A 144,179-nucleotide genomic window follows, 5' to 3' on the forward strand; every position below is an offset into this window, starting at 1 on the left:
ATTTCCCCTCTTAGCTGATGAGGGGGTCATTTTGCTGTCTAACAACATCCTATTGGTTTGGTTCCCAATCGACGATCAACCAACTTCCAAATGTCATTCTTTATTAGGGAATCATATTCTTTATGCATCGCTTCTTTCCATTCATCATGAGAAGTGACTTCTTTGAAGGAAGATGACTAAAAATTTGTACACAAATTCAATTCACAATCATAAGAAACATCCATATCAATAGGTGAATTAGAATCATCTACATCACCTCTATTCTATATGGTTGAACTTCTTGTTCCCATCTTTCAAACTTCATCACGATAAACACTTTCTAGTGTGTTTTTCAACCATTTTGGAGGACCTTTCTGAGATAGCTCAGGTTTCTTAGTTGACTGAGTTGGGGCTGAATCAAGATTTAATCTCTCAATTCTCTCAATAACATCACTCAATGTGTCATGAGTGGTTGGAGCTTCATGTGGGCGAGAGAGTGCCTCAGAAGAAGATTCCATGAATTGATCGAGTATAGGAATCCCCCCTTCAAGTTGTGGAATCTCATTACCAAATTCCTGAAAAGTTTTTTCATGTCGGAATCTATCCAAGCGATCAAGCTGCCACTCAACAACATTTTCATTCTTGGAAGATTAAAGAAATATCACATCTCTAGATATTATAAATTTTTTGTTCACTTCATCATAGAGATGGTATGCTTTGGAGGTATTTAAATACCCCAAGAAGATACACTTACGACTCCTTGCACCGAGTTTTCTTCTTTGTTCCTTAGGTATCAAGGCATAACAGGTGGAACCAAAGAACCTTAGATGCTTTACTGAAATAATGTGGTCATACCACATTTCATAAGAAGTGTTATTTCTAATAGCATTAGATGGACACCTATTATTTATATAAACATCACATAAAACTGCATCAACCAAAACATCAGTTTAACATTTTTGAAAAACATCATGGAATGTACCATATTTAAGATTGTCCATTCATTCCTACAACTACTCCATTCTGTTGGGGATTATAAGGAAAAGTTGTTTGATGTTTGATCTCATGCTCACGAAGATAGTTTTCAAATTCATTTGAAGTGTATTCTTTTCAATTATCGGTGAAAATAGATCCAATATGAGATTGTGCATCATTTTTAATCCATGCATGAAAATTCTTGAATGTTTCCAAAACATCAAATTTGTTCTTCAATAAATAAACCCATCACATTCTGGTCTAGTCATCAATAAATTTCATCATATATTTATTACCATTTACAGAAGGAACAGAAATTGGGCCACATAAATCTGAATGAATGATTTCAAGTTTTCTATGTGCTTTGGAATGAGAATCATGAAAACACTATTTTTTGTCCTTTCCCAGAATACGAGCATCAAATTGCTTAATCTTCCTAGGAATTGCAGGCAAACTAGTAACACCATTTTTCTTCAACAAACAAAGGTTGTCATAGTTCAAGTGTCCAAATATAGGATGCCATAAAAGGCTTGATGGACATGTACCTTCGTCATAGTGAGAACTGTATAAAAAGTTTTGTGCATGAGTAGAGGTACCTTGAAGTATTTCTTATTCTATCCCCATCATGACAAGTGAGTGATCTGATGCTTTTTTGTACCTTGACCTTTCCATCAAATATATGAATGGAGTGTCCTTGTCGGTGGATGTGGACCAAAGACAAAAAGTTTCTCCTCAACTCTAGGAGATATAGAACATCATGTAGAAGAAAGTCTATAAGACCAAGTAGTTTGAGCCGGATGGTGCCAAGCCATGATGGATTGAGTTTTGACTTGTCTATAAAATACACTTCTCCATCAACATTGTCAGTGAATTCTTCAAAAAAATATCTCCTAAAAGTCATCTGACAAGTTTCTCCTGAATCAAGAAACTAATCATCTTTCCATGAATCAACTGAAGCATTCAATAAATCTTTAGTTACTCCGATGTTACAATTTGCCACAACATAGTGAGCATATTTGGTTGCCTTACCTTTCCCTTTTCCATTGGTTTTACCTTTTCCTTCATTTATTTCTTGCTCAATTATGTCCCAAGGCACCATACATGTGGATGCATCATGTCCATCTCTATTGCATCGTATGCAATGAAGATCATACTTTTCTCCTTGGAACTATCTTCCCCTCCTTCCTCTTCCCCTTTAGCCACCTCTTCCTCTAGAAGAATCTTGTGAATGATTCCTCTCTCTATATGCAAGACACACAACTTCTTCAGAAGACTAAGGAATTATCTTCTTCCAAAAATCCTTCTCTCTCTCAGCAAATTTCGTCTCAAGGGAGTCAAAGGTAATCTCATTAAGGTTTCCACTTGCTTGCATTGACTCAAGATAATGTGAATTGGTGGGATATAGTGCCTTGACATAAGTTATGAGAGGAATTTCTATTTCAACGCTAGTGGTTTTTATATCATGCAAAATGGATCTTACTTCTAATGCTAAGGCAAGAGGGTCATCCTTTTTTAATTCAAGACTAAACAATTTAATCATCAATTGGAGAACTTCAAGTTCAAAGTGTGAGTCATACAATTCCTTCAACTTATTTAAGCATTCAAAAGCATTTGGAAATGGTATGGTGACTCACCTCTTCATTTACATATGTTGCAATCAAGGCATATGTTGGGTCCCTATAATACTAGTGATTACCCCATTACTATTGTAGTTATACCCTTATTTATATTGTTGTGCCCTTGTTGGATCCCTATAATACTAGTGATTACCCCATTACTATTGTAGTTATACCTTTATTTATATTGTTGTGCCCCTATTACCCCCATATTGTTATTTATGTGCCCCATAGAATCCCTCTATTGTTATTTTTGTGGCTTTATATTATTATTGTTAGGTTGGCTGGATTATATTGTGACTCCTTAGACTCCTATATATAGAAAGGAGGTTTTGTCATTTGTATCATCCAAGAATTGTTCATTTATGTAATGTAAAGGAGGTTTCCCCCTCGAAGAGGCTGAATTCTAAGGCGTGGATCTCTCTTTTCTATCTTTTTGTGAGCTGGTTTCATAACATTTAGTATCAGAGCTTTGGATTCTAGGGTTTCGCTGCTCCAAACAGGTCATCGTGGCATTTTCGCTATAACCCTTTTTCTGTGACGTTTCAGAAGTCTAAAAAAAAACCCATTTGATAAGAATTGGCGCTGAACCTTGGGTCCCAATTTCAGAGCTTCTTGCACGATATTTTTGGAGATATGATCTGAGGAAGTTGGCCTTTTTGCAGACTCCTAAATTACATACAAAACAGGTGACCTGGGGAGAATCGTCATAAATCTCTCTCTGAGGATCGGATTGAAATTTTGTAAAAAGGTACAGAAAGAGGACGGACTGTAGTTTCTTGTATGTGTGTTTTAGATTCAAAGGTTAAAACAGTGACTCGTGGTACGTCGTACAAGTTCGCTCTACTGAACTAGTCTAAAAGCAAGTCACTATGGGAGATTTCACATAACTCTTCCTTGGAGAATCCAATTTGGCTCAGAATTGTGGCATTGGAAAGAGGACGCATAAGACTACTGCAAGTAGCAATTTCAGAACTGGATGATCCGAAATTACAGAGACACATCAGATTCAATATCAGGCTTCTATAAAGTGAAAAAAGGTGTGTAGTTTTTTTTTTAATTTTTGTGTAAGCTTGGTTTAACGGAATTCAAAGGGCATAGTAAAGCATTATTATCGGTAACTGATGCCCCGAGGAAAGAAAATGCAAACACCTAGTAAGGAACCTGAAAGCTCTAGCATGACTCATGAAGAAGAAGAAGAAATGCTACATGATATATCAAAATTACAAGAACAAGTGCAACAAATGTCACGCTCACAAAAGCTAACAGAAGCTAAGATAAGTGGCGTGGAATCTAAGATAAAGGGCATGGAAGCTAAGATGGATGATTCGAAGACAGATTTGAAGAGAGACATGGCAGATTTGAAGACAAATATGGAAGAATTGAAGAAGTTGCTACAAGAAAGGGTCACTAATGGTGAAAAGGTAGTAAAGGAAACTCATGATGAGAACAAAAGAAATGTTAATCATGATACCATAGACGCTAATGTTGGATCGAAGACTCACCATGTTCCAAAAATCGATATGAGGAAGTTTGATGGCAAGGATCCTGCCACATGGATATTACAGATGGAGCAATTCTTCGATCTCAATAATGTGCAAAACACACAAAAGGTACGTATGGCAACTTTATATTTGGAACCAAATCAGTTTGTATGGTATCAATGGCTTTGTTCTCGTAAACAATTTATCACTTGGGAAATTTTTACGGAAGAATTGATAGCACATTATGAGGATACAAAAAGCAACACTTTTTTTAGCCAATTGATAAGTCTCAAACAAAAGGGTTCAATAATGGAGCACATTGAGGAGTTCCAAAAATTGAACATAAGGGTAAAAGATATTCCAGAGGAGCATAGGATTGATGTGTTCATAGGGTCTTTAAAGGATAATATCCAACATGATGTGCGCCTTTGGGAACCTGATTCATTAGAGAAGGCATTCAGGTTAGCAAGAAAAATGGAAAGCAAAATTATGGCAACTAGGAAGCATACCATTCACAACTATAAAGACGGAAGTGTTGTTGCCCATAGTCTTCCACAACCTACAAGGTTGACACCACAACAATTGGAAGAAAAAAGAGCAAAAGGGCTTTGTTACAATTGTGATAGCAAATACACAAAAGGTCATAAGTGTGCTGAGAAGAAATTATTCTACATAGATTGTGAAGAGGAAGAAGAAAAAGAGCAAGAAAGGTCAAAAGAAGAGGATATATTCCAGGAACAAAGCCTAGATGAAGAACAAATAAATCCGACCATATCTTGTAATGCATTGGCGAGAATTACCACTCCTCAAACCATCAAGATAGAAGGACAAATCAAGAAGAAAAAGGTAATAGTGTTGATTGATTCAGGAAGCACCCACAATTTTATTCATTGTAGGGTAGCAAAAGAATTGAATTGCTTCCTATATCCAGCACCAGAGTGTCAAGTGATGATTGCAAATGGAGGAACAATAAATTGTTCTGGAAAGTGCCATAATATCAAGCTATCCATGGGAGAATATGTATTGACTAGCCCAATGCTTTCCATTCCAATGGGAGGTGCTGATGTTGTACTAGGAGTCCAATGGCTACAATCCTTGGGTACAATAGCTTTTAATTTTCAAGAACTTTTCATGAAATTTTCTGTGGAAGGAAAGGAAGTTGAATTAAGGGGTATTGCAGGGAAACCAGGAAAGATAATCAGCTCTAATGGCATGACAAAGCTTCTAAAAAAGGAGCAAAGAGGTGTAATTGCACAATTATGTTCGCTAGATGTTTCCACATTGGAATCATCTATTTCTCCAGATCTCCAAAAAGTCCTGGACAATCATTCCAAGGTATTTGAGACTCCCAAAGGTCTCCCACCTATGCGTGATCATGATCATGCTATTCATCTGATTCCAGGAAGTGTTCCTCCAAACATCAGGCCGTACAGATATCCATATGTCCAAAAAAGTGAAATTGAACGTATGGTTGCAGAAATGCTAGAGGCTGGTATAATTCAACGGAGTCAAAGTTCTTTCTCAGCTCCAGTAGTATTGGTGCACAAGAAGGATGGATCATGGCGCATGTGTCCAGATTATAGGGAGCTCAACAAGCTCACTATTAAAGATAAGTTCCCCATTCCTGTCATTGATGAATTACTGGATGAATTGCATGGATCAATTTACTTCACCAAGTTGGATCTTCGTTCGGGATATCATCAAATCAGAATGAAGATTGAAGACATTCCGAAAACGACATTTAGAACTCATGAGGGTCATTATGAATTTTTGGTCATGCCTTTTGGCCTTACCAATGCACCTTCAACATTTCAAGGTTTGATGAATTCAATTTTCAAACCATTCCTTAGAAAATTTGTGTTAGTATTTTTTGATGATATACTAATCTACAGCAAGTCTTGGAAGGATCATGTTGAACATGTTGACAAGGTGCTACAACTATTGGAGGAGAAACAATTATATGCAAAAAGATCCAAATGTTTCTTTGGAGTCCAGGAGGTGGAATATTTGGGTCATATTGTATCTCATGAAGGAGTTAAGGTAGACCCTAGCAAAATTAAAGCCATTAAGGAATGGAAAATCCCCACATCCATAAAGCATCTGCGAGGATTTCTTGGGTTGACAGGGTATTATCGCAAGTTCGTTAAGAATTATGGGAGAATAGCAGCACATCTAACAACATTATTGAAGAAAGATTCATTTTCATGGACTCCGAGGCAACAAAGGCCTTTAAACATCTTAAAGAGGCAATGTGCCAAGCACCGGTCTTAGCTACACCGGACTTCACAAAAACCTTTATTGTGGAATGTGATGCTTCAGGAAATGGAATTGGTGCTGTTCTAATGCAAGATGAAAGACCCATTGCTTTTGAAAGTCGTCCAATCAAGGGAAAGTTTTTAAGCAAAGCTATTTATGAGAAGGAAATGTTGGCAATACTCCATGCACTTAAGAAATGGCGACCCTACCTAATGGGAAGACACTTCAAGGTAAAAACGGATCATGATAGCCTTAAATACTTTTTAGAACAAAGATTATCCTCTGAAGAGCAACAAAAGTGGGTCACAAAGATGTTGGGTTATGACTTTGAAATCATCTACAAAAAAGGGAAGCAAAATGTGGTGGCAGATGCACTCTCAAGAAAGGATGAGGATGTGGAAGCATTGTTGTGTGCCATTTCTATTATCCAACCAGATTGGATAAATGAAGCAAAGGAGGAATGGAAGAATGACGAAGAAGTGTGGGCACTTATTCGAAAGCTACAACAAGATTCCAGTACTTCTGATACATTTAGCTGGCAAAATGATTCGTTATGGTACAAAGATCGCTTATACCTCTGTAAGAATTCCCAGCTAAAAAAAAAGATTCTTATGGAATTGCACACTTCTCCCTTAGGAGGGCACTCAGGATTTTTAAAAACTTACCACAGGGTTAAGAAGGAATTTTTTTGGGATGGCCTTAAATCAGATATTCAAAAGTTTGTGGCGGAATGTTTGGTTTGCCAACAAAATAAAGTTGAAACAATTAAGACACCGGGTCTATTACAACCTTTATCCATTCCAAGCCAACGTTGGGAGGAGGTTTCAATGGATTTTATCACAGGTTTACCCAAGTCTGAGGGAAAGAGTGTCATCATGGTGGTAGTTGACAGACTTACCAAGTATGCACACTTTTGTGCATTATCACATCCATTTAAAGCCAGTACAGTTTCTACTGCATTTATGGAAACAGTTCAAAAGCTACATGGAAACCCAAAGATTATTGTAAGTGACAGAGATCCCATTTTCACTGGAAATTTTTGGACAGAATTATTTTCTTGTCTTGGTACTCAGTTAGCTCATAGCTCATCTTATCATCCTCAATCTGATGGGCAAACTGAGATAGTAAACAAATGTTTGGAAGGATATCTTCGTTGCTTTGTATCTGATAAACAGACACAATGGGTCAAATGGTTGCCTCTGGCTGAATGGTGGTATAACACTTCCTTCCATACAGCAACAAAAATGACCCCATTTATGGCACTTTATGGGTATCAACCACCATCCATCACATCATATTTAAGAGAAAATTCTAAGGTTCAGGCAGTGGAACATCACATCGAACATCAACAACAAGTCCTCCAACTCTTAAAGGATAACCTCGTGTTGGCACAAAATAGAATGAAACAACAGGCAGATCAACATCGCAGTGAAAGAAGTTTTGATGTAGGTGATTGGGTATTCCTACGGCTACAACCATATAAGCAAATGTCCCTAAAGCAAGCTAAGAAGGATAATAAATTATCACCAAAGTATTATGGTCCGTACAAGGTGTTGGAAAAGATTGGTACTATGGCATACAAATTGGAGCTTCCTGCAGCTTCTCGATTGCACCCAGTTTTCCATGTTTCATGTTTAAAGAAGGTTATAGGCGACAAGCTCCCAGTTCAAACAATATTGCCAGAACTTGACGAGGAAGGAAAAATTATATTGGAACTGGAAGCAGTCACAGAAACAAGAACTCGACAGCTACGAAATCGATCAATTTCAGAGTATCTTATCAAGTGGAAGAACTTATCCGCTGAAGATTCCACATGGGAGGATGAGAATTTTATGCAGAAGTATCCAGAACTGCTCAAGCGTTGAGGACAACACTTTTTTGAAGGAGAGGGGCATGTTGGGTCCTTATAATACGAGTGATTACCCCATTACTATTGTAGTTATACCCTTATTTATATTGTTGTGCCCCTGTTGGATCCCTATAATACTAGTGATTACCCCATTACTATTGTAGTTATACCCTTATTTATATTGTTGTGCCCCTATTACCCCCATATTGTTATTTTTGTGCCCCATAGAATCCCTCTATTGTTATTTTTGTGGCTTTATATTATTATTGTTAGGTCGGCTGGATTATATTGTGACTCCTTAGACTCCTATATATAGAAAGGAGGTTTTGTCATTTGTATCATCCAAGAATTGTTCATTTATGTAATGTAAAGGAGGTTTCCCCCTCGAAGAGGCTGAATTCTAAGGCGTGGATCTCTCTTTTCTATCTTTTTGTGAGCTGGTTTCATAACAGCATAGGCCTTGTTGTTCTTGTTTTCCCAAATGGCAATCTCCTTATCTAAAGTGGGATTTGTAGGTGCATTATCTCCTTCTCCTTCACAAACTCCTCTCCACGACTCATTAAAAATGAGAGTGTGTTTTATCTTCCATGACCATTCAGGATAGTTCTCTTTTCCAGAGAGAACTATTCCAACAATTGATATCAGTGAATGCATTTTAAAATTTGTGTACTATGTAAAAAATGTACTCTACTAGAAATATACTATGAAAAAAATGCACTTCTATTATGTATGTATGTATATCTTTATCTATATCTATATATAGATATAGATATAGATATATAGATATATCTATCAAAAATATTTCAAAAATATTTTTTGGGGAAGGGTTATATGGGGGAGGTATTAACTACACAAGTGGGGTTATATTATAATGTTGGTTTATATATGATAATCGGGGGTTATGTAGTATATACGGAAGAGGGGGAGGAGTATGTAGTGGAGGAGTATGATATATGTATGGGGGAGTATTATATAGAAATGGCATAGATGGAGCATAGTTATACATAGGAGGAGGAGCAGTAAGAGGTGGCAGAGGAGTGGTAAGTGGTAAGAAGTTTGGTGGTATAGTGATGTTGCATGATGGAGGAGCGGTGGTATGGTGGTATGGTATGGTACCACACCACGATGTTGTAACAAATGAGGTTCAAAAACATTGTTTAACACTGATACCAGCACCACATCGCACCCATGTTTAACATTGTTGCATGTAGGTTTAACACTCTTGTAGACAGAGTCACCTAGGTTTGTAGTTAATGCCCGAGGTTTTTATATAAAATGGGTTTGCTGCATGCAGACACATTCATGCCATACAAACAATTTTCAAAGAGATTTATGCATATAACTCTAGCATATACATCATTCAACCATCAAACTTCTCAGGATTTTGAAAATATGACTTACCACACACCATTACACCTTGAACTATAATCACACATTCAACACCTCGAGGTAGCCATTCGACACAGAAACTCACTCCAGTATTCACACAAAGTCCATGTTCGCACCACGATGCAAAGTAATGCCTAAATGCAAAAATTTGACCGTTTAACAATTAGAATATGAAATGCATTCCCGACTAGTGCATTCAATAATGCATGGAGTTTTCAAGGATAAGAGAGAGGTGTTAGTCTGTAGAAATGCAGAACAGAGACAGGATGGAGATACAAGGGGAGGAAGGAAGCCAAAAATAGAAGCTGGGACCTGTACTCTGATACCATGTCCGACTAGGAGGTATCTTCTAAAAGCAAATTGTGTTTTTTTATTGAGATTGATCATAGATATATACATGGAAGGAGAGACTCTTAGGTTTCATCTCCGAGTGTCTCTTCAACTTCTTATTTTCTTATTTGCAATATTTACAATATTTACATGGATTCACATAATCCCAAAGATTAGGTGTCAACAGTTACAAACTGTGTATTGGCAAACTCTTCCATATTTTATGTAGGTATCAAGACAAAGATGCAATGGAGCATGGACATCACCGCTCCTAGATATAAAATCCTTCCCATCTTACCAATCTCCATGTGTCTTTGTCTTTTGTCTTAATTTTGGGTCGCCATAGTCTTAATGCCATGTATCAATAAATAAGTTCTCTGGAGATATTCATTGTATATGTCTCGACTTATGGGTTGAAAGTTAGTCGATTCATGGGTTCAAAGTTAGTCCATATTTTTCAAGCAAATAAGTTGAGTGTGGCTATCACGGTTGGAATTTCAAAATAGACTTAGTTAAATTTGATGGTTTTCACAAATTTTTCCATCTATTTTGAAACTTATAACGAAGATAATATTGATGGTTTGACATTTTTTTTAACTGTATTTGACAAACAAATCACTCCCACAATTTACCTATAAATTCCCACCCTTAGTAGCGATCCCACATACATGCACAATAAGACAATTAAAAATTAAAAATGGGAAGTGTAATGAGAAGTTGTCAAATTTTCATCTGGAATTATTTAGTGCTTCCAGCCTTCGATGTTTCACTGAACCAATTATGAACATTTGTGCAGTTTAGGGATGATCAATGTCTCACCAGATACATAGAAATTGACATTCAGTGATGATACAATCTTTCTTTTCAATTTAGTTCAAACCGTTGTGGCATGTTTTATATTTGCATGTAATTTTAAGTGGCAACCCCCTATAGCTGTATGTGTTTCGGATATGTTTGATGAAGAATTAAAATTTGAAGTTAAAATTTAAGGGATACATAGTTTTCCTTTTAAATTTTAAGTACACATCAGTATGACCGGTGAGAGTTTTGATGTTTTTCTATTTTTTTACTTCTTATGCAAAAACTGAGGTCTTAACAAAGGGATAGTCATTTTAATTTGGTTTAATTATGAAGATAATAAATGAAAACAAATAATAATATCAAGAGACAAGATAGTTGGCGGAAAAGGATTTTAAGAATGATTGCATATTCACAAAGAATGATAATACAATATATATATACATCAAGTTATGTCTCGAGATTGTTAGTCTATCTTGGAGATGCAATCTCTTGGTTGAGTGAATATCTCAACCACACAACAATCTAGGAGGCTAACTAGTTGGAGAGAATCTCTCAACCAACTAGACTTAAAAAAACTCCCAAGTATTAGGAATAGACTCATTCTAGAATTGATGAGCACATCAAAAACATGTAGGAATTATATTTTCCAAGTCTCATAATTTTATTATTTTGGACTTATTGATTGTGAGTATGAGGCTAATATTCCCCCCCTAAATCATAAGTCTAGAGTACGAACCTGGTACCATCTCCAAGTCTTCATGTTGAAACTACTAAGTTGAGCCTCAATGAAAAATTGCCTGAAAAACCGCCAAAATTGGATGCTGAAAACTCCAATGTAAAGAGAGCGAACTAAGAGAATTGAATCAAGTGTAAGCTAGACACATCCCTGAAAATGCTTGACAACTCAATCTAATGCCAAGCTACAATGAAAAATGATATATGTATCCTTTGCTAGGTCTAATGACGATCCAAGTGAACAAAAATGCCCACATTTTTTCTCAATCAACATCCGAATCGCTTGTACACTGAATTTTTTTTTATTTCCCCTAGAAAATTGTGTTCTTGTCAAAACTTTCAGTCTTACAACCATCCTCACCAATTAAATTTCAATTTCATCATTAATTCCCCCCTTTGTCAGTTGAAAGGAGAGACCACAACCACCTGCATTTGTTTTGAACTCCCCCTTAAGATGTAGGAAAGTTTCATTGTTGTACTCCCCCTTTCAGGTGCATGAAAGTACCATATTGTCACTATTGGATGAAATACATATCTTCGTGTGATATTGAATTCTACGGTAAAACATATACAATTTTTTGAGTGTAATAACCACTCCCAAGAATCAATCCATGCATAATCATTCTCCAATATGGTTGGTTGGTTTTGTTTGCAAAATATATTTGATGAGTGATTATTCTTGCCACAATGGTGACAAGGTGAACTTCCATATGACCAATTCTTTAACAATGTTGACATTTTGGCTTTTCTTCAACTTTCTCATCGATTTTTGTTGCATTGAATTTCTTCCGATAGTTTAATGATAGGCTTGGAAAAAAAAGGTTGGACTTGATCATGTACAACTTCTACACATGAAGTTGTCTCATTGAGTGGCTTGGAGTCATCTTCATCATTTGAATTTGTGTTGTTGAATGGCTTAGAAAAATGACTCTTCTATTGCAGCTCATCACGTTGTAGTTGTGATTCATGTTGGAGAAACTCAACAGTCTCATGCGCATAATGTAGATGCCTTTTAATATCAACAAGAATGACTTTATTGATTTTCACTATGTCTTCAACAGTGGATAGTATTAGATTGTTCAAAAAATATAACAATTGAATACTCTACTCCATTGAACTCACTTTCTTGAACTCTTGAACCCACTCACTTGATTTTAACACTTACCTGATTTTCAAGTTTGCTTGATCTTAGATTTGATCTTTGCTTCTTTCAATTTCATGCTCACTTGATTTTGTTTTAAAAAGTTTAAGGTGTTGGCTACCACTGAAAATGTACCCAAGTTAATGATTTTACAACAAGTAGAAAATGAGTTCAAATGACTTATTATGAATTTTAAAGAACTAAACCTCATATCAATTTTGACTTAATGATTCATGACTTTGATAAAAATGGAAATGTTTGTTTTAATGAAAATAAAACCCACTGATCAGCTCTACGAAAGAAAGTCTGAACCAGGAGAGTCTGGCTCTGCAGAATGCTCTACATTGATCATCAACATTACACATTAAATAGAATACATAGTTTTAGGGAAGTTAGAACAACATCCTCAGAAATAGAACTAATTCCTATCCTGAGGCTACGTGAACCAACTCTACCTATTCTAGGATATTCTCCATTATCTTCAACACTCCCCCTTAATGGAGAATGGGTTCACATATATGCCTAACATCTCCCTAAACATTTGAAATTTAACCTTTCCAAGGGGCTTAGTGAAAACGTCCGCAACATTATCACATGTTGTTGTGAATCACAGTTATAATGTAAGAAAATCTAGGATGTTTTATTATGATCTTTGTAAACTATGTACCTGATAACTCCAGAATTGGAGAGTGTTGTAAGCCTTCTAAGGCATGTGTATACCCATACAGTTCATGGTAATCTAAAAACCACTAACAGAGCCCTTGATGGCATGGTTGGGGTGATCTGTTATAAAGGAGCAACCATCCACCAGAATGCATGGGTACTAACTGCTGCAACCGCTAGTCTTGTAGGATGTCCTTCGCATACATGGTTCTTCCAACCATTATAACTGCACACCTGTACCTGTACCTGTAAATCCCCCTCCATCATTGTTAACCCGAGTTTTGTCGGATTACTCGTAACCATGTTCTGGGTTTTAATGGATCACCCCAACCATGCCACCAAGGGCTCTGTTAGTGGTTTTTAGATTACCACGAACTGTATGGGGATACACATGCCTTAGAAGGCTTACAACACACTCCAATTCTGGAGTTACCAGGTACATAGTTTACAAAGATCATAATAAAACATCCTAGATTTGCTTACATTACAACTGTGATTCACAACAAAATAATAGAGTCTTTTCCACAAACACGAACAAACTACTCAAGCAAATTTGAGAAAATTTGAGTATCCATCATCCTTTAATGGCTTATGTTGAATATACCACACCATTCATATGTTGGACTGCTTTCTTGTTTGAATATTTCCATCATGGACTTTGTACTTTTGAGTCTTGGATATACTGGTCTTGGATCTCTATGCTTTACCTGTCATCAGTTAGAGTAGCGAATTCTAACAACATGACTGCATATTGAGGTCGCTAATCTCAATATGTATACAAACTTCCAAGAGATATTCTCCTTCAAAATAATATGGAACAAAAGCACAAGCCATGATCTAAAATTGACTATGCATTAATGCAAAATCACCAACACATAATATGAGTGAATAAAAAAATGGCTTTTCCTAATTCTTCCCGTAGAAATATCATGCCTTTGAAGCTGGATATCCTCTCTACCTTTGCACATGCCTGCATCATTAATTCGAAAATGGGGGTGAGGAGGATTGCACCAGCTGCCATTGTCGTTAGGTAGAGCATAGTTGGGAGGGAAGAAATTGGTGGCAGTGACCAAAATCGAAGGGTTACCCGGGTGACACAATTGTGGGTCATTCACACATTTGATCTCAAAGCAGGCTCCACAGCTTAGCCCACTGTTGAATAGAGATGTGCTCAATGCTACGGATTGAACTCCATATCCGTGGCTGTACAGGTTCCCATATCCACAAGCACTCCCCATTTCCAATCGTGGGCAGCAAATTCTGAAGCGAACAACCACAAAATCTTGTACATTGAAATTCTCTACAGAAAAATCGTCTTCTTCAATATTTGTTTTGGTATCCTCAAAGTTTTCTTCATTGTCATCTTGGTGAAAGATGGCTTTCCAAAGGCACTCCTAGAAAGGAGGGATTCTCGGGCCAAACCATCTTACTAGAGATCGTAAATTTCGACCGAGGCTTTGTTTGGGAGGTCGTGAGGGAGAACAAAGGCATGGCAATTGCCGAATTCTAATATGAGAACATTTTATGGTCGTCGATGACATAATAACTGTAATTGCAAGAGAAATCATGAGGGATGATGAGGGTTGCATGCCAAACAAGAACATCTGCGGCCTGAAGATGAGGCGTCATTCGCAGTCCCTGCTTTGTTTTCCACGCTCCCAACGTGGGCTCTGACCCACAAATCATCAAATTTTGGCCCCATTATGTGAAGTATGGAAGCCTGAAACTCAAGGTTACCTTTCGGATGCGGGTAAAAGGCGAGGGTTCAAATCCTTTACTCGCCATTGGTAGAAATAACGATAGCAAGCTACAACTAGTGCTAGAACCAGAGAGAGTAGACGGTCCACCTCATGCTTTCAATAGATTAGCCTGTGAGAAGAATCCCACAGATTCATGTACTCTTTTCGGTTAAGAGAATAATGCAGATGGGTGCTCGGCTACTCGATCCTACAGATATACCACCCTCTTTCTAGCTCCATCTACATAGCATCAACAAATGATGGGTAAATCAGCAATGGAAAAACAAACAAAACACTTATTAAATTTTTATTTTCCTCACCCCGGGATGGGCCAGGCCCTCAGGGACTCTCATAGCATGATAAAAATGGCAATGTTTGTATTAATGAAAATAAAACCCATTGGTGAGCTCTATGAAAAAGAGTCTCAACCAAAAGAGTCTGGCTCTGCAGAATGCTCTACATTGTTCATCAACATTACACATTAAATAGAATACATAGTTTTAGAGAAGGTAGAACAACGTCCTAAGAAATAGAACTAATTCCTATTCTGAGGCTACGTGAACCAACTCTACCTATTCTACGATATTCTCCATTATCTTCAACAGACTTAAGTGTCGATTTCATGTGAGAATGCACCCTTTAATTCAATTATAATATTGAATTTGATAATTCAATTGACCCCTAAAACATTACTATGAATTTCAATAATGACCTCCCCTTAAAAGAAAATCCGTTTATCACTCCATATTAGTTATCACTCCAAATCTTACGAAATATACCTTATTACTCTAAAATTACAAATGGCTTGTCACTCCAAATATGACAAAAGAAAGTTACACTTTTTCTCTCCAACAACTTACTTCTTTATTACAAAATTACCTTATTGCTCCCCTATTAAAAAAAAATACCCACGCACCTTATCTCTCATTTTTTTTTTAAATAATAATAAATTTTAAAAATTACTTTCTAAAAAATTGAATATAACTTTGTTTTTAAACATCCACCATATGTGAATTAATAAATTGAAACATTTATTCCTTTGAAATAACATGCACCATATTGTAAACTTGAAAAAAAAAAGTTGGGTGCATGCCTTTAAGCAAATCCTCCTCCACAGTGGACACTTTCACGACAACAAATTCAACGCAATTTTTCACTAACCTTTCACAGACCTTAACTTTGTTCGTCACTCCACGCAGGTTTGTTGGCTTTCCACAGGTGCAAATTCCTCCACCGGTGCAAGAAGATCTTAATTGGTCTTCCTCTAATTTGTATTTGATGACGAAAATGTTAAGCTCCATTGATTTTACACAAAAGCTACCTTGATTTATGGAATTGTAGCTTTTCTTAACTTATGGAAACCAACTGCAGTAGTTTCCTTAAGTTAAGAAAATCAACTGCAATTACTAAATTTATAATTGGGAGCTACTAAAGTGGTCCATCACTTTGATCTGATCTCTACCTTGATTTGTGGTTTTTCTAACACATAGCTTTTAGAAGCTTGATGGAAGCTTAGCTATATGTTCATCTGTTTGGTCCCCAAGCTCATATCTCAATCCCCTTCAGTTTTACACCATCTAGCTGAGATAGCAGAGCTTGGAAGTGCCTTCAGAATTCTTTTGTTCTTTTTCTTTTGCTTGGATTGAAGCTGGAGTGCAGAAGAAGTAGCATGCAAGTGGACTGTGGCCTTCATCAAAACATCACCAATGGCTGGAGGTAATTCGTATCCCTGGGCATTAAGTTTCAGTGATTCTTTTCAGTTCTTTCCGCATGCAGAATCGTTGTTTAAGTTTATTAGTTTTCTAACAGTTGGTATCAGAGCCCTTTTACCTCTGCCTTGCTGTGTGTTGGCCAAGAAACAAATTTCGTTCTACCGGATCGAACCCACAACGGACACACTGAACCGGACTTCCAATGACTTCTGAGTTCAGATTTGAAATCGATTAGGTTTACTCTCTAGGCAAAAGTTTCAGTAAACATGTCTTATTCGCATTGACGAGTGTTGTGAGAAAACTGCTTTTAATTGCAAAACACATAAAGAGAACAACCTGCATTCCGGAGGACCATGCCTGAATATCGGTTTTGCAGAGGGATAATATTTATTTAATTTATTTTTCTTCATTAGTTTGTTGATTGTTCTTTCATGAGTGTGAAACCAATTTGCAGTAATTTTGGTGTGAAACAGAGCGGTGATAAAGGTTATTTGAATTAATTGCCGTTTGAACGTAGACGTTAACAGAAATTGAAAAATTTCTCTCTCTTTAATCTAGAAATGGATATCGGTACTTTTGCTCTTCTCTGTTGAAGTCAGTGCTCTAATGTAATTGAAAACTCGCTCTCATTTGATAATTATCTTCACTATGTATTGGCACCTAACAACGAACAGGAGGTCTGTATATTGCACTCGAGCCATTTGGGTCAGGAGTTGCTGTGTGCCTCCTAGCTTTGATCACAGAGAATAGAAGATTAATACATTTTGCTCATATACAGTTTAGGGTAAAACTGCATGAATCCATGGCGTGTCTAAATAATGGATGGATGTATCCACTCTATTTAAAAGTAAACGAGTCAAGCAACATGTTCCACTTTATTATCACGGTCATGGTGTTTAATCAGAACGACATATAGTAACCTAAGGAAAATATTATATTATAAAAGGGTGGTAGGGAAACCCACCATAAATGGTAGTCGTGAATCAATCCATGGGCAATTTTGAAAACGACAATTTTGAGTTCTTTTTAAAAAAAAAATCTTTAACGTTATTTGAAAGTTGATTTATAAGGTTTTAAAAGACTATTCGAAACCTTTGAAGATTGTGGAGCTTTGAATTTTTATTTTTTTTATTTATGTTACCTGTTGTTGTATTCGGGGGCTTGCGTTTAGCAGCAGTTTTATAGATATTCGCCATGAAGTTTAAAGGTATTTCCCTATTTGCTGTGAAATATCCTGCTATTCGTGGAGCTAAGACTTATTTGGTCCCGCACTTAGCTTCCGGATTAACTGTACTCAGATTCCGCTTGCCAGAACTTTAGTCGACGCCGCGTTCTGAGAGCTACCGTTAAGTTAACCTATTCATCACAGGACACACATGGACCTTGTCTTCCTGCACGGTAGGAAGGGAATAGATTATATTCTGGTCTGGTAGTCGAGATTTAGAGACAGTGGTGAATGGAAGTGAAATTTTCTTGTAGATCCAAGAAATACAGAAGAATGCCTTTTCTGTAAGCCTTTTATGTGATCTTGAATGGCTGTGAAGATTAATTTTAAATATCTTACGTCATCCTTTGAGATTTAAAAATATGAGCTTGGGGACTGTGTTGGCGGATTTTTATTAAGAAACTTCGAGGAATCACTTCATGGATCTCTACACAGGTCGCTCTGCCTTTTATATATTTTAACAAGCATTTGCTGGCAAGTTTATAGAAATCAAAATATGGAGGAGTAAATCAACCTAGAATAAGATGTTAAATCCATGATTAATGATTCTGGAATCTTGTGAGGAAAGACATCCATGATAAGATATATGGGTAATCACATACATAAGGATATAACGCATTCGATTTTCTTTGACCATCAAATTAATTGAACGTTGACTTAAAAAAAATAAAAAAAATTAAACGTATATATTAACGTTATAAAAGAAAATAAAATATTTTGGTATTATTTTCATATATATTAACGTTATAAAAGAAAATAAAATATTTTGGTATTATTTTAATTTTATTTTTTGAAGTCTTTTTTATTGGTTAATTTTTTTGGGACCTTATTATGCAAATGCAATCGATGTGATCTTTTGCATTATTTGAAACATGTTATTTTGTTTGTCAAAAAGCCCTCTAGTGAATTACATGATAGGCATACATGTCGACAAGCTGATTATTTTATAAATGTATATGTTTAAAGTAAATGGCAAGGTCAATATATGACCTGATTCATTCAAGAACATACACATGACATAAAGGCTCTCACCAAAGTCTCGGGTATGAACATGAAATGTTTTGTGAAGTCTATCCCTTTTGATATGAGTCATGTTAAAGGAAATCGTTTATGCATTCTTAAATATTTCAATATTTCGATATTTGAAATGGTTTAGTCTTTTGTTTTGAATATTTCAAATTTGCAGTTTTGTTTGCAAATTGTTTAGAGCCCATTTTGTAATTAATTTAATAATTAGTCTTAAATAAATTATGGGACAGTTAGACTAAGGAATGTAAATTTGATTTTAATTTTATTTATCTTGTGAGCAAAATATCTTGTTTGCTGGTCTATTTTGTTGTTTTATAAACTTAAGGACAGAGCCTGAAGTCAAGCCAGCTAGTCTTCGAACTGCATTTGCTATGCAAATGCAAAGTAGATCGAAGCTGATTCAGTCAATCTCCGGGTTAAGTTTATAAATTGAACAATCAATTTGTAGTCATTTTCGGTAATGCTGACTGCTTTTGATTTTGCTAGAGAATTATTACAGTTTTATGGAGTTTATTAAAATGTCATTTTGACTTACTCCTTTCAGTAAACATTATTTTTTTTCTATGGTTAAGTTTTGTTTATGCAACAAAAAAATGTCTAGTGATCCATATGATTTTAATTAATTAGAGAATAGCCACAGCATCTTTAATTAAATAAAATTATATATTGATTGGCAAGATCACATAAAGATTATTTAGACATTAAATTGTAATTAATTACACTGAATATAATAAATTTTATCCCACAGGAATTTTTATTATATTTATGTGATTAATTAGGATAAAATTTCATAACCTACCCACAGGAGTTATGAATTAATAAGTTTTATCATAAAGTTTTATTGAATCTGTTTGAATTGAAAATTTATCCCACAGGCAATTTTCATGTCATTTGATTCAATGCTTTTTAGCATGTTTTACATTGGTAAAACGTGAAAGTTCATAAAGTTTTATTGAATCTGCTTGAATTGAAAATTTAGCCCACAGGCAATTTTCATGTCATTTGATTCAATTCTTTTTAGCATGTTTTACATTGGTAAAACATGAAAGTTCATAAAGTATTATTGAATCTATTTGAATTGAAAATTTAGCCCATAGGCAATTTTCATGTCATTTGATTCAATTCTTTTTACCATGTTTTACATTGGTAGAACATGAAAGTTTATTAAGCCTCAACATAAGCATGTGATTCTTTATTTTGATGCAGTAGTACAACCTGCAAATTTCTCTGAAATTCGTTCTGACATTCCCGAACTTGAGGAAGTAATCTCGTTTGTTTGTTATGAATCTGATATGGTTAATATTAATATTAACACATGGTGGATTGATTCTGAATCAACAATTCACATTTCGAATTCCTTGCAAAGGTTTGCAAAACCTAAGGAAGCCAGTAGGAAGTGAGCAAAGCATCTTATCAGGAAACAAGATGGGCTCGCATGTGGAAGCTATAAGAACATGTTATTTAACTTTATTTAGTGGCTTTGTTTTGGAGTTAGAAAAGACTTTTTACGTTCCAAGTTTTTCTAGAAACTTGATTTCAGTTTCAAGGCTTGTACCTTTTGGATATTCCTTAAACTTTTCAGAAAAATCTTTCAGTCTATTCTATAAATCTGATTATGTTGGGAATGATATTTTGTCTAATGGTCTTTACTGCATTAATTTACAAAACAATGTCACATATGATTCAATGCATGTTCACGCTGGCACTAAAAGATGTGTTGTTAATGAAGATTCCTCTAAATTATGGCACCGGAGACTAGGTCATATCTCCATAGATAGAATTAAAAGATTGGTAAATGAAGGAATACTTAATACTCTAGATTTTACTGATCTTGAGACTTGTGTGGACTGCATAAAGGGAAAGCAGACCAACAAGTCAAAGAAAGGTGCCAATAGGAGTTCAGACATATTAGAAATCATACATACTTACAGATTTTATTGTCCATCTCACAGCACTAGGATTGTGGAATCAGGAAATGCAAAGTTTCTTGAAAATGACTTGATCAGTGGGAGCGATCAAACCAGAAACATAGTTTCTGAGAAAGATCATTCAGAATCTCAACCTTCCACTTCAAGTGAAAGATTGGTTATTATTCATAGCACCCCTCAAGTACAAACTGGTGTTGAACAACCAATTGTTGAAGTTCCACAAGCTGCTGACGATATTCCAGTAGATCAAGGAGTTCAAGAGTTGCCAAGAACTTTTGAACAACAAGTTGAACCACATACTTCTCAGGAAGATGATGGTACAACATTAAGAAGATCTACTAGACCTAAGAGATCAGCAATTCCTAATGTATGCTCAAGTCTGCACAAGACCTGACATTGCATTTGTTGTGGGAATGTTGGGACGAGATCAGAGTGATCCAGGTTTAGACCACTGGAGAGCTGCAAAGAAAGTAATGAGGTACCTTCAAGGGACCAAAGACTACATGCTTATGTATATCCTATTTTGAGGCTGCTTTACATGGTGTATGGCTTAAGAATTTCATTTCTGGGCTTAGAATTATGGATTCTATCTCTAAGCCATTGAGAATATATTGTGATAATTTAGCTGCTGGTTTTATGGCTAAAAAAATGGGAGTCGAAATAAACACATCGACATTAAGTATTTAGCTATAAGGGAACGTGTTAAAGAAAATAAAGTGGTCATTGAGCACGTCAGCACTGAGTTAATGATCGTTGATCCTTTAACTAAGGGCATGCCACCGTTTAAATTCAAGGATCATGTATTGAATATGGGACTTGGTTCCATTATGAAGTTTTTCATTGTATGGACAATGATATTTTAATGAAATTCTTAATTATTGTGATTTTTTTTCTCATATTTATGTGCACCTTAAGTTGATTTGAGAAAATTCATTTAAGAAGGACCAAGAATAAACATAAGGTTTATTCATTAAGATATTGTTGCCACATAAATTATAATAAGAATAAATGCATAGTAATACATGGAAGATAATACTCGTCATAAGAGGACTTATCACCCTGACTCATGTATCTATTACTTAATACAGATTGTCAATGGTTTTTGAGACATTAAGTTTGGAAGTATGGACCAAGTGGGAGAATGTTAAGCTCCATTGATTTTACACAAAAGCTACCTTGATTTATGGAATTGCAGCTTTTCTTAACTTATGGAAACCAACTGCAGTAGTTTCCTTAAGTTAAGAAAATCAACTGCAATTACTAAATTTATAATTGGGAGCTACTAAAGTGGTCCATCACTTTGATCTGATCTCTACCTTGATTTGTGGTTTTTCTAACACATAGCTTTTAGAAGCTTGATGGAAGCTTAGCTATATGTTCATCTGTTTGGTCCCCAAGCTCATATCTCAATCCCCTTCAGTTTTACACCATCTAGCTGAGATAGCAGAGCTTGGAAGTGCCTTCAGAATTCTTTGTTATTTTTCTTTTGCTTGGATTGAAGCTGGAGTGCAGAAGAAGTAGCAGGCAAGTGGACTGTGGCCTTCATCAAAACATCACCAATGGTTGGAGGTAATTCGTATCCCTGGGCATTAAGTTTTAGTGATTCTTTTCAGTTCTTTCCGCATGCAGAATCGCTGTTTAAGTTTATTAGTTTTCTAACAGTAAAAAATTAAGATTGGCCCTTTCGATGATGTATGTGCTCAATACAATCTGCGTGACATGATTCTCTAACGCAATTAATTCTACATACAGTTTTCCTTATCTAATCGGTGCCAGCATTTTTCAGATCCGTGAATCTACACGTAGCAGGCAAAGGTAATCCATGCAACTGTTGAATTCAATATACTTGAGTATTGGAGGCTCAACACTGTTGGAGATTTCTAAAGGCTTCATGTTGTTGTTCCAGGTTGTGAGAGCTTCACACAGGTCACGCTAGTTTCCTCCTCGATGGTTTCACTGCTAATGATATGGCTGCCAAAAAAATCTTTGATCTCAGCTTCACACTGTAACGAATCCCAATACGCTGCTCATGGCTCCATGTTAAATCTTTTGGCAAAACAAGCTTCAAAATCCATGCTCCAATTATAGGCTTGACTATGCACAAACCTGTCTACACAAAGGTTTCTCCGCGCTGCAAGCTTCAGTCCTCCATCCAACGATCCATTATTCACTGTGCATCCTACTTTGGCATATCAATTCACCCGCACAACATCAAGTTCACATAAGTCATGCAACATGCATGCACCCAACAAACATTCTTCATAGTGGCATGGTTTTACATGAAACGCCTTTCAAAATGAAACTTCCACACAAACAATTCCCGAATAAATAACTTATCCACAACATATCCTCATATATTCTGTTATATCTATCTCTAGTTACGCACTTTATGTTATATCTATCTCGAGTTACGCACTTTAGTTTAGATTATTTTTTAGTGCAACCGAGGATCTCAAGCCAACAACAATTACATTCATATCAAGCAGCATGAAATATTTATAGTCTTAAGCCATGCGATTCCCAATCACAACCATTGATTCACCACAAATTGATGGTCTTTATTAAAGCTGGAGATGGTGATTTTAGATAAGAATTTTACTTTGAGATTGACCGCTTAACTTCAACGCAAACCTATAGCAACTTCAATGCTTTTCATCTATGATTTCCAAAATAAGAAATTGTCTCACCCATATATGAATTCTTCACGCTATAATCAAAATTCGCACTTGTGGGTCATATTTGATGTTGCAAATCTCTCAAATGCATGTGCTAAAGCAGATCCTTCAATTTGAGGATGGATCTGATACTGAAAACCATTCAACGCACTACCAATTTTCTCTCTGACTTGGCAAGATTCATTCCAATCAACGAGGTTCGGTTCATGATGTCTCGAACTCTCACAACACACAACAATTCACATAAACTACATCAAGTCTCGCTCACCAATACTTCCTTTATCCTACCAATTGAATCGCTCACCAATACTTCCTTTATCCTACCAATTGATGATAGTTAAAGAAAATGAAAAGGCTTTTAAGTCTGATATATATATATATATATATATATATATATTGGTCATGCAATTTCTTGGTTGAGTGAATATCTCAAGCACGAGACTAACTAGTTGGAGAGAATGACTCAATCACCTAACAAACTCCTTAGTATTAAGAATAGACTCATTCTAAAATTGATGAGCGCACATCAAATACAAGTAGCAATTATATTTTCCAAGTTTCATAATTTTATTATTTTGGACTTATTGATTGTGAGTATGAGGCTAACAAATTACCTATGAATTATGTTGAGAATTTTTTGTTTTAGACGAAATAGGAAAAAATCCCAGTGTGTGACAACAATAGAAAATTTGTTCCTATATTAGCTCCAGGTTGTTGGGAGATGATTAATGCCTCCTATATTTGATGTGAGTGAGTTAATGAGGTTGTTAGATTCTCTTTGCTATATAACATGCAACCATTCGGATTGTTTGCTATGAGGGTGAGAGTTTTGTGAGGATTTCATTTTGTAATCTCCTGTTTGATTAATAAATTGCCGATGCCTATGTTGTGTGGACGTAGCCCAGACTGGTTGGGTGAACCACGTTAATACCTGTGTTTTATGTGCTTGATTTATAGCTGTGTATATGCTTTTAATTCTGTTGTGCATCTGATCTCCAACAATTGGTATCAGAGCGATGTTGGAGCGCTGGTGCCTGGTGCTGCGTGGAGCTGCTGGTGCTGAGAGGATTCTCTGAGTGCGTGGAGGTTTGTTTGACACCTGAAGGTTGTTGTATGTTGCATGTTTGCTGCGTGGTTGGTGGAGCGCTGGTGTTTCCTACCTGCGTGAAGACCGAAGGCAGTGCTGTATACCGCGTGGAGGTGGAGCGCACTGATGCTGGTGCGTGGAGCGGATCGCTGCCTGGAGGTGCTGCGTGGATCCGGCAGCGTATGCCCACTGAACAAATGAGCTGGTGCGTATAACATTTGGTGCTGTGCTGGAGCGTTGTTATACCTTTGGTGGAGCGTTGTTATACCTGCGCACTGCTGTTCAATCGATTCCCATGCGTATTGCTGAGCTGCGCAGCAGCGGAGTGGCACAAAACATTATTTTTTGCGTGGAGGTATGAAATTTTAAAACTGTTCACACATTGGACCTGCGCTGAGTTAATTGATTGCTGCTGGTGGAATGCTGTTTGTATATCGTTTCTTGATATGTACGCAATCCTTTTTTGATTCATTTATGGTTACGATGTATTTTGTCATTTAATTTTAAAGGATTGATGCTGCTGGTGGTATTCCATTGTAGAGGTGTCAAAATTTCCTAAATTGTCAGTGCACGAGTGTGGTTCCAATATATAACTGCGTTTCTTTGTAGCCTGCATTTAATATAAAAGCGCAGAGAGAGAAGTATATAACGGCAGTTGGAATAATTTTTTTTATGCCTGCGTTTAATATAAAACAGAAATCCTTTTTTGTTTTATTTAAAGGCAAAGACAGAAAGGCATAGGCAGTTGGTTTTGCTAATTGCTGGTATTGAAACATTGGTTTGATTGGCGATTATTATTGTTTTTTAAATTGAAATTGGAGATTCTTTGATTTAGACGAGATGGCGAAAACTCAGAGTGCCTGATTCGAAATCGAGAAATTTAATGGCAAAAATAATTTCGAGATCTAGAAGGTAAAGATGCATGATCTGCTGGTACAGCAGGGCGTGGCAAAGGCATTGTTGGGGAGGTCCAAACTGCCTTCCCCCATGACAGATGATGAGTGGAATGAATTGGATGGAAGAGCCTTGAGCGGAATTCGGTTGTGTTTGGCTGATGATGTTTTATTTAACATCGTGTCAGACAAGACTGCAGCTGGTTTGTGGACGAAGTTGGAGAAGCTGTATATGACGAAATCCTTGACAAATCGAATTCTCCTAAAATGGCAGCTTTACGATTTGCGGATGAAAGAAGGTACCTCAATTACTGATCACCTGAATGTTTTTAATACCTTATTGGTGCAATTAGACAGTCTAGATGTGAAATTTGATTCAGAGGATAAGGCAATAACTCTATTGTGTTCATTGCCCGAATCCTAGGATCACTTTGTTACTTCCATAAGCTTTAGTATAGCAGACATTCTTGAGTTTGACGATGTTGCTGGAGCCTTGTTGTCTAAGGAGACGAGGAAGAGGTCGAATGCAGACACCTCTACGTCAGAGGTAATGATGGCCAGAGGTCGCTCAAGAGAGAGACACTCTGGGGGAAAGCATAGCGACTCTCGTTCAAAGTCCAAAGGAAAGAAGACAAAGGTGCAGTGTTGGCATTGTGGCAAGGCTGGACATCTAAAAAAGGATTGCTGGAAGTGAAAGCAGGCTGCTAAAGAAGGCTCTTCGACAGAAAAGAAGGAAGCCAACACCATAGATACAGGTTCAGTATCTGGTTCAGGTATGAGTGATGAGGTATTGTCTGTTAATGTTTCAAAACATGATCAACATTGGTTGTTAGATTCCGGGGCATCTAACCACATGTGTATTCATAAAGATTGGTTTAAGACATATAGATCAGTTGATGATGGATTTGTGTACATGGGTAATGATGTCACTTGCAGTATTGTTGGAATAGGAAGTATACAACTGCAAATGTTAGATGGCACAACCAAATTGTTAACTGATGTGAGACATGTACCAGATCTAAGAAAAAATCTAATTTCATTAGGAGCACTGGATACGAATGGATATAAAACTGTAATTCAAGGTGGAGTTATGAAAATCTATAAAGGTATCTTACTAGTGACGAAGGCTAAGAAGGTAGGAAATCTTTTTCAATTAGAAGGTAGAACTGGGTCAGATCATGTGTCGGTGTCTGAACAGGACAGTAGTTCCATTCGCCTATGGCATCAAAGGTTGGGCCATATGAGCGAACGAGGGTTGAAAATTTTGGCTGATCGCAAGTTACTTCCTAATCTAAGATCTGGAAAGTTAGATTTCTGTAAACATTGCTTGTTTGGAAAACAAATTAAACAAAAATTTAAAACAGGCAAACATACTAGTAAAGGAATACTTAATTATATCCATTCAGATGTTTGGGGTCCATCCCCTACAGTGTCATATGGTGGCTCGTCATATTTTGTATCATTTATTGATGACTTTTCTAGAAAAGTGTGGGTCTACATGTTGAAAAGGAAGTCTGATGTTTTTACAGTTTTCAAGCAGTTTAGAGCATTGGTAGAAAACAGCACTGGTAGAACTATAAAATGTTTAAGAACTGACAATGGTGGTGAGTTTACTTCCAAGGAGTTTGACAGCTATTGCAAGGATGCAGGGATCGAGAGACATAAGACCACGGTTTATACTCCTCAGCAGAATGGAGTTGCTGAACGCATGAACAAGACTCTTCTAGAGAGAGCAAGGTGTATGCTGAGTAACGCCGGGTTGCAAAAGGAGTTGTGGACGGAAGCAGTGGCAACAGCTTGTTATGTGATAAACCGATCTCCATCAACGGCGATAGGCTGCAAGGTTCTGCAAGAGGTATGGAAAGGACACCCTTGTGACTATTCTAAACTCAGAGTGTTTGGTTGTGAAGCATATGCTCTAGTGCCTAAACATCAGCGAACTAAATTAGATCCAAAGTCTAAAAGGTATATCTTTGTTGGGTATGGTGATGGAACAAAGGGATATAGATTGTGGGATCCTACTACCCGCAAAATCATCATCAACAGAGATGTAAAGTTTAATGAATCCTCTCTTGTACAGTTAAATGTAGATAGTATATTGAAACAGGATGATATATCTGATTTCCAGCACATTCAGTTTGATAGCACTTCTAATGATAGTCATGACGACCATAGTTCAGATTCTAGTCATGAACAGGTTTCAGAATCAGATTATGAACAGGGTTCAGATGGGGGACATGAACAGGTCTCAGATGGCGATCATGAAGAAGTTCCTACAGATAGTAGACAGCCAATTGTGGAAGCACCAGAAACATCCTTAAGGAGGTCCACAAGGATCAAACGTCCTCCGAGAAGGTATGATGATTATGTTACTTCAGTTGCTTTGACCGCTAATGATGATGAACCTTTGTGTTATCAGGAAGCAATAGAAGGTTCTAAAAGTGACAAGTGGAAAGCATCCATGAAGGACGAAATGATGGCCTTGAGTAAGAACGGCACATGGGATCTGGTTGAGCTTCCGAAAGGCAGGAAAACTGTGGGGTGTAAATGGGTTTTCAAGCTGAAACGGGGTGTGAATGATACGGAAGATAGGTACAAAGCATGGCTGGTTGCAAAAGGGTTTTCTCAGAAAGCCGGTATTGACTTTCATGAGATTTTTTCACCAGTGGTTAAAATTGTTTCAATTAGAATTGTGTTAGCATTAGTGGCTTTGCTTGATTTAGAGTTGCAGCAGTTAGATGTTAAGACTGCATTTCTACATGGTGATTTAGATGAGGAAATATATATGGAACAACCGGAAGGGTTTGTTCAGCATCGCAATGAGAAATTTGTCTGCAGGCTCAAGAAGTCATTATATGGCCTGAAGCAGTCGCCTCAGCAGTGGTATAAGAAGTTTGATTCTTTCATGTTGAGTCAGAAATATGTTAGAAGTGAATATGATCATTGTGTTTATTTTAAACAGTTGAATAATGGCATATTCATTATCTTGGTATTGTATGTTGACGATATGCTTTTAGCAAGCAAAAGCATAGAAGAAATCAACAGGTTGAAGGCTTAGATGGCAAGGACATTTGATATGAAAGATCTAGGAGCAGCAAGACAGATTTTGGGCATGGAGATTTTCAGAGACATGAGCAATGGTAAGCTATGGCTATCACAACAAAAGTATATTGAGAAAATACTTTTGAGGTTTGGTATGAATAATGTGAAGCCTGTGTCAGTCCCTTTAGCTTCTCATTTTAAGCTTTCTTCGAGTTTATGTCCTAATACAGATGAAGAAAAGGATTATATGTCTCGAATTCCATATGCCAATGTAGTATGGTGTTTAATGTATGCGATGGTTTGTACTCGACCAGATATTTCACATGCAGTTGGGGTTGTCAGCAGGTACATGGAAAATCCGGGTAAAGAACACTGGTCAGCAGTGAAATGGGTGCTTCGGTATCTGAGAGGCACAACTAGTTATTGTATCACTTACAATAAGAGTAGTGAATTTGTTTGCGGATATGTTGATTCCAATTTTGCAGGTGATTTGGATAAGAGAAGGTCAACTTCAGGGTATGTCTTTACTCTTGCAGGTGGAGCTATAAGTTGGATGTCAAAGCTACAGAACATTGTCGCGTTATCCACTACTGAAGCAGAATACATTGCTGCTTCGCATGCTTGCAAAGAGGCGGTTTGGTTGAAAGGTTTGCTTGGTGAGTTTGGTAGGTTACAGGACAACATCAGGTTACTTTGTGATAGTCAAAGAGCAATACATTTGGCTAAGAATCCGGCCTATCATAGTAAATCAAAGCATATTCCAATTAAGTACCATTTTGTAAGATAGGTTATCACTGAAAGGGGAGTCTCTCTTGAAAAGGTGCATACAAAGGAGAATTGTGCAGACATGTTCACGAAACCAGTTTTGCTAGAGAAGCTACGCTGGTGTTTGGCTTCTCTTGGCTTGCAGAAAAGATAAAAATAATAAACAAACAGGGCATCAGGCTAATTGTTGTCAAGGTGGAGATTGTTGAGATTTTTCTGTTTTAGACGAAATAGGCAAAAATCCCAGTGTGTGACAACAATAGAAAATTTGTTCCTATATTAGCTCCAGGTTGTTGGGAGATGATTAATGCCTCCTATATTTGATGTGAGTGAGTTAATAAGGTTGTTAGATTCTCTTTGCTATATAACAGGCAACCATTCGGATTGTTTGCTATGAGGGTGAGAGTTTTGTGAGGATTTCATTTTGTAATCTCCTGTTTGATTAATAAATTGTCGATGCCTATGTTGTGTGGACGTAGCCCAGATTGGCTGGGTGAACCAAGTTAATTCCTGTGTTTTATGTGCTTTATTTATAGCTGTGTATATGCTTTTAATTATGTTGTGCATCTGATCTCCAACAAATTACCTATAAAGTAATAAAAGAATGACTTACTCCAAACATCCTTGCTTCTGGTGATATATATAACACTTCAATTCATATATATATATTCCACTATCAACCTTTTCATGTATTAAATAAAAATGAAAAATAAATATCATCAAAAATTGATATCAAATAGTTATACATTTGGGAAAAGTGTACATATGCCAAAGCTTTAAATATCCAAATATGCTCACAAATAAGGAAAAATTACTTCATATAAAGTAGGTCCTTTTTCTTCTAATATAACAATATTATTTCATTAAAAAAAAAAAATAGAATTAGCATTAGGAGAGGAAAGAATTATTTCCTCTTATTAATTATTCAACCATACATAAAATAATGAAGTAATAAGGGCACATGTACAATTATCCAAAAAACACACGTCTAAAAGAGTGGAACACTCTTATCGAAAAAGAAGAACACCAATTAAAAGTTAATGTCTAGCTTGAAAAGGTACACTCTTATCGAAAAAGAAGAATACCAATTAAAAGTTAATTCTAGCTTGAAAAGGTCTCCAAGTAGATAGAGCCACAACCAAGTCTTCAAGCTATGTAGTGAAAACCTTCTAGATTTTCTTCTAGGTGGATGTGTAGCTCTCCAAAGTCAAATATCCCAAAACAAATGAATAGAATATCCTAGGAGTGTGTTAGCATTTAGTAAATTTCCCTAGGTTGAGGAGAGAAATTCTAGAGGTAACCACAAACCACTTTTAGGTTAGAATTTAGCCCTTCTAGCCTTGAATAGGGTTGTCTCACTTAGGTTGTTCAACTAATTTGATATTAGCCTAGGAATACTGCTCAATAAGGTCTATTTTTTCAAAGTATTGCTGGTAAAAAATAAGAAAAATCCATTGGGCATTGAGTTATGTCAAATTTTTTATTTATCCAATGATATGATGAAGAGAGAGAGGGTTTTTCCATAGGGGCAAGGTAAGTAGTCTTGGTGATGAAATCAAGTTAAATCGTTGTAGGAGGGTGAGTCTAAGAAAGGTGGAAACAACACGTAGAGCATCAAAACTGTAGATGAATTCTAAATATTTCTTTAAGAGGAGAACATAGATTACTTGCTAAAACTAAATTAGAGCATCCTTTAGATGAATTATGAGTTAAACATCTGGTTCTTCCAAGCACTAAGACATACATTCAAGAGATTTAAAAACATAAGACAAACTTAAAACACGAAAGAAGCACAACACCATCAAGATTTGACACATGAATCCCTGCAAATCACGTTTTGTCTTTTATTCACTGGCAAAAATATCCAAAAATACAATGCACAAAAAGTCTCTTTCTCTCCAATTCGAACAACGACCCTTTTTACATTCACATTCATGAATTATATACAATATTCTCTTCCTAAATCAAAATGTGTATAAATCCATCCTTTTCCAAAATATGGGAAGAGGTTATAATTCTTTAGGAATAAAATATTTGGAAATCTTCCCATATCCTATTATCTAGGGTTTGGTTTTTAACTAACCAAAAATATGCTAACTGAAGAGAAAATCACGGCATTGGATAAAAAAATATTCAAATTTAATCATCCAAATCATCTTGGAATCAGTTATTCCATGTTGGAGGTCCACCAAGTCAAATTTAAAAAATCCTAGAACTTTGTCAACAAATTTGGCTCGGACAACTTGTGAAACTTGGTCTCAAAGTGACAAACGCAATTCCAAAACATTAAATCTTGTAACAAATCTAAGAGAGGTTTCTGTGATTTATCTAGTTTTTGATTTTATCCTCTTTCACTTTTTGAAAATTCATCTCCCTTATGTCAGAAACCTATTTTGAAGTGAAACTGTAAAAAAACGTAACGTCTCCCTGTTAATTTTGCAACTAGGGTCAAATTCCACATTGAACAAATAAAATGGTCAAGATAATATGTGAATTAAATTCCTCTTTTTGAGAGGACCAAAATCGACCTAAAGATCACCTAATTTGGTTAAGAAAAAATTAAGTTTTGGATTATTTTATTCATGCATACATTATGGAATGGGTCAGCTCTAACCACATGAGTAACTGCTTGGGTCAATCTTAACCCCAAGTAAACCGTCAAGAAAAACTATAAAAGGAAGAGACCTCAAGTTCATTTGGACACACTTAATCAAGACATGTTTTATTCTTCTATTTTGTTTTGGCTTACATAGGTTCATCGACAAAAGTTTGTATTGGGTCAGAGAGTATAGGTGGAAGGTTCGCTCTGGGTTTGGGTATTCTAGATCTCAGTCACTAAAACAGATCAAAATTTTTCCATCCATGGTCACAGGCACAGAGAGGTCAAGATAGCAAATTTGGCTCTCTAGTTGCTCGCACATAGTTCAGAGCGAGCGACTCTAAGTTTAGAAGGATTTGGTCCCTCGTCGCTCACACTAGGAAGCCCTCAGAGTTTCCCTGACTGTGAAATCACTGGCACAGCTTAGCCAAAGATCCAATTTGGCCCTCCTGATCATGCACATAGGTCTTTAAGGGTGTGACTATGGTTTTTTAAAGTTTGGGGTTGAGATCACACGCACAGTGACTTGCTGAGAGAAACTTTTCAGTTTCAGTCACATGCATACCATGATAGAAGATTCAGAAGAGACTCCTCAAGTGATCGTGAAGAACATCACCCTTCTCAAAAGAATTCAAAGGCTCCCATGTATAAAAGCAATACAACGAATAAATTTCAATGCATTATCATTTCTTCTCTTACTAGTTATTCTCCACTGGATTTGTGGGATAGTTGGTTAATTGATAGTGGGGCTACTCATCATCTATCTTGTGATAAAGAATTCCTCTCTAATCTGGTAAAGAGGGAGACTAAGTTAAATATCATTCTTGGAGAAAACTCTACTCATCCCTTGAAAGGCTTTAGGTTTGTTAAATTTTAGTTAAATTATTGGGAATCAGTTCTGCAGCATGATGTTATGTATGTACCGGGTTTAATTAAGAGCCTGGTATTTGTATCCACATTAGAAGATAAAGGGATGAGGGTTTCCTTCATCAAAGTTAAATTTCTAACTTGGCCTATTGATTCACCTATGAAGGATGCCTTCACTTTAGGATTGAGATTTGAAGGACTCTATAAAATCTCTAGAAGACCTCTCTTTGCATTGGTTCATAATATCAATCACTTGAGTGAACTATGGCACCACAGATAGGTTGATATTCACTATGATGCACTTCTGAAATAGAAGAAATTGGTCTCTAGTATTCCCAATTTTTAGGCTCGTCATGATGGCGTTTTCCCAGGTTGTGCAAGTGGAAAGAAGACAAGTGGACCATTTCCCTCAAGTAAGAACAAAACCCATGACATTCTTCATCTCATTCATTCTGATATATGTGATCCAATGCCTATACATTCAGTTGGTGGTCATCTCTACTTAATTAATTTTATCGACGACTTCTCAAGAAAGACATGGATATATTATCTTAAGTATAAGGATGAAGCATTTGAAACATTCAAGGAATTCAAAGCCTTAATCGAAAATCAATTAGGAAAGAGAATCAAAGTCTTCAGGTTTGACAATGGAGGAGAATACATGTCAAAGTAATTCATATCATTTTGCAAGAAAGACAGAATCAAGAAGGAAACAATTGTACCATATAACCCTGTACATAATGGTCTAGCCAAAAGAAAGAGAAAGTCTATACTAGAAGTTTCACATGTTATGCTACATGATCAAAAGGTTCCAAAATTCATTTGGGTCGAAGCGACATCTATTGTTGTATATGTTCAGAACAAAGTGCCTCATCAAGCATTAGAAAAAAAACTCCTGAAGAAATATTCACAGACATTAAGCTTGATATCAATCATCTTCGTATATTTGGATGTCTAGTATATTTTCACGTTCCAAAAGACAAAAGGAACAAGATGGAAGCTACTGGCAGAAAATGTAAGTTTTTGGGTTATTGTGTCAATTCCAAAGCATATAGAATTTATATTCCTAGTCACAGAAAAGTAAAAATTAGTAGGGATGTAACATTTGATGAAGATGCATCTCTTGGTAAAGCAACATATCTCTTGGCATTATGACACAAGTTGGCACTATGACACAGGTGTTGTCCTTAATGGCAACTCACTCAGATGACAGATCACATTTCAGGTTCTCAGAATGAAGGAAAAAGAGGTATACACAGGTTTCCCTTGACCAATCCATGTATACACGCGGGTTAGTAGTCCAGAAGGCGCATATGCATATACACACACTTTCACGCGAGGAAAAGCACGTACATGTTGAAAACTTGGTTTTGGTCCGTGGTATTTGGTCCCTGGTATTTTGACCCATGGTATTGATCCAAGGTATCTTGACCAAAGTGTTGACCCCAAGTATTTGGTCCAAGGTATTGCGTCTAAGTGGTTTTGGACAATGGTATTGAGTGAGGCCTAAGACTATAAAAGGAGGAGGAGATCATTGGGCAAATACACTGAAGTATTGAATATCTTATGAAGAGCAAGATCTAGAATACTGGTCATTGGTTTATGGTGCATAGCTGGATCTGAATCAAGGAGGAACCCGAGCACTTGAAGAAGGATAAGTTCTATTGATGGGTGAAGATCTTAAGGCTTGAAGAGAAGTATCTTTGTGTGGTTTTTATCTTTTATAACTAGCGCATGTCTTGATCTGTAGATCTGATGATCTGGGTATAGCTGGTGTTTGAATAGTTGAAAAGGGTAAATCATCTTTTATAGATCTATATGCAGGTTCAGTATAGCAAAGGCACGTATACACGCTGGTTGGGCAAGTCAAAATAGAATATACGCATGTTTGCCTTCATATAGCAGCATATGCATGCAAGTTTGACAAATCGAAGTAGCATACGTCTCATAAAATATGTTTTAGCTACTTCTGTTTACTGATTGCAGTGTTCTGGGTTCTGGTACTGTTACTGTATTCTGGTTACAACATTCAGAGAAGTGATTGTTTGATTAAGATCTAATTAGTTCAAGGGAGATTGATTGATGCAAATATATTTTGATGTTTTATTGATGCCATTGATGGATCCAGTATGAAAATTTATGAAACATGGTCCTTGGAAGAAAGGAGAAGGTTGTAGCCTTCTGTAGGTCAGCACCTACGTACTAGAACATCAGCTAGTACAACAGCTAAGGGGGTTGTATCTTCCTTCCAGGAGAAGCTGGAGAATAAGAGAAGGTTGTAGCCTTCTGCAGATAGAAGCCTGCATACTGGTATAAGACTGCACCAGTATAGAAATATTGTAAAAAGAAGTTTCTTATTAAAAGAAGATAGAGACGAATTGCAGCAGGTGGTTTTCACCCACATTGGGTTTCCACCTTATATCTTGTGTTCTTGTGTGTGATTGTCTACTCTGTTTTTACTATACATGTTACTGCTTATATGGTTCTGATACACAGATTAAAGATAACCTGACTAAATAATAAGTTTACAAGGTATACGTTGGTTGCTCTAAACATAGTTGCGTACATACGCAAGTTGCATTAACTGAAGTAGCATATATAAATATATTTATGGAAATGAAATATTGTTAAGTTGCTAATACTGATTCACCCCCCCCACCTTAGTATTATTTCCAACAATTGGTATCAAAGCAGGTCCTTCAGAAGAAGCTTGATCGCTTGAAGGAAGATCTATCGTCATGAGCAACTATGAAAGAGAGGCATCCATCAGGCCACCAATCTTTGATGGGAGAAACTTTGTGTATTGGAAGGTAAGAACCACAACCTATCTTCAATCTCTTGGAATAGAAGTTTGGAATATTGTGGAAGGAGGATATACATTTCCATCAGCAACTCCTACAGATACTGCAGGTAAAAAGTAGTACGAAACAAATGCAAAGGTTGTCAATACTCTATTGGGAAGTCTATCACAATCAGAATTCGTCAAGGTTATGTAACTCAAAACCGCCAAAGAAATATGGGACAAGATCATTCTAAGCTATGAAGGAGACGATCAGGTAAAACGTGCAAAACTACAATCTCTCAGAATTCAATATGAAACTCTCAAAATGGACAATGATGAAAGTGTAGCTAATTATTTCTTACGTATAGATGAGATTGTTAATCACATGAAAAATTTGGGTGAAGAGATAAAAGAAGTTACTTAAGTTGAAAAGGTTCTAAGATCCTTGTCTTCTAAGTTTGAATCAAAAGTTTCTTCCATAGAATAAAATCAGGATCTTTAGAGTATTACTATGTCACAGCTGCATGGAATCCTAACTGCTTTTGAAATGAGAAAATGGGGTCCATTAGATATGAGAGAAGCTGCATTCAAAGCTTCAGGAAAAGGAGAACACAATAAGTCAAGACATACGTCAGAAGGAGAGGAAGAATCAAACTTTGTCAAGAACCTTCAATAGGGTTTTGGAAGATTCAGAGGCAAACTACCTTTTAAATGTTTTTCTTGTGGAAGAGTAGGTCATTATGCAGCAAAATGTCCTCACAAAGATAAGCTTGATAAAGGTAAGGAATCAACAAAATGGAATAGAAAACAAAGAGTAAATAAGAAGAGCTACTATACACATGAAGATAGTGATGGTTTATCAAATAGTGATGAAGATGAAAATAATAATGATTATAGACTTCTGATGGCTTTTGAAGATGATAATTTCTTGGATGCTTTAGATGAAGATGGTCTCTATGAAGAAATTTCTAAACTTAAAATCTGTCTAGAAGAAACGAGTATGATTATAGATAGTCTGACATTCCAACTTGCTGAAACGGAAAAACACAATGAAAAGTTAGAATGTGAAATTGTTGGACTAAGAAAAGAAATTGAGAAAACAAAAGCTCACAATCTTAGGTTTGCTAAAGGATTACGAACTCTAGATGAAATTCTCAAAATGCAACGTTCTCCTCTAATAAAGAAAGGCCTTGGATATACTGAAGAACCATCTAAAGCACAAAAGCCATCAACCTCCAAAAGCTATCTTGATGCAGCATGGAAAAGTGAATAGGTTGGTAATCATCAGCAGAGGCTTAAAGCAGATCACCAAGAAAATCGAGTTCAATATACTTCAAGGATGAACAGAAGCTATAACCAACCATAGGTAAAGCATTCTCAATTTGCTTCAAGAATGAATGTTAATGGAAACTACAATCATCAGGTTAATAGATTCGATAATCGCAGGAATTACTTTAATGGCCAATGTTTTTCATGTCATAACTTTGGACACAAATCTTCTCAATGTGTTGCTTACAAGACCATCATGACTAGAGAAGCACGAAATCAAAGGAATGTGACTGGGATCATGAAAAGTACCTACAATAACTTTTCTGCTCTTGAAAATGAAATAGAATGCTATATTTGTAACAACTTCGGTCATGAAGACTCTGAATGCAGTTGTAAATTTTGGCAAACAACTCAGAAGGATCAAGCTTCATTGGGTCCCAAAAGATGGAAAAAGAAAGAACCACAAATCGAAAGATGTGGTATAGCCTTATATGCAGAAGGACAAGAAAATCAGTGGTACATCGGAAGTGGATGCTCGAAACACATGACAGGTGATAAAGAAAAACTTCAATCATATAGTGCCTTAGAAAAGGAAAGGAAGGCCTCATTTGGAAATGACACCCCTGCAGTCATAAAAGGTAAAGGCTCTGTTCTCTTAAAAGAAAAGGTCAAAGTTGGGAATGTTATGTATGTTGATGGTTTAAAGCATAATCCATTGAGTGTTAGTCAAATGTGTGATCAAGGAAATGAGGTAGTATTTCTATCAAATGGATGTGCTTTTCGTGAGCTTGATACAGGAGAAACAGTGGTCAAAGGAATAAGAAATCCAAATAATTTATACATACTCAAGGGAGGACATCGAAAATCATATCTAAGCAAAAATGATGAACACTAGCTATGGAAAAAAATATTAGAGCATCTAAGCTTCCCTCAGATAAGGAAAGCATGAAAATAACAGGCTATTCGCGATATTCCTGACATCAAAATTCCAGAAAATACAATATGCAAATCATGTCAATTTTGTAAGCAAACCATAACACATTTTGCTAAGAAGGAAAGATCAGCTAGTAAGCCTCTTGAACTTGTCCATATTGATTTATGTGGTCCATCAAGGAAAAAGTCACCTCATGTAGAAGAATACTTTATATTGTTCATTGACGACTTTTCCATAATGTGTTGGATAGGACTTCTAAAGCATAAAGACAAAGCATTTGAAAATTTCAAAGCATTCAAAGCTTTGGTTGAAAATGAATCAGATTGCAAAATCAAATGCCTCAAGTCTGATCGAGGAGGGGAATTTACCTCGGATGAATTCTTCGACTTCTGTGAAGAACATGGAATAAGAAGGGAATTCTCTACCGCAAGGACTCCTTAGCAAAATGGAGGGGTAGAAAGGATGAACATAACTGTTCAACAAATGGCTCGTGCTATGCTAGATGAGTTTGGAACTCTTGCAATGTTCTAGGGTGAAGCTGCATTTACTGTTGTCATTATTCTCAACAAAACAAATGTTCAGGTAAACAGCACCTCAAAATCCTCATGAAGTTTGGTATGGTAAAACTCCTACTGTAAAATACTTCAAAGTTTTTGGAATCAAATGTTACATCAAAAGGACTGATGAAAAACTTGGCAAGTTTGAACCTAGAGCAGATGGAGGCATTCTCCTTGGTTATTCTTCCCAAAGTAAAGGGTACAAGTGTTATAATAAAAGACTAGGGAAAATTGTTGAAAGTATTGATGTTGTGATTGATGAAGCAAGAAAAAATCCAAAGCAGGTAAAAACTGACGAGTGGGAAGAAGATGAGGATTATCCTTCCACATCAAATCAGACTAATGCTAAAGAAGAAGAAACCAATGAAGCACCAGAAGAGCAAATAACGGCAGAAGAAAAGAATCCATCCAGATATGTTTAGAAAAATCATGCAAAGACTGAAATTTTGGGACAGAAAGAGGTAGGTGTACAGACAAGAAGAACTATTATAGAAGCTTCAAGCTATCAAGCAATGCTTTCCTCCATCGAACCATAAAATGTATATGAAGCATGTAAAGATAAATGTTGGGTCAAGGCCATGAATGAAGAGCTTGAGAAAATTGAAAAGAATAATACTTGGGAATTAGTTCCTAGACATCATGATAAGAATATCATTGGAACCAAATTGATATTCAAAAATAGTGAATGAAAATGGGGAAGTTGTTAGAAACAAGGCTAGACCTGTTTGTAAAGGATATGCTCAGCAAGAAGGTATAGACTTTGAAGAAAATTTTGCACCTATTGCTAGACTTAAGGCCATAACAATGTTCCTTGCTCTTTCTAGCTTTCAAAAATTCAAAGTATATCAAATGGATGTGAAATTTGCCTTTCTTAATGGAGATCTAGAAGAAGAAGTATATATTGAGCAACTAGACGGATTCATCCTTGGAATGATCCAAAACTTGTATGCAGACTCAGAAAGGCTATCTATGGTCTAAAACAAGCTCCAAGGGCCTGGTATTATCGTCTTGAAAAATACTTTCATAAACAAGGTTTCTCAAAAGGATTAGCTGATAGCAATCTATACATAAAAATTGACAATGATAAATTGCTAATACTTGTGTATGTTGATGATATCATTTTTGGTAGTAATTAAGAAGCCATGAGTCAAAACTTTGCTTTGGTAATGGAGAAAGAACGTGAAATGTCCCTCCTTGGTGAACTCACATATTTTCTTGGTTTACAAGTTCAACAAAATAAAGATGGTATTTTTCTATCACAAACCAAGTACCTCAAGCAGATCTTGAAGAAATATGGAATGGAAGATGCTAAACCAGTATGTACCCCTATGGTAATAGGATGCAGCCTCAGCGCAAATGATGAATCAACTACAGTGCATCAACCAACCTACAGATCTATGATTGGTAGTTTTCTCTATCTAACAAGTACCCGACTAGACATTATGCATGCAGTGGGAATAGTTGGAAGATTCCAAGAAAATCCAAAGGAAGCACACCTTCAGGCAGTCAAAAGGATTTTAAATATCTTCAAGGGACACAAAACTTTGGTTATGGTATCCCAGAGATACAGATCGTACACTTCATGCATATATAGATGCAGATTAGGCAGAAAGCGTGGATGACAAAAAAAACACTAGTGGTGGTGCATTCTTCATGGGTTCCAAATTAGTGTCTTGGTTCAGTAAGAAACAAAGTTCAATTGCATTATCTACAGCTGAAGCAGAATATGTGGCTTCTGCATCTTGCTACACACAACTTCTTTGGATGATGCAAACATTGCAAGACATTCAAATCACTTGTACTCCACCCATCTCCATTATATGTGATAATACAAGTGCAATGAGTATTTCAAAGAATCCTATCATGCATTCCAAGACCAAGCACATACCTATCAAATATCATTTTCTCCGGGAACAAGTGCTTGAAAAAAAGGTCAAATTGGAGTATGTTCCCTCCAAAGAACAAGTTGCAGACAGAAGCTGGGAGTAGTTGATGCATCTTCTTGCCATTAATTCTTATCTGTTTCAGAGAAAAGTGGTTGTACATGAGTTTCATGAAGTGTATCTGCGTACACATGCCAGTTGCAGTGGATACAGTCACGTATATGTTGGTTTGAAGAATATCAGTGGGACAGACTCAGGATGAAAAGAGTCTGATATGGGTCTGACAGTGATCATCTGGCATAGGTTTTGGGGGAGCATATACTTCTAATAATACATTGTTGGCATTATCTTAGAAGATTTTGGTACAATTTCATAGTTGTTTTTGGTTCAGATGGAACAGGTGCAGAGGGAGATCATGGTTGTTGATTGTGATTGACAGATGCTGCTGATGATAGTTGTTGATAACTATCTCGTTTAGATATTTTGTCTCTATGTCATGTATATATTTTATTATCAAAGTCATTTAATGACCTATTTTGTTTCCCCACTATGCCTGGTATGGATGATGTAATGTTCTTATCTTGTATAACCTTTTGAGGTATCCCCACTTGGTTGGGTGGATGAGTCAATCTTGGTATATACCCACTTGGTTGGGAGATCGATGTATGTATGAGTCATTGGTGATAGGAAGGTCATTTATGATGTATAGAGTCCTTTTATTCTTGTAGAACATCTCATTGCAGACCTTGCTTACAGTCAGGGGGAGCATGAACAACACTCTTCAGCATATCAGAGAATTCAGCATGTACTCAGGGGGGGCATAACCCTTTGCCCTTGATGACAAAGGCGAAGAGTGACTTGGGGTTGCCATCTAGTCCAAAGGGGGATATTGTTGGCATTATGACACAGGTTTAGCACTGTGACATAGGTGTTGTCCTTGATGGCAACTCACTCAGATGACAGAGCACATTTCAGGTTCTCAAAATGAAGGAAAAAGAGGTATACATAGGCTTCCCTTGACAAAGCCACGTATACAGGCGGGTTAGTAATCCAGAAGGCACGTACGCGTATACACACACTTTCACACAAGGAAAAGTGCATACATGTTGAAAACTTGGTTGTGGTCTGTGGTATTTCATCCCTAGTATTTTGACCCGTGGTATTGATCCAAGGTATCTTGACCGAAGTGTTCACCCCAAGTATTTGGTCCAAGGTATTGCTTCTAAGTGGTTTTGGACCATGGTATTGAGTAAGGCCTAAGACTATAAAACGAGGCGGAGATCATTAGGCAAATTCACTGAAGTATTGAATATCTTATGAAGAGAAAGATCTAGAATACTAGTCATTGGGTTATGGTACATAGCTAGATCTGAATCAAGGAGGAACCTGAGTGCTTGAAGAAGGATAAGTTCTATTGATGGGTCAAGATCTTAAGGCTTGAAGAGAAGTATCTTTGTGTGGTTTTGATCTTTTATAATTAGCGCATGTCTTGATCTATAAATCTGATGATCTGGGAATAACTGATGTCTAAATTGTTGAAAAGGGTAAATCATCTTTTACAGATCTGTACGTAGGTTCAGTATAGCAAAGGCGCGTATACATGCTGTTTCAGCAAGTCAAAATAGTGTATACGCAGGTTTGCCTTCATATAGCAACATATGCATGTAGGTTTGACACATCGAAGTAGCGTACGTCTCATAAAATATGTTTTAGCTGCTTCTGTTTACTGATTGTAGTGTTTTGGGTTCTAGTACTGTTATTCTATTCTGGTTACAACATTCAGAGAAGTGATTGTTTGATTCAGATCTTGTTAGTGTAAGGGAGATTGATTGATGCAGATATATTTTGATGTTTGATTGATGCTATTGATGGATCTAGTCTGAAAATTTATGAAACATGGTCCCTGGAAGAAAAGAGAAGGTTGTAGCCTTCTGTAGGTCTGGACTTACATACTACTACATCAGCTAGTACAAGAGCTAAGGGGGTTGTAGCTCCCTTCCAGGAGAAGTTGGAGAACGAGAGAAGGTTGTAGCCTTTTGTAGGTAGAAGCCTGTGTACTGGTATAAGACTGCACCAGTACAGAAATATTGTAAAAAGGAGTTTCTTATTAAAAGAAGATAGAGATGAATTGTAGCAAGTGGTTTTCACCCACATTGGGTTTCAACCTTATATCTTGTGTTCTTGTGTGTGATTGTCTACTCTGTTTTTACTGTACCTGTTACTACTTATATGGTTCTGATACACAGATTAAAGATCAACTGAATAAATAATAAGTTTACAAGGTATATGCTACTTTCTCTAAACATAGCTGCGTACATACGCAAGTTGCATTAACTAAAGTAGCGTATATAAATCTATTTATGGAAATGAAATATTGTTAAGTTGCTAATACTGATTCACCCCCCCCCCCCCACCCTCCAGTATTATTTCCAACAATATCTTCCTCCACCTCCTCGTCTAAAGGAATGGAATGATGACTGGGATATTCTGGATGATCCATCTACACATGAGTCTGATATGCTTGATGAACCCATAGATTCTATCGATCTGTTAGATCCTCCTCCAAGTGATCCTCCCTCAAAGAAGAGACCACTTTGGCTTCAAGATACATTATAGGAAATTGAAAGAAATGTCCCCATTCATAAATCATACAGATAAAGGAAAGAACCATGTAGGTATTAGGGATATGTTGTTACAATGAGTACTATGATTCACGTCAAACCATCCACATTTGAAGAAGCAATAAAAGAACAAGTTTGGAAGGTTGCTATGTCTGAAGAATATGAATCAATTATGAAAAATGATGTATGGGATGTTGTACTTAGACCAAAAGTTAAGTGTATTGTGACTTCAAAATGGTTATTTAAAATCAAACATGGAATTTATGGCATCCTTGAGAAACATAAAGAAAGATTTGTGGCTTGATGTTTCTCTCACAAAGAGGGATAAGATTATGATGACATATTTGCTCCAGTAGCCTGATATACAACCATTCGTTCTATAGTTTCCCTTGCTACAAGTCAGGGATGGACTCTTTATCATATGGATGTAAAGATTTCTTTCCTCCATGGCATGTTACAGGAATAGGTATATGTTGAACAACCTCAAGGATTTGAAATGGAAGATCGAAGAACACATGTTTGCAGGTTGAAGAAGGAATTGTATGGTTTGAAGAAAGATCCCTGATCTTGGTATGCACATATTGACAGTTACTTAATGAAGCTGGGATTCACAATATGTAATGATGATCCCAACCTCTATTTCAAGGTAGTCCAAGGTATGCCATTGATTTTGGTTTTATATATTGACGATCTATTTTTGACAAGTAGTGAGCCTTTGATGATTGAATGCAAGAGGGAGCTAGCCTTTGAATTTGAAATGAAAGACCTTGGCTGCATGCACTACTTTTTGGGTCTTGAATTGTGGCAACATCCTGGTAAGATTTTCCTCTCACAAGGAAAATATATTGTAAAGTTGCTGGAAATATTTGGAATGACTGAATGTAAATCTATGGCCAATCCAATGGAAATAAAATTCAAGAAACTATGTGGAGATGTTGTAGGACCAGACTTAGAAAATCCATCTCAATACCGACAATTGACTGGGCTCTAATGTTCCTTGTCAACACTCACCCAGACATATGCTATGCAGTAAACACTTTGAGTCAATTCATGACCAAACCACACCACCTAGATTGGATAGTTTCTAAACACATATTGAGACATTTGCATGGGTTATATTGAGATAAAATGTTAAACTTCATGGTTACACTGATGTTGATTGGGAAAGAAACATTATCGATAGATAGAGTACATCTAGATTCTTCTTTAGCCTTGGATTTGCAATGATATCCTGGATGAGCGGGAAAAAAATTCTATAGCTTTGAGTACAACCGAAGAAGAATACATTTTTGCTAGAATGGCTAGCTTCGAAGTAGTCTCATTGAGAAATATCTTTGGAGAGCTACTTGAGCAGGTCTTGGATACTATAGTGATATACTGTGAAAACAAGAGTGGGGTCTATTTGGTAGAGAATTTTGTGTTTCATGACAAGTCCAAGAATAATGAGATTCAATATTACTTCATTCGAGACATGATATAGAGAGGAGATGTCAAAATCCATCACATATCAACAGATGAATAGATTGCAGATATTCTCACAAAGGCATTACCCAAGAGCAAGTTCTTGGTCTTCAGATAGAAGCTTGGACTGATGGATGTGTCCCCTCCAAATTAGGGGCAACACTGATCGAGAACACTGAGCCAGCTCTTCCTACCCTGTTTGAGCTCCTAGCGTGAGGAATCAAGAGAGAGGGCTCCTAGGGTTGAGGGAACTCTCGACAATAGGGAGTTATCCCTATCTGTTACCCATAGGGTTGGAATTGTAGCTCACTTTATCTTTGTCTTTGCAGAGTATACCCCATTTAGCATCGTACCCACAAGTCAGGCTTGTTTGGAGTACTGCTCATCGTCTAGCTAATGAGAGAGTGTACTTGGGGGTGTACAACCCAAGGCGATTATGATGCAGGTGTTCTACCACATGACTATTCAAAATCATTGTTTGGAAGATCAGTAGGAAATATAATGCGTTGAAAGAACCTGATACGATTAAAGGGTTGAGAGTGTTACTCCCTTGTATGATAATTTATCCTATTGCTAGATAAGGGTGGAAGTTATTGCTCCCCGATTCTTCTTTAGATAGAGTTTCAACATATAGAGTTTAGTAGAGACTGACAAATATTGAAAGTTGGAATTCTTCCTAGAGATTTCAGATTCAGATCATCCACAGTACTGTGTGCCTCTTGTCTATGTTTCAAATCCCAAGATGGATCCACATTGGGATTAGAAACGTCGATAAGAGGCACACAATACTGTGGATGATCTAAATCAAAAATCTCTAAAAGACAAACACAAAAGCTTAAAATCTAACGAAATTCTTCCTAGTTGAGAAGGAATGTTAATTTTGGAGCTAGGGTCAAATTCCACATTGAAAAATAAAATGATCAAGATAATATATGCACTAAATTCCTATTTTTGAGAGGACCAAAATCTACCTAAAGATCAGCTAATTCAGTTAAGAAGAAATTAAGTTTTGAATTATTTTATTCATGCATACATTATGGAATGGGTAGGCTCTAACCACATGAGTAACTGCTTGGATCAATCTTAACCCCAAGTAAACCCTCAAGAAAAAATATAAAATGAAGAGACCTCAAGTTTGTTTGGACACACTCAATCAAGGCATGTTTTATTCTTCTATTTTGTTTTGGCTCGCACAGGTTCATCGATAGAAGTTCGTATTAGGTTCAAGAGTACAGGCATAAGATTCACTCTAGGTTTAGGTATTCTATATCTCAATCATTGTCATAGATCAGAAGTTTTCTATCCATGTTCGCAGGAACAAAGAGATCAAGAGAGCGACTTTGGATCTCTGGTCACTTGCACATAGTTCAAAGGGAGCGACTCTGAGTTTAGAATGTTCTAGTCCCTAGTTGCTCGCACTAGGAAGCCCTTAGAGTGACCCTGACAGAGTAGTCGCTAGCACAACTCAGCCAAAGAGACATTTTTTCCCTCTTGGTCACTCGCATAGCTTCTTAACGGTGTGACTGTGGGTTTTTATAGTCTAGAGCTATGGTCACATGCATAGTGACCTCCTAAAAGAGACTGTGCAGTTTCAGTCACATTCATACTGTCTTCATGAGAGTGACCTTGAGGTTTCAGTCGCCCACAAATAGTGTTGATGTGGGCGACCCAATTCAGATCTAGTTTTTTGGTATCTTGGCTTCAGTAATCTTCAGTGATATGGTAGATCTGAGTTCCTTTGTTGTTATTACAGATCTGTAAATCTATAGATCTGATCTATTTTTTTTGTTTCAAATTATATGTATTGGCCTCATTGTACTAATGTAAAATTTTCATGGCGAGCTACTAAAGAAGAAGATTTGAAAGGGTTTTTCCCTGGTCTTGGATCAATCTACTGTCTCTTATGGTTGTGTTTTTGTCTTCTCTATCACTGCATATGTTGTTCTTTCTTCATTTACATCTATGATTGATTATACTACTAACAAATTGGATGCACTGCTAACGAAAAGATAAATTGGGCTAAAGTAATTGATACAACATAAAACAATCTGAAAATTTTAACATACCCCCCCCCCCCGCTTTTGCACAATGATTGTGGTTTTTAATATCTCCCAAATGGTGAGTCTGATGGAGCTAAAGTTTTTACAGAAAGTTACTACCATCATACCTCATCTCCAAAAAACATTTGAGCCAAATCCAACTCATGGATATCGAGAAAATCCAAAAATGGTTGTAGGTGAAAATAGCTTGTTTCTAAAAAATCATAAAGTCGTTTCAAGCATTTTGGGATGAAATTAACTGAGTTGATTCATCTTATCCCCATGCATCTACTGTAAAAATATCAGGGAAAGTCGGTATAAGGTTTAAGAGACATGGTTAAAATACATTTGCATGGTGCACTTTCGCAACGAGTTGTCTTTGCATGGATTTAATCACATTTTTGAATTTTGGCTGAGAAAAAAATGGATGATTGATGATGTTTCCACCCTTGTAAACCTTTTTTAAGTTCCCAAACACAAAAATAATCCCAAAAGTTTTATTTTCAATTAACACCTAATGCTTCTCACAGTTTCGCAACAAAATTTTTATTTTCAATTAAGACCTAATTCTTCTCACAGTTTCGCAACAATTTGTGCAACATTCCAAGTTATGTATACTTGCAGCCTGTCTCTGACATAATGAAATTGATGGGTCATCTTGGAATGTGCCTGTGAAGCTTATGAACCTATGAAACAACCCCAAAACTAAAAGCAAACCTCCAAAACATTATCTCCCCTTGTTATTAGATTTCCAACAAATTTCATAGCACTTGTGACTAGGGTTCTTTGAGAGAGACAATCAAGCAAGGGGTTGATCAATGATACTCAACTAAAGCTCCAAATAGAGAGATGTAGGGCTTAAGGCACACATTATTTTGTGCATACAATCCCTTCTGCAGACAAAAGTGATCTCTCTAGTCCTATAAGAGGATTAAGCAACAAACTAGACAAACATGTGCAAACTTCCTACTTTATATGAGAAAATACAAAGTAATATAGATGACCTACCTCACTTTGATGCTGAACAGCAGTTGACGTCGTCCTCGATATTATCTCTTTAAAGTTCAATCCTCTTTATGACATTGTAGATGAGTACCTGAAAGGAAGATCAAGCAAAAACAACAAAGGCATACATAGCATAATTCATTCTAACATAAACTATATGACAAATCAAGGAATATCATACTAAATGAGTAATGCTTTACAAACTTATGGAAAGTAAACACATGCTATATTTATTAATAGAAAATGAGGGAAGCATACAACCACTCAATCATTGATGTTGGAAGCCTCCTTTGGATGAGTTTCCAGTTCCTAGCCAAGACCTTCAAATACTCCTTCTCCTTAGCAAAATGGGAAACATTTAGGCATAGTTTGAGCATAGGAATGCAACCAAGCATTGACCAACCATTTGTGGATAGTAGGGATCTCAATTATAGGGAAGGAGAGGGAATTAAGGATCCAAGAAATGGGGGAGAGGTTCCACAACTCAAGGGGAATATCCATGAGAGTAGGATCAAGGACCAAGAATGGGAGATCTCACTATAATCCTTATTTACCTGTAACCAACTTGTCGTTCTTGAGGCTTCTAGTAAGAGAAGCTTCTCCTCCACTTTAGGAAAAACTTCTTGAAGAGGTGCAACATGGATTTTCCTATAAAAATCTGTACTAGGAGAGCTAGGTCAAAAGAGTGCAACAAGTTACCATCACAGGTTACGAGTGGTACAAAACGCGTTGATCCCAAAAACTAGGTTTTTGATAAGTTTTCTCAAGAACTCTTTCAAGGCATATTTTGTTATATTCTTTAGGGATGCTTCTATATATGTTTCATGGTCAATACAGTGATAACTTTTGTCATCTTGATGCTTCAGGATATGGGACGAGAAGTGTGACAAAATATTGTGTAACACATTGCCACCAACTTGATGATTTCTTTAGATGCACAATGGGTTTCTCAGTTGCGCAGTAGATTCCAAATTTCGTAGTAGTTTACAACCTTCACAATAGTTTGAACTTGCAAATATGCAACGCTATTCCTTTCAACATTCCAAGTGTTTTAGAGCATGCATTTTGAAAGAGAGAGATTAGGGTGAGGAAGCAAATTTATGACTTTCATATTTTTCTAAGATTTTCTTTAGGACAATGATTACTCACTTCTTGATATGAAAAATAGATAAGTGATGTTTTTGGAATAATGACATCATGACATGACTGACCATAGACTCCTATAATTGACATGACTCATCTAACTAACTCATGATGACCAAAACCTTTCATGAAATGGACTTTTAATACTCTTTCATGGTGAAAAAAGAACCCTTATGATTACCCTGTGAATGATGATCCTTCATGACATTACAATTTGGATTTTTAGCAAATAGACCTTTTTGACTCAAAAAATTTACATGACACTCAATCAACCTCTTATTCAAAATAAAATCCTTTAGACCTTAACATTGATGAAATCAAAACTGACATTTACAAATTTACCTCAAATGAATGGAAAGACTAAAATGAAAAAGATTCATATAATGTAGGACCCTAATGGAGTGGACCCCCATCAATACATGCATAAGCAAAGGGCCATGTGGCCTCAATAGCTAGGGTGATTTTAACATGGTAGCATACCAATAATAATCTCCCCAAATATCTAAATTTCTCAAGAAAAAAAGGTGGGATGATCCTAGAATGCATCGTCAAAATATTATTTAAAAGCAACATGATTTCATACTTTTTCTCAAGAAAATTATTATGTCCACATTTTGGAAATATTTTGACCACTTTATATCTAATTACACTACTCTAGCTAAAATCTAGGCACTTTGACAAAGGATCACTACTCCTAAAGCAAGGTAGCCCTCAAAATACCCAATGAATTTGTTGTGGATCATACAACAACACAACCTCAGTTCCTCTCAAATCCTTCTTCTTGGAGGAAATTGAGGGGTTCCACATTTCCATTGAGTACAGAGGTCACCTTTCAAGCCTATGCAGGGTTTGGGATCTATGATTAGCCTGATAATAACTTGACAAAATGGAAACCGCTAAGTGTAGAGCTCACCCTACCAATCCTATCGTGGTTTTTGGAACTATGATTACCCATATAATAACATAATAAAGTGGAGGAAAACATAAGAGATTAAGTAGGGTATATCAGAGAATCTATCAACCTAAAGACACTTTTCTTCTCTTAGTTGATTGAGGCAATCTTTGGGGAGGACCTTAATCTTATAGACATTTTTGTGCCTTACAGCTATAAGCATGAAATGTCCATAATCTAAGGGATCCAAAGTCCCTAAACATGTTGTTCCTACCCCTAGAGGAACAAGGCTAACAAACCACAGCAATTAACAGAAGTTCTCCACCAGAAACTGCTCAAAAACAAGTCAATTCAGGATCAATTCAGAGGCTCCACTGGCTGTCTGCGCTGAAATGCAAAGTCTGCACTGGCTACCTGCACTGCAACGCAGGTAGAAGCACTACCAGGGTGCGTTGAGCAAGAATTGACAAATGGCAAGTTCATTCAACAAGGTGTCAAGACCCTGGAAGCTTCCAGAATCTTCCTCAATGACACTTGCCTCAGTGAATTCGACTAGTGATGAGTAAGAGGTTCTCAATCTCCAAGTGGAAGCAAGAACTGACAAAGGGAGAGGACACTAGTCAGATCTCAAGCTGACTCATCCTCTCTCCAAACATCTATATATGGATCTCTCCTCCATGAGATCTAGAGGCTGGAATTTTGTTATTGCAAAGAATTGCTGTTGGTTTGAGATTGGAATCATTGGGTGCTTAATGCTTTGAGGGAAGGTGAAGATAGGAATTTCATTTGCTGGGAAGGAGATGCTGGATTGGAGCCCTCTGGGTTGTATCTCTTCCTGAACCTTGTTATTCGGCAATAAAGCTATCTTGGTTTCTCCTATATGCTGATGTATCTTTGATGTATGATTGCATTAGTATGTTTAGTTTATTTCTAATCTGAACTAGTTATGAATATGAATCTATGTCTTGTGTAGTGTTCTCTTCTTGTGATCTTGCAGAAACCTGTTGAAGCTGGACGAGCGAGAAGGCAAGTAGCTGAGAACTCTCAAAGAGAAGAGAAACCGGATCGAGGGACAAACGGAAGACACCGGTTAGTCCATCCATCTCTCTTCATTCTTAATTCATAAAGGAAGAATACTAGAATAGCTGTCTCTGTTTGTTTCTAAGGCACTGTCACACCTTAGGTGGATAGGATCGTCCTGCATAGGCATTTTTCCCCACAACAAATTGGCGACTCCACTGGGGAAATCCGTTTAGTCATTTTATTTGTGTCTCTATCATTGTTTGTTTCATAGACTCAACAACAACAATCGAACTGCATCTGCTATTCTCAGATGCAAAGTAGACAGCTGCTGCTTTGATCCAATCACTGGATTTGTCTATGATCTGAACAATGGACTCACAAATGATTTGATGATCCTTTGTGATAGATCTTATCCCTTCCTCAAAGCATCCCTTTGATTGTACCTTGCTTGTTGCTTTGATTTGGCCTGAAACTGTAGATTAAATAGCAAACTGTGACCCAGAACCCAGTGAGAAACTCTCGTTTCTCCTTCAGCGCAGACCCTGTGAAGAGGTTCTGCATTTCAACATAGGTCCCGTGAAGGCTACCTGCGCTGAATGTCAAAACCCCTGTGTTGAGGGTGCGCTGATCTAGTTAGGCCTTGTGCAGCTGGGGTTCTCTGCTCTGTTTTGCCTTGTCTTGATCTCTGATTTTTGCAGCCTGTAACCAGCATAGGTGCCTGTCTGATAACTCCTTTTCTCTGCTTAAATTCCGTATCCTTTTGTACAAAAAGACTGTGAGTGTTTTTATGTGTTTTTGGTGTCATTTACAGTTTTCCTGTGCGAGTGAAATAGTCATCGTGTAGCCCTTGATTCAGATCCGTTGATTGTGATCTTAGGAGAGAGTTCATTGGCTATTTACAGTTGATTATACATTTACTTTTGCTTTTGGTTTGAGTTTGTCCCTTTTAAGTGTCGAAACAAGTATTCATTTCGAAAATCGTTAAGTGTTGTAATCTCTTCTACCCTTTCTGATTTCGAAAAAGTAAACTTGTTTGTATTTGTCATTTAAAAGCAAATTCAAAGTTGTACAAAAAGCTTTCTTTGTAGGCATCAATACTAAGAAAGCGGAAAACAAACACCTGCATTGTGCATTTGCATCTTGATAGTTTGCATGCTTGATTTAGGGAAAGTGCATTAGAGTGTGCTGATTGCTCTTTGAGAAAAGATGGTGTCTTTCTTTTCCCTTTGTAGCTAGGATTTTCATGGTTGAAAAGATATAAAAAGCTTGCTTATCATCTTTAGACTGCATTTACGAATTGTATCATACATCTCGTGGTGAACCTTAAAAGGCAAACTTCTAAAAAGATCAACCTAAAATAAATTGAATGAACTTAAGAACGCTTTGCAACATAACGCACAACATAGAGGTCTAGGCTAGAGACGTGTTCCGGCGTCGTAAAGCCTGGTGACTGTCGATCTCGCTGATGGTGGGTGATTCCTCCTGAGGGACGATAGTGCCAGTACGGATTGTGCTCCCACGTACCGTCGCGTATATATTGGGAGACCCCTATAGGCATAAAACCTTTATCCTTAGGAAGCCCTGTCGGCCGCCCTACTGATCGCAATGCACTAAACACAGCATTCAGGAAGATCGACCGCCCGTACCTTAAAAAGTATTCTACGGTTTTGCGAAAAGTTTGGCACACCCTCTACCTAGAACTCCAGAGCAGTTCCTTTTGGCCTTTTTCAGACACTATAACAGAAAAATTCCATCCGAGCATTTGTCACTTTGGGCTCGTTAAAACATCGAAGGAGACTAGAGTCATCTTTAGCTTTTTCTCGACTCTTTAAAATTGAAAAAGCAATTTGTGTCTAAAGTGTCGTTAAAATTTATTTTAAACGGAACAATCACCCCTTATTCCTGTGTTGATCTTTAGGTTGAGAAAATGGAGCACACCAACCAAGGAATTCCCCTTGGTGGAAATCCTAGTCCCTTCTCCTCTTGGGGAGATGATGGTGCGCCCCATATAGCCACATTGTCGCTTCCAGGACTGACAATCAGCTTTCCTGTCTGGCTCTTCTCAACCAGTGTCGTTCAGAACACCACTATTCCTAAACAGTTGAATCAACAGTTAGACCAGACCAGTGTTACCCGTCAGCCTTCTACTTCATCTAATTCTTCCTCTCCTCCTTCCTCTTCGCTTGACGGAACTGGTAAAACAAAAAACCAAGCTCCTAAGGAGAAGAAGGAAAAGAAGAAGAAAGAGAAGAAGAAGAAGGAGCCAAAAGCGACTGGGGGCAAACAAGTGGCGTCTGACAAAAATCCACACACAGCACTAACTAGGCCTAAATCGCCATGTGTCATATGCAAGGGAGACCACTTCCACAGAGATTGTCCCTGCATCCCTCGGATACTAAGGGACTGGTCTCCCCGTTTGCACAATTCGGTGGCGTCAACCTCTGATAGCCATGTTGACAGCTCACCGTCAACTAGTGAAAGTGAAGTCACAGGACAGAGAGGGAAAGCTAGATTTCCCTGCAAACTGTGTGAAGGCGACCATGCCATCCACCGTTGTCCCTTCTTAGACGAGGCTAAAAGAGTTTTGGAAGATCGCCCAATTTTACGAGCGCAACTTCCTCCTGGATATAAAAAACTCCTGCCAAGTCCTTCACCAGTTGAGAACCCGGCTGGCCCGCTCAGGTGGTCAGCCGAAGCACCTATCATTGAAGATGAACCGTCTGAATCCATACCCGACGAAAGTCAAAAGGTTGAGGTGGCAGTTGACCCGGTTTTCCCTTCAGAGGCTCTATCTTCGAATGATACCATCACAGAGGAGAATAAAGACGACACCGTCCAAATTCTCTTCATCAACACAGACTCCGACGAACATGGGGGCAATTTGCCCATTCCTTTATCGCAGGAAGGAACTTCGTCAGAGTCATACCCGGCCGTCTATTTGGTCCCACCACCAAGCAACCTAGTTGTCTCGTTCGACTGGAACCATCTAGGCAGACCCCGTTTGCCAGCAAGCAAACCATTCAGAATTATCGTTCAAATATACAGAATGGTAATGGCTGGCACCATCATTGATGAAGAGGCATCTATGAGTATCCTTTCCTCTATTGCTTGGAAAGCGCTTGGTTCGCCAGTGCTTTTGCCTGAAATGAGAAATCTGACAGGCTTTGATAAAGGAACCAGTCGACCTTTAGGGATCCTCCCCAATGTGCCTATCACATTGAAAGGGAAGACCGTTCAAATGAACGTGATGGTCGTTCAAGGACCCTTGGATTATAACCTACTCCTTGGACGAGACTATATCTATTGCATGGGAGCCATCGTCTCTTCACTCTTTAGAGTAATGTGTTTTCCGCACGAAGGAAGAGTGGTCAAGCTCGTGGACCAGCTTTCATTTCCTGGATCACGCATCGCAAATAGTCATATACCATCCCTAAATGGTCTCTTCACGCAAGAAATGTCTCAACCCACGCTCCGTCCTCCTGATGAGCGCGAGTAATCCGGGAGGATATGACTGGAACCCAGGGGGCATGCACCCTGGCCTGCTTCGGCAGGAAGAACTTTGGGTATAGGGTAGGTTTCCGCAGGAGAATATGACTAGTCCGTACCCCGTCCGTGGTTGGAAGAGGGGTTGTTCTGGAATAAGATTCTTTTGTCAAAGTTATGTGAGAGGGCGGGGGTCGTCACTCACCTTTGTTTATCTCGGTAGACATCGCCGAAGAGGTGTTTTGTTGAAAGAATAACAAAACAATCTTTGGGTAGCCTGAAAGAGGTAGGCCTCTCCCGGTAAAACAAATGTTTTATTGGACATAAGAAGGGGTAACCTTGAAATCGTACTTTATGCTTGGGGGCACGCAAACCTTTTGGAGTGCAAGCAAGGGGCGGATATTTATTTTTTAAATTTTTAGGTCCTCCCTTTAAACCTGTAGGTCTAACCCTTTAAACTCGTAGGATTAGTCGTTTCCAGGCTTGCATAACGAAAGGATCCGGAGCAAAGCTTTGTAAGATGAAGCTCCATAAAAAATAGAATCTTAATGAGACATTCTTATCATATGATTGGGTAATCGAGCAGTTTTAGCACACAGTTCATGCTCGTTAAAAAATAAACGCAAGATCCGAGCAGTTTTAGCGCATAGTTCATGCTCGTTAAAAAATAAGCATAATATCGAGCAAATGTTTCCACCCGCGTTTAAGCTCGTTAAAAAATGAACTATCCTGGTAAATAACCACAGTGAATGTAATATCATCAGCCATTAAAGCCTTGGTCGTGTTTGCACCGTCACCTCCACTTTTCCATTGGCTGATCATTCGCCTCCATATGATTGTTTACCCATTTTGAGGAACAACTGCGAAGAGTGATTTCACTAGCCATCCTTGTGACACTGCCGTGATTGGAAAATTCCAACCCGTACCTGGAATCAGTTGCTAACCCGTTTCATCACTCGTTCCTTAAAAGACGAGTCTTCTTTAAGCTCTTTTCATCTGACTTGTAAAATATGAAAAGATTGCCGAGTTTTGGCCTTCCAGCTCGTTAAAGCGACCGGAAGTGCTATCCCTCCTCTAGATTTTAATCTTTTTTGACCTGAGGGATTATTGCACAAAAAGATCGAGTGCTTGTTTTGTTCGGCTCGTTAAAACTATCGAAAACTCATCCCTTCTGTATTGTTTTATACTTTTTCGGACTTAAGGGATTAGATGACGAAAAAGGACTTTCAGAGTTGACTTTACGTACCTTTTCAGACTCTCTAAAAATGAAAAGGACCGAGTTATCTTTGTCGCTAGACTCGTTAAAATCATTAAATAGCGACAAACTTGTCTTTAGACGAGAACGAGTTTCACTATCGCTAGGCTCGTTAAAACATAGCGATGGGCTTGCCCGAAGGGCCAGTTATAGAACAAGCATATGTTATCCTCCTCAAGCTTGACAAAAATAAAGAGGTACTGGTCAGCAATGACTGGGGAAAAATTGGGAGAAACTCAAGAAAACTTTGATGGTAGCAAGTCGCTCTTGAACATGACACTTTTCCTCCGTACCACAATCGCGTTGGGTTGTTTCATTCACCGGTCACATCACCATGGTCTCGCCATACCATCCATATTTGGGGTAATGCTACCGATCCATCGCATAAGTGTCACCATATGTTCAAGAGAAGTCATTCAGAGAAGTCAACCGTGTCCCATCCACTGCCATACATTATCCTTCATCCTTTCATGACCGCCACCCTGAATCATATGTCATCAGATCGTGTTCACCTCCATCAAAATCATTTGCTCCGTTTCGTGTCACTGATGTGGGATTCATTAAGGCCCTCCTTTGACGGATCGCTTCTTGTCAACATCAGCTCATTATCCAAGAAGTTGATCTAGGAACAACCCCTTCAGTACTTTGAAGCTTGCATGCCTCAATGGCAAGTTTCTCACTTCCGGCGACAGGTATACATCAATGACCTTCGACCGAAAGATTTTGTGTGGTGTTATACGCCAAGTCCTTTATTCACACCACGTGAATTGTACTGCAGTACCTTGAGGGTCATTATCATTATCGGTGATTCCTCTCGCGCTTGTTAATGGTTTACCTCATTGACCGGTAATCAAGCGATGTCTTTCCTTGTTCGACTTCAGAACATTTCTCACATGGATCAACTTGTACTTAGAGTGAAGATCGAACGAGTTTGAAGACCCCGGATCTAGTTTCATCCATCCGGGCTGCGATATATATTCAGGAAAGATAAAGACATTGACATGTACATCATTGCAGCAGATAATCATCCTACCCAAAGGATGATAATTTCATCAAAATTATCAGTCTACCATCAGACGATTGTCTGTTCTATGTACAGAAAAATGAATTTATAAAGCTGAGCATGGGAATGCCCGCCCTAGCTAGATCATGAAAGCAGTATGAAAAATAATGTATTGTATTGTATTGTATTACAGGTCTCCTCCCAGCAATGAATGAACTTCGGATCCTCCTGATAAAGCATTTCACCCGATAAACGACCTCATACTTTAGGGGGCAACTGTTATAGACATTTTTGTGCCTTACAGATATAAGCATGAAATTTCCATAATCTAAGGGATCCAAAGTCCCTAAACATGTTGTTCCTACCCCTAGAGGAACAAGGCTAACAAACCACAGCAAGTCACAGAAGTTCTCCACCAGAAACTGCTCAAAAACAAGTCAATTCAGGATCAATTCAGAGGCTCCACTGGCTGTCTGCGCTGAAATGCAAAGTCTGCACTGGCTACCTGCACTACAACACAGGTAGAAGAACTACCAGGGTGCGCTGAGCGATAATTGACAAATGGCAAGTTCATTCAACAAGGTGTCAAGACCCTGGAAGCTTCCAGAATCTTCCTCAATGACACTTGCCTCAGTGAATTCGACTAGTGATGAGTAAGAGGTTCTCAATCTCCAAGTGGAAGCAAGAACTGACAGAGGGAGAGGACACTAGTCAGATCTCAAGCTGACTCATCCTCTCTCCAAACATCTATATATGTATCTCTCCTCCATGAGATCTAGAGGCTGGATTTTTTTTATTGTAAAGAATTGCTATTGGTTTGAGATTAGAATCATTGGGTGCTTAATGCTTTGAGGGAAGGTGAAGATAGGAATTTCATTTGCTGGGAAGGAGATGTTGGATTGGAGCCCTATGGGTTGTATCTCTTCCTGAACCTTGTTATTCATCAATAAAGCTATCTTGGTTTCTCCTATATGCTGATGTATCTTTGATGTATGATTGCATTAGTATGTTTAGTTTATTTCTAATCCTGAACTAGTTATGAATATGAATCTATGTCTTGTGTAGTGTTCTCTTCTTGTGATCTTGAAGAAACCTGTTGAAGCTGGACGAGCGAGAAGGCAAGTAGCTGAGAACTCTCAAAGAGAAGAGAAACCGGATCGAGGGACAAACGGAAGACACCGGTTAGTCCATCCATCTCTCTTCATTCTTAATTCATAAAGGAAGAATACTAGAATAGCTGTCTCTGTTTGTTGCTAAGGCACTGTCACACCTTAGGTGGATAGGATCGTCCTGCATAGGCATTTTTCCCCACAACACTTAACTATGATCCTTATTACAAATTTTTATGATTTTATCCTTTGTGTAGCATTGTAGTAAGCCTTTAACTAACACTATATTTCTCTAATAATCATTAGTGCAATGCTACATGCTCAAAATAAACATGATGTTGTCACATTTTTGTTGTTTTTACCAAAATTTTACTTCTCTTCATCCATTTAGCATAGAACTAAGCTTAAAGGTTGTGTTATAGAGTCTCCTTAACCTTCTCCCAAGTCTTATATCATTCTCTTTACCATCATCCTAGTTTTATAGGTCCATACTTGGTCAACATTTGATGTTTTTCCTCAAATTTTGGCCTCTTTGAGTGCATCATTGATCATAAATATATAACTATAGCATATCAATAAGACTTGAGGATTCACTACAAGGTCCCTTTCAGATTTACTTCATCTTGATAGGGTTGTATTTTCCATATTTACAATGCCATGGGGTCATTCTTCGCCAAAATTTGGTGTTTTTCCTCAAATATTTCCTTCCCTAGCCTCCAAAACACATAACTGATCATAAATCCAATTTCATAACATCCCATTGAACCTTATTTCTATGAAATATTTTTCCCTTTACCATATTCATAGTGCTACAAGATATTTTGGCCTTCTTCATAATGTGAAAGGGTCAAAATTCCATCAGGAAACTTAGTTTCTAGCCTCCTCCTTCATTGTAGTACAACACTAACTATTAGTCCAGAACTACATAACTACAATAATCATAATATAAGAAATAAAAAACTATCTTAATATTTACAAGTGATTTAAGATGAGTTTCCTAGTGTTTTCTCTCAATTATGATGTCTTTACCTAGGTTCTCCTAGTGTAAAATTGACTTAAATTGGGGGTGAATTTCAAGGAAAAATGGAGGATTTATTAAGTTATTTAAGTCTCGTGAAACTCCATTTTTATGTCATTAATATGTTTAATGTAAATTCCCTTTTATTTACCCATGGTTTCCCTTCATTAAAACTCCTAGAGTTTCATGTTTCAGGGGCCATAATTCAAAATTTTAAGCCTAGTTTTTTTACCTCCCTAGACACTATATCATAGCATTAATCACTAATGAAGTGAGATATTGTTTCACTAAACATTATGAAATGTTAAAATACTTGCTTAAGCTTCATAATTGAGTCAAGGTGTTTCCCTTATCTCTTTTTTTCACATAAGGGTTCTTCTCCTAAGCCTTCCTTGTGTAGAATTGGCCTAAACTAAAGGAGAAAATCAAGGTATGTTAAATTTCATGAAAAAAATTACATCATGGCCCCAAACATTCTAGGATAGTGTTTCCCTTGGCTTCCCGTAGTTTCCCCTAACTATAAGAATGAGGTTACATGTTTTAGAACCATATTAGCAACACTTCTCTACCTTTTTGGATTGAACCTTGACCACTCCATTATCTTCAATATTGGGAATATTAAAAATTGTTTTCATTCCCAAATGTTGAATTTTGTGCAACTAAGTGATAAATTTCCCTAGAAAAACACTAAATGAATTAACCCCTTTCACCCTTGAAGCGAATTATTTCTCAAGTGAAAATTATTTTTATAAGTGCAAAAGTTATTTCAAAATTGTTTTATAAAGTTATTTTGACATGTGAAAAATAAAATCACTTAAGTGATCTAATTCGACATGTGGAAAAATGGATCACTCTAGGAGCTTCCAAAAACCTAATTCGAGTTAGGGATTTTGTCTCAAACATTCCTATATATTGAAGATAAGCCTTCATTTGCAACACATCAAGTTCTCTCTCATTATTAGTAGATCTATTGGAGATTCACAGTTCGAATTATTAGTGGCAGATCTCTTATCATCATTGGAAGATCTTTGATCATTAGTGGCAAATCTCTTAGAATCAATGGAATATCTAATTATTAGTGGAAAATCTCTTATTATCACTGGAATATCTAATTATCAATGGCATATCTTTTATCATCATTGGTAGATCTCTGATTATCAGTGGCAAATATATGATTATTAGTGGTAGATCTCTGTTTATTAGTGGCATATCTCTTATCATAATTGCAAGCTCTATGATTATCAATGACATTTATTATTATCATTGGAAGATATCGTATCATCATTGGTGATCTCTTTCAGATTGGTGATAAATCCCTTGCATCAATATTTTATCTCTCTCACTATTAGCATATTTATTGGAAACTTGTTATTTTGTTTCATCATTGGCAGATCTAGTTGAGATTTCTTTCTCGCATTCCTGGAGATTTATTTCTTGCATTATTGTTTGATAGATTTTGTATTATTGGCTAGATCTCTATCTTGTATTATCATTGGTGGTATATCTCCCTTGTATCAATTTTTTCATATCTCATATTACAAGTCTCATCCTCTCTTCCCTGGAGGATATTTACTTATTATTTCTGGCTAGATCATCTTAATGTGAAGGCGTATTGTCTTGGATTTATAGCACGCATCTGGAGACTTGTCTATATCATTCATGAAAGCTAATCTTATTCCCGCCCTTGTAATCTTTGGTGAAGGATTGAAGGATCAATTATTCTACATTTGTGATCAGATCTCAAACTTTGGAAGATCTGTCCTAAAGGGGTAATGTTGTTGTCATTGAGAAAAGGGGTTTTTACTCTACTTATGTATCTCTTCTAAAAATTTGATGAATATCTAATAGAAGAATATTCTTAAAGGGTTTTCCAGCATAGTGGGGCTTTTACCTAGCATTGGACCAAATATTCTATCTTATTGTTCATTGATTGTCTTCTATATGGTTATTATTTACTGTCTAAATTTAAAGGTTGAAGATCTAAGATAATTAATTCAAAATTTTAACATGGTATCAGAGTTTTGGTGAAGATAATCGCAAGAACAATAAGGTAAAGGAAATTATCTTTTGAAAGGACTTATTATCTGCTTGAAATACAACAAGTGATCAGATATTGATCCAGGACCTTAATGATAGCTCAAATTTCGAAGTGTTAGAAAGAGTGTCAAACCTAAGAGAATAGATAGATCTCGTCTTCTTGATTCTAGCGTCACAAATGGTTCAAAAAACTGACACCATATGACGGAGTTATCGCAATTTGAAAAGTCCAGTAAACTGCAATTTATGGACATTTGACCAAGAATAATTTGATTTTTGAAAATATTAAAAAAATAATGTTCTAAGGAATATTCCCTATAATACTCCTTTTTGGGGACCAATCAGGTGCTAACACGTAGCAAGCCTGGAGGTCACCACGTGGCCCTAGAATGGTCATGTAAAATTTGTTGGGGTCTGACGGAATCGAACCCGTGACCTCCGACAAGACAGGGCTACGCGCTATCACTTCCGCCAACGTTGTTTCTTAACCTCTTTGGGTCACATGTTATATTTTTGTTATAACCGGTCGCAGTTTGGGGGTTAGGACCACCAGCAGTCCCATAAAACTGATCACATATTCCACAACTTCACTGCCATTTGCAACGCTAGACCACGCAGTTGCACATTAACAGCGAGCCTTATCCCTAACCTCCAGAGGATTAACCGTTAACATGCATGCTAGATGGTTAATGTAAGAGTCAGTTCTGATAGTTATGTTTCACGGAGTGGCTAAAAAGGGTGGTTATGCCAAATTTAACTGGAGTTAAGTGCCAGTTCACCAGATTTAGTGGAGTATCCCTAGGGGATACTGACTAAATACATTCCAGGAGTTGTTTTTGACCAGAGAGAGTAAAAAAATAGGCTAGCTAGGCTAATTGGAACCTTCTGAAGCCAATGGAATAGTCCAAAGAAGTTGAAGAAGTCATCTTCACAGAGATTTTCATCCAGGGATATTTTGGAGCTTAGGGCCACCAGGGGTTGGAGGCAATTGTAAGAGCTACTAGTACTCGTTCTCAGTGAACCAACAATTATTCCTAACTATAATAAGCCTTATGAATCCCTTGTAGGGGTTTGTAGAAGAATTTGGAGACTTCTAAAGGTTGATATGCTACAGGGAATTTTTAGGCAGCCGAGTGCCAATTATGGAGGAAGGCCTAGTTTGGTGCTGCAGTGCTCGTTTTGAGGACATGATAAGTCTATTGTTGGTGTGTGATATGTTTTGGAGATATAAGAAGAGGTTTTAGTGATATTTAAAGAGTTTTGAAGGAGTTAGTACCATCAAGAAGCTCAGGGAAGCTTAGAGCACTGATTGAAGGAATCAAGTCTAAGGGAGCTCAAATCTGTTTGCAGAGTGATGACAACCATGACAAGGATATAGATGCTATTATAAGCCCACTGGTTCAGTTCATTAACCTTTGGAATTAAGTGTGGAACTTGTAGAATAAACATTTCCGTAATCCCAAAGAGCCAAGTCAAGATGACAAAAGCTCAAGGAGACGTAGCCCACGATATTCAGGTGAACTCCTAGATTAAATTTGTTGTTATGTGTTGATGTTTATTTGTTGCATTATATGGCTGTTATATGTGTTTAATATCGTCAAACTAAAATGGACTTAAAGCATTTAAATAGTTAAAAACAAACAAAGACATACACCTATTTCAAGTACTTAATTCCACAATTGTCAACATAAGCTAGATCATATATTTGTTAATATTTCGAGTGGGAGGTTCTTGTAAGCATAAGAAGCTATCAAAACCCTCATTTAAGATCAGGTGGTATAAGAGCTAGCTGCTTGATTGATAGTGCAAAAGATTGCTTGTTTGACTTAAAAGGTGTTTAAATAGTATGAAGAATTTGACGGTTTGACTATTTGTAAATTGACTATTGCTTGAGTTTGCAAAGGTGAAGGGAAAGCTACTGATAGATAAGTCCAAGAGAGGACAATAAGGAGGAAGGGATGAAAGAATTCTCCTTAGCCAAAGTACCCCAAGGAAACCCTTGAAGCACAAGAGGGTTTGTTTGCAAAAGGCTGCTTGAATAAGAATTTGATTCTACTACCACTTAGTTCAAAAATTTGTCAATACGTTTTGAAAGCTTTGTGAATTTTGTTGAAGTTCTTTTGTTCACTTTGATAATGACAACTTCTACAAGTGAGTTTTCCAAATCCACCTCCTTCATAAGATTATTTGATGAATACATGAAGTTAGACTTGTTCATCATGATGGATATGGTGAAACAAATGTATGAATATGAAAGGAAGAGCACAAATCTTCGAGAGCAATTGAATTCCATGAAGGAAGAGAAGTAGTTGCTTTTTGACAAATTGCAGGAAATGGAGAGCCAAATTCATATTGAAAATATGAACTTAGAAATGATGCATGAGATGGAGACACAGCTCCTTGCTGCCAAAGAAGCCTTAGTGAAGCATTAGTTTGAAGAAGAGGTAAACAATTCTAGTTTGTCTTCAATTTCCTCTAAGAATGTTTATGTTGGTTCTTTTGAAAAACATACAAGAGGCATAGGGTCCAACTTGATGTTGAAAATGGGCTATGAAGGAAAAGGATTGGGAAAACATGCACAAGGAATTTTTGAGCCAATAATGGTTGAGGAAAGGCCTAAGTATTTGGGTCTTGGATATGGACAATCTCATGGAGAATGTTCCAAAGCAGCCATGGAGGCAATCGAAACCATTCCTAGAAGGAGTTTCATTTCAGGTTCCCTACCTCAAGTTTGTAAATATTGTATTTATGGGGAATGAAATTGTTTGAAACATACTTTGCAAGAAGAAGGTGATCATAAGCATTCACTCAAACAAGAGAGTTGTGAAAGGTCTAAAATCATTGAAGAGATTGATGGTGTTCCGAAGGGAGCCACTTCTTCATTCGATACACCTTCTCATGAAGACAAAAAGGGAAAAAGGAAAGGTATAAATCTGATTTCAATCACACTTCTATTGATTATGTTAAGCATGGTAAATTTCCACATAAGCATTGGAAAAAAATTGCATGTTCCTTTCGTGGTTTGGTTAACCATAGTGTTTCTAGATGTTGGAAGAGAATGGCCGCATACAAGAAACTTTTGAAGAAAAGGAGGAAAGAAGCCAAAGGTCCATTGGACAAGGAAAATTATGCTGTAAAGAGGATGAACATGTATTGTACTTATTTCCATAAGCAAGGAAATATTGCTGAAAGGTGTTGGACTTTGAATCCAACAATGCTTCCATGAAATTTGAAGAAAGTGGAAAAAGAGTATGGAAAGAATGGACAGGAAGTTTCCATAATTGATGTGTGTCAGGATGATTCACATATCAATGTCGATGTACAGTTAAAGGAAGCACCTTTGATTTTGATTGGTGAGAAATGGTTAGCATTCTTATCTAATTAAAGTTGCATGTCTTTTGATGTGATGCACTTGTCTGCTAATGGAATGCAAGTTGCAAGATGGAAAAGTTGAGTATGTAGACTCACTTTATTACAGCAAAATTATATTCATTTCAACTTTTAAAGTACATGTACATATGATTGAGGATCTTGTACTTATGATTGTTCTTAAGAGAAAGTTGAAGAATTGAATACATACATGAGAATGGTATATATGAACACAAGGATGTTAATGATTTCCTTTTATTTGAACATGTATGTGTAATTGACTTGATGGAAAACAATTGACCATCCTATTGCTTTGTTTAAACATGCATGTAATGTCATATTGACTTGGAAAAGTTGATTTGGTCTCCAAGATTGTAAAAGGGAGATAAAGATGAAGTGTTTCATCTTTGAAAAAGAATCCTTAATATTCTTTTTGTACATGCTTGACTTGAAGGGTCAAATGTTTGAAAAGGCATGTTTTTAGCCAACGTGTGATTTAGTCAATCATTTGTACACAAGATGCAAGGACATGATGATGATTCACATGATGTGAAATTTGTTTCTTTTGATGGAGCAAGAATTTATGTCATCAAGTTATTTTCTTGTATTTTGACAAGATGTCAGAAGAAAATTTGTAACAGAAATTTTGAATGCTGCTCAGGAAAATTTCTATTGAGAAGATGTAATCTCATGTTTGTTGAACCACCTTGGATCAATGATCAAGGAAGACAGTTCTTAACCGGAGGAAAAGCACATCCAGGAAGGAAAGTGTTGACTATCTTCATGTTTTGGTTCAAAGGCACTAGCCATGCAAGGCAAGTGTATGGAGGCTGAAAGAAGAGGGTGTTGTTACTCTCATCTACTATACAGATTGGTATATCAGTCTTTTGGGGTTCAAAAGATTCCTAATGGGGAGGAGTGATCAGATATTGATCCACGACATTAATGATAGCTCAAATTTCAAATTGTTTGAAAGAGTTTTGAACCAAAGTGACTGGATAGATCTCGTCTTCCTGATTCCAGTGCCATGAACAATTCAAAAAAATGACACTGTATGAAGGAGTTATTGCAATATGAAAATTCCAGTAAACTACAATTTATGGACATTTGACCGAGAATAATTTGACATTTGAAAATATTAAAAAAGAATATTCCCCAAAAAATTTCAAGGAATATTCCCTAGAATATTCCTTTTTGGGGACCAATCCGGTGCCGACACGTGGCAAGCCTCGAGGCCGCCACGTGGCCCTGGAATGGTCGTGTAAAATTTGTTGGGGTCTGACAGAATCAAACCTGTGACCTATGGCAAGATAGGGTCGCGCTCTACCACTTCCGCCAACATTGTTTCTTAACCTCTATGGGTCACATGTTATATTTGTGTTATAACCTGTCACAGTTTGGGTGTTAGGACTACCAACAATCCTACCCACCAACGGTCCCATAAAACTGATCACATGTTTCGTGACTCAGCCGCCGTTTGTAGTGCTAGACCATGCTGTTGCACATTAACCGCCAGCCTTATCCCTAACCACCGAAGGATTAACCGTTCACATGCATGCCAAATGGTTAATGTAACGGTCAGTTCCTATGGTTACATTGGCGGGGTGGCTAAAAATGGCGGTTATTCCAAATTTAACTAGAGTTAAGTGCTAGTTCACCAAATTTAGTGGAGTAACCCTAGGGAATACTAACTAAATGCATTCCAAGAGTTGTTTTGGACCAGAGAGAGTAAAACAAGAGGCTTGCTAGTCTAGTTGGAGCCTTCTAAAACCAACGGAACAACCCAGAGAAGCTAAAGAAGTCATCTTCATAGAGATTTTCATCCAGGGCGATTTTGGAGCTCATGGCCACCAAGGGTTGGAGGAAATTGTAGGAGCTACCAGTACTCGTTCTCAGTGAACCAATAGTCATCCCTAATTGTAATAAGCCTTCTGAGTCCATTGTAGGGGTATGTAGAAGCATTTGGATAATTCTAAAGGCTCAGATGCTATAGGGAAGTTTTAGGAAACGCAGTGCCAACTATGGAGGAAGGCCTACTTTGGTGATGTAGTGCTCATTTTGAGAAAATGATTAGTCTATTGTTGGTGTCTGATATGTGTTTGAGATAGTAGAAGAGGTTTCAATGACAGTGAAATAATTCTGAAGGAGTTAGTGATATCAAGAAGCTCAGGGAAGCTCAAAGCACTGATTGAAGGAATCAAGTCTAAGGGAGCTCAGATTTGTTTGCAGAGTGATGACAGCCATGACAGGGATATAGATGGTATTCTAAGCCCACTAGTTCAATTCAGTAACCTTTGGAGTTAAGTGTGGAACTTGTAAGAGAAACTTTTCCATAATCCCAAAGAGCCAAGTCAAGATGACAAAAGCTCAAGGAGACGTAGCCCATGATATTCGGGTGAACTCCTAGATTAAATTTGATGTTATATGTTGATGTTTACTTGCTGCATTATATGGTTGTTATATGAGTTTAATATCAGCAGAAGCAAATGGACTTAAAGCATTTAAATAGTTAAAAACAAACAAAGACATACACTTGTTTCAAGTACTTAATTCCGCAATTGTCAACATAAGCTAGATCATATATTTGTTAGCTTTGGAGTGGGAGTTTCTTGTAAGCATAACAAGTTATCAAAACCCTCATTTCAGATCAACATCCATATTCAAGGACAACGATAAATTGAGAGGGGCTTCAAATTATGTTTCTTGGAAACTCAGGATGGACACTAACTTGGATGGAGAATATTTTCTAGAGTATGTCCAACGAGGTGTACCTCAACCTCCTGAAAATGCCCCTACTGCTGCTAAAACAAGATACACGAAAGGTGATATCAAATCTCGCAAAATTATTATTGATTCTTTGAAAGATCATCTTCTTACCTATATCTTCAAACTGAATACATCTAAGGAAATGTATGACAATATTATTGGCATGTTTTATGTCCAAAATATGAATCATGTCCTTGACCTAAGGAAACATCTAAAAGATATCAAATTGAATAAGGGAGAATCTATTTAGTCTTATTTTATAATTATTACTAAGCTCAAATACCAAATTTTTTCTACTCACGAACCCTTGCCTGATAGGGAATTGGTACCCAAAGCCCTTGATGGAATTCTTTCAACTTGGGAAGTATTTATTACCACTATCATCAATAAAAAAATTCTTCCAACTTTTGATGAATTGATCGGAAGATGCAAGTGTGAAGAGTTAAGGATGATTTCAGGGGGAAGAATTTAGAGACATGAAGAAGGAGAACCATCTGCCTTCACTGCACAAGAAAAGAAGAATAAAGGAAAGAGAAAATATTCTAACCCAAATTCCAAACCCAAGTTTTTCAAGAAGAGCATGAGGAATGTTGAATGCTTTAACTATGATAAGCATGGGAACTATGCTTGAGATTATATAGAAAGAAGATCCTCTTATAATCAAAGGAGTAGCAGAAAATAAAATAATCAGTCTCCTGATAAAAAATGAGGAATTGTGGAGAAAGTATATATGAAGGAAGAAGAAATGCTCGCTGTTAGGTTCCTATACTAGTAGGTGTCATATTTCATGATTGATTGTGTAAATTCCAAATATGATCATCCTTTCCATGCTGCAAAGGTTCCATATTTTCAAAAATAAAAAAATTAAAAAATGTAAAGAGGGTACGCCCTAAAAGAATAATCAAAGGGCAAAAGAATGAATTGGTCAAGAAAGAAAGAAAATGAACCCCAAAGAAAAGACCAGGAAAGTGGCTAGTCAAAATGCCACTACTATCCTATTTTGTTTGCAAGCAAGTTCAGAATGTGCAATCAGTGACTTCTGTCACACTTCATGGATGGCCCAACAGCTCAATCTTGGCCTCCCCATGTTTGAATTTACTTGTTTTAGAGATAAAGAATAAAGTCTGTCCAAACAGTTCAAGCTTGGCAGACAAATAGTTAGGTAGAGAAGCAAAGGGTCTCAACAGCTAAATCTGAGCCCTTGGAAGAAATAAGGGCAGACTTAGATAGGGTGGCAGCTAAAAGAAAAGAAGAGAATCAGGGTTTGCTAGTTCAAATGCACCCAAACAAAATGAAGAAAAAATGTTAGGTGTAGCAGAATGGGTAGGTAATTTTGGTGTTGCAGAAGCAGGTTTATGAATAATATTGTCTTTTAAAGATGATTCATCTCAAAGGTATCATATCTACCTTGGAAAAATATGGTGACAAATCAGATGTTGCATGTCTAACTTCCCCTCATTCCTCTCACAGAAATTACTCACTAACCTCCCCTAAAGAGATTGAGATCTGCTCAATACTCTCAAATACCCTCCATCTTCATGTAAAGATTTAAGTAAAATGACATTTTGCTTAAAGAATAAAGCCACATTTCTTGTGTAAAACATTTATCTTCTCTTAAGACTAAGTTATCCAACTTTTCTACTTAAAAACCCTCTCATTTCCCTAAGCCTAAGTTCTTAACTCTACAACTTAGCACTTCCTCTCAAAACCCATATTAATTCCTAACATATATTATATAAATCCCTAAACTAAACTTCTCCCCCTACTATGTAAAGATACATAAAAAATCCCAAAAATATTATAAATATCCCCCCCCCCCCCCCCCCCCCCGTGGCTAAAGTTATGGCCATATTGTAATTTTTGTCGGGAGCTATTGATCCACCCGGGGCCAATAACAACCCTCCACGCGCTCCATCGGGATTTGTTTAACATTTGGTTAAACAAATAACCAAGGCCGCCAACATAAACCATATAATAACCCCGATAACCAAAGTTTTATACCCCGCAAAACATATAAAACGTTAATATTATGGCGGGTCCCCGTGTCATAAGCCTCCGCCAGCTCCTCGTCCCATCAACCGTCGGATCTGATCCCATAGATCAGATGGCTCGCGTTGATATCGGAAGCCCCCCGATGTCCAAAAGATAGCCTCCGGGAAAACGACGGTTTTACCGTCGTACAAAGTCCACGTGTCGCCACCATGTTGTATCGCGTCCGTTCGGCCCAAAACCACCATGGTACATAAAGCGATGCGATAAAACCATAAACCACTCTCCGTTCCCACCGCTGATGTCAGCACCCATGTCATCACCCATGTCAGCGCCCACGTCAGTTGCCACCTCCTCACTGTTTCATCTGCCGTGTCCGCCACATCAGTGCCAGGTCACCTTCTGTACCCCCGCTACCCAACAAAGATGACGTCATGCTGATGTCACCCAACCAAAGCACGCCAAAAACCTGCCAAAATCAAAAATTTTGTTAAAAATCTGTTAAACGTCGTTTTTTGTCCATTTCACTTTGTTTCTTCTGCGTGATGTTTGCATGGTTTTCGATGTCCAAAATGCCATTTTTGCTGCACAGTCCACCACCCAGGGAAATCAACTCCGCTGCTCGGTCCCTCAGCTCGGTCTGCCACCCACATTGTGCACCAGGCGTCCATAAAACATGTATTTACCCAAATTCTTCTCCTAAACCCTATTTTTCCAAGTTTTTCTTTAAAAATTGCCCGCATAACCAAATTTCGAATTAACATCACAGTGCTGCCTTCAAACCTCTGCATTATACTCACTGTTTTACCCATTTTTTCCAAAGAAATCCCGTGAATTGTATTTCCCTCTGCAAATTCGCCCATTGAGCTGAAATTAAGCTTATTTCCGCCTGCAATTTCCACAGAAAATCCCACAAACTATCATTTTACCCTACTGTTGCTGCAAAAGCCCCTAACTCCAATTAAAAAAGTTATAAAATAATTTGAAAATGGAGGCTCCAGTGGCCCTGAATGTTTCCCCCTTGAATGCACCACATAAAGAGTTGGAGTGGATGCCCCTTGCTGACAGGGATTTCCAAATCAAGGATATGATGGGTGACAAGCCTCACCTGCAAGCCTTTTGTGAAATTAGGAATAGCTACAAAAGCAATACTGATGTTTTTGGAATTTGGGAGTCCAACATGCCCATCTACTACCTCCCTTCAGTAAATGTGCTGCCTGATCTCATCCATTTGTGCTGTGCAAATTATGACCCCACACAAAGAGCAGTTATGGCTCCATCTGGGACTGTCCTCTTCTATATTACTCCTCAATCCATAAATAAGATGCTATACTTTAAGCCAACTCAGCCTCTGGCTCCTCTCACCATGAAATTCTTGGTTGACCAAGCTGCCAAACTACCCAGTTCAGAGATAACCAGAATAGCTCAATTATTCATGAGACCAGAAAGCCATCCCACACATCCACCTCCTTTTAATCAGGTCTTCTTCAATGAAGCTGGTGTATTCATTAGTGATATGATTTCATATATCTTGGGATTCAAAACCAGTGGGGATATTGATGAAATTGTTTTATTATTGATGTCCATATTCGCTCCAGGACAGCCCCCTGTTGTCCACTATTATTATGCCACCTTCATAGCCAATAAAATCCATGAGAAATTCATGAACTTGGACAGAGAAAGAGTGTTTAAATACACATCCTACATATATCATTTAATGTTGTACAATCAACCTGATACTTTTCAAATTCCCCTTATAAAGTTGGACCTCAAAGGAGAAAGGAGGTCTGTAATTTTTTGGACCCCAGTATTCCATGAAGTCCACAACTCCCCTTATACATATTGTGAGTTTGTTGACCTGTTCATATATCCATCCACTTCTTTGTTGATGATAACTCCTCCTGCTAGGCAATTTTGCATCTCTCAAAGGACTATAGCATTGGTGACTGGTATTTTTACCAAAATCACACAGTGATCAGAATTTATGGCTGTGAACTATCCCCCTACAAGCTGCCGAAGTATGTCCCTATGAGACTATTTGCCCTGGAATACTTTAGGCAATTTATTAGTTCAGATTTGACTCATTTCTATGGAGCTAGGAAAAAGGCACAGCTCAAGATAAGAAATCAATTGGGCCCTTTTATCTTCAACAAAAGGGAAGCCTGGGAGGAGGCAGATAAGATTTTAAGGGATCAACTTATGCTGAAACAAAGTTTTCATTGGTCACCATATGACCCTGAACATTTCATAAGTTATAGAAAAGTCAAAAACAAGCTTACAGGATATGTTCACCACAAAATCCCTGAAATTCAACAATATGCTAACCAACAAGAATGGGTAGAAGGCACAGTCGTAGAAGAGATTACTGAAGAAGAAAGATTGGAAAAAGAGATGAAAGAGCTTGAGAAAACACTTGACCTGGACTCTTTTGGACAGCTCCCTTTCAAATTGCCTCAACACATTGGAGCGGGCACATCATCTGCTACAACTTCACAACAGCCTGCCCAAGAAAGTACTCCACCTACAGGGACATCCAAAGGCAAAGAAGTGTTGCATTCAGAGTAGGAAACAATGGCAGACCAGCCAGATGCATTAAAGGGGCAAGGCCCTTCAACACAAACAAAGGTACTTGAACTCCCTGTATTACAAACTCCTCTCAATGAGGAAAGAGCCAACAAAAGAGACAGGCAGGAAGACACACCTAGAATGTTAGGATATTCCGACACATAGGATATAGTTAAGTTCAACTTGGTCTAGGATAGAGTTAGGTTAGAGTTAGGTAAAGTGTGTTTCTTTACCGTTGTACATTTTGTAACTTACAATCTGACGGTCACGATATGTAGTGATCCGACGGTTCACTCTCACCTCGGTATTACCGACACTTGATCCGTGCCTTGACACCCGATTGGTCCATGAGTTCTATTTAAATCGCATGGAGGATCATTGTTCGGGTAATCCGTGCATGAGAGAAGCTTATGTAAATTTTCATTCTTTGATTAATAAATTGCCTGTAGTACCCACGTTGGGACAGGCCGTGGACTGTTTCCCTCCTTGCACTTTGAGGGTTTTAACCACGTCAAAAATACTGGTGTATTGATTTGAGATCTGGTTGTGAGCGGTGTCCTTTTGGTGTTCTTTCTGAGGAACTTACCCTGTAAATTCCTACATGGTATCAGAGCTATTTGAGGGCCGCGTCCGTTGGTGATCCAAATCTGAAGCCGGTAGAACTGCATGCGGCTGTCGTTTCCTAGATCTGCTGTTTCTGACTGCTTTCGGGCCGAGAGGACTGCTCTGTTGCGTTCGGAGCATCTGTTCCAGTGAGGAACCCCTTTCGTTTCATGCGAAAAGGTTTCTGGTAGCCCTAGCTGCGTCATTTTTCAGATCGGGAGGTATACAATGTTTTTTTGCAGTTCACTGTTATTTTCTCTCTGCTTATTTCGGTTTCAGTTTATTTAGCCTTTTTTTAACCAGATCTATACCTTTCATTTCTGCGTATGCTCTTTGCCCTGCGACTCTGTGCGATCTGGGCAAATCAGAAACAGAAAGGAAGGATTTTTCTCATGCGTATGCTCTTTTCCTTGCACCTTAGTGTGATCTCGGAAAATCAGAAACATTGAGAAAAATATTTAGTTTTTCGGCTAAAGCTAACTTTGAGATTTTTTTTTTAAATTTCTAGTTTTTTGGCTAAAGCTAACTTCGAGCCGCAAGGTTCGTTTTTCTTTGCATATTCGTGTTGGGTTTTGTGTTTTGTGTTTTGTAGGGAAAAAGAGCTTTCTCAAGGCAAGCACGCAAACCAAGGCCCCCCCCCCCCCCACTCTCTCTCTCTCTCTCAAATTTTTTGTATAGATCAATTGGTTCAAAGCTATTTTAAGAGAGTAGAGGTCTTGGGTTCAAGTCTCCATTTTGTGGGGGCGGATTTTTTCATTCCCGCACATTCGCGCACTTTGCCGGCAACTTCAACAATTGTTTTTCAAAAAGCCATAACTTCTTCATCCGGAAGCCTTTTTCAGAGCCGTTTTTTTTAAAACCGCATATTTTTTCGAGATCTATCCATTGGAACACTTACTTTCAACATCTTCAGCTTCAGTTTTTTTTAAAAATGGAAAGTCCATGCCAAGTCATTCTTGACGGCACTAACTACTTCCAATGGGTAGCCTAGATGGAAGATTTACTTAGAAGTAAAGCTCTCTTTAGAATAGCCACAGACCAAGAGAAGAAACCAAAAGATGAAGACAAGACTGCAAAATGGGAAAATAGACAAGATCAAGCACGTGGTTTGATAGGGATGTCTATTTCTCCTGATCTTAGATTCCACATTGCAGAACTTGAGACTCCTCATGAAGCATTAGAAAAACTCGCTAAAGTTTTTGGGATTAAAAATGAAATTAGATCCCATCAACTTGAAAATGAGCTGCTTACTTTGGATCCTAATAATTTTTCTTGCATTGAAGATTTCTTGTCCAAATTCAAGACCCTTAGATATCTCTTGGAAGGTGTTAAAGTTAAGAAAGAAGATGGTAACCTTATTTATTCCATCCTTACTAAGTTGGGACCAGCCTACTCTGTATTTGTTTCCACTTTCCATTCTACAAGGGAAGCTTTCATTTGTCAAGGACAAGACTACAAGGCCCCTTCCTTTGACTCCTTTTGTGATTCCTTAATAAGAGAACAAGAAAAACTCTTACACCTTGGTCTTCTTAATCTTGGAAACTCTTCCACGAAAGCGTTAGCCGCCCAGCAGCAACCAAATTCAAAGAATCCTAAGAAGTCATATCCTCAAAAGAATGGTCCTAAACCATCTCAGCCTCAAAATGAAAGATCATTTCAGCAAAATGATAAGACCAATAAAAACAAATGGAAGAAGACTGATAGACATTGTAACTTTTGTAATCGAGATGGCCACTTAGAATCTAAATGCTTTAAGAAGATGGAAGCCTTGGAAGCCGCAATGAAGAAACATAACATCCATGTGGAGCCTACTTCAACTTCAACTTCTGGAATGGCACTTTCTGAATGTCATTGTCAATCATCTCAGTCTGGTTATGCATTAAATGTATCTTCTTCTTCTTCTCATTCTCATGAGTGGCTCATTGATTCTGGAGCCTCTTGTCACATGGCCAAAAACCAAGCCATGTTTTCTTCTTTAAATGATTGTAACACCAAAAATATATATGTTGGTGATGATAGATCTCTTAATGTTGTAGGGACTGGAACTGTTCATCTAGACAATGGTCAGTTTAATGATGTATTATGTGTTCCAACCTTATCCTGCAACCTTCTATCTGTCTATCAGATAACTCATTCAGGTGAAGGTAAAATTGTTGAATTTTCACCTCATGATGTTGTAATCAAGGATCTAAAAGATCCTAAACAGATTCTAGCTACTGGTCTTGCTGATGATTCCAAAAGGTTGTATAAGTTTCACAACTTTGGGTCATCAAATCTTCCCTCAGTATTTGTTGCTCATAATGATGAAGTGAGCAAACTTTGGCATGAGCGATTTGGTCACTTAAACTATCGCTCCCTTCAGCATCTATGTAAAGAAAATATGGTGACAGGTCTTCCTATGGTATCTTGCAGAGATGGTGTTTGTTCCGGATGTGTACTCGGAAAACATCATCGGGACAGTTTTGACAAACGTGCCTCTTGGCACGCCTCAGCCCCTTTACAGCTTGTGCACAGTGATTTATGTGGTCCTCTTCCTGTTGCTTCATTCTCTGGCTGCAAGTACTTCTTAACTTTCATTGATGATTTCTCCAGACGCACTTGGGTATACTTCTTAAAACTCAAGAGCGAAGTATTTAACACCTTTTTGGCCTTCAAAGCCTTTGTTGAAAAACAATCTGGACATCAAATTCTTAAGCTAAGAACTGATAATGGTGGAGAATATGTTAAAAACACATTCATCAACTTTTGCACCGAAAATGGAATTCAAATGCAACATACTGTTCCATACACTCCACAACAAAATGGTGTAGCTGAAAGGAAAAATCGCACCTTAAAGGAAATGGCTAATTGTATGCTGCAATCTAAAGGACTCAGTCTTAGTTTTTGGGCCGAAGCAATTAATTGTGCAAATTATATAATCAATCGCACTCCTACTAAGGTTCTAGAGAATATCACTCCAGAAGAAGCTTGGAGTTCCATTAAACCAGATGTAAGTCACTTTCGTGTGTTTGGAAGTGAAGCATGGGCCCATATTCCAGATGAAAAGCATAAAGCTTTAGAACCTAAGAGTGAGAAATGTACTTTTGTTGGATATTCTGAAGATGTAAAAGGTTATAGACTTATTCCATTTAAGTCCAAAAATGTTATCATTAGAAGAGATGTAAAATTTGATGAAAATAAATCGGCCTGCGAGCCTAGTCCGGCGGATGTGCCACCTCTTCCTATCTCTTCTACTTTTGAAAACATTTCTTCTTCAGATGATGAAAGCGAGGATGATAATCCTCCCCCACCTTCTCAGGATCCTCAACTTCCAAGATGGGTCCGTGCTACTCGGGATGCAGCAGGTGATCTTGCCGGTGATCCTACAGATCAGCGACGTACACGTTCTCAGTTTGAAAGAGCCTCTTCTTTACTGGCTCAAGCTCCAGTAAATCATGATCCTGACACTTTTGCAGAAGCTTCAGGCCATCCACATTGGGAAGCAGCTATGAATGAAGAATATCATTCATTGATGACAAATGATACATGGGATCTTGTTCCTCTACCAAAGGGACGCAAACTTGTTAGATGTAAATGGGTTTACAGAACCAAGTATGGACCAGATGGGAAAGTTGATAAACATAAAGCTCGTCTCGTTGCTAAGGGCTTTTCACAGGTTGAAGGCATTGACTACACTGAAACCTTCTCCCCTGTTGCCAAAATGAACTCTATCCGCCTTGTTCTTTCCCTTGCTGCCTCTTTAAAATGGGAAGTCCATCAGATGGATGTTAAATCTGCCTTCTTGCATGGGGACTTGCAGGAAGAAATCTATATGGAACAACCCATTGGCTTCATACAAACAGACTCCAGCCTTGTTTTTCGACTTAAGAAATCCCTTTATGGCCTCAAGCAAGCTCCTCGGGCTTGGTATGCCAAAATGGATAGCTTTCTTTTAGAATCTGGCTTTTCTAGGTGTCATTCTGACAATACTGTCTACACCAAAAAAGTGGGCAACTCTCTTATCATCCTTGTTCTTTATGTTGATGATCTTATTCTTACTGGTAGTGATCCCAACCTTATAAACCATGTGAAGTCCAGCCTTAAAAAGAAATTTGAAATGACAAACTTAGGACACTTACACTATTTTCTCGGTCTTCAAGTCTTGCAATCCCAGGAGGGTATTTTCCTTTCCCAGTCCAAGTATGCTTGTGATATTCTTCGTCATTTTCACATGGAAGACTGTAAGCCAGCCCCTTCTCCCTTTCAGTCTGGAGTCAAACTTTCAGTCTCTTGTACTTCTCCTGAAGTTGATGCTACCTTATACCGTCAACTTGTCGGAAAACTCTTGTATTTAACCCATACTCGTCCTGATCTTTCCTTTGCTGTTGGCCTTGTTGCTCGTTTTATGCAAAACCCCCGTGAAAGTCATTGGAAAGCAGCTAAAAGAATACTTCGTTATGTTCGAGGTACAGTACAGTTTTGGATTCATTACAGTGCCAAAGCAGCTCCTCTGTTAGTTGGTTTCACTGATTCTGATTGGGCTGGTGACCCTGATGATCGGAAGTCTACTGCCGGTTATGTCTTCACTCTTGGTTCAGGACCTATTACATGGGCTTGTAAGAAACAGGCTGCCATTTCTCTTTCGTCAGCAGAAGCAGAGTATCGTGGTGCCGTGGAAGCTAGTAAGGAAGCCTTGTGGCTTCGTCAGATCCTATCAGAGTTTGGCTTTGAGCAGCAGCATCCAACCACACTTTGGTGTGATAATCAAAGTGCCATTCAGCTATGCAAAGATCCAGTCCAGCATTAGCGCAGCAAACACATTGAACTACACATGCACTTCATCAGAAAGCTCATTCATGACCATGTTCTTGAAGTGCAATATTGTCCAACAGATGATCAGGTTGCAGACATCTTCACAAAGGCTCTCACAGAGGCGAAGTTCACTAAACTTCGATATATGCTTGGAGTTCAGGAAGTTGTCACTAAGGGGGGATAGGCTCTAGTGCCTCCTTCCTTCTCCTATTGTGTCATATTTGTAAATCCTTCAATCCTATCCCAAGTTGTTCTTAAGGGGGGATGTTAGGATATTCCGACACATAGGATATAGTTAAGTTCAACTTGGTCTAGTATAGAGTTAGGTTAGAGTTAGGTAAAGTGTGTTTCTTTACCGTTGTACATTTTGTAACTTACAATCCGACGGTCACGATATGTAGTGATTCGACGGTTCACTCTCACCTCGGTATTACCGACACTTGATCCGTGGCTTGACACCCGATTGGTCCATGAGTTCTATTTAAAGCGCATGGAGGGTCATTGTTCGGGTAATCCATGCATGAGAGAAGCTTATGTAAATTTTCATTCTTTGATTAATAAATTGCCTTTAGTACCCACGTTGGGACAGGCCGTGGACTGTTTCCCTCCTTGCACTTTGAGGGTTTTAACCATGTCAAAAATACTGGTGTATTGATTTGAGATCTGGTTGTGAGCGGTGTCCTTTTAGTGTTCTTTCTGAGGAACTTACCCTGTAAATTCCTACATAGAAGTGGATCAGTAGAACAACAAGGGGAAAAGAGTCAAAGGTTAAATCCTTACTCTGAATAGGAACTCTTGGGAGAGACAACAGGAAACCTGAGCAGTGAGGGAAGAACTGAACAGCAGGCTCCTCCAATTTTGGAAACATCAACTAGCTCATATCAGCAAGAGCTAGAGAGGCATCATGGTGTGGAGGTTACATCCACCAGGCCACAGAGCAAACAACAGAGCAAGCAAGGCTCGGATATTAGGAAAGCATTTACTAAAATAAAGACTAGAAATGAGCCAGTAAGGATCTTACATTATAATCAATTGCTGAGAATGGCCCCCACAAATCAACAAAGGCTAATGGCAGCCTATGATATTCAAGAAGGGAAAATGACCCTTAGTCACTTCAGGCCCACAATGTAGCAGCCATAGTCAGCAGCTGATTATATCAGGACCAATCTGGAAGTTCTCTCTAAAGACATCCACCCAATGGACCAGATTGAATTACATAAACAAACCGGAGAAATGGTGTACTCCACCTTGTTAGACAAAGCATTATTAGCTCACAAATTGCAAAATTCATTACATAACACCTCTACCCAATTAGAGTTGGAAAAGGCCTCCTCATTGGCCAAGGATAACAAGATAAAATCCTTGGAGGAAATTATTATTGAGCTAGGACATGATCCCAAGGATCCCAAAGGTATCCAGGCATTAATAAAAAATAAAGAAGAAGATATTGCAGCCCTCAAAAAGCAATTGAAGCTGCCGATTACAATGCACCCACAAACCACAGAAGTTGCATAGCAGAAAGAAGAGGAGGACATGGTGGGTTTACTGATGAGGATGAATGAGAGATTGGCACAAACAGAGAAGACATTAGAGGAAGCACTACAAGGAAAACAAGGAGATTTGGCCTCTCAGCCATCTCAAACAGCTCCAATTGTTACACCTGCTCCTTCTACAGTCACAACAGTAGTCCCTCCTACTGATCCGGCATCAACAACACCAAGCACTACATCAATAACAATAGCAACAACAACAGTACCAGATACCAGCATAAGCATGGAAAAGATGATGACAAAAATAAAAGAGTTAGAACTCCAGATGGCAGAACTGAAGGAAGCCAAAGAAAAACTGGGCAAGTTAGAGGTAAGCTATGATAAATCCAAAATAATTGTGGCCGAAAAAACAAGAGAGGTAAAGGCCTTGGAAAATAAGGTAAAATCCTTGGAGAAAGATCTTATTCTTCATAAAACTCTATCAGAAATCAAGACAATTTTGTGGACTAAAATTGGCCAGTCCATCACTGATCAATGGAGATCAATACAGACTATCCATGAGCAAATTGAACTGATAGAAATGGCCCAAATAGAGATTCAAAAGGCCAGGACATTATTGGGAAACATGCCCGAGCAGGCCAACAGATTAATCAATTTTTTGGACACTCACACTAAAGAATAACTGGAAGCTCTAGATATCAGGGACAGAATAGGCACTATTTTGACAGTTAAAAGGGTGCTGACTATGAGGAATTTTATACAAAATCTGGAGAGAAAGTGTCAAGAAATGCAGATAGAGATAAATGCTTTTACAGCAAAGTTTACAGTCTTGCAGCAAAAGGGTCTTCCCAGTTTGTTAACCAGCAATCAAAGACTATTGACACATGAACAATATGCACACAGGGTGAATACATATGTTACCAGTCAGATCACAGCATCATCAAGTACTTCAAAGGACATAGTACCTCCCTCTGGACAGAGTTTATATGACAAATTGGAAAATATGTTCTACATTGAGCATGAGATAACACATCTTTTTGAACTCCATCCCAATTACTACAGGTATGCTGATGCTGATGAAACATTAATAAAACTACAAAGACACCAGTTGCCAACAGACCAATGGTGGTAGGGCATGTTAGAGGTTTTACCAAGGTAGTTTTGGTTCTCTTTCTTTTGATCATCTGCATTTAATCAAATTCAATGTACGTGCCACACATCATGAGAATGAAAACAACAGAAAAAGGAAGGCACGCCAGAATGCATTAAAGTGGAATCAGGCGCAGATGAAAAGGTCGGGACAACAACGCATGAATGCAAATTAAAGAGACAGCTACCAGCCGACTTGTTGAGTTTAAAAAGTCAAATATATCAGACCACCTAAGGCAGCCAGTATAGCGGAAGTTACTCCTACATTCATTGCGCTCTATTTTCAATGTCATTTACTTCCTTTGAAGAAGTAGATGGATAAAGTTATTGCTTGATATTTTCTCTATGAGATATTTTGTAACTCTTTTTGTATAAATACCTCCTCTAGAGATGTATTGGGGGTTGGTTGGTGAATATCATTCTGGACTTGCACTGTAAATTTGAGAACCCTTCTGAATAAAGATTGCTAGAATGCTTTGCTGATGAACTTGCTGGTTATGGAATTGATGGCTAAAGCCCATCTTGCAGAATTATTGGATTATAGCATGGATCAATAAGTCCTTTTAACTCTTGTTTTACTGTATCTGTGTTTTATATATCATCTAAGTATCATGTCCTAAATTGCAAGAAAAAAGAATAACCCAAAATTTACTTTGTTGTACTCTTTGTTCAATTCCTGTCATTTTTTATGTTTTCTACAGGACTAGCATAGGCAGGAATTCTTGACTACTCCTGTCTCCCTGGTTCTCACACTAAATATAATTAAGGAATTCTTAACTGATCCTTGGTAATATTCATTCATTTTCCCTCTGTTAGCATAATGAAAGATCCTTAATTGCCTTTCATTCCCTGACTCCATCTCATCCTCTTCCAGCTTGAAGATTGTTCCACGTTTAATTATCTTGCTCTGTAGTTCCTCCTTTTGCCAAAGAAACCATACCCAAAAGTTTATTTTCATCTGACTCCATTAACCCAATGGTCTGAACTTCTCATACTTTGCAGCCCTGTTCTATTGAATGTCACCATCCAAACATCAAACAAATACTTGTGCCTCATAACTAGCCTAACATATAGCAAAACAAAGCTAAATCGTAAAGAGAGAGCCCTCTCTAGCTGCAGATTGGCTAGAATCTGCATCTAAAAGACTGGTTAGTGGTTACCTCGGCCATATTCCCTTTTCCACTACTTTTGGGGAACAACCTGAGTGATAACACTCGCAATGATCATGATTAAGAGCCTCATCCTCAAAAGAGATACAAATATACAAGGTACAAAAATAATGTTATTACTTCTCAATCTGAGTAGTTTTTGATTTCAGCTTTGTCTAGTGATTCTACACAAGATTCTTTACAAAACTAGTTAGTGGATAGTTGTGCCTCTGGGCACTTCTTTAGTTATAAATAAATCCTCTCTAATTTGATTGAGAGGGAGACTAGTTCAAAAATTATCCTTGGAGTTAAAACTACATAGCCTATAAAAGGGTTTGGTTTAGTTTCTTTTCATTTGGGAATTGGAGAAACTATTTAACTTCAGTATGTTTTATATGTACTTGGTCTAAATAAAAATTTTGTATCTATATCTTCTCTAGAAGATAAAGAAATGAAGGTATATTTTATAAAAGAAAGGGTGTTAACGTGGCCAGAGAAAACAAACATGGAAAAATCTTTTACTCTTGGATCGAGAGTCGAATGGATTTACAAGGTCAATGGGAGACCTATTAAAGATATGGCTCAAGAATGAAATTTCAATCAGATCGAGTTATGGCACTACATATTTCTCATCTTCATTATAAGGAACTACCAAAAGTCGAGAACATGGTTTCTGGAATGCCAAAAATCCAATCAAAACATGACAGTGTTTTCCTTTATTGTGAAATTGGGCAGAAAATGAGAGGCCGTTTCCCTTGTAGCAGTACCAAAACTTATGACATCCTGCAACTAATTCATTCATATTTGTGTGGACCTATGCCAATGACATCCATAGGTGGATATTTGTATTATATCACCTTTGTGGATGATTCCTCTATAAAAACGTGAATATACTTTCTAAATCATAAAGATGAAGCCTTTGATATGTTTAAAAATTTCAAAGCATTGATTGAAACCAAAATAGAAAGAAAATCAAACTCTTCAAATGGAGGAGAATTCATTTCAAATGAATTCATTGACTTTTGTAGAGAAGCCAATATCAAGAAAGAGACCATTGTGCCATATAATCCTAAACAGAATGGCGTGGTAGAAAGAAAGGATAGAACTATCATGGAGGTTGCTTGTGCCATGCTACATGATCAAAATGTGCTAAGGTTCATAGAGAAGTTTCCAAAATGGTTTTATATGTACAAAACAAGACTACTCATCGAGAATTATATGATAAGAATCCTTAAGAAGTATTCATAGGCAAGAAACTTGATGTGAGTCATTTAAGGATCTCTGGTTGTCCTATTTATTTTCATGTACCAAAAGAAAATAGGAACAAGCTTGAGGCTTCACATAAGAAAGGTATGTTTGTGGTCTATTGTGAAGATTATAAAGCATTTAGAATTTATACGCCTAGTCAAAGAACAATATACGTCAACAAAGATGTAACATTTGATGAAGATGTAACTCTTGAAAAAGTAATAATTAGTCCTCCTTATATCTCTTATAAAGAAATAAATGACGATGTGGAACCCTCTACTCATGAAACTAATCATGAGGAACTAGATGAACTTGTTGAGCCAATGAATCCATTAGATCCTCCTCCATATAGAAAAATGGCTCTATGGCTTCGTGATACCCTATAGGATGCTGAAAAACATACTGCTCCTAGGGGAAATTTTAGACAAAGAAAGAAGCCAAGTTGATATCAAAACTATGTTGTTGTTATGAGTTCTATCATACACAGTGAACCTCAATCATTTGAAGAAGTAGTAAGGCACCCAGTATGGAAGGATGCCATGACAGAAGAACTTGAATCCATTATGAAAAATGATGTATGGGAAGTTGTTCCTAGACCTCAGGGAAAATAAATTGTGACTTCAAAGTGCCTGTTCAAAATAAAGCATGGCATGGATGGTAGTTTGAAAAATATAAAGAAAGGTTTGTTTCTCAATGATTCTCTAATAAAGAGGGAATTGATTATCAAGATATATTTTCTCTTGTTACTTGCCATATCACCATTTGCTCTATTATTTCATTAAAGGGTGGAATCTCAATTAGATGGATGTCAAGACAAATTTTCTCCATGTTGCTCTTTAGGAGGAAGTACATGTTGAACAACCTCAGGGCTTTGAGCTATATGATATAATAACCCATGTATGTAAATTAAAGAAATCGCTCTATGGCTTAAAAAAATCCCCTGGGGCTTTGTATTCTCACATTGACATATACTTAGTTAAATTGGGATTCACGAGGAGTAGTGTTGATCCAAACCTCTACTTCAAAGTTGTCCAAGGTATGACTTTGATATTGGTATTATATGTTGACGATATATTTTTGCAGGTAATGAACCTCTAATGATTCAATGTAAGTGGGAGCTTGCCTCTAAAATTGAAATGAAATACCTTAAGACGATGCACTTATTTTTGGGCATGGAGGTATAACATAGACCTGTCGAAATTATTCTTTCCCAAGGGAAGTATGTTGTAAATATATTGGAAAGGTTTGGAATGCTAGAGTGAAAATCCATGATCACTCCCATGGAGATGAACTTTAAGATTCTTTTTGGTGATGAAGATGGACCTGATTTATTTGATACATATGAGTATCATCAGTTGATTGGAGCATTGATGTTCCTAGTGAGCACTTGTCCTGCTATTTTCTATGATGTAAACACCTTGAGTAAATTCATTACCAAGGCTTTACATAATCACTAGGTTGTTGATAAACATGTGCCTAGATATCTACATGGGATAATTAACTTTGGTCTTCAATATACTTCTAGCAATATAATTTGCATTGTTATATGGATGTTGACTGGGCAGGAAACATTATTGATAGAAAAAACACTTTAGGATTTTGTTTCTGTTTGGGATTTGACATGATATCTTGGATGAGCATGAAACAAAAATCAATTTCTCTTAGCTTTTCTGAAGTTGAGTATATTGCTGCTAGCTTAGCTAGTTGTGAAGTTGTCTAGTTAAGAAAACTCTTTGGATTGTTATTTGAGAAAGTCATAGATACTGTAGTGATATTCTGTGATGATATGAGAGGGATACAATTGTCTAAGAAGCATGTATTTCGTGATAGATCCAAACACATTGAAATCATATATCATTTCATTTGAGACATGGTACAGAGAGGAGAGGTGAGACTCCACCATATTCAGACTGATGAGCATATTGTTGATATACTTACCAAAGCATTGTCGAAGAAAAAAAATTTAGTCTTCAGAGATATACTTGGATTAAGGGATGTACCCCTTCTGGTTCCGGGATGAGGCTCATCAAGAACATTGAGATGTGTGTTCTTTCCCCTTGGTTAAGCTCCCAGGGATGAGTAATTAAGATAGTGAGCTCTTAGGGATGAGGGACCTCTAATCAGGAGTATGCCCTAGTCATGCATCTTATTTCCCACCTATCTAGCCAATGGGTGTTGGCTACTTGAGATCATATTGTGATCCTTACCATTCATGGTAAGTAGTATCTCACTCAAATTTTGAAGATGCTAGTGTTCTTGAATTATTATGGATTCTTAGCTTATGTGTTGAGCTATTATGGATTCTTAGCCTCATTGGTTGAGATATGGTTTCTTAGTCTTCATGACTAAGTGATATTCATTATGGAATGTAGCATGAGTCTTCCCGATGGTATTTGTTCCAGGTTGTAGCATGTGTCTCCTTGATGTCAGGTGGAAGAATTTGGCTCCCCGATGATATTTAGGTTGGGTTGGAGCTTGAGACTCCCCGGTAATGGTTTATTATACTTTATTTGGCTAAGTTTGAATTCAGGGTGGTAGTTGAGGCTCCCCTACCATGAGTATTCTTCTTTAAAATCTTCGAGAATGTTCAGCATGATCCATGATGATTTGACAAGTACACCAGTTTTGACACTATTGATGGAAATTCCTCCCTAGTTGAGAGGGAGTGTTGAATTTTGTGCAACTAAGGGAGACATTTCCCTAGAAAAACACTCTATGAGTTTGATGCAACCCTAAGGCTACACAATCAAAATGACTTATCGGAACTTAACTTTCCCTTATTAACGCCCTTTAAAGTTCTATGCCACATATATGGATTGGAAATGTTTTACAGGCATCCAGTCTTAAAACCTCCAAATAGATGAAAAATTATCCATCCAATCACCCCACCGAAAAACCCTTTTCCATTAAATGTAATCCCTTTTACTATCGGGAAGGAAAGGCCTTCAAAAAACCTTAAAACAACACTTTTCCCTTTCCGTACCAAATACTCCCGAAAATGTTGAACAAAGGTTTCCTTCCTTTTTACATAGTTATATGTTCTTTTGCCCTGTATCGAGATCTGGTTGGTCAGATGACTCAGATTCAATTGTTGTATCGACGATTGGACATCCCAATGATTATATATCGACTCATCCTATATTGGAGATCCAATGTGATAGCGTAATCGCTATCGAGATTTAAAATATACCACGTTACAATATATCACCTCTACTCCAAAACCCCGATGTGATATGTCGCAATCAGCAATCGCAAAAGTTTCGGGTCTAAGCCTTTGACATAACTCTGCTCCGAAATGCCGATGCGATCTAAGCGCCCAGACTCGATATGACTCAAAACTCTCGTGTATAAAACTTCAAGTCTGCCATACAGTTACGCTAAGTGTTTTAGCATGGGTTTCTAGTGTAAAAGGCTTTCGGTGATATAACAAATAAATATAAAGGCGATGTGGTTTTGGGGTTCTACGGACCCGATAACATTCAAAATCTCTGCCTAAAGAATTTGAGATCCAGCTTCTCAATATAACTGTGTTTTACGCCCGATACTTAATGTATTTGGGTTTTTTGCCTTCAAAACCAGTTCAATGGAATGTGTCGCCAAACGATCCTTTAACACAGTACTTCCCTTAGAACATATGAAAAACATAGGTCGACATTAAGAGTATTAAGAGTATTAGAATATAGATAGAAAAAACCAAGCATTCAAGCCTCCCTGAGCCAGTTATGTGATTTATGCATGCACACTAATTATTCACAGTAAACGAATAACCAAGCCTTCAGCATTGCCCAGATTACACATTAAACACCTCTGTCATAAAAGCAATTCAATCCTTTACATAGTTCTACTCTCAAAATCAATTCTTTATATAAAAATATAAATACAAAAATGTGTTTGAGGCTCTCCCCTTCTCTGGCCTGATTTCTCTAGTTAATGGCCTTTTCCTCCTACGCTACCTGTAGGCTACAATACTCTCGTTCCTCTCCCTTTTTGTCTCACTGCCTCTTTTATAAATCAAAGGAAATTACATATATGTCATATCTAACTATTTCCTTCCACAAATGAAGGAGTTCAATCTATTCCTAGAAATCATATCCTACTCTAACTAATGAATATAGCTAATTGGCTTGATTTCTACACAAGGAGTTGCCATTTATTCCCAATTCTGTTCAGAATTAGGCCACTCTTAACTACTTACATTTATTTGAAATTAATACGAAGTTAACAACCAAGTCTTCCTCCAAACTTGTATTTGCCACAACATGTGACCACTCCATCACATTGCTGGCTAGGTCTAGATGCTCCTGCATCAGACTCCCGAGATTTAAATTAATCATGATGTCTTGATCATGCACTTCTGATCTGTGTCCTCCTGGATACCATACTTGGTTTGGTAGTATGTCCTTCGTTACTACTTTTGTTGTTTGTCCCTCAAGTCTCCATCCTTTATGCTGTAATGCCCCATTGGTCATGCTTCCACCGTCTACTGTTGTTATTTTCATATAACTCATTCTTGTTTTCTCATCTACAGTTTATGACAGGCTCCCATATCTTAATTTTCAGTTTCCCATTTCCTTCACCTGTACCCTTCTTTCCAGCTAATCTTCCTTCCTTCCTTTGTCCTTTATTTGTTCTATCATAATGCTATTGTATGAATCTCCATAACTCAGCCAATTCTTTGTCCACTTCACTTCTCATATGTTGAATACTAGTCCCGTGCAACTGATTGTATTCTTGAAATAGAACATCATAATCCTAGTGCCAATAACTTTCCATATACATTTATGAAATGTACAAATTCCTTCTCCATTGATTTTCTACAATAATTCCAGTTCCTTCTTCTAGTTTCTCATTCATGACTTCACCATTCCTTACTTCAAATTCCAACATACCTGTAACTCCAAAAATTTCTTGAAAACTTAGAATTCTTCCTGCTTGTTTAGCTACTTGGAATATTTCTTCTTCTAGTAACTTCATTTTTGCACTCTTAAGGATTATAGCATTATACTTGTCTACCCCTGAAATGTCACTTCCAACCTGTTGAGGCCAAAACAATCCATCTCCGTCATTGTTCCACAATACGCTAATACCATTCGTATTAGCGTATTAGCAGAGATATGTCATTGCTGTATGTAAAGCTTTGTTTTCGCAGCACGGCCTTTTAAATTTTCCACAGCCTCGTTATGGTATTACGCAGTTTTATGTGATGGTAATATTGAATCACCAGGCCATGGTCCGTGAGTTGATTATGTACAATGAGATGCAATCTGCCAAACCATCTTTACAAGTTCCACAGAATCGCAAGAAGAAGCTATGTGAAAACTATGCCTAGGGTACATGCACTTTTGGGGATAAATGCAACTTTGCACATGGTGTGAATGAGCTACGGGAGCAGCCTACCGGGACCTAATCCACTCAGAAACTCACGTGTGCAGAAAGCTTAATTATGTTTTGTTTTAGAGGCATTGTCACCATTAAAGTATGTAGACTTGTTAGAAGAGAAGTGCAGTGTATTTGCGCAGTTTGTTTATGCAATATTTGCGCAGTTGGTTTATGCATATAACCATAAGATTTTAACCTGATTCATCTCAAAGAAAAAAAAAGTTTGAGAATGACAAGAAAGATGATTTTAATGGCGATATAATGTGTGCTGTTGATATGTATTTATGATGGCAGTTTTTGTATTGTAAGCAGTTTTCAAAGGGGTTATATAAGCAGTTTTCAAAAGCATTCAAAGTCATATCAGTCATAACATTTGCACAGTTTGTTTTTTATGTTGTATTGAAGCATAAAGTGTTATAATATTTCAATGAAATTCTGATGCCTTCTGTCACACATTAGAGGGATTTGTAGATTTTTTTATCAAGCAGAATTTTTTTTACATAATGCATTCAATCATCTCTATGGTCGGAATAGTTCTCACTGGCAAGGAGAACTATTTTGAATGGTCTCGGATGGTAAAACACACCCTCATCTACAATGAGCTGTGGAAAGGAGTGTGTGTCGGAGAAGAAGACAAAGACACTGTGCAGCCTACATCAGACAAAGAACTCGCCATTTGGGAAAACAAGAACAACAAATCCTATGCATTAATCGCAACATCTGTAAACGAAGAAGTAAGTCGTCATATTTCATCCTATTCCACTGCCTTTGAAGCTCTACAAAAGCTGAAAGAACTCTATGATACACATTTTGCACTTGAAGTTGTTCAGCTCATGATTAAACTCTTCACTCTTGAACCTGAAAAATAATGATCCTCTTGCTCTTGCATCTGAAATAAAGTCTATAATGCATGATATTAAATCCACTAAGGTTGAGCTGGATATCTCTCTTATTGCCTTTCTCAAAGCACTCTATCCTACCTACTCCAATTATCTTGAGTCTTTACAAGCAAATGGAAATCTTAAAGATATAACCTTTGACTCTCTTGTGAAAAAGTTTGTTGAAAGAGAGAAAGCCTTTGGAAAGAAAACAGTCCCTGAATCTTCTGAAGAGACTGTTTGCATTGCTCATAAAGAAAAGCATCCTGCTCAAGATTCTACAAGAGGAAGAGGTGGACGAAGAGGAAGAGGAAGATACTTCAGAGGCAGGGGGGGCAGACATTCTCAAGCAGAAAAGGCAGATCTGCATTGCATTCGCTGCAAACGAAATGGATCACATGATGCTTCTACATGCAAGCTACCGTGGGACAAGATTGAGCAGAGAAGAAATCAGCAGAAAGGTAAAACTGATGACACAGACAAAGGTAAAGCACCTGAATCCGCTCACTATATTGAGGCATAATGTAACATTGGAGTAAATGAAGATTTGTTTAATGCTTCACTTGCTTCTTCGAAAAATGACTGGTTGCTTGATTCAGGAGCAACCTGTCATATGACTCATAGGAAAGATTTTTTTGAAGATTTCACTGATAATGTTGATGGAGCAGTATACTTTGCAGATCAGTCAAAAATCAAGCCATCAGGGCTTGGCACAATCAGGCTTAAACTGCCTGGTCTTCCAGACTTTCTTCTGGATCATGTTCTATATCTCCCACAGCTCAAGAGAAACTTGTTGTCCCTAGTCCACATCCGCCAGCAAGGTCACTCCATTCATATGTTTGATGGAAAGCTTGAGGTAAGAAAGGCATCTGACCATTCACTTGTCATGAGAGGTAAAGAAGAAGAAAGACTTCTTAAACTGCAAGGAACCTCTGTTCATGCACAACATTTTTCATATATTTCTCATCATGAAGAAGGTACACTTCCATCAAGTTTATTATGGCATGCTAGATTTGGACATTTAAACTATGATAGTCTCCGCTTGTTGAAGAAAAATGGTGTTGCTGGTTTGCCTACAATTCCTAGAAAACATAAGCAATGTGATGCTTGCATTCTAGGAAAGCATAGCAAACAGTCTTTTCATGATTCACATTCAAGAGCACATAGGAAGCTTGAACTCATTCATTCAGATTTATGTGGTCCAATGTCTGTTTCTTCTGTAAATGGAAATAAATATATCATGACATTTATTGATGATTACACCTGGATGTGTTGGGTTTATTTTTTGAAGAACAAATCTGATGCTTTTCAAACATTCAAGAATTTTCATAAATGGATTGAAAATGATGCACAATCTCATATTGGGTCTATTCGCACTGATAATGGAAAAGAATATACATCAAATGAATTTGAACACTATCTTCGCCAACATGGGATTAAACATCAAACAACTGTGCCTTATAATCCGCAACAGAATGGTGTAGCTGAAAGAATGAACAGAACAATTTTGAATATGGTACGATCCATGCTTTTCTTCAAAAATGTAAAGACAATGTTTTGGGCTGATGCTGTTCTATGTGCTGCATATATAAAGAATAGATGTCCATCTAGTGCTATAAGAAACAAGACTCCTTATGAATTGTGGTATGGACATGTTCCTTCGGTAAAACATCTCAGGATTTTTGGTTCCACCTGTTATGCTTTAATACCAAAGGTACATAGAAACAAACTTGGTGCTAGAAGTCGTAAGTGTATCTTCCCGGGGTATTCAAACACATCTAAAGCATACCGCCTCTATGATGAAGTAAATAAAAAGTTTGTTTTATCTAGAGATGTCATTTTTCTTGAATCATCCAAATCTGACAGTGTTGTTGAGCGGCAAATTGATCGCTTGGATAGATTCACAAAACCGAAATCATTCCAAGAGTTTGATAATTAGAATCCACATCTTGAATGGGGGATTCCTATACTAGATCAACATGTGGAATCTCCTTCTGAAGAACAATCTCCCCTGCATGACACTCCAACAACGGATGATGCTTTAAGTGATGTAATTGATAGAATTGGGAGACTTAATCTTGATTCAGTCCCAACTCAATCAACAGAACAGCCTGGACCATCTCAGAAAGGTCCCCCAAAGTGGCTGACAAAGACACTTGAAAGTGTTCATCCTGATGAAATTGGAAAAACAAGAACCCGAAATACAAACCGACAAAATCGAGGTGATGTAGATAACTCTAATTCACCTGTTGATATGGATGTTACTTATGATTGTGAATTGAACTTGTCTACAGATTTTGAACCAACTTCCTTCAAAGAAGCTGCTTCTCATGATGAATGGAAAGAAGCGATGCAGAAGGAGTATGATTCCCTCATAAAGAATGGCACTTGGAAGCTGGTTGATCCTCCATTTGGAACCAAACCAATTGGCTGCAAGTGGGTCTACAAGAACAAGTACAAAGCTGATGGCTCACTTGACAAGCACAAAGCTAGGCTTGTGGCAAAAGGTTTTGCACAGAAGGAAGGGGTCGATTATGAGGAAACTTTTGCTCCCACAGCAAAATGGGCCACCATCCGGACACTCTTTGCACTAGCTGCTCAGAACGGTTGGAAAGTCCATCAAATGGATGTAAAAACTGCATTCTTGAATGGATACCTAAAAGAAAATGTTTTTATGTCCCAGCCTGAAGGATTTGCTGTGAAAGGACATGAACACAAAGTATGCAAACTTGTGAAGTCCTTGTATGGCCTCAAACAAGCACCACGAGCCTGGTATGAAAAACTAACTGAGCATCTTCTGAAACTCAACTTCAAACATTTTGATCTTGATGATGCAACTTTATTTGTCAAGAAAGTTGGCAAAACAGTTGTATATCTTATGGTATATGTAGATGATCTTTTAATGACAGGGAACAATGAAAGCTATATTGCATCCATAAAGAAAGAATTAGGAAAATTTTTTGAAATGACTGATTTGGGCTATGTTCATTACTATCTTGGCATTGAAGTAACCCAACATCCAAAGTCCATATTTCTTTCTCAAAAGAAATACATTGGAGATTTGTTAAATAGATTTGGCATGACAGAGTGCAATCCCCTTTGTACTCCAATGGAACAGAACTTGAAGCTCACATCTATTGAAGGAAAGGAATTTGAGGATGCAACAAAGTATAGACAGCTTGTAGGAAGTCTCATCTACCTCACTACTACCAGACCAGACATTTCATTTGTTGTTGGAATCCTCTCCAGGTTCATGCAAAAGACTTGTGAGGGACATTGGTCTACTACAAAAAGAGTTCTAAGGTACTTGAAGGGAACTCAAGACCTTGGAATCAAGTATACACAGGTGGACGACTTCAACTTGATTGGATACTCTGATTCAGACTTCGATGGAGACAAAGAAACTGGGGTATCTACTTCAGGATATGCTATGAGTCTTGGATCAGGAGCTGTCTCCTGGAGATCACGCAAACAATCAGTACCAGCAGATTCCACAACAGAAGCAGAATATGTGGCAGCAGCTGAAGCAACGAAAGAAATTGTGTGGCTCAGGAAAATTCTTGAAGATTTGCAAGTAAAACAAATACAATCAACTCCACTCATGATTGATAACACATCTGCAATAAAGTTGGCCAAGAACCCAAAGTTCCATGATCGTACTAAGCACATCAATACTAAATATCATCTGATCCGACATCATGTTGAGGCCAAAACAATCCATCTCCGTCATTGTTCCACAAACGAGCAAATTGCAGACATCTTCACCAAAGCGCTTGGAAGAGAAAAGCTTGAAAGATTCAGAACGATGCTTGGACTCACCAACATCCCTTCAGATTAAGGGGGGAATGTTGACACCTAATCCGAAACGGATGGGTGAACTGGACAGTCATCTAGAAGATGAACTGATCCGTTTTATTTTTGTATATAAACATGAGTTAGTTAATGAATAAGATCATCAGTGTTTTCTCACACTCATCCTGGAGTTACCCTAGCCTGACACAACCTTTTCTTCATCAATAAATTTTTGTGGTATAATAGTAATTCTGTTACTATTATTTCTTGTACTTATCTCAAGTTCAGCAGTTTCATACTGTAGATTCACCACCATTTCATCATTCTGAGACTTTCTGATCTCACCCTTCATTAATTCGATCTGTTCTTCAGAATTAACTTCTTGGTTCAGACTGAATTCACATTTCCTTCTTCCTGCATTTAAATATCCATAAAAATTAATCAATTCAATAGACATAAATAATTTGTCGTGCTTCCTCTTCAAAGGACTTGACTTATGCCACAAATCTATCATCTCATTTGGAATTTCTCCCAAGAGTTATGCACAATCTTCATTGTCTGCATCATCTGTCTTTAATCCTTCTTTACTCTGGATTTCTTCAAGGTCAATGATCCTCAATGACTATTTAATATCTACAAAGTCTTCTAAATAAATCTTCAATAGTTTCCCTCTTTTGGCTTCAGTTTTAAACAGTTGTCTAATATCTACATAATTTACTACATCTATGTTTAACAGCTGCTCTTCCCTCTGCATCACATAATTATGTGAGTTTCCTTCACTTATGACAACACTAAGCAGTTGCGTTACCTCAGTGTATCCTTTGATTTCAATAATTCTTTTGCCATCCTCATTTTGAAATATCCTTTGGATGTTATTTGGCTGGACATCTTCCTTCACTTGGTTGTAACTTTCCTCCTTATTCTACATATGGTTGTGAGTAGTCATCTCTCCACCTATTAATATAACAGTTTCCAATAACTGCTTGTCTTCCCTCAAGTCTATATGACCTACAATCACACAACAACTTTCAGTTTTCAAAATACAATACCTTCCACCCTCTTTTGATGCTTCAAACACCAATCCTCCATCATAGATATTTTGGATTTCAGCAGATCCTTCTTGTTGTGACTCCATTTCTCTGAGTCTTTCCTTCTTTAACAAATCAATATGAATTTGTTCAAGTTCCCTGAACTTTTTCATCAACTTTCCATTCCAGCTCTGTTGCAATAGCTTCCACTTGACTCTTTTCTTCATTCTCTATATGTATCTTCGGTCTTCACTTGTTTTTCTTTGTACTGCCAAACTAATCTCTGGTTCTTCATTCTACTGCCAATTGCTATACTTCTGGAATCTAATGCCTTCCTCAAATTCACTCTCATGTAGTTGATCATCCCTTCCAAATTGTTGGTTCCTTCCATCTTCATCTTGTTGAATTAATAATGTTGTTTCCTTCATGTCTCTGAGGACATAGCTTCCTTGCTGCTCCTGATATTTCATCTCACCTTCAAATAATCTCTGCTCAATTTCTCTTATTTCGAAATCATATTTATTAATGCTGTCTTCCACACCTTTTCTCCAACAGGTTTTGCAAGATCCATTTCTCCTTCAGGTTCCTTGAGAAATCTCTCCAAGAATTCTATTTCCTTATGAAATCTCTCCAACAGTTCATCACAATTTCCATTCTCAACTTCATTCTTTTCCTGGAAATCCTCCTGAGTTGTCCTGTTTTCTACACAATCATATTGCAAGCATCTTTCATCAATTCCATTAAACAAATTCATTGGTTTACCTTCTTGTAGTACCATTATGGCATTGTCATTAGAATTTTGGTCCATATCAACTTCATTTGACTGTTTCACACCAACAGAATTTCATCTATGAACTCCTTATGCATCAATAGATCATCACCTTCTTCCTCTAAAAGGCATTCTCCATCATACTTCACCTCAAGAGCTTCATTCCTACTTGTTACAATTTCACGAGACTGTCCATCATCCTCTTCATATCTTGAAAACATACACAAACTATGAGAATTAAAATCACAAGGCTTCATTTCCTCATCCGTTTCCCTTGTCAACATATCTTCGAATTGTTCTCAACTATGCCAATAGTCCATGAGATCTTTAGCCGATCTCTCATTATCCTCTTCACCCAAGATTTCACTTTGTTCTGGTCTACAAATGGAAACTTCCATTTCTTATTCTACTTCTCCGAGTTCCTCCAATTCCTCTTGAGCACTCAATATCTACTCAATCTTTCTCAATTCTTCTACTATATCTAACTTCACTTGCTGATTTCTCTTTTCTCGTAGCCTCTGCCACTTTACTCTCTTTGTCATGGTCCAACCATGCTTCTGGTCTTCAACACTTCTCTGCAGCATATCTATCAATATTCCAATATGGAAATCTATCTCAGCTTTCTCTCTATCAAACTCTTCTTGACTTATCCTCATGCAATTTGCTTTGTCATCTTTCCTTTTGCTGTGGCTTCTTTCTGAACATCTACTATGACTATCTGTAGTCATCCTCTTCTCGTCTCTTTCCATGAGCTCCTCACTCCTCTACAACAAGCCTTTGCAACAGCAAGTCCTCCTTACTACGATCTTACCTCACTAAGCTCTCTTCACTCAGTCTTTTGGTAAGCACGGTCCTCTATCTGGAACCTTCCCTTGAGCAACACCTTTGCTCCCTCTAGGCTTCTGCAATCTCTCACTCGCTCTTTTGAGAACACTTCAACTGTCCTCTCTGTCCAATCTCTTGTTGGATTTTTCAGGTTCACTACCACTTCTGAGTGCTTTCTCTGCCCTGCTTTTAAGGACACATCTAGTTCTTCTCTCATAGCTTCTCTTGTTCTATTGTGCTACAGTCTTCATACTTTCTTATGTTGTCACCTATGTTTTGAATGGATTTCCTCTGTCTCTTGCATCTGCCAATTTTTCTAAAATCTCTAAGAACTTCCCCAAAAGTTCTTCTACAGTCTTGCTGTTGTAATCTAGTACCAAACTTCATTCATTCAACATGTTCTTGTTTCCATCCTTCTGTAGTCTTAAAACTTCATAAGAAAACATCTCTTCGTAGGAAATTTCTTCCTTTTCCTACTTTGATACCAAAAATGATGCAACCCTAAGGCTGCACAATCAATATGACTTATCGGAACTTAAATTTCCCTTATTAACGCCCTTTAAAGTTCTATGCCATATATATGCATCGAAAGCGTTTTACAAGCATCCAGTCTTAAACCTCCAAATGGATAAAAATGATCCATCCAATCACCCCATTGAACAACCCTTTTTCATTAAATATAAGACCTTTTACTATCGGGAACGAAAGGCCTTTGAAAAACCTTAAAATAGTTCTTTTTACCTTTCCGGAGCAAATACTCCCCAAAATGCTGAACAAAGGTTTTCCACCTTTTTACACAGTTATATGTGCTTTTGCCGCGTATCGAGATCTGGCCAATCAGATGGTTCAGATTCAATCGATGTATCGACGATCAGACATCCCAATGAATATATAGGTGCATCCCGTATCAGAGATCCAATGTGATAGCGTAATCGCTAACGGGCTTTACAATATACCACCTCATAATATATCGCCTCCACTCCAAAACCCCGATGCGATATGTCGCAATCAGCAATCACAAAGGTTTGGGGTCTAAGCCTTTGACATAACTCTGCTCTGAAATGCCCATGCGATCTAAGTTCCCAGACCTAATATGACTCAAAACTCTCATGTATAAACCTTCAAGTCCACCATAGAGTTACACTAAGTGTTTTAGCATGGGTTTCTAGTGTAAAAGGCTTTCGATGATATAAAAAATAAATACAAAGGCGATGTGGTTTTGGCATTCTACAGACCCGATAATGTTAAAAATCTCTGTCTAAAGGATTTGAGATCCGAATTCTCAATCCAACTGTGTTTTACACCCGATACTTAATGTATTTGGGTTTTTTGCCTTCAAAACCAGTTCAATGGAATGCGCCGCCAAATGATCCTTTAACACAGTACTTCCCTTATAACATATGAAAAACACAGGCCAACATTAAGAGTATTAGAATATAGATAGAAAAAAAAAGCATTCAAGCCTCCACAGACCGGTTATGTGATTTATGCATGCACACTGATTATTCATAGTAAACGAATAACCGAGCCTTCAACATTGCCCAGATTACACATTAAACACCTCTGTCACAAAAGAAATGCAATCCTTTGCATAGTTCTACTCTCAAAATCAATTCTCTGTACACAAATATAAATACAAAACTGTATTTGGGGCTCTCCCGTTCTCTGGCCTAATTTCTCTAGTTAATGGCCTTTTCCTCCTATGCTGCCCATGGGCTACAATACTCTCGGCCCTCTCCCTCTCTATCTCGTTGCCTCTTTTAGAAATCAAAGGAAATTACATATATGTCATATCTAACTATTTCCTTCCATAAATGAAGGATTTCAATCTATTCCTGGAAATCATATCCTACTCTAACTAATCAATATAGATAATTGGCTTGATTTTCACATAGGGAGGATCACTTACCATTTATTCCCAATTCTATTCAGAATTAGGCCACTCTTAAATACTTACATTTATTTGAAATTAATACAAATTTAATAACCAAGTCTTCCTCCAAACTTGTATTTCCACAACATGTGACCACTCCATCACATTGCCGGCTAGGTCTAGATTCTCCTGCATCAGAGTTAACCCCTTTCACCCTTGAAGAAAATTATTTCTAAAGAGAAAATTATTTTTATAAGTGCAAAAGTTATTTTGGAATGTGCAAAATAAAATCACTTAAGTGATCTAATTCGACATGTGTAAAAATGGATCACTCTAGGAGCTTCCAAATACCTAATTTTGAGTGAGGTATTTTGCCTCAAATATTTCTATATATTAAGGAGAAGCCTTCATTTGCAACACATAGAGTCGTCTCTTATTGTTAATGGATCTTTTGTAGATTTGCATATCTGATTATTAGTGGAAGATCTCTTATCATCATTGGCGGATCTCTGATTATCAATGGTATATATATTATCATTAGTGGTTGATTTTATTATCAATGGAAAATCTCTTATAATCATTAGTATATTTTATTATGAGTGGCAGATCTCTTATCAACATTGGGAGATCTTTGATAATCAATGGCAGATCTCTAATTATCAGTGGAATATCTTTGATTATCAGTGGCGGATATCTTATCATCATTGGAAGATCTTTGACTATCAGTGGTAGATCTCTTATCATCACTGGTGATCTATTTCACATTAATGATAAAGCCCTTGCATCAATATTTTATCTCTCTCACTATTAGTATATTTATTGGAAGTCTATTACTTCATTTCATCATTTCCATATCTAATGGAGATTTCTGATCCATATGGATATTGTTGGCCACCCACCTATTCCATTTGGACCCCCACCATTGTTTCTTTCCATTTTTTAGTTTCCTTATTTGTAGCACAATTTACTATTTTGGCAGTTTTTCAGGTCTTGAATTTCTAGAGTCGTTTTGAGGACCTAAATGGAATTTTTGGGTAAAACTAAAGCCAACTTGGGTCGTTGACCCATGTTGGCCACTCAAAAGTTGTAATCCTTGGATGGAATATTCTAATGAGATATTGTGCACGTCAAACAAAGATCATATGGCAAACTTACGACCCTTAGAAGTTGAAGTACCAATTTACCCAAACGGGGCCCATAGTTTGGCACTTCATCTCCTAGGGTTAGGTTTTTGGATGTTTAGGGTTTTCCATTGTTTCTCAATAATAAATAGGCCTTCAAGCCTCATTGTAACACAAAGTTTAGAGGCATTTATCCACCACATCTCTTCTCAGAGATAAGCTACCATCGCTTGAGATAGTCTTATTTCCATTATGTTTGTAAGCATATTTCAACATTTGATATTAATGAAATGAAGTGTTATTTTTGCAGCATCTTTGTATTTATGGTTATATCTGTAATTTGTTGTGTTCCTGTTTAAATCCGGATCAGTGGTATTAGAGCGATATGCCCTTTCTCTGTTTTTCTTTGCATGTCCCCAACTAGGTCGGGACATAAGCTTGATCTGGTTGAACCTTTGCAAGATCACCCTAGAAAACCCCAATGGTCGCCCATGGGGGAAGAAAAGAAAGATGAGGGAGCCGAAGATCTTATCAAAATATTTCTCAAGGAGGCCCTCGAGAAATAAACAAATATGATGATGGATAAATTTGCTTAGATCCTTCAACAATTGCCCACTAGTGACGCATCCACATCCAGCAGCCACACTGGAGGCTCCACTCCTTTTAAGGTACAAGTAAACTTTGACATTCCAATATTTGAGGGCCAAATAGATGTAGATGTCATAGATAAATGGTTAAATCTTCTAGAAGGATATTTTTCTATTCATGATTTTTCTAGCCAGGAAAAGATTACTTTTTCTCCTTTCAAAGGTGCCCCCCACATCAAGGACTAGTGGGAAACTATTGTGAGCAGAAGGATGAAAGTATGAACTCAATGTTTTTAGCTGCACCCACTTGGAATTCATTTCAGGATGCCATCAAGGAGTAGTACTACATTGTCGAGACCTATGAGGATAAATACATAAAGTGGACCACGTTGCAGAAGGGAAGAGACAAATATGTGCCATAGTTTACCAATTTTTTTCATACCCTTCTCACAAAATTAGGTATCAAGGATTCTAAGAAACATTTGGTACTCAAGTACCATGACTACCTACTTAGGTACATCTAGGATGAGATGGAGTTCCTAGACATCTCCACACTCGGCACGGCGTACCGATATGTCGTCAAGATCGAGCAGAAGTTTAAACAGAAGAATCCGAACTTTGGATATGTGAATCCAAAGCAAGGGAAAGGTGCCCCCAAACCACAGAAAAAAGGACAAAGAAAAGGTGGGGTGACCAAGGAGAACCCATCAAAGCTACAAGCAAAGAACACCACCACAAAGCCGAAGAAGGACACGAAAAGGTGGTGTGAGTTCCATAAGAGCTCCATTCACAACACAAGTGAGTGACAGACCAAGCAATCACTGGTGGTTGAGCTGAAGGCTTCGGAACCAGATGCATGTTCTAACTATGAGTCAGAACCCCACAATGGAAATGACAAAGGGAAGTAGATTATCGATGTGGAGCCCAGTGCTACCATTTCCACCACAAAGATCCAAAAGGAGGAACCTGAAGATCCAGAGGAGGAGGAGTGCCTCTTCCACTCCCAAATGTGGGTAAAGGGTTCCCTACTATAGTTCATTTTCGATAATGAGAGACAAAAGAATATCATTTCAATAGAGGTTGTGAAGAAGTTGGGCTTAAAAACCACAACACACCCACAATCGTACACCATCGAGTGGCTTCACCAAGGATGAGATATTTGCTTGTGCTAGCAGTGCTACCTTCCATATGAAATCAAACCTTTCACGAATGAGGTATTATGTCATGTTGCTCCCCTTGATGTTTGTGATGTATTATTAGGCCAACCATACTAATGGAAGTGACAAATTGTGTATGAGTCAAGGCATCGCACTGTTATTGTTACCTTGGGAAATACGTTGTACAAGATACCAGAGGTAGCACCGCCTACCTCCATCTCTTTGGTTACTCCAAAACATTGTAGTAATCTCATTTCCAAAACTGGGAAATTTGTTTTCTTTATGATATGCCCTCAGGGAAAGAAGACGAAAGTGGCCACGACCTCTAGACATGGCCCCTCTACACAGAAACAATAGATGGAAAAGGTCGTGGAGGAGTACGAGGACATCTTTGCCTCCCCTGTAGGGGTGCCTCTGCACTCTCAGGTCAAGCACTCCATCGACCTAACCCCAGGTGTGGCGTTGCCCAATGGACCAATCTATCATCACTCCATTATGGAGAACGAAGAAATCAAGAGGAAGATTGAGGAGTTGTTGCAGAAATGTCACATCCAAACAAGTTCATCGCCCTATGGGAGCCTGATCATGTTGGTATAGAAGAAGGATGGGACATGGAGACTCTGTATTGACCATCGAGCACTGAACGAGATCATTGTTTGGAATAGCTACCCGGTCCCATGGATTGACCTTCTCGAACAACTCAAGGGGGAAAATTATTTCAACAAGATTGACTTGAAGTCTAGATATCACCAGGTACTAATCGAACCCTCCGATGTGTGGAAGACTTCCTTCAAAGCTAAGGAGGGCCTTTTCAAATGGTTGGTTATGCCTTTCGGGTTGACAAATTCTCTTGCAACCTTCATGAGGCTGATGGATGACATATTACGGCCATTAACCAACTCATTTGTACTGATATACTTGATGACATCATGATCTTCATGTAGAGTTGGGAAGAGCACCTCCACCACCTCTGACAAGTTCTCCAAACACTGCGGCAACACAAGCTGTGTGCCAATTTGGAGAAATATACTTTTGACTTGACCCAGGTGCATTATCTGGGATACATTATTGATGAATGGGGGGTGAATGTGTATCCAAACAAGATCCAAGTCATTTGGGATTGGCCAGCCCCAACCACTCTGACAAAGCTCCACAGCTTTCTGGGTCATGCCAATTTATACCACGTGTTTGTGTTGGGGTTCTCACATATCACTTGGCCCTTAAGTCAAGTCACGAAGAGAGGAGAGAAAGAAAAATTCTTTTGGTCTTAATCTCAACATAAGGTTTTTTGCAGAGTTGAAACATTGCCTCTACTTTGCACTAGTGCTCGCATTACCAAACTTGCAACAACCATTTGAGATCAAGACAAATGCCTCTGACTATGTTATTGGGGTAGTCCTTACTCAACAGGGGCATCTAGTGGCATATCACAGTGAGACACTTTCAGACACAGTCTGGAAGTATCCCACTTATGAAAAAGAGATGTATTCCATTGTGCAAGCCTACTGACAATGGAAGCATTACATTTTGGGGAAGGAAACAGTCATCCACATAGACCACCGACCCCTACAGTTCATACAAATGTAAGGGAAGTTGCAGAATGATCGCCATCAGAAGTGGTCCACATACCTGCAATAGTTCCATTTGAATATCAAGTACAAGAAGGGAAACAACAATAATGTTGCAAACTGCCTTAGCCACCCAATGATCATGGCGTTACCTATCGTACTCAACTCTTATGGGAATGAGACTTCTGAATGGCCACTTCTCTACAAAAGCGACCCAGAATTCGGTCACACATACTAGATTCTCTTGGAGGGTCAGAAAGTTCCATATTTTCACCTCTAGGATGCCCTGTTATGCCACCTGGGACACCTTTGTGTTCCTTCAAGTGAGCATGCCAAGATGATTTGGGAAGCGCACTACAGTCGGGTCACTGGGCATTTTGGGGTCGTAAAAATGGTCGAAGTACTGCAGAAGTATTTCTATTGGTTGAATCTTCGATAGGATGTCAGGAAGTACATCATATCCTACACTTCCTACGCCATTTCCAAACTAACCATCAAGAATCAAGGCCTATATACTCCTCTGCCTACCCCTAATCAACCTTGGGAATCCATCTCCATGGATACATGTCGGGCCTTCCTTTTACTAAGCATGGTCATGACTATGTTTTTGTGGTCATCGACATATTCTTGAAGATGGCCATTATGGCATCCTGCAAGAAGAATATCACAACAGAATCCACTGCTAAAATCTTCTATGAATGAGTGTGGGTACACTTTGGGATCCCATGGTCTATCATATCAAATTAGGATAGCATGTTCCTTAGTACATTTTGGTTCAGTCTCTGGTCGATGATAGACACAAAGCTCACTAAGTCCACAAATTTCCATCCCCAAACTAATGGCTAGACAAAGGTCATAAACATGATGATCATACACATTCTATTCATTTACAACTCAAAGCATCCATGCACATGGGATGAGAGCCTCCCCTATGTCCAACACAACTATAACCGACCTCTCCACAACTCAACTGGTGGCAAGAATTTTCAACTAGGCTTGGGATTCTAGCCAATATGCCCCATTGATGTGGCCATAACATTTGTAGCTACTCAGGCAAATTCGGCTCATGTCTAGTCTGAAGCCGATAAGGCAAACAACTTCATTGATCATTTACAGAAGGAATGCCTTACCGACGCCTATCGGAAACTATGATCACTCTGATATGGTCCTTACACCATTACCAAGGCTGTGGGAGACAATGAATTGGAGCTCATAATTTCTCCATTCCTTGGCCTGCACCCAGTATTCAATGTGGACTACCTTTAACCATAATTTCCACCATTATTGGACACATTAGACATTGCAGAACAACTCACACCTACAGAGTTAAATCTAGACTACATGAAACAAGCCACAACTGATTGGATCATGGACATGAAAATCAAGAACACCCGACAACAAAGGATCCAACTATATTGAGTTGTCAAAGTAGGCCAACTCTTTCACCAGGGCAAGTGGCTCACTAGGGACCAAGTTCAATAAGAGTTTCCTCATCTCATGGAGGAACTCAATGCAATGGGGACCATTTCCTCCTAAGGGGTGAGGAATGATCCAGGTGGATATTGGTGGTAACCTACCTATTCCATTTGGACCCCCACCATTGTTTCTTTCAGTTTTTTAGTTTCCTTATTTGTAGCACAATTTACTATTTTTTCCATTTTTTTCAAGTCGTGAACTTCCGAAGCCATTTTGAGGCCTTAAACGACATTTTTTTGGAAAATTAAGGCCAACATGGGTCATTGACTAATGTTGGCTATTCAAAAGTTGTATTCCTTGGATAGATCTTTATAACGAGCTATTGCGCATCAAATGAAGATCGTATGCCAAAGCTACGACCAAAGGAAGTTGATGTACCAATTTACCCAAACAAGGCCCATAGTTTGACGCTTCATCTCCTAGGGTTAGGTTTTTGGATGCTTAGGGTTTTCCATTGTTCTTCAATAATAAATAGACCTTTGAGCCTCATTGTAACATAGAGTTCAGAGGCATGTAGCCACCACATATCTTCTCAGAGATAAGCTACCATTGCCCGAGCTAGTCTTATTTCCATTCTGTTTGTAAGCATATTTCAATATTTGGTATCAATGAAATGAAGTTTTATTTCTCCTGCATCTCTTTATTTCTAGTTATATCTGTAATTTTTCGTGTTCCTCTTTAAAGCCAGATTAATTTCTGTCTTTCATTTCTGGATATTTCTTTCTTTCATTATTATTTAGCAGATTTCGTAATATTGGCTAGATATCTATCTTGTATTATCATTGGTGGCAGATATTCCTTCCATCAATTTTTGCAGATTTCATATTACTAGTCTCATCCTCTCGCACCTAGAGGATATTTACTCATTATTTGTGGCCAGATCGTCTTAATATGAAGGCGTATTGTGTTTGATTTCTACCACGCATCTGGAGACGTTTCTATCTCATTCATGAAAGCTAATCTTCTTCTCGCAATTGTAATATTGTTGAAGGGATTGAAGGATCTATTATTCTAAATTTGTGATAAAATATCACATTTCAAAATATTTATCCTAAAGGGTAATGTTTTCTTCATTGAGAAAAGGGGTTTGTACTCTGCTTATGTATCTTCGTTGAACGTTTGATGAAGATCTAATAGAAGAATATTCTTAAAATGTTTTCCCCCACAATGGGGGTTTTCCCTAGTCTTCGACCAAATCTGTTGTGTTACTATTCATTGACTATCTTCTATATGGTTATTGGTTACTATATGCACTTAAAGGTTGAATATCTAAGATAATTAATTGCAAAATTGTAAAATTTAATACCAAATACCCTAATTTCTCTCCCCAAAGCACTATAATATCCTTCATGGGAAGTGCATACCCATATGGGTTAGACTTGTAAATTGTAAAATTTAATACCAAATACCCTAATTTCTCTCCCCAAAGCACTGTGATATCCTTCATGGGAAGTGCATACCCATATGGGTTAGACTTGTGAATATGTAACTATGAAGGTTAAGGAGGGATCCCTATGTTAAATTCATTAGCATTTTCATCTTGTCACCCTAGCACAGGCAAAACTATATAGGATAGCAGTCCCTTAATCCTTCGCATATTACATGATAGGCTAATATCTATAAAGGGTTCCATGTTTTTCTCATTGATTGTGCAGAATATCTTAATCATGGATTACCACTTTAAAATCTAGACAAGAAATGAATCCCTTAGCTATAATAATTGTTGTATAAGGTTAATCAATTGAAATAATGGAACATATCAGTAGAATTGGAGCCCATGGAAATACCAACCCAAGGAAGAGGATTAAGCATAGAATTTGCAAAAGAGTTTTTGAATGCAAGGGACATACTTTCCAATATTCTTACTCATAAACAAATTAGACACCAACGAAGGAGTAAAGTCTCTAGCTGAAAGGAGTGATTAATGTTGTAAATTAGCACTGACAAAAGCCTAATCCTTTAGCGCTTAATTGAAATGCCCTAAAAATCAATACATGAATAGAAATATGCCTCCATCATTATTTTTTTATTCTTTGAAGTTACAAGAGAATTGGAACCCATGGAAATACCAATCCAAGGAAGAGGATTAAGCATATAATTTGCAGAAGACTTTTTGAATGCAAGGGACATACTTTCCAATATTCTTACTCATAAACCAATTAGACACCAACGAAGGAGTAAAGTCTCTAGCTAAAAGGAGTGATTAATGTTGTAAATTAGCACTGACAAAAGCCTAATCCTTTAGCGCTTAATTCAAACGCCCCAAAAATCAATACATGAATAGAAATATGCCTCAATCATTATTTTTTTATTCTTTGAAGTTACAAGAGAAATTAGAGAAATAAATGGACTAACCGACAAAAAATTGTCATTTCACATTACCATCAACTCATTTTGGTTTCACAGGAGAAGGATAGATTATTTATTTCTAGGACATACCTAAAATCCATGAAAACATAGAGAAAATGCCACATGGTAGAGTCAAAAACATAGATATCTTACCACTAATAACCTCTTGGATAAGCCCTCTTCTCTTAATAAGCAACTGTTTCCATTCAATCAAGTTCCCTCATCATATAACGAAAATTATACTAAATTTGGCTCTTGGTGAGCCACTTGTCCTGGTGAAAAAGTTGTCCTACATAAACAACTTGATATAGTTTTATGTTTTGTTCGTAGCTATCCTTTGTCTTGGTGTCCATGATCTGATATATTCTATCCTACTCAATGCAGCTATGATTATGTTCTATGCACTCTAATTGCAAAAATACCTTCGACATGTCCAATAGAGGTGAAAAGTATGCTCAAAGTAGCTCCACATTAAATGTTGGGTACAAGTAAAGGAAAGGGATGATGCTCAATTAAAAAAACAAAATCACCCAAAAAATTTATGATAATGTAAGCACTTGTTGAGGTCTCAACACCTCTCCTTCATATTCTCAAAATTTAAGGGGGCCCCATATAAATTTTGGCTAATACCGCTTTTGATTGCTTTTGTTTGTTTGATTTTGAGAGATTTTGCATTGATTATTTTTTTTTTTTTTAATTCTCCATTATCTCCCCTTGTCTAATAGATATCCTATCATATAAAATTTGTGTGATTATGAATCCTCATTTTGAAAGTTATGATAATGTGAAGTTTGGACTGTTTCACTAGTATGGTGACTGACCTTAGTGGCGTGACAACTTGTTAATGTGTTCACCTCATTTCCACCTAGAAATACACATGGCATTTCCATAATCCATCTAAACAATATAACATGTATTATAAAATTATATATATAAAATATAGGTAATTATGTAAATATTATATTGTAGATATTAATAACTTTATTAAATTTGTTGAACTTTAGAACTTTGTATTAAATCATGTATTGTATATTAAAATATTGTAATTATATATAACATTTATTATATTTGTTTACATTGTAAATTTCATGTACATGTGACAAAAACCTTTTATAAGCACGATATACTTGTAACACTTGATACGTGAATTTTACCTATTGTTGATCCGAGAGGCTCCTCCTACAACCTAGTGTGAAGGCGATATGTAAGTATGTTCGCCTCTCTTAAAACAAAAATAAAATAAAAGCAATGTCATCTATAATAAAAAAGAAAAAAAATGCTATCCATATTAATTAGTTGTCCATATAACCTAATATAATTTCATGCAAAGCAATTAGAAGTAAAAAAAGGTTTGTGAGTATGATTTTTAAACTTTATATTTTTCAAAAATATTTTAACATGTGATATCAACTTCATATATATCTATATATAACAAAAAAAGTTAAAAGAAAATAATTTAATGTTGTTTAGAATAAAATAACCAATGGGAGTGATGCAAAAATATTTTAATATGAATTAATATTGACGTATACTTAAAAATATATTAATTAAAAAAAATTAATCTGATGTACACTAATAAAATGACTCAATACACATGTTATGCAATCTCTATAAAATTCAAAAATACAATTTAAATAATAAAAAATTACACATTGTTTTTTGCACTCTAAAATAAATTTGCACCTAAAGAAATTTGATCCCTCTCGGCTCATGTTATATTCGTGCTTAAGATGGATATATGTTGGTATATATTAGTTTAACATATTACAAAGCATCTAACAAGAAAATCCAAAAGGGATCCATGCATCATTAATCAATGGGAAATGAATACATTATTAAAGGATATGTAAACATAGTTATAACTATTTTCCAGCATCATTTGAGTCGCCCATTAACTATTCATCCTAGGCCCTTAGGCCTTCACCTATTTGTTGGGACTCACAATTGACCTATTTTTGACCTTATCTTTTGCCGTATTATTATCCTTTTGCAGTCATAAGTTGAAAGCTTTTATTTTATAATGACATAATGACCCCAAGGTATGAAGTAACCTCCCGCATATCTATGTTTAATTGTTTATTTCATATTCGTGAATATCTTTATACTTATCCTTGGAAACGCTGACTAAATTGTCAAGTAATTGCCTTAAGCTTGCAGGAATTATAATGTATAGTTGTTGTAACACCAAAAACAGCAACTACGCAGTTGCTGTAACACCAGAAACAGCAACTACGCAGTTGCTGCAACACCATAAGCAGCAACTCCGTAGTTGCTACAGTCAGCAACAGCAATCACCTAAAGCAAGCTATTTTGTAACAGCCACGAATAACAGATGGCAACTATTTAAAGAACCTTGACGTGGCATAATCAAGCGGAGATCTAAAGCAAAAAGAACACAGTCAGCATGGCCTAAATCAGGAACAGCATGGGGAAATGGCAAAGGAATATGAAGATCCCGAGAAGACGGTCGAAGTCAGTTACCCGCTGTGTAACAGCTAGAACTCAAGAAAGAACGTATTATCATATTGTTGTAACAGCGTTCTGAATTGTTTATTTTTGATAAGATGGGTTAACTGAATGGGCTCTAATACTTTATTGTAATAGATGTCACCTCTATAAAGAGGAGACATCTACATGAAAAAGGGATTAGTCAGTGTCTATGGTCAGTCTGTAAGGAGAGATCCTGAGAACATCAGCAAGTCTGAACTCTATTGTATTTAAATCTTTTTGGCAGATGAATATACAACTGTTTTGAGCACTTAATCCAGTCTTCGTTTTCCTGGGGAATCTTGTGAGAGGGACTGGGCCCACCTTCCTCACAAGATTCGCCCATTTACTTTCTTGTCAAGTGTGTAAGTGTGCAATAGTTTCTTTCTGGTACTCTGCTTGGATTTGATAGCATTACCTCTGGTATTTTCTGTTTTGCTAGTACTCTGTTTCATTAATCACTTGAGTTTGTTTCTCACCGGTGAATGAGAGTGCAGTGTGCATTAGTAAATCTGATTACAGGGGCAGGTGCTGAACGTCCCCATCTGGAGGATAGGGTCCTGATCCTCTGCCAACAGAGCATCCATCATTTCGTTTTCCAGATTTGTAGTTTTAATTAATTGCTTTTACTTTAACAAGTACTGTAATGACATAGCGTAAGAATCACGTATACTACAGCTTTTCAATGCTTTTAGATTTTGAGTACATACAGTACGCAGTAGCCTTTGGAATAAAAAGACTTTCCCTGGTTGACAATTAATGTGGTACTTGAATGTTTAATTCATAAACAATTCAACTAGCCAACATTTTGGCGCTGTTGCCGGGGAAGGCAACTAAAGAATTCTAAAAGCATTAATGGTTTCTTTGTGAAAATAACAGGTGTATGAGAGGACGCAAGAAACCTAATTTTACAGGCGGCAAAGGAGGAAGGAAGACTTACATTGACGAAATCATCTCTAAGGCCGAAGCATCACAGAGGACGAGTTCCCGGAGACCCCAGATCCAATACTCCTCACAAATAGACCAACAGACGGAGGAAGTAATAGGACCTGAAAGGAAGCTGGAAGCACCAGAGTACACTGAGGAACCGGTAGAGGAACCTGAAGAAACAGAAGACACAGAAGATAAAGCGAGTGATTTAGGGAAAATACCAATGGAGGATAACAGAACAGAAGGGAGAGGGGAAAACTCGCTCTCTACCCTGGAATTCCCTATTGGGGAGCTCCCGAGAGGAACAACCCCCATGAAAAATATTCCACTCTCGGCATTACCCAATTTTCATGGGTTATCCTCCGAAGACTCGGACGAATTCCTCTTTGAATTCCACATACTGTGTAGAAGCTATGATTACATAAGTCCTAATCAGAAGCTGAAATTGTTTCCAGCAACACTAAAAGGGAACGCATTGAGGTGGTTTATGAGCTTAGGAGCTCAGGCAATCACCACCTGGGACCAGATGAAAGAGGGATTTTTGGCTAAGTATCAAGACTACTGCCGGACAAGAGAAAGAAAGGAAGGATTGTTTAAAATGGTCCAGAAAGAGGACGAAAATTTGGAAGATTTCGTGGAAAGATTACAGTATAATCTGCAGCGGTCTGATCATCCTAATATGAGCAAAGACATTTTGAAGACCATACTGCTGAAAGGGGTAAGAGATGATTGCCTGGACATGCTGAACATGCTTGGAAAAGGGGACATTTCTAAAGAACCCTTTGATGAAATTATTAAGCTCTATATGCGGTGTTCAAGGGGAGCGGCAGGCAGATCAAAAAGCAGAGATAATGTGTATTCAAGGGTTCAGAAGTCAACCAGTGGAGGAGAAACAAGAGCTGAGATAGGTAACTTATTAGAAGAATTTAAAACTGAAATGCTAAGTTCTTTTGCTTCACAAATTGATGCTCTGCAGGTCAAGAAGAAACAGGCAGAAGCAGAAGCTGCTCTGGCAATTTTCTGTTCAAAATGCAGAGAAAAACATCCACTTAGAGAATGCCCACTGGATAGGATACCTATATGCACAATCTGCGAGAAGGATCATGAAACACAGCAATGCCCCTCTCTGCCTGGAATCAAAGCAGCACTGCAGACAACTGAAGAAGAAGCTGAAGCAGTGTACCTAATGACACAGAGGAGGCAATGGCCGCAAAGACAAGGTACGAGCTCTAATACAACTTTCAATCGTTGGAATAATAATTCTCCTTTTTACCCACCCATGAATCAAATGCAATACCCACCCTTCAACACAATGAACTTTCCACTCATGCAGCAACCAAATATTCCTTTTCCTGACCCTACTATGTGGAATCCTTGGGCTCCCCAGCAACCATATTTTAATCAATGGAACCCAAACTGGGCAGCCCAACAGATACCTTTTCCTCAACAACAACAATCTCTTTCCTTACCATCTAATAATCCTCCGAATAATCAGGCAATGAGACCACAGCTGCCTGTACAACCTAACCCCAATCCAAATAATAATAAAGCCCTGCAAGTTATTGACATTCAAAATCAGCCTATCTCTCCCCTGCAATGTAATGATATTCACCTTCGCTCAGGCAGAATAGTCGAACCTATTATAGATGATATTACGGACTCTGACAAAGAAGAGGCTAGAAAAGAGAAACCAGCTAACCATAGTGCTGACATAGCAGAATTAGCACCTAACAAGAATGACCAAACAATAGATCCACCATTCCCTGAAAGGTTGACTCTTACTAAAACACCTGAACAACCTACTTTCAATCTTTTAGGAGAGCTACAGAACTTGTATGTCAAAATCCCATTATTGCAAGCACTAAGGGATGTTCCTATATATGCTAGAACCATTAGAGACATTTGTGTAAAGAAACCTGGAAGGAAGGCTAAAGACCCCCTCACAGTTCATGTGATGGGGGAATTAACTGCCTTAATGACTGAAAAAGATTATCCTGTGAAGTATGGTGACCCTGGTCACCCTACAGTAACAGTCCAGGTCGGAAAAACCTTTATCTCTAAGGTCTTAGTAGACTTAGGAGCTGCAATAAATATCATGACACTCGAAACAGCTCAACTGCTCCAGCTAAAAAACTTTATCAGGGAAACTCCTACTATCTTAGAATTAGCTGACCGTTCTACGATCAAACCTGAAGGGGTCATTGAAGACCTTATAATCTCTGTAGAATCCTGGAATTACCTGGTCAACTTTGTGGTATTACAAACTAAAACAAAGTTGGGGGGTCATCCGTTGATTCTAGGGAGACCTTGGTTGGCTACAGCTGATGCTTTCATCAGCTGTAGATCTGGATCAATGACCATCTCCAATGGACAAGAAACTAAACAGCTGACTCTCTATTCTCATGCCACTCCCATGATTAACAGTGACAATTCCATATGGGTAGACTATGAGGATGAGGAAACCCAACCGATATTAACTATTGGGAAAGCTTTGACTTTTAAAGACTCCACCGAAGATGAACTAATTAGCAGTTTTATTTCTGAGCCCTCTTCGGTTAATCTAGAAACATTTAACCACTTCGCTGCAATCCTAGAACCTGAATCCCAGCAGAATATCAAAGATGAAAACTTATTCCAGACAGCATTAGGCAACCCTTCCAAAAGCACAACAGTTGAAATTGAACCTGGCAAAACGCTGAATATAAATCCTGATCTGACTAATGATGAAAAACAGAAATTAATAAAGTTACTCCAAGCAAACAAAGAGGAATTTGCATGGGACTACACAGACATGAAAGGGATCTCCCCTGAATTATGTACTCATCGTATATATATATTAAGGAGGGATCCTGGCCAGTCTGTCAACCCCAACGAAGAATGAACCCTAACCTTAGAGAAATTGTGAAGGAGGAACTCCAAAAACTTTTAAATGCAGGATTTATATATCCAATATCTGACAGTGAGTGGGTTTCTCCACTCGTAATTGTACCAAAGAAGAATGGGAAATGGCGAGTATGTGTAGACTATAGATCATTAAATAAAGCAACCCAGCAAGATCATTTCCCTTTACCTTTTATTGATCAAGTATTGGATAATTTAGCAGGTAAGAAATTCTTCTCATTCTTGGATGGGTTTAGTGGATACAACCAAATTAGGATTGCACCCCAGGATCAGGACAAAACCACATTTACCAGCCCATGGGGAACCTTTTCCTATAGAGTACTTCCATTTGGGTTGTGTAACGCTCCAGCAACGTTTCAGAGAGCGGTGATAGGAATCTTTTCTGATATGTTAAACGATTCATTAGAAATATTCATGGACGACTTTACTCCTTATGGAGTGACCTTTGAAGATGCTCTGCAAAACCTTGAAAAAGTACTGAAGCGGTGCATAGAAGCACACCTTGCTTTAAGCACTGAAAAGTGCCACATGATGATGAATCAGGGTATTGTACTAGGTCATTTCATTTCATTTTTAGGAATTCAAGTCGACCCAGCTAAGATTCAGGTCATTCAGAACCTTCCTATCCCCAAGACACAAACTGAGGTGAGAAGTTTTTTAGGACATGCCGGATATTACAGAAGATTCATTAAGGATTTTTCTAAAATAGCTTCTCCTTTGTTTGTGTTATTAATGAAAAATGTTGAATTCAAGTGGACTGATGACTGTGAGAATGCATTCAATAAACTTAAGCATCAGTTGTCCACAGCTCCTATTTTGAGAGGACCTGATTGGGCATTACCCTTTCATATTTCCTCTGATGCCTCAGACACGGCAATCGGAGCTGTCCTGGGTCAGGAAGAAAATAATCTCCCCTATGCTATCTATTTCATCAGCAAAAACATGACACCAGCTGAGTTAAATTATACAGTAACTGAGAAAGAATTTTTAGCAGTTATTTATGCTATTAATAAATTTCGGCATTATATTACTGGCTATACTACTTTTGTGCATACTGACCACTCGGCCATCAAGTATTTAATGAACAAATCAATTACAAATGCTCGAGTCACCAGGTGGTTATTACTATTACAGGAATTTGATATCACAATTGTAGATAGGCCGGGAAAAGAAAATGTAGTTGCTGATTTTCTTTCTCGTTTAAAAACTGATGAAAATGTTCTAGTAGATGATTCTTTTCCTGATGAGTATCTATTTACAGTATCTGCTCACTCACCTTGGTATGCAGACATTGCCAATTATCTAGTTGCAGGAAAATTACCATCACACCTATCACACAGGGAAAGAAGGAAGATCATCCAGCAGAGTGCTAGGTACAGCTGGATAAGCGGGTGTCTGTTCCACACAGGAATAGATCAAGAAATCAGGAGATGCGTTGGGGAAGACGAGATTTATGACATATTGAAATCTTGTCACGATGGTCCTTGTGGAGGACATTTTGCAGATAAAAGAACAGCTCACAAGGTACTTAGAATGGGTTATTACTGGCCATCACTTTTTAAAGATGCTAGAAAATATGTGAAGGCTTGTGATAGCTGTCAAAGAATGGGCCAGCCCAACCATAGGGATGAAATGCCACTCAACCCCCAGGTAACTCTCGAACCCTTTGAGAAATGGGCATTAGATTTCGTAGGTCCCATTAATCCTCCATCTAATCAAAGAGTTTATATTTTAGTATGCACAGATTACATGACTAAATGGGTAGAGGCCAAAGCACTCATTAAAGCTAATGAAGAAGCAGTACTAACATTTTTATTTGAGGAAATCTTTGTTAGATTTGGACTACCCAGAGAATTAGTCACTGATGGAGGACCTCCTTTCAATTCTCATGGTTTCAAAGATACGCTCCAAAAATATCATATCAAGCATAAGATGACCACACCTTACCACCCCCAAGCAAATGGGCAGGTGGAAAGCACAAATAAGGTCATAGAAGCTATCTTAACAAAAACAATAAAGGAGAATAGAAGGGACTGGTTTCAGCGCTTGCCCGAGGCTCTTTGGGCCTACAGAACCACTTGGAGAAACACAACAGGATTTTCACCCTATGAATTGGTTTTTGGAAAGAATGTTATTTTTCCTGTAGAGTTTGAAATTAAAACCTTAAGAACTGCCTTAGCTGTTAACCTTGATTTAACTGATGCACAGACAGCCAGGTTGCAGCAGTTGCAGGAATTGGATGAGAAAAGACTAGATGCCGTCCATCAAACAACTATGATACAGAAAAAAAGGAGCAGATGGCATGACAGAACCATTAAGCAAAAGCAGTTCCAGAAAGGTAACTGGGCTCTACTTTATGATTCACGTTTCGAGAACTTTCAAGGGAAGCTGAGAACAAGATGGCTAGGGCCGTATGAAGTGGATACTGTTTTCCCGAATGGAACGGTTAGACTATTAACAATTGATGGAAGCAGAACACCACTGTTAGTGAATGGCTACCGACTTCGGTTATATCAGCGGCCGGTTTCCAAAGAGGACTTTAAAGCCACTTGCATGGCAATAAAACAGTATTCTTTTCCAGGGGAACTTGCTGTCCCTCAAAACACTTGAATTTCTATTATTTATGTAATTTTTAGGATTAGACATTTTTTTTTAGAAACTAATAAATCCTGCGAAGGATTGCAATATTACATTTCGGTATTTTGCAGATGTTAGCATGGAGAAATAGCTGAGAACAAAAGTCTCGAAAGGATTTACTGTGTGGACTCCAAATTCCTGTTGCTGCAACACCATTTCCTGTTGCTGCAACACCATTTCCCGTTGCTGCAACACCATTTCCCGTTGCTGCAACACCATTTCCTGTTGCTGCAACACCATTTCTCGTTGCTGCAACACCATTCCCCGTTGCTGCAACACCATTCCCCGTTGCTGCAACACCATTCGCCGTTGCTGCAACATCACTTCCCGTCGCCACAACACTATTCCTGTTGCTGTAACACTAGTTCCATTACCCCAGCACATTCTCCGCTTTCACAAACGTTTTCCCCTAATCCCTGTTGCCCCAACGGTAATTTTCTGTTGCTGCAACACCAGTCCCGGTGCCACGATATTGCTTCCCGATCACGAAATATCCTTCCCTCACAAAATATACCACTTCTCGTGATGATTACAGCACCTTACTGTCACTTCCCGTCATTATCATTACAAATCACCCATATTCCCGTGCTTTCAGATCCGCGGTAATTATTATAATTTGACAGCGGACGAGAAAAGACTTTTTGACGCAGCGATCAAAAAGGTAAAGTACGAAGGTACGCACGTTTATGAATGAGCATTAAATAATAGATAAGCGGAAAAAGGTTGATAGGTCCATCAAATGATTGCATTCCCAATCATATCATTTACACGTAGGAAGGGGGGGGATTACCGAAGCAATTCCCATAATGACAAACCACGCCAACCACTGCCACCCTTAATTCTCCCGGTTGTATGTAAAAACTATGGCATGTTACCATTTGTGATGTATACTCTGAGTTGAAATCGGTAGCTCGGCTCTGAATTCTGAAGATTTACCGAGACAACAGCCATGGGAGGAACCCTCATTACTCATGAACCAGCCACGACAGCAGTCCTGGAACTCTTTCCGGAAATTTACCAAATTTTCTTGCAAGCTGGATGGATAGAGTATTTCAGGAGACTTCCGGACTTTGACGAGCAGCAAGTCCTGGAATTCACATGCAATTTGACAGAAGGATTCTCTGTCGTCCAAGGAATTCAAGTCCCAGTCACGGAAGAAATCATAGCTGAAGTCACCGGACTCCCAGCTACTGGTACACGGTGGTTCAGCAGAAAGCACCTGATTCTGAATGCACAGCAAGACTTTCTCGGACCAGGCGAGGAAGTAGAAACCAAGGGCAGAGGTGTAGCACTACGGTCGTTACCTCAACCATGGCCAAAAGTCGCTGAATTCGTCAAACAATATCTGACGTGCGAAGGTCGTTACCAGGTAATCTACCAGCACGACTTCGTTCTGTTAAATCATTTAAGAAATGGTCAATTATTAAACATGCCATATTATTTGCTGGGTTGTCTCAAAAATATGGCACGATATGCTATGAAAGCGAAGCATCCAGTTCTCTCCCTAAAACACCATCGCTTAATCCAATTGTTGATTAACAGAGCTCTCGCTCTAAACATCCCTCCACCCCCCATTAATCCCAATCTGGAGGAAGGAATTCCACAGCCCGAGCATGAAGGTCTACATCAAGAAGAGGAAACTTTTTGTCAAGCTGAGGACACACCTCAGCAAGACCAAGAGCCTCCTCAACAAACAGACGACATGCCTGAACAAACCGCTTTGGAAAACTCTCAGCAAACAGAGCATATTCCCGAACAACCCCAGCAAACACCCCTGCATGTTACAGAGAATGAACGAGCAGCAGCGGAATTAACCACGTCTCCCAAAAGAACCAATTCTCCCGCCCCCATACTCAGTATTTCTACTGATGATTCCGACGATAATATCCCAATTACTCAGCTTAAACGAAAAATGCAGCAGGTAAAGAAAACCCCAGCAAAAAGAAGAAGAACGAGGGTTTCAACCAAAGCACCCACTACCCCGACTACTGTTCCGACCTTAAAAGCCAGTAGAAAGAGAAAAACACCTCAATTTCCTGCTTCCCTACCAAAACGAAAATCGGTAGTAGTTGAATCCCCTAATTCCTCCAGTTCACCACCCATCGCTTTAAAAATCCGCACTCCAGCCACTCCTCGAAACCCCTCCCCCTCACCCACAGAGGCTGAGATGCAGAGCGTTCATAGCTTCGTGGCATCATATCTTAAGACAGCTGATACACAAGAACCAGCTGCCGACACCCAGAATGATAGTGAGCAAGTGGCTGCAACACAAGAAACAACCACTACCCCAGGTGACACACAAGAACCACCTGTGGGGAATACTGATCAAATTGACGAAGCAGAACCTCTGCCCCCACTGGAATCTACTGTCTCACAGGATCAGCCTACTATACCCGCCCTGCAAGAAGAAATTGAGTTTCTGAAATCTCAGATTCAGGACTACCAGGAAGAGATAATAAGGGTCAGGGAAGCATATCAGAAAGAATTCAGCCTGCATGTTTTAGCAAGAGTAGCGTCTGCAGCAGAGAAAAGTAAAGATAACAAATATATGTGTACAAATTGTGGTGAAATATATACTCAGGCAGGATATAAGGTAGTACAAGAACCAATAAAGGAAGCCTCCGAGGCCGAAAATGAAACAAAGGAGTCTGCTGATGCTGAAGTAGAAATCCCACAATTCTCTGCTGAAATAGAAAGACCTGTTGCTACACAAGAACCAACAGGATCTGCAGAAGAAATGCAGGCAGAAAGACCTGTTGCTACACAAGAACCAACAGGATCTTCAGAGGAAGTGCAGACAGAGAAACCTGTTGCTACACAAGAACCAACAGGATCTTCAGAGGAAGTGCAGACAGAGAGACCTGTTGATACACAAGAACCAACAGGATCTTCAGAAGAAGTGCAGTCAGAGAGACCTGTTGCTACACAAGAACCAACAGGATCTTCAGAAGAAGTGCAGTCAGAGAGACCTGTTGTTACACAAGAACCAACAGGTCATCCAGAGAACATGCAGGACCAAGATCAAGAACTTACTGACACACAAGAACCAGTAAGTTCACCTCAAACTGCACAAAATCAAGAACTTACTGACACACAAGAACCAGTAAGTTCATCTGAAACTGCACAAGACCAGGAGTTTACTGACACACAAGAACCAGTAAGTTCTTCAGAGACTGCACAGGAACAAACAGAGGAGCTTCCCGGCACTATACAGGAAGAAAAGAAAGAGGAAAACAAGGATTCACCCCGGCCTACCCAATCTGCTATGCAAGAAGAAGCTACACAAGAACCAGGAAATGAAGAAAGAAACACTGAAAGTGGTATGGAACAAAAAGAAGATATAGAAGAAAATGAGGAAAAAGGTACAGACTCACCCCGGCATACCCAGAGCATTATGGAGGAGGAAGAAGAAGACACAGAATCATCACGGCCTACCCAGATTATTATGGAAGAAGAAATAATCTCAGGAGAAAATGAAGAAAAACTGGACCCACCTAGCCCTATTCAAATTGCTGAGGAGCTAGAAGAAGAAGAAAAAGATACAGATTCATCACGGCCTACCCAGACTATTATGGAGGAAGAGCAAATAGTTTCAGAAGGGAATAAAGAAGAATTGAATTCGCCCAGCAAGAAGCAAGGAGCAGATGAAGAAACAGAAACAGATTCACCCCGGTCCACCAAAACCAATTTGGAGCAAAATGGATTAGTCCAACAGGAGGAAGAAACTCTGGTCAGAGATGAAGAGAGAGATGCTGGATCATCCCAGCCCACTTCAACAGAGCAGATGACCATGATTGATGCCTGTATGCAAATAGAGCTCCCCACTGTTAGTGATGCATGTATAGAAACAGAAAGTTTTCAGGAATTAAAAGGTAGATGGTGGAGAGAATATCAGCAGTCTCAAGGCAAAGCATTTGAACAACAAAAGGGGACCTGGTTTGATCATGCTTATAAGAACTTGGAAGCACTGGAACAGTGTAGGGCCTAGTATAAAGAAATCAAGGAACTGAAACACAGAATGTCCCAGATGTTTGAGTTATGTCAAAGAATGCTCGCCACGAGGAAGCCCTCTTTTAACTATGCTACATTTTTGAGGGAAAGACTTGCATTCATTCAGCTGAAGGCTATCAAAGATGGGAGGCCTCATCAAGTGGTCACAGCAGAACAGTTTATGCAGACCTTTGCAGAGGCACCCAAAAGTGATCAAAACTTGCTATGTGAACTATACCTCCATAATGAGGCCGTGTCTGAAGAAACGAACATGAACATGATACCTGTAGTGGGTGACATACAATTGAGGGCCTTCATCTCCTTTCTGGCTAATCAACTTACCTGGCAGAATGCCTATGTCTCAGGCCACCAAAACGAACAGAATTGTCTTCTGTGGATTCGAGCTGAACCACAGAACGCTGCCACTTTCATTTCACAACATTTAAAAATGGTAAGCGATTCTGATATGAAGGATCATGTCATGAGACTGCAAACAGAGGTCCTAACAGACTGTCAGCGGTATGTAAAGACCAAAGCATCCTTGGCTGTTAAAGCAAATAAACTATTTTGGGATAACTGCCCTGCAGAAAGGAAGGAATATCACCCGTATAACCCATCAAATCTGCAGGTAGCACTTTCAAGGGTACCTCAGTATGTTGAATGCATGCAGCATTGTGCTAAAAATTGGATGGGTTATAAATTTAAATTCCCACTTTTATGGTTGTCTAGTGATCAGTATAAGGGCCAGTTTGGACTTTCTAACAGAGAAGAAGCAGCAGCATGGAAGCATATACGAACTGTTTGTGGTTTCAGAGACAAGTTTGATGTTACTCCCTACAGCTATTGTCTTAGTAATCTGCATTGTTCGTCCCAGTTCTCCAACTCAGACTCAGAGTAGCCATTGCATGGGGACATGCAATCTCTTCAGTTGGGGGGGATGTTGGGACTCACAATTGACCTATTTTTGACCTTATCTTTTGCCGTATTATTATCCTTTTGCAGTCATAAGTTGAAAGCTTTTATTTTATAATGACATAATGACCCCAAGGTATGAAGTAACCTCCCGCATATCTATGTTTAATTGTTTATTTCATATTCATGAATATCTTTATACTTATCCTTGGAAACGCTGACTAAATTGTCAAGTAATTGCCTTAAGCTTGCAGGAATTATAATGTATAGTTGCTGTAACACCAAAAACAGCAACAACGCAGTTGCTGTAACACCAGAAACAGCAACTACGCAGTTGCTGCAACACCAGAAGCAGCAACTCCGTAGTTGATACAGTCAGCAACAGCAATCACCTAAAGCAAGCTATTTTGTAACAGCCACGAATAACAGATGGCAACTATTTAAAGAACCTTGACGTGACATAATCAAGCGGAGATCTAAAGCAAAAAGAACACAGTCAGCATGGCCTAAATCAGGAACAGCATGGGGAAATGGCAAAGGAATATGAAGATCCCGAGAAGACGGTCGAAGTCAGTTACCCGCTGTGTAACAGCTAGAACTCAAGAAAGAACGTATTATCATATTGTTGTAACAGCGTTCTGAATTGTTTATTTTTGATAAGATGGGTTAACTGAATGGGCTGTAATACTTTATTGTAATAGATGTCTCCTCTATAAAGAGGAGACATCTACATGAAAAAGGGATTAGTCAGTGTCTATGGTCAGTCTGTAAGGAGAGATCCTCAGAACATCAGCAAGTCTGAACTCTATTGTATTTAAATCTTTTTGGCAGATGAATATACAACTGTTTTAAGCACTTAATCCAGTCTTCGTTTTCCTGGGGAATCTTGTGAGAGGGACTGGGCCCACCTTCCTCACAAGATTCGCCCATTTACTTTCTTGTCAAGTGTGTAAGTGTGCAATAGTTTCTTTCTGGTACTCTGCTTGGATTTGATAGCATTACCTCTGGTATTTTCTGTTTTGCTAGTACTCTGTTTCATTAATCACTTGGGTTTGTTTCTCACCGGTGAATGAGAGTGCAGTGTGCATTAGTAAATCTGATTACAGGGGCAGGTGCTGAACGTCCCCATCTGGAGGATAGGGTCCTGATCCTCTGCCAACAGAGCATCCATCATTTTGTTTTCCAGATTTGTAGTTTTAATTAATTTCTTTTACTTTAACAAGTACTGTAATGACATAGCGTAAGAATCACGTATACTACAGCTTTTCAATGCTTTTAGATTTTGAGTACATACAGTACGCAGTAGCCTTTGGAATAAAAAGACTTTCCCTGGTTGACAATTAATGTGGTACTTGATGTTTAATTCATAAACAATTCAACTAGCCAACACTATTGTGAGAAACCTTGATATCTCATACCCAAGAGACATAATGTTTTCACAAAGAAGGACCGAATTTTTTTTGTCTAGCCTCGAGCTTTCATTTCAGACATTTCATTTCACACTAGAGAATGAGGCCAAGTTGATGTCATCCAGGGTACGAAGGTTTTAAACTTGAGTTTTCCATTTGCATTTATGAGGAAAGGAGACATGTAAATAATAATTTTTAGATTATTTAATGGAGTAGCCTTTATGTGCGACTTTTTAAAAAAATTGACGGATTTTTGGCTAGAATATAGAGAAAATATTTGTGGCCAAATATTCATTTGTGTTTTTTAAACTGATTTTTTGACTAGATATATGTTTTCAACACCGTGAAAACCCCATGGGGAACTTCGATTGTGAATATTTCACCTATCCAACGTGTGATTTCAATGAATCCCTATCGAATTCTAGACAAATTAGATCAGGAAATGTTTCCAAAAAGTCACACTTAAAGACTACTTGTTATTTAATAGATCCTTGTAGGACCCATTCTCTCCATATTCGTTGGAAGATTTGACTTAAGCCACATAGGTTTTCAATGGGGTTTTTATAAGTTACCTATATTCATATTATAAAATTATTTATGGCTCACCTTTTAAACCTTTACACAAAATGTACTAACGATCCTATGAATTGCCCATAAATAGTTTCAAGACCACATCTTTGAGGAGCCATATATCAAGATATGAGGCACATAATCAGTCCCATGATGGCTCATTGGATGCTTAGATGGAGAAGAAAAATCTAGAAATATCTATTTGACAAAACTTGTGCAAGAAACACTCTAAAATTTAGAAGAAATAGGGTTGCGTATTTGCAAAAAGCTAAGCTTTTGAGTGAGTTTTTTGGAAAAATTTAACTGTCGAGACCTTTTGTTGTTGCGATCTCACCCCAACATTAGTTATTTGTTAATAATATGACAACAAGATGCATTTTGGAGATTATATTTAGTTTTTCTTAAATAATTAATTAATTTTTGTTTTTATTAGATTGTTATGGTTTTGAGTGTTTTAATTATGTGTTTTGTTCCAATTCTGATGTTATTTTAATAATAATCTTTTTAGTATTATATAGAGTTTTTTTTTTTATAGAAATTATGACTTGGAGCCTCGAAACTTTGAGATTGGAGCTACAGAGAGAAAAGGGGAATTTTCCAGATATAAAAAATCAGAAGTCAAAATTTTCATTCAACGGTCTTGAAATAACTCTCTATTTTGAATTTGAATTGTATAATTATAAATCAGAACTCTGTAAATATGAGGGAAGTTCTATTTTCTAAAAATAAGAAACTCTTTGCACTATTGTAAGGGAAAGTTTCTATATAATTGGATAGAAATTCAGATATGAATTTTGGGGATGCTTTCTGGACTCTTATTTCGTACTGGAGGGGAGAAATGTTACACTAATGTAGATCCGTTTTTTTTATGGTAGAACTGTAGAACCCATGAAGATTATTTGGAGAATATTCCAACTTGAATGAGAACTAAAAACCGCAGGTTTTATGTAATGTATTTAAATATAAATACTATTTGTTGAAATTTGCAACAAGAAATGTTAAAAATAGCATCTAGAAATTCTAATTTAATTTTTCCTTGAATTAAATTGTAATTCTATTCTCATAGCAACTTATAATAGCTAATTAAGTTAAATTGACTTAATTGACTTACGAAATTCGAGTTGGAAGTCTATCTAGAGTAATGTAGAGTGATCCCTAAATTTTAGGGTCCCAAGTTGAGTTATTTTGAGTTCTAATTAGATAACTTAGTCTAATTAAGTTATAGTCAGTTAAACTAGTTCTAACTATTGGAGGAACTAGTAGAAGTCTAGTAGTGGGGAAGTGCTCCAGTGCATCCTCAGTACGACACCAGTTAATTGAAGATTCACTCATAAATAACTCATGGATGTCAGTTCATAGGATGACCCAGTTGAGATTAGAGTTCAGGGACAGTGTACTATCAGTTGTGTAATTTTACAAGCTGTACAGATGGTGCATGAAATCAATTGAGAGCCTATGGATGGATTGCACAATTATGGATGAGGAATTTCCACATTAAATAGAATCTAATTATTTCAAGAATTGTGCAAGTAAGTAGGAGCTTGGAAGGCTAGGAATTTGGCTAAGTATTGGCTAAAGACAATTAGATAGGCAGATGCTAGAAAATACTTGTGCATGTTGAGCTCAAGGTTGAGCAGAGAATATTGTATTTATCCAAGGATTTCCTAGGAAGTAGAGAGATAGATTGTTTTAGTGTATGAATTGTTCGTGTTGAACAAACATTGTATTTTCTTCTCGAATCTTCTAGCTAATGCAATATAGATAGTCGATGTCTTTAGCAGTTGTTTTCCCTAAAGAAATACTGTGTTATGTGTGATTGATATTCTTCCTTTTCTACTTATTGTTTTCATCGATCAATTTTGGTTTCTACTTAAGAGTAGAGTAGATTGTCGTCATGTGTTTTAGCATATCACATAAGTTGTTGACTCTACAGCAAAAATATACATGGTACCAGAGCTAAAGACAGTATAGAAGACAATAATTTGAGTTTGGTATGTAGGTGAAATCGAATTTGCAAGTTCATACTTCAAAGTTAACAATATGTCATTCTATAGCCTAATACTTGATTATGCCTTGTAGGGAAGCTCGAATTACATAGCCTAGAAGGATGGGATGGAGGCACTACCAGAAGACAATGGCCTTAAGGAATTCATAGATCATGACATTCCTAAGCCTCTAGCATATGATGCTAAAGATCTGGTTGAAAGGAGAAAGTGTGTGGAAAAATCGAGAAGGATTATGCTAGAAGGAGTTTGAGATCATGTTGTCTCGAGTCTCCATGGTAAGGAGACTCCATACGTAATGGGGAAAGCATTGATGGACCTGTTTCAAAATAGTAGTGACCATATGAAGTTGGCACTGAGGGATAAACTCAAAAATATCAAGATGGAGAATAGCGACTCAATTATGAAGTACTTGACCAAGTTCACCCATTATCGAGATGATCTTGGAAGTATGCAGATTATTGTTGCCGAAGAAGATAAGGTGAGCTTATCTCTTTTAGGACTTCGCAAGAGTTGACATAGTTATCAGGACTCTGTTAATGGGAGGGAGAAGCTACCATATTGGGAGCTGTTGTGGTTGGATTTGCTATAGGGAGAGATTCAATGGAACACCAGAGATAGGACCTCTTCCAAAGAAGTGGAAGATGAATTTTCATTAGTTAGCAAAGAAAAGAAATCCAAGGGAAAGAAGTCCCAAGGTGAGGAGGGTGGAAAGAAGAAGGACATGTTGAAAGTCAAGTGTTTCCACTGTGATGAGTACGAGTAATTTGCCACAAATTTCCCAGAAAATAAATGAAGAAAGGAGTATGCAGTAGTAGCATCACGTGAAGCTCTAGCGTCACAATTTGAACTTGATTTCACTCTCATTGCATGCATGGCCAACACTGTAATGGGAAGCATGTGGTATCTCGATAGCGGTGCCTCGTTCCATATGATTGGGAATATAGTTCTCTTCAGTGACTTTGAGGAGAAATACCTCAAGCAGAACATAGAGTTTGGAGAAGATGGGAGGTATAGTGTGACCGACATCGGTATATTTACCTTCTAGAGGGAGTTTGGCTACCCTATCAAAATCACAGATGTGATGTATGTTCCAAGTCTAAAGAAGAATCTTGTTTTTGTCGTGGTATTGGAAGACCGTCGCTATGATGTGATTTTTAGTAAAATGAAGGATTTCATTAGACACATCACCACAAGAGAGGTGAAACAAATCGTGAGTCAAGAATATGTATGCACTTGAGGTACAATATGCCTGGAAAGCTTTGAGGAGAAAGGCAAAGGTTAGAGACTTGGTGGTTGAGAGGGAGAGTGAATTACTTCTCAACATGTAGCCCCAGAAGAAGCCTCAGAAGCAGCCTCAGAAAGTTTTAGAGAAGGCACAATTAGAGAAGAAGATATGAGAGTCAATGGAGACATCCACTCAAGCATAGACCCCCAGTAAGGGGAAATTTTGAGCCAAGTGGGTAGAGGGAGCACATGCATCCATACCTCTAGGTGAGAGGTGGGGTGGTGTGAAGTAATAGTCCCAAGAGTGTGTTAGTGCCTAAATCTACCTCAGGTTGAAGGAAGGCAGGTCTAGGGTAACATCAAACCATGCTTAACCTGGTAGCTAGCCTTACCAGGTCAGGAGAGGGCTCTCTCCTTGTCAATCTCAATTAGAATATTGGCAACTAGGGCTTGAGATGACTGAAATGAATGTCGATTTAGGCTAGGTATAGTAGATTAGGGTTTATGGTTTGATTTTTAGGTTTTGGTTGCTGGATCAATTGGAGAAGGCAGATTGGATCCAGGAAATCAACTCAGGGATACAGTCATTTCCTGTGGGGTAGGGTAGACAAGAGCTTATGTACTAGCAAAGGACTGAGATGGTAGAGTAAGACTGCTGAGGAGTTGAGGAGGGCATAAGAAACTATGAATCCTCTTCCAACAGTGAAAACATTGAAAACTAAATGCATTCCCAAGACAAAGCACTGTAAATCTAGTGTATTTTGTCTATTTACCTTGATTCATTTAGTTTAGAAGAAAGAGAGAGATGTGGACACATATAAAACATCATAAAGAAATCATTACAAAGAAGAAACAATACATAAACTCACTGTCACAAGAATCCCACAAAAATAGTTGTGAAACTTGGTTTTATTCCTTGCCAAACTACTGATACAAATGTTCAGTGAGTCCAACACTTCTGCCAAAGTCCAACCTTTACAAATGAATCAAAAAGTACATGATATAGGCAAGGAAACTACTCAAGCTAGCTATGAGGGTAGAATCCATGAGAAAAGGGGTGGTTTCAACCATATCTGAACTAAGAACAAGAATATAGGCTGTGGAACAACTTGCCTCTAAAACCAAGGAAACCACTTCATTCAGCTCAAAACCACCTTTGACTTGATGTATCTACCCTATCAAGTGTTTTACATCCATAATTACATCAAGATACATCATTTACCATGCTAATTTCACCAAGAGAGCAAGAAAAATTCAACTGTAGAGAAAACTAGGTGAAATTTGGCTTTTCTAGCAAAACTGGCAAAATTCATTCTATGCGTAGCGCCACTGATCCTATGCGCAGTGATTTTTCTAGGACAACTTTGGAAGGCTTCCCAGAGTCCAAATCAGGTGTAGGATAGCTCATTGGAAAGCTTGATGAATCTAATTTTTGGAACAACTTCAATTTCTAAATTTGGAGTCCATTTTCCCCTCCAAAAATTGATTCTCCCAAGACTACTTCCTGTGTGGCAAAAAAATGGCAGAGAGGGCACTTTTTGGGTGTTTTTTGCCCTTTTGGAGACTTAGAACTTGTCCAAAATTCTCAGCCATTTCTGAGCTTCCATATTTTTCCATGCTGATTTCAAAAATATAAATTTTTTTGCAAGAAAGTGTCCCCAACAAAAGCAAAGCACCAAAAGCCTGTTTTTTACCTTAAAAATTTCAAAATTAACAAAAAATTCTCCAAATTTCTTGAAATCTCGCATGATTGACCCTTGTTAAGTGCTTTGATGAGCTAATGATGCTTCAGCCAAGATCTTGAGTTTATCTTGCTCTTTTTTGCTCCTCAAAGCTCTTTTTAGCTTGGCCTTTAGCCTCTTCACCCTTGTTTTACAAATTTTGTTCCGGCTTAGCTAGTGATAGGCCATATGCCGCAACATTTTCTTCTCCTTGTTAGCTTTCTTGGTACATGAGATTCTATGGAAGAATCACTAAGCATTTCCTCTTCCCTCTCATAATCTAAATCTATCTCCATGCTTATGAATTTGAAGTGAAAGTAGATGAGTATGAAGAGATTTTGAAATATCAGGTAAGCAGTGTGTATAAGGAAGTGAATGCTAGGAGGAAGAATTTCTTTTGGGAAATGAGGGAAGTGAAAGGTGTTATGAATATGAGGTAAGGGGTTTGATAGTGAAGTGGATGTAATGAAAGAGTAGGATGTGGGAGTTAGGGTTTGGGAATATGGTATAGGGCTAGGGTTTGGGAAATGGGAGTGGGGTTTGGGGAGTGAATTTTGATGATTTTAGGGAGAGGGAATGGGATTTGAAAAGCTCAATATGAATGGAGTGAGAAAGAAAAGAAAATGACCTTCAATAACTTGCAAGAGATGATTTAGCAACTAGCTAGGGTTTCTGTTAACCATTTAGCTAGGGTTTGCTCTCAAGAAAACCAAGCACATCCAAGCCACCAAACATAACTTTCCTGAGCAAGGAGGAGTGATCTACTTACTTGGAATAGGCATAAATTTGCTTTTTAGGAGGTTTGGAGGTGTTTTGAGGCAATTCTGGCTCTTGTAACAGGTGCGCGACACCAAGGAACAGGGGCACAATGCCAGCAAGATGACTGCATTTTTTCCCGTATTTTGCCTTCTTTCTTCAAAAACATGATTTTCTCCCTTTCACTCATTCAATTTCAACAATGAAGACTTAAAACACATGAATTGGCTTTTATATCCCTCTTATAAAAAATTTCACTAACCAAGACCCATTTTCTAATGTTTTGCCAGCTTTTTCAAAAATGCTATGTTTCACTTACACTTCGACTTTTGCCTTTCTGTAGGTGGACTTTTACATTGACTTTTTATAATGGAAGGAGTTGACTTTGTCACCAAGTCACCAAGAACGGCTATTGCATACTTATTACATATAGAAACATTTAAATTACATGAAATTTTTACAATAATGGAAAAAACTCTGTTTTCACCTCAAAACACAGTTTTGAGGTAAAAAAGATTTATTGAGCATATCAGAAGTAAATTTATGACTTTATGAGCTTATTTATCCTCCTCATGTGCCTGTTGACCTTTTTATTCAATTAGGATGACCATGATGACAAACCCTAAGACCTAGTGAGAGTAAACCCTAGAACTGTTTTTTTTTTTTATATATAAATGAAATGAAATAGGATGACTGAGAATGAGTGAAAACAAAATATGTGAACAGGTTAGCAGGGGAATGTCATGAGGGAAATTGACATGAGACCACTACCATCAGTTGATCCATGACCTAATGGAATGCAGCTGGTCGAATGAGACACCTAATATGCGTGCATAGAGCAATTTGATCATCGATGGAAGTGTAAAGACACTGACACTAACAGAGTGCAGAAATTTGGGTAGGGTCCATTGAGATGTTTTTGTCTCGTGGATCATTACCTTGCTACGAGAGCCCATGATACACAGTAGTAGGATGTAGCACTGGAGGTTGATGCAGTTAGATGTTAAAGTGACAGAGGTAGAGATTAGTAGTAATTAGATACTAGGGAGTGCAGAGGAGAGTTGGCAACAATGCACATGGCACAGTACAGAGGTAGCAAAAGCATAGAGTTTTTAGTAACAATGCACGAGCTAGTACCAGTCAGAGACTTTGGTGACAGATGCATTATACTGACTCAGTTTGGATGTTTTGTCAGTTTCAGAAGTTGTAGTAGCAACAACACTAGAGAGAAGTGTTGTATGCAGAACATTCCAAAGTTACCAGATCATGATAGAGTTAAATTCCTTTCTTGTTGAGAGGGAGTTGTGAAATTTGAAGCAAGAAATGTTAAAAATAGCATCTAGAAATTCTAATTTATTTTTTCCTTAAATTAAATTGTAACTCTATTCTCATAGCAACTTGTAATAGTTTATTAAGATAAATTGACTAATTGACTTAGGAAATTTGAGTTGGAAGTCTATGTAGAGTCATGTATGGTGATCCCTAAATATTAGGGGCCCAGGTTGAGTTCATTGTGTTGTAATTAGATAACTTAGTCTAATTGAGTTATAGTGAGTTAAACTAGTTCTAACTATTGGAGGAACTGGTAGGAGTCTAGTTGTGGGGAAGTGCATGAGTGCATCCTCGGTACCACACTAGTTAACTGAAGATTCAGTCATAAATAACTCATGCATGTCAGCTCACAAGAAGACCCAGTTGAGATTAGAGTTTAGGGAAAATGTACTATCAATTGTATAGTATTCCAATTTGTACAAATGGTGCATGCAATTAGTTGAATGCCTATGGATGGATTGTGTAGTTATGGATGAGGAATTTCCACATTAAATAGAGGCTAATTTTCTCAAGAATTGCACAAGGAAGTAGGATCTTGGATGGCTAGGAATTTGGCTAAGTATTGGCCAAAGGCATTCAGTCAAGCAGAGGATAGAAAATACTTCTGCAGGTTGAGCTCAAGGTTGAGCAGAGCATATTGTATTTATTTAGGGATTTCCTACGAAGCAGAGAGATAGATTGTACTAGTGCAGGAATTTCTTGGGTTGAACAAACATTGTATTTTCTTCTCAAATCTTCTGGTTAATGCAATATAGATAGTCGGGGTTTTTAGCAGTTGCATTCCCTAGAGAAATATTGTGTTATGTGCGATCGATATTCTTCCTTTTCTGCTTATTGGTTTCGTCGATCAATTTTGGTTTCCGCTGAAGAGTAGAGTAGATTCTTGTCTTGTGTTTTAGCATATCACATAAGTTGTTGAATCTACAGTAAAAATCTACAATATCATTCATTTGAATGCAATCACACGCTTTTGTTATTGACATATTTATTCGAGAATTTGTGTATTTTTGCACTAACATTGATTATGCGGCTTTTTGTTCATATAATTAGTTATCTTGCTTATGACACAAAAAAAAATCATTTATCTTTGGATTTGATCATGTGTGCATATGAATCTTCTGTAATTGATTGCTCATAAATTTCTTAATGTACATTGATATATGAGTGATTAGTATGAGAAATATATCCATGCTATAGAGACTTATTCTTAATCATTTTTCAATCTAAAATAAATATTCAAACTAAGCATGAACGGGATTATATAATATCAGCTGTCATAACTACTTTTGTAACATGATATTAATCACAAATCTTATATTTAATCCCCATTTTGAAACCATTGCACTTGGTATGTATAAACTAGTTTCTATTAGCCATGTTAGGGTCGTTTTATTAGTTTTCTACATTATTAGCTATGATTGAATTTAGAGTTACTTTTTATTTATTTTAAACAAAATTATCCTTAAGCAAGATTAAGCACCACTATTGATGTCAATATCTAATGCGAGGTGAGACCCAAGGTCAAACACGATCAACCAACAGTTCAAGTACAACATGGTCACATTCATGTTTCTTGGCACCGACAACTGTTATGACAAGGCACAGATATTTCCCCACGTGTCGCACTGCATTCCAAGCGTAGGTGCTGGGTGCCGACACACATGCCTGAGAGCCTCAGAGTAGTCACAATGGGCCACAACAAATAGAATCAACGGTGAGTGGGCACAAGCAAAACTGGCACACTTGCTAGATCAAACGACAGGGACACCCATAGATGCGCGCCACCAAATTGCAAAGTAGGCCATGTGTCGCCATCACAAGCCTTTAGCATGACATCATGGTCTAGAATATCTACCTCCCACCCTCTACCAAATTCAACCTCATGTCCTCACTGATGTCACACATGGCCCAGTGATACGGCACATTACTGCCACCACCACTTGTTGCCACACCAGCCTCCACATGGATCCTCTGTGTCCTTCCCCTCCTCGTCCATCTCATACACCATGTTATCCACCACGGAAGAGGTCAAAATTAGGGAGCACTTCCTCTTGGAGAATACTTCAGCTTCTAGCTAGATTTTGAAGGGTTCCAAGAAATGCACTAAGAGTTCAAGTGTTGGGGGTCATCCTTAAACCACTCTCGCTAACCTTAAGTTCCCCTAGCTTATACTATCATTTCAGAGAGCACATTTCTGTGCCATGCATTTTGTATTACAACTCTCTTCTTGTACTAATATATATCCCTTCGGATTAAAGGGGAATATTGGACACCTAATTCACTAAGGGTTTTGGGTGTGGAATATAAAGAGTCATTAGAATCCAAGAGACCACTTGGTATATGAAAACCAAGGATCATACACATTGTATACAAGTTTGTGAATAGTAAATGCATTCAACTATTTATCTTATCTCTTGTCTACCATTTCTATATAAGTTTAACATTCAATGCATTTTGTATTACAAGTCTCTTCTGAACTAATATATATCTCCTCAGATTAAAAGAGAATATTGGACACCTAATTCACTAAGCATTTTAGATATGGAATATAAAAAATCATTAAAATCCAAAAGATCACTAAATGAAAATAAAAAATCATACACATGGTATAAAAAATTGTGAATAATAAATATATTCAACCATTTATCTTATCTCTTGTCTACCATTTGTAAGCTTAACATTCAATTTCATGTCATTTCTTGCTTCGTCTTATACCCAAAAGACACAAAGCCTCTCCTTTGTTTTTGAAGTTAATATATTAAAGTAACTAATATTTTAAACAATGTGGCTACCCAAACAAGTATTAAATGCGGAAACGTTTTTAATTTATCTTTGGCATTGCGGCTGCAATTTTGCTAGGCCAATTCTCATTTTAAGGTAATGTAGTTAATATCAGTTATTAATTGAAGCGTTCATCGGTTCTCTTTCCCGCTATTACAAACCGTGACAGCACCGCTCCTTGAAATCAATTCTCTTGTCTCTTGTCTTAATCTTGGGAAGGCGTATTCCCAGTGCCAAGTTCTCTGAACTTGAAATGAGTGGGATATTCATTACATATGTCTAGATTCGTCGGTTGAAATGACTGCTCAGTTTAGTTCATATTTTTCAAACACGTAAAATAATTATGACGATGCCACGTTAAGGAGGGTGGTGTTTATCATAGTACAGGGAAGCTCTGAGCTGCCACGATAGCACAATTATGCAGCAAAAACGGGAAGTTTAATGAGAAGCTGTCCAATCTGTGTCGGGAATTATTTAGTGCGGCCAGCCATCGGTGTTTGATTGAGCCAATTAGAAACATTCGTGCAGTTTCACACAGAAATTGAAAGTCGGCGATACGATCTTTCAAATTGCATGTAATTTCAAACGGCAGCCCCTATGTGGTTTCAATATGTTTGATGAACGCTGGGTCTGAATTTGAAGTTATTTTTAACGGATACATAATTAGTCATTTAAATTTTAAACCTAGATTAGTTGCAGAGGTGTGAGTTTTGTTTAATTTTCATTTGGTTTAATTACCGATGAATTACCTCATAGTAAAGGAATGAATTCTGCAAAAACATCCTCCTTTCTAGTGAAATATTTAAGTCTTCAATTGCTAGATCTTATTATATTGGTAAGAGACTCGAACAATCTTTATTTATCAAATCGTAAATAAAAGTAAAGAGTTTTAAAAACTAACACCAACTAGGTATACATCTTACAAAAAGTGCACATGTATTATATATATTTTTAAGAAATATATATTTAAAGAAAACCCCCTGCCTACAAAGGAAGAAAGACTCCATTCTATATAGAATCTATTCAACTTTTTCACAATAAAATAATATAGCAATTGCTTTTAAATGTGTAAAAGTACACTTAAAAAATAAGAAAATTTGGAAATTCATTTTGAAAAAACAAAATGATTAAATATTAAACAAAATATTTCTAAATCAAAATTAAATTATTAAAAAAATATGGTGGTATTGGGTTGAGTAAAAATTGTTGGATGAAAAGGCAATTTCTTTTAAATGTGTAAAAGTACACTTAAAAAATAAGAAAATTTGGAAATTCATTTTGAAAAAACAAAATGATTAAATATTAAACAAAATATTTCTAAATCAAAATTAAATTATTAAAAAAATAGTAAAATTATTAAAAAAATATGGTGGTATTGGGTTGAGTAAAAATTGTTGGATGAAAAGTAAATAATTAAAATATGCAAAAGCACTTTTGATCATCCCCAAACTCGCACTTCTCCATGTGTTTGTGTTTTTCGCTGAACACATCTAAAACTATACATTTGAGATTCTTGTAATATGTTGTAGGCTTGAGCATCCACTCAAACCTCCAATCTCACTACTAATGTACATCTCTTTCAACGTAGAATATACATATGCATGTCAGTTATAATATATTTATATAAATATGTAGTTTGTTTTTTAAATTTTCAAATAAACATAACTTAATTAATTAATTTATTTATTTATTTTTAAATGCGAGGCAATTAAATTCACTACGTATGTTTGAAAATCAATAAGCTTAATTAAGAGCTCTATAAGCCAAGCGGGAACACGCACATATATATATTTCACTTTTTCAATTTCTTAAATTTAAAAAGCACATAGCTTAACACAGGTTTGTCAATTAAATTGTCTTAACAATTTTTTTTGAATGTTTGGTTAATTAAATTCCCTATCAATGTTGGAGATTTGGCAAAATTAAATATTTGTTTGGAAAATTGTTAAGTTGATTCAGAAACATAAAAGTCGACGAAATTCAAGTATTGTTTTTGGAAGTCATTAAAGTGACTCGATCAAAAGCGAGTTGAGGTTTGTAAATAGCAAGGGATGAGTATGGCGAATATAGCTAAGGCCTCCCTAAAAGAAAGTGCAACCACTCTCTTTAAGACATGGAAATGTCACAACATCAAATAGGGTTCTAAGAGGGTGATTTAGGCTATGCAAATAACAATGATGAATATTTACAAATTGAGGCAGATGCACCTCATTGAGACCTCACTCGGACAATATGAGAACCCTGCTAGCTCCATGCCTAGATTGCCCCTAGATCAACTATCAACCATGGCATAGTTGGCTCAAGATCCACATTGTTGTCAAGTAATGTGTAAGCATTTTTATATACATAAATAGATTATATGTGTTTCTTCTAGTATTTTGAATTTGAAAAAAAACACACAACTTAATTTGAATTAAAAAAAAACACACACAACTTAATTTGAATTTACGAAAAAAACACACATCTTAACAATTTTCTTTTCAAATAGTTTGTTTATTAAATTCCTCACAAGTGTTGGAGATTCAAGCCAATTAACATATATTTCCATAAATATTAAAATGAATTGGGACGATTATAAGAAAAATAAAAGAACTATTGTCATTGAAAACTTCCAAGTCATGGTGAAAACCTATGCACATCAAACTTTAGCTTTAGCAACCAAATCACCTCTTCATGCCTTTTTTTTAAGCTTACCTCTTTCTTTAGAGTGCAAGCCTACCCTTTCAGCAAGTGGAAATACCTTCAAAAACTATTGTCAGTTAAAACTTTGAAGTCGTGGTGAAAACCTGTGCACCTACACTCGAAAGTTTGGTGGAAAGAAACCTCTACGCTTCACATACATGAGACAAAACTAGTAAGTGAAGTGGAGCAATTGCTTCCATGTGCCGAGCATTCCATGATTGAATGTTTACATGTCATTATCTATAAAAACGTGACATCCAATACCATGTCATCATAATTTGAACATGGGTGCATGCAAATCTCCACCAAGACACACACAATCAATGACCTTCTTCTCTCTTGGCTTTTCATTCCTTTGATACTAAAAAGCATCCCCATTGAAGGTAAAAGAGGAAGGTTTTTTTTTTCAGTAATGACTTTGATGACTTTGTTCCTGAAATGCGGCCCCCTTCATCAAAATATCAATTTTATAAATACATCCTCATTGAAACCCCTTATTACTTGTAGTTGCTACAAGTTAGAAATTGTGGTTAGGTGCAGTTAAAGATGAACAAAATTGCTGACAAAAATTTCAGTAGGCCAACAAAAACTCAAATAGTACTACCTACGTTTTAGAGGCATTCTTGAGAGAACATGAAAATAAGGTCGACAGAGCAACCTCTACGCTGAAACTCAAATAATACTTCTAGCTTTTAGAAGCATTTTGGAGAGAACAAGAAACAAGGTTAGCATAGCAGCTTAGATGCCTTCTTGGCTAGAGAAGGCAAAATAATAACAACTTGAGTTTTCTAATATCTTTAAGTTCTTGAATGTGGAAAGTGTTTCATATCAATTGTTTGTTGGTTGCATTAAGTCATATGGTTTGGTAAATGGTCTGTCTGAAAATTTGTATGTGGAACTTCTTTGTTTCATTGCCAAAAACTAGAAGTTTGTACTTTCAAATCATCTACAAAATACTCCTTTCCTAAATCATGTAAATTCTGCCAACATCATAACTTTGGAAAGGGCATCAAATGTGTTGCTATTATAATCTAAAGTTTTATAAAAAATCCATATTTGGCGTATACTGCTACTTTGAATTTTTCTAGTAATTTGATTCATACCATTCAACTCATATCTTGCACCAATCCACATATTTCACTTCGTTTACTCTTCATTTCTTCTTGTGGCTTAAACATTAAATATTAATTCATCTTCCTTCATCACACTGTAATTTATTTTATTCATACTTTTATTGATTATTTGTTCTACCGCTATTATTGTTGTTGTTGGAATTATGGCTAATGTTTTGTCCTTGATGGAAACCTACTTGATAAAGATGTCAACATTATGATAACAAGATGATTATACACGCTGTAGCAAATGCGACAGAAGTGATTAAAAAAGAAATGACATATCAGAGATAGATGGATGTTGAATATAAAGTTTGGGAAAATGTACGCAGATCCTATGTAGAAAGGTCACATACATAAGCAAGTATGGTGAAGAAAATTCACATACAAAATCCGCACCATGATAACTTGAATACCAGAGGTCTATACCATGGTATTGGCTCATAGTAATAAGTGAGACAATGACTATTTGATCCCATCAAAGAATACCAATTAAATTACTAAGGGATTGGCCTAAGGTATTGGCTAAGGCTAAAGCTATATAAGGAGATGGAGATCAAAGTATTATGTGTTCAAGTGATGGATTGTTTATGAATGATTTGATCTGAAACAAGTGTGCACCAAGGAGCACGAATAAGACTTGGATGTGAAAGATATGAAGTATGTGTTTGGTTCTGTTATATTCTTTCCATGACTAGCGGGGGGGTCACAGGGAGGGAAGTAGCCCCCTTGTCAGGGGGTATGCAGGGGTCTCTCATGCACAGGGTACAAGGGATAGTGCCGTGGGAATTTTTTTTCTTAATTATTATTATTATCATTATTATTATTATTATTATTATTAATATTTTCCCGGACCCTATACTACCTATGTTTTGTGCATGGATTTCACACATGGTTTTGGGCGCAATGGTTTTCGGTCCATGGTATTATGTAGTTTCGGTCAAGGGAACTATGGTTATGTTCTAATCCAAGTTTAATGGATTAGGGTTTATGGATGTTTCGACATGTATATATATGTATTGTATCATTGAAAGGAATATAATGAAAAATCAATTTGGTAGTCTCGGTTTTGGGATCCAGGGGAAAATGTCTGTGTATATTTGTTTTATGTGTTATTCTCTCACCTTTTTTTATTTTCTATTATTAGAATTCATATGCAGGCAATTTCTATACGGGGTTAAAACCTACATTTGGTATCAGAGTTGTTTTGGCTTCAAGGGGACTTTGTTGTTGAGGGGTTTTGCTTGGGCCTGTGGTAGACACTTTTTAGTGGGAGATAAATGGGATTGATTGTTTTGGTGAAGGAAGATGGCGAGCAGTGGAAAGATAGAGACCGAGAAATTTAATGGTTAGAGTTTTCAGTTGTGGAAACTCAAGATGGAGGATCTACTGGTGGACAAAGATCAGTGGATTGCTGTAGATCCGGGTACTAAACCAACGAGAGTGTTTGACAAAGAATGGAAGAAGTTGGATCGGAAGGCAAAGAGCATAATACGATTGTGTGTCTCAAATCCAGTATTGCGGAATGTATCAGGGGAAGATACGACAAAGGCTTTGTGGGCCAAGTTAGGGACTTTGTACTAATATAAGTCTCTGGTGAATAAATTGCTCTTACCGAAAAAGCTATATAACCTAAGGATGAAAGATGGAGACTCGATGATAGAGCATCTGAACACATTTAATGCTATGGTAAGCCAGTTATTGTATATCGATATTAAAATTTGAGATGAAGATAAGTGCATTAGTTTGTTGTGTTCTCTACCAGATTCGTGCGATAGTCTAGTTATTGCAATAGATAATAGTGCAACTGCCTTGCAGTTCGATGAAATAGTCTCATCCTTGCTGATAGAGGAGATGAGATGGAAAAATATGGAGAGCCAGAATGGTGATGCCCTATTTGTACAAGGACAGTCCCTGGAACAGAAAGAGAAAGAAGTCCTCAAGTGGGAGATCTAAATCTATAGGGAGATCTAAATCTCCAGAAAAAATTGTAAAGGTGTGCTGGAAATGCGGAAAGGAAGGGCACTACAAAAGGGGCTATAAATCTAAAGCTCCTGACAAAGGAAAGGGATATGATGATTCTCCTTCTACAGAGGTGAAAACCACCTCAGATGAAGGTGGGAATGTGTACTTGTCTTGTTCTTCAAGTACACATCTAGGTCATGAGGCATGGTTGATTGACTCAGGTGCATCCTTTCACTTCACTCCCCAAAGAGGGTTGTTCTACAATTATGAGAAATATGATGGTGGTGATGTCTTCTTATGGGATGATAGGAAGGCTAGAATCGTTGGTCACGGAAAAGTTAAGTTGAAGTTGCAAGGTTGAAGGATTAGAACACTTCCAGGTGTTCTACATATTCCTGCATTAGCCAGAAATATGATTCATGTAAGCAAGATGGATGATGCAAGTGTAAAAACATTATTTGAGAAAGATACTTGCAAGATGGTTCAGGGAGCACTGGTATTGAAGCGGGGAGTGTGGACTGGAACTCTGTACAAGATGCAAAGTAACACTGTTATTGATGGGTGCAATAGTTCTTTGGTTCTTGAAAGTGGAGCAGAAAATATAGTGGTCTCTAGAGAAAAGACCATGCTATGGCATCAAACGCTTGGACATATTAGAGAGAATGGCCTTTGAATACTTCATGGTAAAGGTATGGTAGAAGGTATGACTAATAGCTCTCTGGATTTTGATTTCCGTGAAATTGTATATATGGGAAGCAGAATTGGGTGAGTTTCCCCTTTGGTGGTAAGAGGGTGAAACATATATTAGAACTTGTGCACAGTGATGTGTTTAGACCTGTGAAGGTTCCATAACTGGGTAAGTCAGTGTACTATGTATCATTTATAGATGACTTCTCAAGGAATACATGGACATATTTCCTCTAGAAGAAATCTGAAGTATTTTACAAGTTTAAAGAATTTAAGGCTATGGTGGAAAACAAAAGGAGAAGAAGATAAAGGTGTTGATGATAGATAACAGTGGAGAGTTTTGCAATAAGTAATTTGAAGAGTTCTGTAAGAAGTGTGGTAAAGCATGGAAGAAGACTACCCCATAGACACCTGAGAAAAATGGAGTTGCAAAAAGAATGAACAAGACGTTGATGGAAAGGGAAAAAAACATGTTGAGTGGTGTCAGGTTAGGATAGGAACTCTGGGCAGAGGCAGTGGAGATTGCATGTTACCTGGTAAACAGATCACCTTCATCAGTGTTGGAGGATAAGACTCCACACTAGGTATGGACTGGTAAGAAACCCTTTGTTTCACATATGAGGGTATTTGGATGTGATACATAGTACATGTTCCAAAGGAGAAAAGAACAAAGATGGATAGTAAATATGGAAAGTTCATCTTTATTGAGTATAAGGATGGTTTAAAAGGCTATAAGCTTTGGAACCTAGTAACAAGGAAGGTTGTGTACAGCCGAGATGTGGTGTTCAGAGAGGTGAAAAATGTTATTAAACATGAAGTACAACCAAAGGAACTTGAGAAGATAGAGTTCGAGCTTAATAAGGAAGAATCAAAATCTACAACAGAAGATGAATTAGAAGATGAAGAGCCACAAACTCCAGTTGTGAGAATATCAGTTCAAGAAAGAAGGAAACCATAAAGGTATAGTCCATCTGATTTATGTTCAAATTTTGCTTTATCTATTACTATTGATGATCCCAAAAATTTCAAGGAATCAATAGATTCAGAGGATGGAAAACTCTAGAAAGAAGCCATGGTTAATGAAATGGCATCTTTGCACAAAAATGAGGCTTGGGATATGGTGGAGTTACCAGCTGGAGGGAAACCTATTGGAAGCAAATGGGTGTTCAAGAAGAAGATGAATGCAGAAGGAAAGGTGGAGAAATAAAAATCTCGGTTGGTAGCAAAAGGTTATTCCCAGGTGTCGAGAATTTATTTTGGTGATATTTTTTCTCCTATTGCCGAGGTAGCTTCTATTAGATTACTTTTATTTGTTGCTCCAGCTTTTGATTTTGAGGTAGAATAGATAGATTTGAAGACATCATTTCTTCATGGGATTTGGAAGAAGAGATCTACATGAAGCAACCTGAAGGCTTTGCGGTGAAGGGTAAGAAAGAATTGGTATGCAAGTTAAAAAAGTCTCTGTATGGGTTAAAACAGTCACCAAGGATGTGGTATCAGAAATTTAATACATTTATATGGGGACTTGGATTCACCATAAGCAAAGCAAATCATTGTGTATGTTTTAAATTAATGGGTGACCGAGTTATTTATCTGGTCTTGTATGTGTATGATATGTTGCTCGTTGGAAATGACAAAGAAATTATCAAGGATTTGAAGACCGAATTGTCTCCAACGTTGACATGAAAGATATTGGATTTGAAAACTATATTTTGGGCATGGAAATTGAAAGAGATCAGACAAAGAGGAAGCTCTGGTTAAACCATAGGAAGCTCTAGTTAAACTAGAGGAAGTATGTCGAGACAATATTGCAGACGTTTAATATGCAGGATAATAAACCAGTGAAGGTTTCTATTCTTGTAGGTAAAGTTATCTGTTGAATAGTGTCCCAAGACGCAAGAAGAGGAAGAAAAAATGTCCCGTGTTCCATATGCAAGTGTAGTTGGTATCCTGATGTATGTGATGGTCTGAAATAGATTAGACATTGCACAGGAAGTGGGAGTATTGAGCAGGTTTAAGTCAAAACTAGGGAAGGAGCATTGAACAACAACGAAGTGGATTTTTAGGTATTTGCGTGGCACTAGCGATTATGGTTTGTGCTACCAAGGAAGAATAGGATTCGACAGAGTTTTGAATATTTGTGGCTTTGTTGATGCAAACTGGGCTGGATATCTGGATCAGAAAAGATCTACAAGTGGGTATGTGTGTAACCTATTTGAAGGTGCAGTGAGTTGGATAAGTAAGAGACAATCTTTAGTGGCACTTTCAGCTACAGAGGTAGAATACATGTCAACCACTCATGCAAGCAATGAAGTTGTTTGGTTGTAGAGATTGTGTTCAAGTATCGGTTTAGTATAGGGAGTTAAAAGGATAGACTGTGATAGCCAAAGTGAAATTTTCTTGGCAAAGAATCCTGCTTATCATTCAAAGACAAAGCACATTGATCTTTATGATCACTGTGTGAGGGATATGATAGAATTCGGAAAGGTGTTGCTGGTAAAGGTGGACACTTTGAAGAACACTGCAGATGCATTGACAAAATCTATGAGCTCTGAAAATTTCTCTTGGTGTAGAGAAACAATTGGCATTGCAGGGTTGGATAAATAACTAAGCTCTCCTATGACCCCCTTTGGAAAGAAAACAACAAGTGGGAGAAGGTTGGGTTGTGTTATATTCTTTCCATGACTAGTGGGGGGGTCACAGGGAGGGCGGTAGCTCCCTGTCACGGGGGATGCAGGGGTCTCCCCTGCATGGGGTCCACGGGGCAATGCACTGAGAAATGTTTTTTTTTTGGACCCTATATTACCTCTAGTTTTGTGCATGGATTTCGCACATGGTTTTGGGCGCGATGGTTTTTGGTCCATGGTATTATGTAGATCGGTCAATGGAACTATGATTATGTTCTAATCGAGGGTTAATGGATTAGGGTTTATGGATGCTTCGGCATGTATATATATGTATAGTAATATTGAAAGGAATATATTGAAAAATCAATCTGGTAGTCTTGGTTTTGGGGTCCAGGGGAAAATCTTTGTGTATATTTGTTTTATGTGTTATGCTCTCACCTTTGTTTATTTCTTGTTATTAGAATTCGTATACAGGTAATTTTTGTACGGGGTTAAAAGATACAGTATGGTGACATATGTGCTTGTTGGATGTACTTATCAAAAATTTATAGCAATGATAGATCTATGGCTATAATGATGTTGTGATTTGAATGAAGTAATCTTAAAGTATGTAATTCTGATAGTAAGGGTTACAAAGAGTAAAATTATGTTTGCAGCGAAAGTGTTTATATTCTGGATGAGTCTCGTACATACGTGGATTTGCGCATATATATTCTATGAAGTGTGTTCAGTTTATATAGATTCGTACACAGGTGTTGTGAATTGAAAGCGTGTACATACACTGATATGCTTTATGAAAGTTGTGTACATATACTATGGTTTTGCAGTATGGCTTGTTGATTAGTTTTGTTATGTTTTTTGTTGCGTGTCGATGATGTCGCTATCATGATAATCTGTGTTTGACAGTATTGAGTGGGTTGAATAAGATTTGGTATATTGATCAATGATGGTACTACATTATGATTAGGTTTTCAGTAAGTTTGTGTTAGTGTCGGTATCTTCATCCCTCCGCCAGAGATAAAATCCTCTTGTTGTATTGCATACTAGGTGTCCCACGCAGTCAACTACATTCCATTAGGCACATCGATCATCTGACGATAGTGGCTTCTCCTTGGCACATGTTTATTCATCAAAAATTGTACACAGTCACCTTTTTTGTTTTAAAGATTGCAGAAGTCTTTACTAGGGTTTTATTGTCATTAGGTCTAGGGTTTCATTAGGGTCTCATCAAAAAGTGTTTCAAAGTGTCCAATAACAACCAGTAGGCCATGAGGAGGTTCCAATCTCAATAAATTTTATAATCAAATATTCAGAGATGTGTCTTTCCTCAAAACTCTTTTTTGAGGAAAAATAGAGTATATTTTCTTTTATTGTGCAAATTTATGTAATTTTATCCCTTCATCTGTAAATTGCTTCACCTGCAACTATGGTCACTTTTCCTAGCCTCAGTAGCTCCAACCATCTACAAAACAAGAAAAATACAGGTCGTTCAGTTCATTACAAGTTATAATAAAGTGAAAAACCTCAACAACCAAGTTTAAAAATAAAGGCAAATTCAAAACATTGCAAAAGTGGGCTTTGTGAAATAAAAATTAAAGGCTCCATGAATATAAGTCATTGTTTCAATTTGAAAGCTGATTTGCACTCTTGGAAGTAAGCAAATTCATGCTTGAAGGCAAGCAAGAGAAAATCAGAGAAGTTTGCCAAAAACATAGAGGTGAGGAACATTGGTAGCTGGCGCGGCGCATAGGGCCGCGATCTTCAGTACAAATTAACATGGGTGCGGTGCACATAACTGGTGCGACACGTTGGGTTTGATGTGCGGCGCATACAGCCAGCAAGCCCAAAACCTTCATCAACTTGCTCCAAATCACCTAATACGCTTGGATCTTCACTTGTACAAGTAGGTTGAGCCTCTATCACTGTTTTTCATCCAATTTTGGTGGTTGTTTTATGGTGTTTGTCTTATGGTGGTTGGCTAAGAAAATCAAACCCTACCTCTCTCTCCAAAGGAAAACAGTGCTAGGGTTTGTATCAAATATTTGGCTGCCAAGTCATTCCATCATCCTTCTACTCCCTCACTCCATTTTCCCTCATTTCCCTATTCCCTAAACTCATATATCCCTAAATTCACTAATCCCATATCCCAATCCCATATCCCCAATTCCCATTTCCCAAATCCCAAATATAATTCACAAATCCTAGTGCTATACCCAAAGTCCTAAATTGTTCCATAATCCCCTATTTCCCTAATTAAAACCTGTCCCAACAGTCCCTAAATCCCTCACTGTTTCCTCACTCCACAGTCCCTGATATCACTTTTTCCCTTGGTGGCAAAAGTCAAAACACATCATAAATCACCTATTTCTCATCAAAACAGTTCATCCACTAGCAGAAATGGCATCTGATCCCTCATATGATTATGAATAGGAGACACATAGTGACTCACCTATAGAAGTACATGCACCCAGGAGGCCTCATAGAGGTGGCAAGCATATTCGAGAAGAACTAACCACTCTTGCTGAGTTACAGGCCTGCCATCTTGCCATCTCTTGTTTTCAACACCAATCTTGCTATGAATTTTGTGAGAAGGTTGCTATCATTCAATTTCATCATGAGTTGGCTCGTTTGTTTGTGTTGCATTTACATGATGGTCAAGCCACTGTAGCTGGTATCACTTTCACAATAACACCAGAATATATTTCACTAGCAACCAGTATTCCTAACATTGGAGAGCAATGGAGCAAGAGGCAACAAATTGACCAGCAACATTATGAACCGTACATCAAACCCGGCTATTTGAGACAACTCAGGAGAGTGTTTCCTTTCTGGTACCTCAAAGATTCTTATGCTCCTTTGATGAAATTGATTATGAAGTATTTCAGCTGTGAGGGCCGGTTTTCGTGTTTATATGCTTATCATATCAGGCTGCTGATGCATTTTACCAGGGTAAGGATGATGAACATCCTTTATTTAATGTGCCAAAATATTGAGAAGATGACCACTCTAGTGTAGCACAAGACTCCTCAGCAGCAGTTCAACATTATTGACCATTATGCTCTCATTAAAATTGTGGTCATTCATCAGCTTGGCTTACAGGGCATTACTTGGGAGGATTTCATCTCTCATGAGTTTTTCACAGCTCCTCAGGGACCTTTAGAGGCTTTGCATGAGAGAGGTGGACCTTCTTCTCAGCATGAGGTTCATGAGACATAGACCGCTAGCATGCCGATGTTTATCACCTATCAGAAGGGCAGTAGACGGTTGTTTGCAGCACCTAAGTGAGTGTTATCTCCACCTGGGGTGGAAGGGGCCTCGCTTCCGTCATTAGCACAATAGGTTCAGGACAAAGGAAAGAGGCCACTAGAGGAGGAAGAACCATTAGGTGAGCGTGAGACTGATTTCATTCTCATTGAGGGTGATGATGCTGATATGGGCCCGCAAAGCAAAATCTCAAAGAAATCATTCAAGAGCAGCAGGCGGACATTGATGCGTTGTCCATCAACTTGGATAGAGCCCAATGGAAAATAAAGTACCTAGATCAAAGGAATAAGCAGCTTGAAGACCAACAAGTGATTATGGAGATGCAAAACATTCGGGAGAATCGCCAAGCTGCCCAAAGGAGGAGGGTGGAGTTCACTTCACTTGAGCAGGAGGTTAATGTCAATCGCGAGTCATGGCTTGAAAGAGCCAATATCCACTTGGAGAGAAAGTTAGAAAGGTCCATCAATGAGAAGAATATGTTGAGAAACCTATCATATCATTATTTGTCGAGGAACATGGTGTGCTAAGCTAGAATCATGAGCTTAAAGGCAAAATTGAAGAGAGAATCAAGGGGTCAAAAAGAGCATGAAGGACTTTAGAGATTGGCTGAGGCTTCCTTGGCCCAACACAATGCTTGATGGAGAAGACTCAGCCCAAATTTCAAAAAATTTGGGGCAGTTTTGCATTTTTTAAATTTTTGGCACAAAAAAGAGAGTTTTCTGCCCTATGCGTCGTGCCATGTGGCGCTCGCTTTTGCTAGGAGACTCCAAATGACAAAAACTCAGCATTTTTGGATTTGGCATGAAAAAATATGCTTGCCTACCAATGGCCAAGAAATGTGGATAGATTTTGAGCCCTCAAAAAGGTCAAAAACACTCAAAAAATGACTTCACTGCCCCTATTTTGACACACAAGATGCAGTGTTGGGAGAATTGACGTTTGGAGGGGAAAATGGAGGCCAAATTGAAAAATTCCACTTGGGTTGGAAAGTAGACATGTAGACCTTTCCAACAAGAACAATTGGAGCTAATTTGGACACCGGGAAGGCATCCAAAAGTGGGTCCAACCAGGCACTACGCATAGAGAATCAGGTGTGACGCATAGAGGAAATTTTTCCAGTTTGACCAAATATTACTCTATTTTTCACCCAGCTTTGGCCAGTTTGACTTTTTCACTTTCTTAATGGAAAATTTTGGATGTAATGTAATGTAAATTGATGGATCATAATGTAAATGTGTCAAATTTTCACTTATAGAGGTAGATTCATCAGTTTAAAAGTTGTTTGAAACTGAATGAATCAGTTCCCTTGTTTCTAGAGGCATGTTGTTTTGTTGCTTGATTTCTAGTTCTCAGTTTAGAATTAGTTGAAATAGCTCCTAAACATGTGAGCTCGAACCCTAGAGGCTAGGATTAGCTATGGTTGTCTATATTATGTTATTTTTCAGTCATTAGCATGGTTGGACTTTTGAGAAAGCCTTGAGCTTCATTGTACATTCATATTAGCATTTTGGCTAAGGAATTTAGACCATGGTTTGCAGCACTCTTTGGGATCCATGTGGCAATTTGTCTTGGTACAGTGCTTTGTTTTGTAATTGTGAATTTTCTTATGTGTTGTGTATACCATTCTCTATATTGTTTCTTCTTAACTAAACAAAAAAGAGTGTAAGTACAATCCATTGAAATTGTAGTGCTCTACTTGAGGTTTGCTTTAGTTTCCTGATGTTTTCAGCTGTTTGGAGAGGATCCATGAGTTTTCTTACCCTCTTCAACTCCTCACCTGTCTAATCCCTCCATCTCATTCAAATTGAAGTACCAAAAACAATTACGTGCCTTGTCCTATTGATATCTCTGCAAGACTAAACCTCAATCCCCGCACCCAAAATCGACCTTTCCATATGAGCCAACAAAAACATCATTTCATTCAATAAAACTCTCTTGCACATATACCTAGCCTAAGATCAGTATTTCTATCA

This window comes from Pinus tabuliformis, chromosome 1_1 (genome assembly GCF_031772625.1).
Source record: "Pinus tabuliformis cultivar Carrire ecotype Pingquan chromosome 1_1, CPIR1, whole genome shotgun sequence".
Classification (NCBI taxonomy): domain Eukaryota; kingdom Viridiplantae; phylum Streptophyta; class Pinopsida; order Pinales; family Pinaceae; genus Pinus; species Pinus tabuliformis.